General features: G+C 39.9%; 4 protein-coding genes and 1 long non-coding RNA gene across 13 annotated transcripts; 4 read left to right on the top strand and 1 right to left on the bottom strand.

Moving 5' to 3' along the window:
• Nucleotides 1-4,003: 4,003 nt before the first annotated feature.
• draxina (dorsal inhibitory axon guidance protein a) lies at nt 4,004-38,609 on the top strand. Of its 2 annotated transcripts, none has more exons than XM_023293230.3 (7): nt 4,004-4,184; nt 18,400-18,917; nt 19,618-19,841; nt 28,374-28,494; nt 31,984-32,076; nt 33,729-33,818; nt 37,503-38,609. In XM_023293230.3, the coding sequence occupies exons 2-7, from the start codon at nt 18,419-18,421 to the stop codon at nt 37,613-37,615; spliced, it is 1,140 nt and encodes a 379-aa protein (XP_023148998.1). In that variant the 5' UTR covers nt 4,004-4,184; nt 18,400-18,418; the 3' UTR covers nt 37,616-38,609. The 2 variants fall into 2 exon arrangements, with proteins under 2 accessions (XP_023148998.1, XP_023148997.1); XM_023293229.3 differs by having other exon boundaries at nt 4,005-4,184; nt 18,397-18,917.
• Nucleotides 38,610-62,848: 24,239 nt separating this feature from the next.
• On the top strand, nt 62,849-63,458 carry LOC129348889 (uncharacterized). Its single transcript, XR_008601630.1, has 3 exons — nt 62,849-62,908; nt 62,980-63,042; nt 63,145-63,458. It is a non-coding gene; the product is annotated as an uncharacterized LOC129348889 (long non-coding RNA).
• A 29,300-nt stretch (nt 63,459-92,758) lies between these two features.
• Nucleotides 92,759-104,333, top strand: agtrap (angiotensin II receptor-associated protein). Of its 2 annotated transcripts, XR_008601565.1 has the most exons (6): nt 92,759-92,945; nt 94,663-94,697; nt 94,896-95,004; nt 97,080-97,290; nt 101,908-102,050; nt 103,352-104,333. XR_008601565.1 is itself a non-coding variant. In XM_023291625.3 (5 exons), exons 1-5 carry the CDS (start codon nt 92,919-92,921, stop codon nt 103,474-103,476), a joined length of 507 nt encoding a protein of 168 aa, XP_023147393.1. In that variant the 5' UTR covers nt 92,766-92,918; the 3' UTR covers nt 103,477-104,333. The 2 variants fall into 2 exon arrangements, 1 of the variants encoding a protein (XP_023147393.1); XM_023291625.3 differs by lacking the exon at nt 101,908-102,050 and having other exon boundaries at nt 92,766-92,945.
• Nucleotides 104,334-111,373: 7,040 nt separating this feature from the next.
• rnf207a (ring finger protein 207a) lies at nt 111,374-143,594 on the bottom strand. Of its 7 annotated transcripts, XM_055010739.1 has the most exons (19): nt 143,458-143,591; nt 143,287-143,324; nt 142,855-143,045; nt 136,994-137,126; nt 136,152-136,296; nt 135,756-135,837; nt 132,587-132,662; nt 131,964-132,089; nt 129,972-130,018; nt 128,571-128,643; nt 127,367-127,435; nt 126,829-126,897; nt 124,695-124,801; nt 121,373-121,550; nt 120,095-120,280; nt 119,795-119,846; nt 117,605-117,722; nt 115,879-115,971; nt 111,374-115,338 (listed from the first exon to the last, which is right to left on the bottom strand). In XM_055010739.1, the coding sequence occupies exons 3-19, from the start codon at nt 143,043-143,045 to the stop codon at nt 115,092-115,094; spliced, it is 1,992 nt and encodes a 663-aa protein (XP_054866714.1). In that variant the 5' UTR covers nt 143,287-143,324; nt 143,458-143,591; the 3' UTR covers nt 111,374-115,091. The 7 variants fall into 7 exon arrangements, with proteins under 7 accessions (XP_054866714.1, XP_054866716.1, XP_054866713.1 ...); XM_055010741.1 differs by lacking the exon at nt 143,287-143,324 and having other exon boundaries at nt 143,458-143,594; XM_055010738.1 differs by lacking the exon at nt 143,458-143,591 and having other exon boundaries at nt 143,287-143,443.
• Nucleotides 138,831-140,640, top strand: zpr1 (ZPR1 zinc finger). Its single transcript, XM_023291623.3, has one exon. It carries the CDS (start codon nt 138,982-138,984, stop codon nt 140,311-140,313), a length of 1,332 nt encoding a protein of 443 aa, XP_023147391.1. The 5' UTR covers nt 138,831-138,981; the 3' UTR covers nt 140,314-140,640.
• Nucleotides 143,595-144,179: the final 585 nt, after the last annotated feature.

Below are 144,179 nucleotides of genomic sequence, written 5' to 3'. Positions count from 1 at the left end.
ATTATTGTTGTTATCCATGAATTTTCAAATTTACTGTTTTCAAATAAATCCAAAAAAATAGAATAGTCTGTTATTATTTTGTTGATTGAGATGCCATATTACATTTATTTGCTTGCATTCCGGAACAGAAAAACTTTTTTTAGTAATTGTATGATACTCTTGATTAATTTCTGAGAATGCCAGTGTGCTGGTGTGAATTTGAGTATAGAAACATGAACTCAGTTTGAAATTCCTCACTCCTGTTCAAAATAGTGAAGCGTAGGGAACTCACTCAGAAAGACAGAGTCCGATTTAAGCACTTCATGATGCTGGATGATTTTTGAGGCAAATAGGGAAGACATAAAGTGTTCTCACTGGGTGGTCAAGTATGCCTTGGACTCTATTACTTACAAAATGTGCCAAGGAAGAGGCCGAAAATGAAAGCGAACTGAAGCAGATATCAGGCACCTCAAGATTTGAAGTAGAGACGGAAGGAATAAAACTGCTGATCTTCAGGCAGAGATTAATGCTTCTAGATCAACTGAGCAAGTCTCCAGAATGACCATAAGCAGACAACTGAAGGAACAAGGCTTAAAGGGAAGAATAGCTGCTAAGAAGACATTTTTGAGGCCTGCAAACATCCAAAAACACTTCAAATTTGCCAGGGAGCACAAACATTGGACTGTAAATGGCTGGAAGAAGGTACTCTGGAAGCCTGAGTCCAAGTTTGAAGTCTTCGGTCAGCATCGTTGTGTTTGTGTTGACAGAAAAGCTGGAGAACATTTTGATGCTAGATGCATCCACAGTGAAACACGGTGGAGATCCATTATAGTATGGGGTTCCTTTTGTGGAAATGGCAAATTAGTTCAAATGAATGATATCATGAAGAAGAAGGTCTACCACATCTTGGTGCATCGTAGAATCCCTTCTGTATTAAACCTGAAAACAAAGAATCCAATCATACCTCAAAGCTGTGCAGAGACTACTTGACCATAAAAAGGAATCTGGAGGTCTGGAACTGATGAACTGGCCAAGTCAAAGTCCAGACTTGAATCCTGTAGAACAGATCTAAGATTTATTGAATTCAAAAATAGATCACACAAAAGTTTCATTCAAAGCAAGTCTCTGGGAACAGCTAGAAACTATTTGGAACTCAATAACAAAAAGAGACTGCAGAAAAGTCCATAAAAACAATGGCAGCAAGAATGCAAGCTGTACCAGGGTCAAAGGAGGTCACACAAAATATAAATGTTTTTTTTTAAAATATGTGAATAAAGACTATTTAGTTGTTCCAGTTTGTCATTTGCCTAATAAATAATAATACAGTTTTAGTTTGAAACAAGTTTTGGACAGATATCTAAAACATTTGTGTTTTTCATTTTTATGACAGGTGGTCTAATAAATTTGTTGAGCACTGTATGTTGTGAACTTAGGCTGTATAAATACAGTTGAAATGAACTGAATTGAATTAAAAGCACAATTCAGTGGTCAGATCTCATACTGTGATGATCTTGAGGCAAAACACTGAACTAGTATGAATTAACTGCGTATTTAAAGTCTTGTCCAACATATTTACACTTTCATATACGATGGACACAAATCCTGACAGTTCACATACCCCATCACTCAAGGATACCAACATCCCTGACAGCTCCTGAATGAGCAGCCATGAAAAATCGTAGAAGCATTCAATAAAACCCAACACAATGGCACTTTGAAGATTGCAAACACTTTAGATTTTTTTTTTTATATTTCTGCAAAAATCTGCCCTGAACATCATCAGATGTTCCACAAGACTAAAAGTAGATGACAAGAACTCAACAAATGGGAAAAAAATAAGACATATGGGCCTCATATCTATAACCTTCTTCTAAAACACTATATCTTGAAGGAATTTCTTTAAATTTGGCAGGAATGTTCACTTGGACATCACACTGACTTCATGAGCGGTATACAACTATTAATGCATGATGTCCACTTATTATTTGTACCTTAATGGTTTTTTTTTTTTTTTTTTGGTAAAAATAAACATTTTAACACATATTCCACAGGTGACGGGCACATTTCCATCACCATCCACTGTTTTGAATTGAACAAATATCAGTTAAGACGATGATCTTACAGCTGGAGGGCTGGGACTAATTACTGCAAATAACAGGGTGTCAGTTCAAGTTGAAAACTGTCTACTGCAGTGGACACCATGCATGGACAAAACAAAGATTTTGAAAGAGAATAAACCAGCTAAGTAATGTAAGCTGTGTTGTGAACACTTGGGACCTCAGTATTTCCACGGTGCTGAATGGATGGAATGTCTTTCAGGAGTTTGTATTTTTTAACATTGATCTTGTCCATCTCTGTCTTCATGGGTCAGAATTTGTTCACACTTGCATTGTCTTGCTGTGGCAGAAAAAGCAAAACAAAACACAAACTGGTGAAACAAAGTTTGCATCAGACTCCTACCCACATTGCAACTTAGGGGCCAAGAGCAAACCTCAATTTAAAACCAAACAAAAATGCAGTGAACATCTGGCAGCAAACATGACAATGAAATAAGTTAAAAATGGTGGAATAATGTAGCATTCAAAAAATTTAAAAAAAAATTGAGAAAAGGATAGCATATATATTCTGTAAAAAAAATATATCCTAGTTGATTTAAATCTTGTAAAACTGTGTAATTTTACAGTCAGTATTTATAACAGCAAAGCACCATTTAAAAAAAAAATAAAAATACAGATTTGTTATGATGACATCATTGATTTCAATAGTTGTTATCTTTAATTTAACAAAACTTTAAAATGGTGGTCAATTCTTACATTTTTACACAAAAATACGTGGGTCATTCCAGAATTGGAGAACATTTGGGTTTCATTATTTTGGAAAAATAAACCTTCTCTTTTACAAATTTCTGCTCCATATTCATCAATAATAGGTAATAAACTACCAAAGGCTTGACTGTCTCAGCTTACACATCAGTAGTACAATTTTTAATACATGTTATATTTGTTGTTTGCTAACCCTACTCTAATCACAGTAACAGAGTTGCTAATCCATGCTAATGTTAGCTTTTCTCAGGAGTAGATGCTAGATATTTAGGTAGCTGTTACTGCTGACCAAGAGGACAAACTCACTCATTGAAAAGAGTCAAGAAGAAGGTAAAAAGGATTTGTCTTATACGGATAATATGCATAACATGGTTGCATGAGGTAGAGTGAGACATTCAATCAAGGCTGACAATGTTATGAAAATATGAAAAATAGAAGAGAGGACATAGCTTTGCTCTAAATATTCTTTTGGAAAACTGTTTGATGATGTTAATTCCAATGTATCATGTGATTCACTGTTTTCTTCTTCTACCAGTTAAAAATGTTACGCTAACAGGGTGTTGTGTGACACACGTTCCATGTATAAGAAATATATTATTTAAAATATTATGTTGATTTTTTTTACTCACAATTACCAGACATCAATGAAAATAAAATTATACCAAAAAAGGGAGATTTAAATTTCATTTTAAGTGTTTTATTTGAGATTCAATTTGGTCACCAGGGGGTGGGACAAGAGAAAAATGGCATTTTAGGAGGTACTCCAGACTTATTTGATATTTTTAAAAATATTTTCGAACATTATTTTCTCCTAGTTTTTTTTAGATTTGGTATCAGGACAAGTAAATGTATACAACAACTGCATGTTTTAGTATTTTGTACATGGATTATTTGAAATTTCATGGGTGGGACGTAATATGTCCTCCAATTATGTCCATTGCAGAATGAAATTGTTTCGTTCCTCTTGGATTATTGGGGGAATCTGGATATTTCTGTGTGAAGTAACAGCCATTTGTGTTTTACAAAATCTACCTTCTGATCTCTCTTTCTGTTCTCTTCATTTCTGCCTCCACAAAACTGACACAAAAAGCTAATTCTCATTCATTTCAGCCATTCAGAAGCTCTCTCTCCTCACCTGCTGGGACCAGACCCTCCGAGGTATAGCAAGCCTTGACGCGGACGCGCACGTGGGAGCGCGCACCGGGAGCCGGTGACTCTCCCCCTGATAAAGACGCAGGAGACTGTCTGGATGCTCGGCACATCCCGGAGATCGGACCTGAGAGGTGCTGCTGCTGCTGTCCGCTGTCAGCCTGCAGCCGTGTGACCGAGCTGCTCTCCGAAGCCCAACAACAGCAAAGGAAAACAACGACAAACAAACATAAAGTAAGGAATTTTCTTTACACAGGGTCTCCATTATTCCAGTGGTTGGTTATCACAGCGATTCATGATGAGAAGAAATCAGCAGCATCGCTTCTTTTATGTCCCTCCATTGTTTTGTGGCGTTTCTGTGATGGTCGAACGAGTTTGCAGCGACTTTTGGGTAATTTAAATCTATTTTTATTGCCTTTTAAAAATATTTTAACAATAGATCGTCTGCAGTTGACAGTTCTGCTTTAATGAACTAGAACCCAGTCAGAGGGTTTATCGCATTTACTACAGCATCGATTCCCCCGGTGCGTAAAAACGCATCCGTAACGCGTCTCTATAATGCCACAAAAGTTAATAAGTTAATGAACGCAGATGTTTCCACGATGAAAGGGTAGTTTGGAAGATAGAAAGAGAGAAGCTCAAACGGCACAGAGAAAGAATGAGTGTGTGCAAACCCCAAATTGGATTTGGTGTTTGATGCCGGAAAAACAGATTTGACCGATAATCAATATAACTTTTGTGGTGGCGGTGTCTCCTGCTGTTATGCTTCAAAATCAGATCAGCGCCACAAAGGACTGTTAGTGGATGAACGGTGATGAGAATCAGAAATGATCCCAGCGATTATCTTTTCCTGACAGCTCGTTATTGCTCAGTGCCACAGAAGACTGTGAAAGTGTGTGTGGGAGACAGGAGTCTCAGTGTGACACCGTGCAATTTAGAGTGACGCTGCAAAGGAGTTATTCTGTGGACTCGCATTAAGGGGTTCGTGTTAAATTAATAGCGAGTCGATCAGCAGGGAAGCGCTAGACTGATCAGAAGGAGTGTGGAGGGACCCCACAGTGAGCAGACCTGGGGCCAAAACAGAACTCTGATTCACTAGTAAGTGAATTGAAAATGAAAAGATAACCCAAGGATACTCTTGCATCATTTTGTGCTCGAGTGGAAATTAATTCAATGCAATCCAAAAAAAGAGACATCCCTTTTCAGATTCATTCATCTCTTATATTTAGCAGATAGGGATTTGTCCTTACTTTTGCCATGAATTTCTGAAATGAACTACAAGTGTCAATTATTTTCATCTACTTTGAAAGAATCAGTTTGTTTAATTTTTGTGCTGTCACTCTTTCCGGGAGCAATTCTCTTTACTTCTTTTATCCTGATTTTGGATTGTCAGCCAAATAAAGGCTACATAGCTAAACATCCACCCAGTCTCCTCCGCCGTGGTGTGAAACTCGCCTTGAATGCCACTGCCAAGCGTGGCTGCATCTGTTTGATCAAGACTCTTTCAACATTGGCAGGCAGTCAGTGCTGCTCGCCTCCACCGAGGGAGGGAGGGAGGGAGGGAGGGTTGAGAGAAACTTTAGATTCATATAATGCGTTTGCATGCTTCACTAGATCATCTCTAAGTAGGAGCGTTTCCCCCCCACTGGCCGGTCAAACTGTTCCCAGGAGGAATGTCCTGCTTCAGGCCCAGGTGTCCAGATTTCACGGGTTAGCAAGGACAAGTTTTGTTTGTTGGTCACAGAAGCCAAAGCTTTGTTGTGTTCTGCGTGTTAGAGGAAGGATTCAGCTGGTGTCCTTTTCTGCCACCAAATGAAAGATGCCACCGACACTTTGTTCTAATTAAGACAGGATAAATCCTCCTTCTGTTTCTGTCTCTCTCTCTCCCGCTTTGATTCCCGTGTCTCTCCTCTCCCTCCCTCTCTGTTTCCATCTCACTCCTTTTTTTATTTCTCTCTCTCTCTCTCTCTCTCTCTGTCTCTCTCTCAGTATTACATCTTATTTTCTCCCTTTTCTTTGCTCAGTTTCTCCCCCCTCTCCTCCTCCCCTTTGTCTCTCTCATTCTCTCTCCTCTCTGTGGGATGCCTCTTGTGCTTCTGGTGCTGTTTGTGTCTCACAGCATTTCTGGAACATGCCTCTATGTGGGTGTCTGGAGGAGGTTCCCCCTGCTGTGAGTGTGTGTTTGTGTGCATGCATTGACTTTAACAGAGCGAAAGTGAGTGTATGTGTGTGTCGGTGCATTCAAACGGGGAGATGAGGGCCATGTCGCAGGATGCTGGCTGATGTTACTTTGCATCAGTGACAATGTTCTGGTCTCACCTCACATCTGTTGTACCTGCTACCAAATTACCGCTGAATCATTTGGTGTCTCCCTGCTCTCTGCTCCGTCTCACTTGCTGACAGATGGACCTTCCTTATGGCCCTTGTTTTTTTTTTGTTTTTTTGTTTTTGTTATCACCCTATGTAGCTTCCAAGGGGAATTTGCCATCCAATACACACCTAAAAGCTGCAAAAATCCTCCTGCTCAATGTGTGAATCCCACCAACATTGTTTGCGGAGGATTTGGGAGACAAAGCACTTTTATACTGCTGAAGTCAGTGGTATCGGCCCTCGAGGAAATGAAATTTTATGGTGTTAACTGCAGCTTGGCAGACATGTTTATTATGCTGAGGCATTAACTGGAGCTGTAATTTGTGTGCTTGTTATTGTGATGATATTTATGATAATTTGGTGGTGCAAACTAGATGTATTTTACCCAAGATAAGAGACATAAAAGTAAGTGTTTGTGCAGCAAATATTCAGCATTGTTACTTTAGAAAGCTGAATTGTATTTGTGTCACTCTAGATTACACAAGCATTTTTCCTTCTATTACATGCAATCATGCACTTTTCCTCCTATTATCTGGTGAGTCTGTTTAAAGTAGATACTCGAGCTGCTGCCCAATGAACCGTGCAGCTGAAAGGAGATATTTAGCTTGTTCCTATGCAGCCACACACTTTCCCGAGTGACCTGTAGGTCTCTCTTTGACAGCCTGTAATAAATTTGCAAATTGAGCATATGCTCAAAAGCCTGATTAATAGCTGGCTGATGACTTTCTGCTCCAGTAGATAGAATCTACTGAGTAATTCTGACATTAAACAACAGGAGAGTATTCCTGATTTAAACCTTGAATCACTGCTGGAGAAAAAAGTCTCGGAGGTGGCCTCTCCCTGACATGACAGCTCTGTTTCAGCAGCCTGTTTCTGCAGTCTTTGTTTGGCGGATCCTTCTGGCCCTGCTGGTTGCTATGAGAGATAAAACAACAGGAGCAGATGGCTCCTGGAGGTTTGGTGTCACAGCAGGTGAAGCTAAAAGATGCACACATGCAGCAGTTTAATACCAGGGTGGCCTCTTGCTCTGCCTCGCTGCCATCCCTCCCTCACCTTCCCCATCTCAACCCCAGATCTGAGTACAGTCTCTGCTAAGTATATTTTTATAACGAGTGTGTCACTGAGGCGCCACCTTGCTTAAGGAATTGACCAATTGATCACACACTGGAGAGAGGTCTCTGATCTCATCACAGTTTAATCATCCAGCCCTCCAATAGAGTCCCCTTTGCAATTTCTTGCAAGATTACCTATCACTTCATACTTATCACACTCTGCTCTGATTCATGTCTCCTGGGTGGCTGTCTCACACTGTATGCTGTGCTTATAATGCTCCTGGCAGACACATACTGTAAATTGTGTTTTCTACAAAATGTAAAACATAATAACTCCGCTTTAGCTTACCTGCTGCAGCTTCCTGGAAATGTAGAATTGATTTTAAGATTTTATCCCATTCTATACTGCAGTGCACAAATTCCCTCAGCACACTGCTGGGTTCAGACAGCCTTAGAGTTGGTGTAACAACTTCAAGGGCCGAGGATCAGATCAGAAAGTGAGACTGAGGTCAAAGTGACATCTAAAGTTATCCAAGATGTGCTTTGTCCCCTTTTATTTAGCTGCTCCACTTCAGTGTGTAAGTGTCATGAACCTTCTCTACTGTCATTTCAAGACCTGGAGCAAACTGTCATCAGCTTTTAATAAAACAAATATATGGATTTTAAAGAATTAAGAGGGGGGGGGGGGTGTTCTCCTGTGTTCTGGTGCAGTTGTATTTACTGATGTACAAATACTGTTACCAAGAAATACAGAAATCCACAAAGTCCAAGGAGAAGACTGCAAGCTAGTAAGATAGTAAACATCTACGTAAAGAGTACAGGATTTGAAGCAGAAAAAGAAGTGCTACAAATTTTTATGAGGTTGGAAATGCTTTGTTGAATCTCAGTAATAGGTAATTTAACCATAAATACAAACAAGTTTTTGGGTAAAAAAATTGGATTGGGGGGGGGGGGGGGGGGGGGGGGGGGTTTATCCCTACTAATTATTTATTTTTGGTCAGTAATGACAACAAGGAATGTGCTTTGATAAAAAAAAAAAAAAAAAAAGACAGAAAACAGACAGAAAACTTTTGTGAGAAAGAACCAAAACTGATCTGACATTAGCAGAAAATGTTGTATTTATGGAGAGCAAAAGCAAAAGGGAAACAATTAATAGTGTAATTAAATGGGTTTTTAGTGCCTTTAATTGTTTAAACAAAGGGCGATAGCCATATCCTGGAAGCTGTGAAAGCTTAAGTCAACCCGTAATTTGTTTCATTTCCTCACAGAGCAGCTTTCACACTTTAACTGTTGCCATTTGAGGGGTAGATTATCTCGTTTGGGAATGAAAGTCGTCAGCCGACTGCTTGGGCCTGTCATCGCTTCAGTAGCAGATGCTCGCCCTGCTGTGCCCTACCTACAACACACAGCCTTGTATAATGCCGGCTCTGGCAGGAGGCTGTGTTGTTCGCCGAGGTTGTTTATCACACACAAGAGGCTGTGCTTAAAACCGGGAATGCCACCCAGAGTGCTCCATTATCTTCTCCATCCTGTGTCTTCTCAAAGGGCCACCTGTTAGCAGCACATGAAAGTCTGAGAGGAAAACAGGGCACTGTTGTGCCGACACTTGCTCTCCCTCCGTCACCGCCTGCTTTCCATTTCACATGACAAGTCTATTCAGACCTCACATTTGATGGGATGCCTTGTGTTTCTATGGAGGTGTCGCATCTTCCTTTCATGTTGGGAAAACACATTTTTCAAGGGGCCATATCACTGTGCCGTTGCTTTGCTTTTGTTTTTATTTCCAATCCAGGTGCTTCTTCTCTGACTGTGAAAAACCATCTGTAATTTAATCCTAAATTACACTGTGCGCACACATAAGACATGGATGGATTTGTCTTTTGATTCCTCTCACCAAAGAAGATGAAACCCTGGTCTAGATTAACTCTGTGAACCCCAATAACACACGGTAGAGTTTGAAAGGCATGTTGTCTTCAAACCATTAATAAGAGCCAGAAACTGGGACATCAGCAAGAATCGGGGTGCTTAAACTACTCATCTGTACATGGCCAAAACTTAGCTTTTTAAAAAATATTTTTATGTCAAATCTAAGTTTAAAATCATGATATTTCATCAGAAACACTTTATTCTACGTCTTAAAAATCACAGAAAGTAAAGCATTTTTTAAAACCACATGCTGTAAAAAAACAAAACAAAACAAACAAAAAATAACAGAAACATGACATGGGGCATTGGAAACATTAAAAACGTCGTACAATATCAAGTAAAATATCCATAGTATGCAGAGTAATATGTTTTGGTATTGCCTCAGGGCACTTGGAAAAATGTATGAAAAAATGTTCCTTTTTCCTCCAATTTTTGTAAAATAAATGATTAAAGAAATGAATTATTATTTATTTTGTTTTATTATATTATTTATGAAAATCATATCTTTGGCATTCTGCACAAAATACATCTGGAACTCTCTCTATTTCTAGTCACGGTTGTGGTATTTCCATAGAGGTTCAAGAATTTACATTGTAGTGAAAAATGAGCTCACAGTGAGTAAAAATGTGATATGAGCAAAAACACTCCCAGAAGCTGCTTTAAATTCAGAGAGCTAAAGTTAGCCTCAACCAAACATTTTTTTTGGTTGACATTTTCAGGTTAAAAATAAATACTTCTTGTAGATTATGAGATAAAAGCTAGTGCCAATCAGCTTAGCTTAGCACAAAGCTAACACACACAAACCGCTCATCTGGCGCTGTCTAGATAGATAAAATGTTTTAATTTTTTCAGCAGTTTTGCTAGATATTATGTGTAACTTACCAAAAGAGGGGAAACCTTTACAAAAATAGTTAAGACATTAGTTTGCACTTTTCAACCCTTATATATGTATTTTTTCCTTGAAGTAGCAGTAAATATCTGTAAAATGATTATATTTTTTGCTGATTTAAATACAGATTAAAAAAGATTTTGCAATTTTATGGTCAAACGTAACAGGATAAACTAGAAACGCACTCAGAGAGTGCAGTACTCCGCCATGGATGTTCAATTAAATTTTTCAATTCAATTTTATTTATATAGCACCAATTACAATTCAAATTGTCTCAAGACACTTTACCGAATCCATATGCTTGAACCCCCAGAGCAAGCCTTAAGGCGAAACTGGCAAGAAAAAAGTCCCTTTGAATGGAAAGAAACCTTGAGGAGAACCCAGTTTATATGGGGGACCCATCAGTTGTTCCCTCATATGACGTTGTCAGAAATGCAGCATTTGTGTATTAGTTATTGATGATCAGAAATCAGGGCAACATAGAATGTGGGCCCTTTCATATAGATGTACCCACAAACAAAATGACCTTGCACTGAGCACAGTGTTATGCATGTGTACATTATGTACGGATACCAAATCACATATTTAGATATGTAGCGGACGACGGGAATTGATGGGACTTGGAAACACCCCCACAATTTAATTTGATTGTTCCCACCTTGATCCCAGTCCCAATCAGTCCGCAGTGGTGGATTTGTAGTAGGATCACAATCATGTGATCGTCAGCAGGCAGCTGACGTAGTGTTCACTTGTTGTCATAGTTACAGTGATGACATGCCTTTATCTCGCAATGATAATGAAATCTTTAACAAATCCGTGGATCCAGACTATAAGCCACATCACTGCCAAAATCTGATCACTTGGTCCTTGTGTCATTTCTGACTTTCCCTGAAAATTTCATCCAAATCCGTTGGTCCGTTTTTGAGTAATGTTGTTGACAGACAGGCAGACAGACAGATGAACAAACATACGCCGATTGTCACATGACTCTGCCACATTACTTGGTGGGGTGATTACCAAATGCTGATTTTTGATGTGGACATTATTTACAGTTTTGGCCTGTTTTTTTATGGTTAACATGTAAATTAAAATCTTGTCTTCTGTGATTTTATTGGATATTATCAGTAATTTCACAAAATTGGGACAATCTGTAAAATGTTCAAATAATTGCAGTTAAAAATCTGTTGAAACAACGTTCCTGCTCTTTAGATGTGAAATGAATTTTTTCAGCTCTGACCCACATTAAACTTGAATGTTGTGTTTGTTTTCTCTTCTAAATGAGCCTTTTGGCCTTCCAGGGTCCAGGTGTCATCTCATGTGTCAGACAGACAGAGTGTGATCCAGCCTAAACACTGTGTGTGACACAGCTGGTTACCCTCCTCTTGGACACTCTGAGAGCCTGTTTGCTAGCCTCACACTCGTGTTTGCAAACTGCACAGCTGGTCGAACTCCCAGAAGCCAGCCGACGCAGTCCGCCTCTTAAACTCCCTCATTGGGGTGATGCTTGCGCCGCAAATTTCCCCTGACGTCACCAGCATCCTCTTCTACCCGCACACATACTTCAACTTGCCACCTGTGTCCTGTTTTTAGAAACACCTAAATAACCCACTGTAAAACCCAAGGGTGTGTTTCTTCAACTTACTGTGTGTCAGTGTGATGAAAAAGCAGAGACCTTATTAACCCCCCAACTCCGCCTCACAGACACACATCCACCATCAGCAGCAGCTCAATACTTCTCCCTTATTGATTTTCTGTATGCCCTGCACCGCTGTTTGTCTTTTAACACAAAGGAGTCGCCTGCCACAGCACCATAAAGGCGCTGTGTATGTCTGTGACAATGGATTGTCTCAATCTGTTTAGGCAGAGGACAAAACCGACCACATCATGTTTAGAAATGACAACATCACCTGGCACCTTACATGAGTTTTTAGACTGAAGGACATTTGATCCTATATATGTTGTGGTGTCATGATTGAAAATGTCAGAAAAATCGGTCTGGGCAATAATGAAATATTTATGCACACATATGGAGACCAGCGCGAGCAACAATGCAACTCTTTTAATACTCCGAAGTTATGTGACGTTCGGCATTGGTTTGTCTGTTAGCAACATTACTCAAAAATGGACAAATAGATTTGGATGAATTTTTCAGGGAAGGTCAGAAATGACACAAGGACCAAGTGATTAGATTTTGGTAGTGATGCAGCTTATAGTCTGGATCCACGAATTTTTGAAAGATGTGCGCCGTTGGAAATGTTACAGCGACAGAACAGCCTTGGTGGAGTACTGCGCTCTCTGAGTGCTTTTCTTGTTTAAACAAGTTTTGGTTACCTTCCAAAATGTTTTCAGCGGCCTTACCTTCATCATGGTGGCATTTCTTATATACGGTTTATTACTTATCCATGTGACTAACATACCAGCATAGACACTTTAAAGAAATGACTTACTCTTGGCGGATACAGAAATGTAAAGAATATTATGGAAGCACACATAAATGCAAAACAAATCATAAACAAGAAAAGCACTCAGAGAGTGCAGTATTCCGCCAAGGTTGCTCAGTCATATCATTTCCGACGGCTGAAATCTTGAAAAAATTCATGACAAATCACGGCACTATAGAATGTGACCATTTATTATCGATGTACCCACAAACAAAATGACCTTGCACTGAGCACAGGTGTGTGTTATGCATGTGCACATTATGTACGGATACCGAATAGCATGACCTAAATATGTAGCGGACGGCGGGAATTGACGGGACTCAGAAACACCCCCAGAATCTAATCAGTTGTTCCTTGTATCATTTCCGATGGATAAATCTCGATAAGTCCACAGTGGTGAATTTGTTGTAGGATCACAATCATGTGATAGTCAGCAGGCAGCTGACGTAGTATTCACTTGTTGTCATAGTTATAGTGACGCCATGACTCTATCTGGCAATGATACAGAAATGTATAACAAATCCGTGGATCCAGACTATAAGGCGCATCACTGCCAAAATCTAACCAGTTGGTCCTTGTGTCATTTCTGACCTTCCCTGAAAATTTCATCCAAATCTGTTGGTCCCTTTTTGAGTATTGTTGCTAACAGACAGGCAGCCAGACAGACAGACAAACGTATGCCACTTGTCACTTAACTCCACCGCATTCCTTGGCAGAGTAAAAATGAAACATGTTTCCTCACCAGTGTGTTAGTATTCATATTTTAAACATTTACTTTGGATCTAAATATGGTATTTTGTAAAAATCCTTTTTGAAAAATTATGTACATATTGTTTTGTGTAACATAAAGGGTTCTATCAGTCATAGACTGTACATATGTAAACAGAAAGCAAGGTAGCCACACTGTAAAAAATGGCAGTGACCATTCTTTGTGCAAAAGTCCTTCACCATAAAAACAATTTTAACTGTAACTTTTGAACAATTTATTGTTATTTTAGAGATTTTCACAGTTTTGTTCAAACACATAATCACAAGCAAGTATTCATTAACATGGTAACCTAAAAGATGTATTTTTTATTATTATTATTTTGGATTTATTTATTTTTGTTTAATTTTTAATGTTTTGGTTGGGTAAATCAGCAAATATTTTTTAAACATATATTTGCCATTATTAGAAAGAAGTACATTACATTAAGGATTAGAAAATGATAAATCTTTTTTATCTGTTATTTTACAGTCTTTCCATGTTTAAATTCTAGATCTTGTGAAATCACAGAAGAGAAAGTATTAATTTACACATGGACTGAAAAAAGAAACAAAAATTGTAAATAATGTCCACAACCAAATCTGTATTTTATTTCTTCCACAATGTGTGGCTGTTAAATTACACTGTTTTATTATACTGATTTTAATCAGCTAAAAATATCCATCCATCCATTATCTATACACCGCTTAATCCTCACTAGGGTCGCGGGGGGGGCTGGAGCCTATCCCAGCTGACTCGGGCGAAGGCAGGGGACACCCTGGACAGATCGCCAGTCTGTCGCAGGGCCACATACAAAGACAAACAAGCACTCTCACATTCACACCTACGGGCAATTTAGAATAATCAATTAACCTCAGCATATTTTTGGACTGTGGGAGGAAGCCGGAGTACCCGGAGAGAACCCACGCATGCACAGGGAGAACATGCAAACTCCATGCAGAAAGATCCCGGGAAAGCTGGGACGCGAACCAGGGACCTTCTCGCTGCAAGGCGAAAGTGCTAACCACTACGCCACTGTGCAGCCCTCAGCTAAAAATATTATTAAGTTAATTAATTCAATGTCAATAACTCATTTTCTAAGGTAGGTTTTAATATTTTCTCAGTTTTCTTTCTCTATCTGCCTATTGGCTGTACAAACATCTGCAAATTTAGTTTATTTCTTTAAAATCTAATTGATATGAAGTAAACTAGATGAACAAAGTAGTTCCTTGAACACAAAGAATTTCATGCATATAGGTTAACTGCATTAAGAATCCATTTGGGGGTTTTAAACATCACTTGGATCATACTGAGAATAAGAAAAGGCTCCTTAAATACGCTGCTATTACAAATTATAGGCAGGTCTCCCAGGAAATACAGATTTCTGTGGTTTTCTTACACTATAATCACTGAAAGTACATGTGCAAGCAAGTATCATTATGAACACAAGGAATCCTCCAGTGACATTAAATTACAATTTAAATTGAGCCCGTCTGCAGTGTATCTCGGGATCTGGAATTGAAGAGGAAAGATGTTTCCACTCGAGTGCTTTGCATTTAGACTAAACACCATTTTGTTCACGTTTGGATGAGGTGGCTTTTTTAATGCAGATATACAGAACCTCATATTTCATTGCAGTCACACCTCACAGATATGTTGACTTTTGTAATGAAAGGTATGGTAGGAGGGCTCTCGAGACCACTGAATAGGCGCCGATGAAGGATATGTGCATTGCCGTATCTCATCCTGAGTGAGCCACGAAGGTACAGGAATGAAGGCTGGAAAATTATTTCTAAAGAAGGAGAAGAACAAGTGTCTGTCCATATCTTAATCACTTCCTTCAAGCCACCGAGATAAATGGAAGTGCTCAGGAGGCTGACAGTCTGAATCTGTAGAATGATGATGAACGCAGCAGAGTGGAGGAACATGTCACATTTCAGAACTCATGTGGATGTAGATTATGGCTTCTGCACAAAAAGGCCAACAATCACAGCTAAACCAAGTCTGTCCACTCTGAGGGATGTTACACTAATGTACACTACCAGTCAAAAGTTTTGAGTCACCCAGACAATTTCATGTTTTCAATGAAAACTCGCACTTTTATTCATGTGCTAATATAACTGCACAAGGGTTTTCTAATCATCAATTAGCCTTTCAACACCATTAGCTAACACAATGTAGCATTAGAACACATGAGTGATGGTTGCTGGAAATGTTCCTCTGTACCACTATGTAGATATTCCATTAAAAATCAGCTGTTTCCAGCTAGAATAGCCATTTACCACATTAACCCTTTGATGCGCAACATGGGTCAAAAGTGACCCAAATCCAATGGCAATTGGATATCTCCTGACCTACACTGCGCATCAAAGGTTTACCAATGACTGTATTTCTGATTAATTTAATGTTACCTTCATTGAAAAAAAAAGCTTTTCTTTCAAAAAGGACATTTCTAAGTGACCCCAACGTTTGAATGGTAGTGTAATCTGACATAATATGGATATTCTGTATTGGATTTCTGTTATTTCCATCCAACCTTTTAACTAAAAAAAAAAAAAAAAAATTGCATTACCAACTTTTCTTCCTGGAAGATGGCCAGGTGTCTACAGGTTTCATGTCCCATAGTCAGTCATCTTTAACATAATATTTGATAAAAATTCTACTTGTGTAAGCATGAAAGTGCTGGAGGAAAACTGAGCGAAGCACAAAATGTATCCAGAGGGGAATGTATGCCAAAGTTCATAGCATTAATTTCAATCAAAACCACAAATATCAACCTCCTGCTAGTGCCAAAAGGAAAGTGTATGGATCACCAAAGTAATTATAATTCATCCTCTGAGGGCCACGAACGTCTGTGTATTTCGTTTCAGTCAATCAAGTGGTCATTTGGAAGTTTTATCTGACCTGAAGAGCACCCATAAACAGGCAATCCAGTCAACAAGCAACAACCTACTGCAATATAGTCTACTTCTCCATTCAGCCATCTATTAGATCCCAGAAAACTTTTGCTCCATCCATCCATCCATCCATCCATCCATCCATCCATCCATCCATCCATCCATCCATCCATCCATCCATCCATCCATCTCTCTCCCCAGCAATGTTCTTCAGCTTTTCCTGGGGCTCCAAGGCATTCCTAGGCCACATGAGATATATAATTCCCTATAACAAGTTCTGGGTCTTCCCCAGTGTCTCCTACCAGGTGGATGAAAACCTCCAAATCCTCCTCTTCTCAATATACACAGCCTCACTTGGTAATCTACTCCCATTGTCTCATATACCATTGCCATGCTGATGACACTCAGCTCTTCCTGTCATCCATCCATCCATCGTCTGTACTCTATACAACCATGCATGCTCACACTCACACCGGTTTAAATCACTAGTTCCTTCATTGTGCAATAAATTGCTAAATTCGATCTGTTGGATATTGACAGTCACACAGACAAAGGAGGGTTTGGGTTTGTTGCGGATCAACTATGAGTGTGCAGACATAATAATTATATAATAACAGAACTATGATGAGAGACACGTAAAGAGTTATTGATACTCAAAAAGCAGATATTTCCTTGAACAAACTAACTAATCTTAAAACATGCAAAATGAGTTCACAAAGAAGAAGCTTTCAGATTCTAGTGAGAAGGGTATATAAGCTGATGATGCCCACCCATAAGAACAATGTCTATTCTCGTTTAAATCCATATTTTTGGAATATCAGTATAATATGTACACTAGAAGTATACCTAAGTGAACAAATTTAAAGGGTAAATAAATCATACCAGATTGCAGCTTTGTTAATTTTAAGTTCAATTTAAGATCTTGAAAAGGGGAATTTTGAACCTCATTAGTCACTTTGATAAGTAACAACTTTATTTAAAAAAAGGTTGATAACAACAAAAGCATTAACTTTACTTTCTTTTCTTTATTAACTTCATTGGGTACTGTAAAATCATGTTGTTCAGCCAACAGTAGCAAAGAATTCAAGCAAGTTAGCTAATGCTACAGCTAGCTAATGTAGCACAACATTATTAGCTTAACATACAGTCAGCAGGTTAGCCTGTTACACTGATAATAACACGTTTTACTCCTGGTTAGCTGTTATGTTACTGTATCACATAATAGTGTATATAATTGATCAGAAATGTAACACTAGCAAGGCTAGAATTTTGAAAAATAATGATCTTAATGGAGGACTTCTTCTCTCAAAAGTCTTACTCATACATTTTCACATATTACAGAAAAAAATTTAGTCATATTTTTGTTCAAAATTGTGGATAACCCATCACATGACTATCATGTTAGCAGCAAAGAAAAGCTTGAAGATCTGATTTCTTATAAAAACCAGAGTAGCTGATTTGGTGCCGTCAGAATATTCCATCATCTTACCTCAAAACCATTTCTCTTGACTTCCTCAGACTAGTAAAATTATTTCGATACTTTTTAAAGATTACTTAAGATGCTATCATCCAAGAAAAGACCTGAAATGAAAACTGACTGATGGTCAGGAGGGGAAACATGATGGAGGGTCTTCTTATCCTGGTTTTCACTCATCACCATTGCTGATAAAAATCTACTTTAAGTTTCTGTATCAGTTATTACTCTGCCAAGGAACGCGACGGAGTTATGTGACAATCGCCACTGATTTGTCTGTCTGTTCGCAACATTACTCAAAAATGGACGAACAGATTTACAAGAAATTTTCAGGGAAGGTCAGAAATGACACAAGGACAAATTGATTAGATTTTGGCAGTGATGTGGCTTATAGTCTGGATCCATGATTTCTGTATCATGGCGTCACTGTAACTATGAAAACAAGTAAGCATTACATCAGCTGCCTGCTGATGATCACATGATTGCAATCCTACTACAAATGGACCGCTGCGGACTTGTCAGGACTTATCCGTCGGAAATGATCGATGGAATGAGCAGCTTGGCGGGGTACTGTGTTCTCTGAATGCTTTTCTCATTTAAATATAATTTCACAGCAGAATCAGCACAATACTAATACACTTTCTCTTCCCAGCAGGTGGCGTTGTGCTTGACAGATGATGGCCCTCTCCTGGAGTCTGCTCCTGGCGTTGCTGGTCGCTGCCCTGGCACTGTCGCACAGCGCCGAGCATGGAGCGCCTCATGGCAAGAGGAGGCAAGCACAGACCTCAGCAGGTGGCAACAATGCCCTGCAGTACCCTCTGCATGGTCTGCAGGCCCATGGTTACAGCAGGGAGCGCGGAGGGCACGGCGGCCAGGGGGCCCGCGCTGCCAAAGGTGGAGCTGGGCTGCTCTCTCACAGACCCCTGCACCCACTGGCTAGGCCTGAGGATGATGGGACAGGCCTGGAGGGTCTGAGCCCTGTCAGACTAGAGATGGGTCCAGGCAGGGACAGAGACAGAGTCCGAATGGGTGTGAAGAGTCCATCCCAGACTCGAGAAAATAACCTCCTGGGGACACGTAAGGGGAGAGGGCATGGACACGGGAATGGACATGGGCACCACTTTGAACACAGGAGGCAAGGGAGCCGACGTGACAAGGGGCGGCATAGAAAAGGTGAACTTTCAGTAGATGCAGACACATGCAGCAAAATTCTCTTTCAAACAAATCTTCCTTCACTGACAAGAAGCTATTGCAAGACATTTTGTATTGTCGGAAAATCATGTGTAAAATTAACAGAAAATGATCTTGTTTAGCTTAAATTTAGAGAGCTTCATACTGTGCCAGGTGGCTCACTAACACACTGGCAGTATAAAAATTGAATGTGTTAATGTGACATTGCTAATGTATGCTTTTCTTCCTAAATGTCTGCATTGAAATCAGGCAGATGTCGCCACTTAACATTTGTGGTTTGTTTTGAGACAGAAATAAATAAATAAATAAATAAATAAATTCAGTTTTAATTAAAGGTCAGTTCACTCAACTTAAAAAAAGATACACCTACACTTATACGTATAATCAGTGCTGTGAACACCGCAATTTAAATCCATTTACCTGTAGGCCGGAAGAATTTCCAGACACAGATATCTTTAATGCATTTTAGTGGCTTCAAATTTGATCTGCAGTTTATGGATCTTGTTGTGATACTCCTGGAAGAACATTTGCTTTGTTGTAATTTTGGGAAGCTGATACTTTAAGTCCTAATGTTTGTGGACCACTTGATTATTCAGAACAAACTGGATCAATGTTTGATGGGAAAAATTTTGCAGTCATGAAAGCTTTGGAGCAATATTTTCTCTCCTCTCTGTTTGTCCAGGGTTTCCTCCAGAGCCTGAGCTGAGCTCTGCGTTGAAGGGCAGAGATCTATTCGAGGATCCTCCCTCCTCCTCCTCTTCTGCCCCCTCCCCCTCCCTCAGCACGACCCCACCCAGCGAACCCCCCTCCCCCCTCGTTGGCGTCTTTGGCTCCAGCTCCTCCATGGTTACCACGGTGATGAACAAGCATCCCCCAACGCTGCCTCCGGCCTCCACCAAACCCCAGGTAACCCCAACGAAACGCAAGTGCTTATTAAAGGCTGCATCTGTTGGGGAAATGGGCCCCATTACTGCCATTACACCGCCGCAAACCTCATAGCTCATCTTAGAAATGGTGCGCTTTACAGTGTGAACCTGAAAGTGCTGCCGGTGAAAAATGTCCTCCAGCAGGCCGAACTCACTGGCTCTTGGTCACAGAGTGTATGATACTGTAGCTGTGACCGTGTTCTGTATAATAAAACTACACCTCTGGGATCAAAACCACATAGTTCAGAGTCCAGCAGCACATTCTCTGTAACTACCTTCCTGTTCCTTTATTAGAAACCATGTCAGGGAAAAATCATTTGAGTAATGAGAATTTTTTTCTTTTTTTTGTCTGACTGTGGGCACATGTTATGAAAAATCTGCAGGGTGCATGGGGCACCATTCGCCACCTGTCACATCCACCCAGCGTGATTTTTGAAATGAAAAAAACTATTATAAATGTTTTCCTGAGACTCTGTCAATCTTGGAACCATTAAAAATTAGGTGTCCATGGATGCTGAAAGACTCTGGACGTCAGAGAAGCTTAACATTTGTCTGAGGTTAAAAACACACATCAGCTTGTAGTGCGATTATGGGAAATATTTGCCATAGGATGACTGACTTGGTATGACGGACAGTTGTTGTGTTTTGCGAATGACAGATAAATAAGAAGTACAATAGAACCTCGAGGGGTACCTTGTATCAACTTTAACAAGAGAAACTTTCAAATAAAGATAAATACAAGTTTAAGATTCATTTTATACCTCCTACATAACTGAGATGAACTTCTGTAAAGAAGGAGGATGTCAGGTGACATGTTGGGGTTGGTGGATGGGCCAACAAAACCCAGAACGATATTAAAACCACTAAAAAGTAAAGTCAATACCATTGATCATCTTGTTATAATGCAGTGATCAGCTTGGAAATCTTGGGTCCTAACATTTGTGTGGATGTTAATTTGACACCTACGATGAACAACCATGCTGCCATGCCAGTAAGACTCCCAGGTGGCAGCCACTTCCCAAAAAGAAAACATGAACACCTCAAGGAAAATGACGAAGAACCCAAAGCATTGATTGCTGCCCTCCAATCTCTGATTCACACCACCCCACCAAACACCAGATCTAAAGGGTTATTGCCAACATCACAATACTAAACACCACAGGACATCCCCAGAGTACTATACGCTAAAGCAGTGGTTCCCAACCTGGGTTCCCCCCCCTCCCCCCCAGGGGGAGCACCAGAGATCTGAGGGAGGGCACAAAGCTTTGCATGCTCTGAGGCTGTGGGGTTATAAAAAATAGATTTTTACATTTTGGATAAAATCAGAGTAACAGACTCACTGTGTCATCACAAATCTACTTATAAAACATTCTTAAAACACATTTACATTTTCAGTTAGAAAATTACTAATGGAAACGGTGTTGAAAAAAGTAAAACGGGTGAAGATTCATCAGTACCTAAAAACTCCGGCTATACCTCGAGAGTTACCTTAAATTTGGTTTTATTAGAGGACAAGACAGAATTATGTTATTTGTGGTGAAATGTTCGCAAATGACAGCATGAAGCCAAACAAATTACGGCGACGTCAGGAAATAAAACGCAGTGCTGGGGGGGCACTGGTGCTGGGGTGCAACTTATAGGGGGGGCTCCAAGCCAAACAGGTTGGGAACCACTGCTCTCAAGTGTCAGAGCTGTTTGAACAGCACAAGAGGAACCTGCACAATATTAGGGAGGTGGTTTTAATGTCGTGGCTAATTTGTGTGTTTTTCGCAGGTGATTTTTAGCAGTGGCTCATCATTATCTCTCTGTGCAGCCACTATCCTATGGTTTGTATAGAGCTTATGGAGTTGTTGAAGGACTTTTTCTGTTTTATCAAGTTCAGTCAAAACCAGCATGTTCACAGCTCAATATCACAGCTCAATATCACAGATCATAAATTTGTCTCAAGGGAGTTTACATTTTATCCATCAGTCATTTTGGCTGATTGTTAAGTTGTATAAAGAAAAACTCCCCTGCAAAACCTTTAACAGTGGAAAAAATGGAAGAAATCTCCCCTGTCCAGGACAGACTAAGAAGCCACAAAAGCATTGTTGTTCAGACATACATATATATCCATTGTTGTCTTCTTTCTAAAAACAACCCTTGTGAGTGTTTTCCACATCTGTAGACTGTTTTTCATTACAATATAAATTATGTAACTGGTACCAATTGAACTGGCACGGACCGAATGATTCATGCAAACATTTCCTGATCTGCTACTTCGGTGAATAGGAGCCGGTCATTTCTAGGCCTCAAAAACTTTCTGATGAAGATAAAAAGAAAAAGTTACTTTTTAGTGGTGAGTGGATGCAAATCATTAGCTCCTCTATCAAAATCATTGTCATTCAGTCCTCCTGAAGTTTCACTGTCTTTTAACAATGCCATCCTAATCTGTCTCAGAGAAAACAGTCATTATTTGCAAGAGGTTGCTTATCGGGAAAACACCAGACAACTGCTACTGTCATTTACTGGGTTTGGGACGAAAGTCATGATAGTCAACTACGACTAGCTAGTGCCTGACTAGTCGACTATTTTTCTGCAAGTCCAGAAGTCAGGCAATTCAGGTAATAAGATGAAGATGACGCTGACAGCCAGGTTGAAGTAATATCTTGCAGAGCCAAGCTCAAAGACATGTCTTAGAGCAGTGGTTCCCTCCTGTTTGGCTTGGAGCCCCCCTATAAACTGCACCCCAGCCTCAGCGCCCCCCCAGCACAAGTGACCGTATTAATTTACTGTCAACATTTTTTTGTCGACATGTATGGTGCACAGCTAGTCGACTAAGGATTTTCATTAGTTGTCCAAACCATTGATTTTATTAGTCAAACAGTCAGTCTTGCATGACTGATATTTACACCTGGCTGAAGTTTTAGAATAAGTCATGGTTCCTCTGTTTGACCTCCCTTATTGGCCTGCATATTTGATGTCTGGAGACAATCGCTCTGCTTTGCATTGGGATTTCTGAGACTCCTGGTGACGATGCATTTCTTTACTTTGAAAGCAGTCAGATATTATGGAACAGCAGCAGAAAGGGAAAAAAGCCAAAAAACAGATAGCCTTTCCTGAACCCAGATTCATTGGCACAAGCACGTGTCAAGGCTTCTTAATTAATGTTCGATCTTCTGTTGATGGTTTAATGAGCAGCCGAGCACAAGCAGGTAGCCCCTTGCAATTGATCTAATTGATATTTCCATAGGCTTATTTCCTGAGGGTGAAAGGAAACAAGTATGGATCTGTTTCCATGAGGAGCTTATTTTTTAATGGCTGAAGTGTTCCCCAAGAGACAGCTCAAAGTCCTGCTGACTTAATTACTCCACTAAGGAACGGGCGGAGTTATGTGACGATCCGTGTACGTTTGTCTGTGAATCTGTCTGTCTGTCTGTCTGTGTGAAACATTACTGAAAAACAGAGCAACAGATTTGGATGAAATTTTCACTGAAGGTCAAAAATGACACAAGGACCAAGTGATTAGATTTTGACAGTGATGCGGCTTATAGTCTGCATCTACAGCTTTGTTAAAGATTTCCCATTGGGAGATATAGCAGCCGGCACGGCGTCACTGTAACCACGATGTGAACACTGTGTCAGTTATCCACTGATGATCACGTGATTGCGATCCTACTACAAATTGACTGTGATTTATCAGTTGGAAATCATACAAGGAACAAATGATTAAACTGTGGGCTGTTTCTGAGTCCCATCAATTCCTGCCGCCCGCTACATATTTAGGTCGTGCAACGTAGCAAACCCCAGCCAGACACGTTAAGTTCAGCCGTCAGCCTTATTTTGAACACAAATTCACCTTTCTGTCCTTCACTCATTTCTTCACCGTAAGAGCTTGTCCCCATTGCAGCTAGGAGCTTCTAAGTTTAGACACATCCTTTGCTAGACAGCAACAGCGTGTAACCGTTGTCTTTCATCAACGGTGAAAGACGCTCTCTCTGCAGCTGTGTCCAATCGGCTGGGATTGTCCACTGGCTGGGGGTGTAGCACCGAGGAGGGAGGGACCATGACAGTTTAACTCTCTCAGTGTTTTTACCATGTAAGTGGCAGACTGGAAAAAATGGAAACATGGAGTTTTTTTTCCTCAATCAAACTGGAAGCAATGATAACGCCAGGACCTTCAACACGCACACACTGAAAAATGAGATGCCATTAGACTTGCTTTCCTTTCCTTTTCTTTGCTCTGTAATCCTACTAGAAGAAAACACTGGTTACGTTGCAGTAGAAAAACTGAACCAACATGGGTGTCATGACATCAGATGCACAGTGCTAAATGTGGCGAGATTAGAGGAATGTTTGTACCCAATTAGACAGAGGGGCTGCCAACTTGGTAAAGCCCTCTACAAAGCACTGATAATAGCTGACAAAACCTAGAAAGGAGCACAGCTCAGAAACATGGCTGGGGCACCGCCAGTTGGCCACGGCCTCGATCTTCTTGGGGTCTGTGAAGACCCCTTGGCTCGGAATTACATGCCCCAAGTAACCAACCTCCTGTTGGAAAAATGCGAATTTTTTGAGCTGGGCACATCATCCAGCAGAGGTATGTCATGAGAGATGAGATTGGTGCAGCCCAAGTCACCATCATGGGCGGAGAAGACAGGTGGTACTTGTACAGTAACGATTTAACATCTGTCTGTTCCTGCTCAGTCAGTGCAGACAGATCCAGCAGCTCCACCTTATCTAACACCGAAGGGGTAGATGTCTGGGAAAAAACAACAACCGACATGGGCTCTTCAGTCACTCCGGCAGGCAGGCTGAAAATCTGGACAACTCCGAGGGTGCCAAGGCCAGTCCTTGGGTAAAGGAGGATCTCAGTGGTCCCGACATTCACCACAGGGACATACACTGTACCCCGGATGACCTGAACAAGGCAAGAGGAGGCTAGCAACCCAGCAGGTAGGCTGGCTCCAGGGGGTTCAAACAATATACACTGACCAGAAAACTGCTCTGGGCAGGTGCTAGTGACCAACTTCATCATCTTCATGTGAGGGTCCGGGACCGGCAAGCCATTCGTATACCTGGTGAGGTATACGAATGGCTTGCCAGCCCCTCACATGAAGTTCCTCGGTGCTTCAGTGGCAGCCTGATGGCACCTCTGTAAAGCTTCAGTGACTGGACTCGTCGCCTGTGAAACACAAGGTGAGTCAAAAAAAGAGGGGCCAAATCTACCAAAAAGTTCTCTGTAGCACCGGCGAATCACGTTCATCCCCAAGATCCCAGGAACAGGGGACATGGCACCAGGGGGGTCTTTAACCACAAGGAGTCCACAGCGGGGCATCACCTTGCCGCAAAGTTCCACGTCAAGCTCCAAGTAGCCGATATATGGAATTGCTAGGCCATTTGCTGCTCGTAGCTGTAGCCAGTGACACGAACGGAGGCGATCATGGCCTCGAGGTGCAAACTGTGCCAGAAAGAAGCTCTCGGTGACTGTGGACACCATAGAACCCGTGTCCACCAAGCATGAAACCATGACTCCTCCAATGGAGACGTTGATGATTGGACAAGGAGCAACTAATTCAGCCGCTGCACCTTCCTGTGAACCTAAAGACTCCCCAACTGAGCTGTGGCTCGGCAACTCAGCGGGCTTCAGTTTTCTGGCAAGCGAGGAGCAGGAAGTTCCGCGGTGTTAGAGTTAACACCACAGACAGAATTAACACGTGGGCGGGAAAGAACATGTTCACCATCACACTCACGAGCAAAATGGCCAGGCCACTGGCACCTTCTGCAGATCAGGGGGCCATTGTGAGTAGTCCGTCCTTGGGAAGGGGGAGCCCGCAGGGAAGCCACAATCTGAGTGAGCTGGTTAAGCTGCTCCTGCTGGCGCTTCAGGAGTTCCATCAACTCACTAAGACCTGGCTCCTGTGAAGCGACCTTAGGGGTTGGTTGAACACGGCCCTGTACCCCATACTGGAGGCTGAAGGCTGATGGCAAAGAGAAACTGCGCCCGCTAGCACCCCCTGGAAGGCCCTCCCGCTCCCACCTAACAGCCTCACTCCGCAACTCCAGCAAAGTGACAGCAGGCTGGCGGCGAATGGACTGTTTAAGCTCCCTCCGGAGAGAACTATCAAGAACATGTTCAGCAAATTGGTCTCGAAGGAGAACATCAGCATTTGGCATCCAATCAGGTGCACACTGCTTTACCTGTGCCATTAAAGCCATGAGGGCTAAGGAAAACTCCTGCAGTGTCTCACCTTCAAGTTGGTGCCAAGAAAAGAAAGCCTGCTGTAGAGTGACATAAGACTGAGCACATCCATATAGCTCCTTCAGGATGGCAAGGACCCGAGCAGGGTCTCCTTGCTCTGCACTAGAGCGGAACTTAATCTCCTCCTTCGCTTCTCCCTCCAAATGATCGAAAAAGAAGAGGGCTTGGTCAGCCACAGAAAGGTGAAGGGCCTGCACGCACGCCTGGATTTCTTCCAGCCACTCAGTTATACCAATGCCAGTCTTCCCATTAAACATGGGACACTTACGATCCCTTGGTACAACAACCAACCGCTCCGTGACAGCAGCAGCAGCACCTACAGGTGGGGCATGACCAGCTGGAGCAGGACCCGCTGGAGCAGACGAGGAAGTGGCCCGCTCCTGACAAAGCCGCTCGTTATCGGCCTTAAACTGTAACACCAGCTCCTTAAGCTGCTGCATCTCCTCCTCCATGCTGCTGTTTTGGTTCTCACTATTAAAGCAAATAAAACACTAAACACCAAAAACAATCAAAACACCAAATAATACAGTAACCAAAGGAAAAAAAACAAACAACAAAAAAAAGAAACATGTCTTGGCCACTTTAAACTGTGTAATCCTGCCAACAACGGCAGAATGTGGTGAGATTAGAGGAATGTTTGTACCCAATTAGACCAATTATGGTCCCAACAATGCCACCTGGGACTTTCATCCAGGAAATCCTAGCTCAGGTGTGTTTCACTGTCACTAAACCAATTAAGGCTCAACAGGTTCCATTAACACAGGGGGGGTGAGACGTGTTCCAATTTAACAATGTTTATTAACAAATTATAAGAAAGAAAATAATGTCACACACCAGTTAACATATACTAACTAAAAGAAAGAATGAGCAACAAGGAATAAAAACCCGGGTTGGGGCTTACCCTGCGGCAGGATAACCAAAAGGGGAGAGGAATCCTCAAATGAATCACCCGTGACACTGCAAATAATACACACACACAAAACCAAAAAAAGGGGGGGACCGTGAAGAAGACACCGCCACCAGGGAATAACTGCCGCAGTAAGCCACAGCACCTGTAAACAGAAGACAGAGACAAAGATTAATAAAACGTGCCCATACTAACCATAATTGGTGTGGACAAAAGAAAACAAAACAAAAGGACAATGAATAATGAATTAAATCAATACATGAAACCAAATAGACTCACAAACAAAAAAAAGACAAACCAACTAATACAACAAAGCAAACCAAAATACCAAAAGGAAATTCCTAAATTAATTTCCTAATAACAAAGAAAAACAAAACGCCATCAACTGAAGTAGCCCTTGCAGCTTTACAGGTTCTGGCACAGCAGCGACACAGCCGGCCTCTTCACGGAGTGGACACAGGCGGCACTCAGTCGTGCTGGGCTGAGAAGTCTCCTCCAAGCCGCAGCAAACAAACAAAACCAAAAAACAAAAAACCCAAAAAGTTCACCAGACGAAAATCAAAGAAAACCAAAACAGCAGCTCGGCTTGAAGTGATGGTGGCAGTCAGATTATGCCGGGCTGGCAACTGGAGGGTGTGAGGCACAAGAATATGGCTCACACGCACGCACACACAACCAGAGCGAGCCTGTGATCCTATGCCCAGCAGGGCTCCAGCAGATCCCCGTTTCGCCCCGGGGAATTCTCCCACGATATTCAGACAGCGTGCCTTTACGGCGATCACAACAGCTGGATACACCAGAGAGCAGCTACGTCCACCAACGCCGTCATGCCAAACTACAGCCACCACGGAAGCGAGCAGGGAGCGGAGGACAGAAAGCTCCACTGCTGCACACCTGAATATAAAGGGCCCATAGTACCGCCCAGCAATTACGGTCCCCGCACCGCTGGCACGGCACCCAACAGCAGCCAGGAGGGAGACAACCTCCCGTCACATAAAGAAGGTCCCTCCTACCTGAACTCTGTCATTCAGGTCGACACATTAATCAAAGGACTCAGAAGTGAGCTCTCCGATGTATTCTGTGCAGCATCTCATGTATTGGAAAGCATCGAATTCGGGATTAGTTTGTAAAACACATCTGCTTATTCTGATCATAATTTAGTATGAATACATAAATATAGTGGGTAGCATGCTGAAGCTAATTGAAGATGGGATTAGATGTTTATAGATCGACATATCAGCATGTCTGAGCTGTCCCATGTGGATTTCTGAGTTAAGCCTAAATGAAAATGTTTCCACTGACAAATGATTTTTTATTTTTTTTTTTAAATGTTCTAAATTGTAGTGTGTGGCTTATACTTTCAGAGGTCTGGACGTGGAAAAGGACAAGGAGAGGTGATGCCAACGCTGGACATGGCGCTGTTTGATTGGACTGACTATGAGGACATGAAACCTGTGGACACCTGGCCATCCTCCAGGAAGAAAGGTTGGTAATGTGATATTTTTATTGGAGGTAAAAAGGCTGGGTGGAAATAATAGAAATCCAATTCAAATCATCCATTTTATGTTAGATTATTCTATTGTACACTACCATTCAAAAGTTTGCGGTCACTTAGAAATGTCCTTATTTTTGAAAGAAAAGCGTTGTTTTTCAATGAAAATAATATTAAATGAATCAGAAATATAGTCTAGACATTGTTAATGTGATAAATGACTATTCTAGCTCGAAACAGCTGATTTTTAATGGAATATCTATATAGGGATACAGAGGAACATTTCCAGCAACCATCAAGTGATGGTTGCTGTGTTCCTGTGTTCTAATGCTACATTGTGTTAGCTAATGATGTTGAAAGGCTAACTGATGATTAGAAAACCAATTATTGTGCAATTATGTTTGCACATGAATAAAAGTGTGAGTTTTCATGGAAAACATGAAATTGTCTGGGTGACCCCAAACTTTTGAACGGTAGTGTATATAAATAAATAATATTTTAGAAGATTGTAGTACTCACCATTAGAATACTAACATGCCCACAATGATAATACTAGTTGATGTTTAGCAGTTACAGTATTTGACATAATCACTATCTTATTGTCACGGGGTCAAATAATTCTCTGGATGTACGACATCACCAAAGTTCATCCTCTGATCACCAATTTAGTGACAGTTCATCCACTTGTTGTTGAGATATCTTTCACATTAAATGAAAACATTCATCAGCTGGCAGTGAAACAGCAAAGTCACGAGGCTCTCCATCACTGTTTGAATTTATCCTCAAGAGTTTTTTAATAACTGCAGCAAATTACACTGCAATCCATGTGATAGTTGTGAGCTACACCACCGTTCAAAAGTTTGGGGTCACCCAGACAATTTCATGTTTTCCATGAAAACTCACAATTTTATTCATGTGCTAACATAATTGCACAAGGGTTTCCTAATCATCAATGAGCCTTTCAACACGATTAGCTAACACAATGTAGCATTAGAACACAGGCGTGATGGTTGCTGGAAATGTTCCTCTGTACCTCTATGCAGATATTCCATTAAAAATCTGCTGTTTCTTTATTTATTCTTTATTTATTTCTTTATTTGGTAGGGACAATGCACATTAAAGAATCCCCATTTATTCAGAAATAGGCGTAAATATGCTGGATTATAGCACAATGCTAATTTACATCCGTAGTCCCTAAGAAAAAAAGACATAACAGTGAAACATAAAACAAAAACACACAATGCACAATAAAAGCACACTGCAAAAAGTACACAAAGAAAACATAACAGTGAAACATACAATAAAACATAGGACAATGGATCACAATAAAAGGTCAATAGGTTGCAATAAAAAGACAATAGGTCGCAATAAAAAGACAATATGTCACAATAAAAAGTCAGTAGATCGCAAAAAAAAGGACATTACAAAGTGCACACAAGGAAATTATAAGTCAGTGGTCACAGGATTGGTGCACTTTCAGCCACTGTTTTAGGTGAGATTCGAAAGTTGGTAGTGTGGGACACTCCCTTATGGAGAGTGGAAGACTGTTCCAGAACTTACTGGCCTTCACAGAAAGAGCTAGAATAGTCATTTAGCAAATTAACAATGTCTAGACTGTATTTCCGATTCAATTAATGTTATCTTCATTGAAAAAAAAATGCTTTTCTTTCAAAAATAAGGACATTTCTAAGTAGAGGTCGACCGATGTTTTGGGCCGATATATGGACTTTTTCCAAAATCGGCCATCGGCCGATTTTTACAAATAAAAAGCCGATTTGTGATCAGGCACCCCTACGGGCAGCTGCCGCGACCGCTTTTCCCTTAGAAGGAAAAGCGGTCTTACCTGTTTTTTTTTTTTAAAAAACAGGTAAGAGATTTGTTTCTTGGTAAGAGAGAAAATGCAATGTTGATTTAGCCTTTAAAAGTCTTTACTGTGTGATCATCAAACTGTAAAAGTTAGCCGTTTAAGTTTTAGCGTCAGCCTCAGGCATACAAGCAAGTGAGAAAGTGAAAGTAAATCTGTGGCTGCACTGTGTGTGTGTGTGTGTGTGTGTGTGTGGTGCGCGCCTATGCCCAGAGCGAGGCTGCTGCACGTCCCAGCGTCGGTATGTTTATATTATCTAATTATACTAGCAGCCCCCCCACCCCCCCCACCCCCGCTTTCACCTCGCGCGCCGCGCCCCCCCTCCCCCGCTTTCACCTCCCGCGCCGCGCCGCGCCCCCCCGTCGATTGCGATGGTGGCCCGACTTGAAAAGTAGATCTCGGGTCCCAAATTAGTGGGCACCCATGATTTCCACAGACACCTGCAATAATCTCTTCAATCACACTGCTAACAGTGTCATGTCATCCTATCTAAACACTACGCTGAGCCATCACACATCTACCCTGTTTCTTCCCAATCAATGTATAAACTTCAGTTCAGTGCCAGAAGTGGAAACTAAGTACTATATTAGCACTATACATGAGTTAGTCTTAGTTTGATCCTGAAATGGAATATAATGGTTAAGAAAAATCTGTGTAAAAAATGTATGTTGTGCAAGATTGCTCACATTTCATGTGAGAAAAAAAGCTAAATACTGACTATATATTACAATTATTATCATACTGTAAGACTAAAATAGTGACACAAACTTTTGTGTTTTATTTTGTGGTTTATCTAAAGATTTGTAATGTTTAACTGCACTACGTTATTTAATTTAATTAGCATTTGTTACAGTTTTTATTTTGTGATCATGTTTATCTTTTTTACTTGAACAAGCAATTGCACTTTCAGGTTACTTTTTAATTGTATTTTTTGTAAACTTTAAGTATTTTTTTATGTTATTGTGCTTTTTCACTTTTTGTGTTCAATAAATGTTAGAGTTCTACTAGTGTATTTAATTTGTAATATATACATGTATATACTTTTAGTGTTTAAATTGCCTTTTGTAATCGATGTGCTTTAAAAAAAAAAAAAGGACATCGGCCTTAAAAATCAGCATCTACAATCGGCTTTAGATATCAGCCATCGGCTGAAAATTTTTTTAAAAATCGGTATCGGCATCGGCCTTTGAAAATCCCATATCGGTCGACCCCTATTTCTAAGTGACCCCAGACTTTTAAACGGTAGTGTAGATCAGTCTAGATCAAAGACTTAGACACAGAATTTCAACTCCACAGACATGCAAGATAAAAAAAATGCATTATTGATAGTATTTAAGCAAAACACAGATGTTGAGTATCCAAAAAACCTTAAGAAACTTTTTGTAATAGCACATTTATGTGATTTTATAGGAGGCTTGTTTTGCAAAAACTGTGAAATTGAAGTAATTGTGTTAGACAGCAGTCTTTGCAAACATAAATACCACACACACAAAAAGCCTAATTGTTGACGCTCGATCTGTTTTGTCGAGGCTATGTATTGATTGGAAAACTTTAAGTTCAAACTGTTTGTGTTTTTGTTGTTTTCTTTTTCTTTTCTTTTTCTTTTTTTTAACCGCAGACAAGAGGAGGAGTAAGAACCTCAGCAGCGGAAACGTGACTGCAGATGCCGAGGCAATCGAGCCATGTGACCACCACCTGGACTGCCTGCCAGGTCAGTACAAACATGAGTCATTTACATGTCAATCTGGACCGGAGCACAAGTCCATGATGATCCAAACAACAAAAGACTGAATTCACATATATGCTCAGCTGTTGTTCTCACTGACAGCTCACAGTTTTTGGTAAATTGTGGCATTCATTTAGAAATGCCTTAATTTGCCATTCATTCATGTGATAATACATCAGAGAGCATTCAGTCACCACCGTACAAGAGATAGAGTCCACTTGTAGGTGTGGATTACCATATACATTTTATGTATTTTTATTTGTTTTGTTTCTCATTGCTGTGTATTAGGCCTCTGAAATCCCAAACTCACTGCCAGGTTTAAAAGACATGTAAAAGAAATCACCAAAATTACACCATTTATCAGAGCCAAAAGCTGTAAAAACAGAAAAAATAACAGATTTTCAACTTCATGATGTTCATTGAACTACTAATCTGTGATGTGGTATTCCATCAGAAAAAAATAACCAAATCTAAGCTTAACATCATGATATTTCATCAAAATCCCTTTATTCTACACATCTCATTCAAAAAATCTTCAAAAAGAAAAAAGTGTGCTGTAAGTCGATTCTCTCAGGGACTTTTAAGCTGAACTGGGCTTCATTGCAATTGTTGTTTACACAGAATAAACACGTTTATACATAATTTAAAATGTATATAGGTAAATATCTGTAGTATGTAAAGTCACTCACAGTATTTGCAACACCTGTCTGGAAAAATGCTGTAAATGTCAACGCCAGGTTTTTATATTAGAAAAATAAAAAAGCAAAGAAATCCAACTTTCATTTTCATTTAAATGATTTATGGCATCAGAATTATGTTATACTGCACATAAGACTATTTTGAGTTCTCGCTACTTCTATCTAGAGTTGTGTGTGTTTCCATGGAGGAGCAGGACTTTGTATTGCATTGCAAAATTAACCCACAGTGAGTAAAAATGCTACAGGAGCAACAAGAAATGCGCTCAGAGAGCACAGTACTCTGCCAGGGCTGCACAGTGGTTGTCTCATTTCCAACAGATGAAATCTTTAGTAAAAAATTACCTTGTGCTGAGCACAGGCGTGTGTTATGCATGTGTACGTTATGTACGTATACTGAATCACATGACCTAAACATGTAGCGGGTGGCTGGAATTGATGGGACTCGGAAGCACCCCCACAATTTAATCAATTGTTCCTTGTATAATTTCTGACGGATAAGTCCTGATAAGTCCACAGCGGTGGATTTGTAGTAGGATCGCAATCATGTGATCGTCAGCAGGCAGCTGACGTAGTGTTCACTTGTGGTCATAGTTACAGTGATGCCGTGCCACTATTGCAATGATACAGAAATCTTTAACAAATCCGTGGATCCAGACTATAAACCGCATCATTGCCAAACTCTAACCAGTTGGTCCTTGTGTCATTTCTGACCTTCCCTGAAAATTTCATCCAAATCCGTTGGTCCGTTTTTGAGTAATGTTGCGAACAGATGGACAAACAGACGGACAAATGTGTCCCGATCATCACATAACTCCTCCACGTTACTTGGCATAGTAAAAAAATCATCGAGAAGTGGCTTGGGGTTTAGAGGGTTAAATGAATATGTACTAATGTCACATGTGTTTGGTTGTTAAGAACTATGGTTTTCTCTTATACAAGGTTCTTGCTGTGACCTGAGACAGCATGAGTGTAAACCTCACAACAGAGGCCTCAACAACAAATGCTACGATGACTGCATGTGTGAGGAAGGTGAGTTTGGGAACATTCAATTTAAAATAATTTCTCTACTTAGTAGCACTCCACAGAAAAAATGTATAGCAGCAGCTCTTCTTTTCATTTCCTGTACTACATCTGGCTCATTTCCCGAGTCTCACTGTTGATAATTAAGATTTTAAAAGTCACTGACTTGTGATGGGAACAGGTCCCCAGAGTGGACAAAATGATTTCTGACTGAATTTATGGTAAACACAAAATGTCCCACTGTTAATGCATTTTCATTTTCATGTTAAGAAATGTTTATGTGATAGATTTTGTTTATGAGCTGGTAAAGCACTCCGGGGTCTGTTTCCATGAGCATCTAAGAGGGCTTGATTAGCACAGACTGCCATGATGGTAGTTTACAGTACAGCCTCTTATCTACTGTGCACTGCTGATTAACTACACCATGTGATCCTAAAACACATACAGATACAGTACCTATAAAAAGTAAATAAATAGCATTCACGTTGTTGTCTTTAAACCATTTCTGCATCACTTTGGCTGTATACATTGGATCACTGGATGTTGCTGAAAAACATATCTCCTCCCAAGTCGTAGTTCTCTTGTAGACTGCGTCAGGTTGCCCTTCAGAATCTCCCAACACTTTGCTGCTTTCATTTTGCCCTCTACCTTTACAAGTCTTCCAGGGCCAGCTTCTGGGAAGCAACCCTACGTCATGATGCTGCCACCACCATGCTTCATGTTTATTATGATATGTAGTGTTTTGCCCACCAAACATAAGGTCTAGTCTAGAGGTCTAAAAGCTCAATTTTTATCACATCAGAATCTCTGACATGCCTTCTGATGAACTGTAGTGGAGTTTTAATATGAGCTTTTTTCAAGACTGGCTTTTCTAAACCTTCACAGGTGTCTTGGTGGACTTTCTTACAAGTGTCTTTCTTGGAAAATCACTCAGTTTTTGAGCTCCTGGCAGATTTATGCATGTGCCATATTTCTATAATTTCTTAGTGATGGATGTAACTGTACCCAAAGGGATCATCAGTAACTTGGAAAACAACTGCCTCTGATCATCTAAACCAGGGGTGTTAAACATGGCCCAGCCCGTAAGAGGGTCCAGTCTGACCCGTGGGACGACTTGACAAAGTGTAAAAATTACAGAGACGACATTGATTGCAAATTGTAAATTTGTAAAAGTATAGATTTAAAAGCATTTCTAGACCATGACAAGTTGTTTTGACCATAAAGTAAAATATTATATTGTTCATTGTTCTTTTGTCGTTTTGTGTCTTGTTTTTGTTGTTTTTTTGTCTTTTTTTGTCTGACTTGTCGTTTGTCTCTTGTCATTGTGTTTCTTGTTTTTTGTCATTTTGTCATTTTCTTTTTGTCTCGCTTGTGTTTTTGTCTTATTTTTCTCATTTTGTTTTGCTTTATTTGTTGTTTTGTGTATCGTTTTTGTTGTTTTGTTTTTTGTCTCACTTGTTTGTCTATTTGTTAGTCATTTTGTTTCTCATTTTTGTCTCATTTTTGTCGCTTGTCCATTTTTTTATCACCTTCAAACTTTTTTGTATTTTTTTGCCTGTTTTGTTTCATTTCATGTCGCTTGTCTCATTTTTTTTGTCATTTTGTGTCTCGTTTTTGTCATTTTGTATCTCGCTTTTGTTGTTTTTTTGTCTGACTTTTGTCATTTTGATCATAAAGAAAAATGATATATTGTTCAGTTCCAGATACAGTGGCATGAAAAAGTATCTGAACCCTTTGGAATTTCTCACATTTCTGCATAAAATCACCATCAAATGTGATCTAATCTTTGTCAAAATCACACAAATGAAAAAAACAGTGTCTGCTTTAACTAAAACCACCCAAACATTTATAGGTTTTTATTTTTTTAATGAGGATAACATGCAAACAATGACAGAAGCGGAGGAATAAGAAACTGAAACTTCACATTTAATATCTGGTTGCCCCCCCCCCTTTGGCAGCAATAACTTCAACCAGACGTTTCCTGTAGTTGCAGATCAGTCTGGCACATCGATCAGGATCAATCTTGGACCATTCCTCTTTACAAAACTGCTGCAGTTCAGTCAGATTCCTGGGATGTCTGGCATGAATCGCTCTCTTGAGGTCATGCCACAGCATCTCAATGGGGTTCAAGTCAGGACTTTGACTTGGCCACTCCAGAACATGTATTTTGTTCTTCTGAAACCATTCTGAAGTTGATTTACTTCTGTGTTTTGGGTCATTGTCCTGTTGCAGCATCCATCCTCTTTTTAGCTTCAACTGTCTGACAGACGGCCTCAGCTCTTCCTGCAAAACATCCTGATAAGCTTTTGAATTCATTTTTCCATTAATGATTGAAAGTTGTCCAGGCCCTGAGGCAGCAAAACAGCCCCAAACCATGATGCTCCCTCCACCATGCTTCACGGTGGGGATGAGGTGTTGATGATGGTGAGCTGTTCCATTTTTCCTCCATACATGACGTTGTGTGTTCCTCCCAAACAATTCAACTTTCATTTCATCAGTCCACAAAATATTTTGCCAGAAGTTCTGTGGAGTGTCCACGTGCCTTTTTGCGAACATTAAACGCGCAGCAATGTTTTTTTTAGACAGCAGTGGCTTCCTCCGTGGAGTCCTCCCATGAACACCATTCTTGGTCAGTGTTTTACATATTGTCGATGTATGCACAGAGATATTGGACTGTGCCAGTGATTTCTGTAAGTTTTTAGCAGACACTCTAGGGTTCTTTTTTACCTCTCTGAGCATTCTGCGCTGAACTCTTGTTGTGATTTTTGGTGGACGGCCACTCTTTGGGAGAGAAGCAACAGTGTCAAACTCTCTCTATTTGTAGACAGTTTCTCTAATTGTGGATTGATGAACATCCAGACTTTTAGAGATGGTTTTGTAACCTTTCCCAGCTTTATACAAATCAACAATTCTTGATCGCAGGTCTCCAGAGAGCTCTTTTGAGTGAGCCATGGTGCACATCAGACAATGCTTCTCATCAAGACACAATTCTTATCAGGTGTGTCTTTTATAGTGGACAGGGCAGCTTTAAGCCACTCCTCAGTGATTGGACACACCCCTGACTTAAATTATTTGGTAAAAATTGGTATTAATTGCTCTCAAAGTCTCCTTAGGCAGAAGGTTCAGTTACTTATTCCTCCCCCTTCTGTCATTGTTTGCATGTTATCCTCATTAAAAATATGAAAACCTATAACTGTTTGGGTGGTTTTAGTTAAAGCAGACACTGTTTTTTTTTTCATTTGTGTGATTTTGACAAAGATCAGATAGCATTTGATGGTGATTTTATGCAGAAATGTGAGAAATTCCAAAGGGTTCAGATACTTTTTCATGCCACTGTACCTATGTTTTGTGCCTTTGTAGATAAACTGTGATCTGTAAGTTGTAATGTTTGAATGATAATCTGAGGCATAATATTGTTGAAATTGAATTTATTTTTCTTAAGAAATTTCAGGTTGTGCAAAATGTTTTGTAAAAAGATAACTCCTGAAATGTGAACATTTTCAGAATGTACTTTTTGGCACTAAAACAAAGGAAAAATGTGGAGTTGTGGTTATTTATAGGTTATGATGCTCTGAATTTACTGGTGCTGCCCACCTGACATCAAATTGGGCTGAATGTGGCCCCTGAACTAAAATGAGTTTGACACCCCTGATCTAAACTCTATTAGTTCATCTGATACTTATGATCTTTCAGGGTTTCGTTGTTATGCTAAATTCCACCGGAAGCGACGTGTGACCAGGAGGAGGGGTCGCTGTGTGGTGCCAGAGTCAGTGAGCAGTGACCAAGGGGGCTTCATCACTATATGACGAGGAGGAGGACAAGATGGAGGACTGACATGAAGAACGACCCCATGACCACTCTGACATAGATGACAGGACAGCCAAGACACCACATGACAATAAGTACTTAAAGGTGACGGCTTGCTGGTTTATTAGATCAACTCCACAATATAAATCACCCAGAGGCCAAATCTGATCAGTTAGTGTTAATTAACAGGTAACCAAACAGGTAATCCTGAGAATGTTGCATTGTGGGATTAACCATGCACCCTAATCCAGTTAATGAGTCTTAATTCTGCTTTGTTCACTTTAGCATCACTGCATGAAAAGGGCCTTTCCAAAATCACCCAGTCCGCAGTAAGAAAATGTGTTTTTATCTGCTTATAATTGTTTGAAATGATACAGTCAGCAAGCAACACATTACTGAATAAAATGCTCATATGCCGAGTAAAATTTGAAGATGTCAGAGAGATTAAGTGCTAACATTTGCTACTATTACGATTCTCATCGTTATGGTTTCAGTTTAGGAAAAAGCAGAATTTGAGAGTTTTGAGAAACCTCTTTGTCAAATGTCAGAGTCTGTTCTGCATCTGATTGTCTGTGTCTTGCTGACCTGAGTCAAATACCGTTAAAAATAATTTTTAATATTGGTTTAATGTCTTTGGAGTCCCTGATCGGTGCTTTTTACAGCCTAGACACCATTCATATTGAGTCAAGTAACTGAAATACTTTCCTGGCCTCCAAACAATGGTTCTCCAAACAATGCTGAAAAATTATTTGTAACTGCTATTTGTCTGCTATCCTGTATTGTAAATATGAATGTGTTTCAATCGCCATTTTTTTAATTGATGCCACGATTCGTAAGTACTTAACGGTAGTATGATAAACAAAGATGCTTGTTGGACTTTCCATTTTACATGTCCTAATATATGTTTTATTTATTCTGTATTCAACATGTTTGTCTATACAGTGTGTTTTTCTGCCTTTTTTGTTTCCATGATTAAACACTTACTAGGATGAACACTGTGTGGTGCTCATAGACTTACAGTACTTTACAACACTGACTTTCTTCTATGTTTGTTATTAGCATGTATCATTAATGTTAATGTTTAGTCCTAAAAGGCAGTTTTCAGTCATTGCAGTGTGCCTTCAGTGAAGCTGAGCAGGGGTAGGGTGAGCTCAATGTCCATCACTGTGTGTGTAGTCTGTAGTCTGAAGTCTGAGGCAAAACAAACTCCTCCTTGTGTTTTTCTCTTTGAGACATCTAATGGGACAGAGGTCTAAATCAGGCCCTTACTATATTTAGTCAAACATAGAGGACACAACAGTGGTGGAATATTGATCAAAGTACCAAAACAACAATGTGAAAATAGTCAGCTACCAAGAAATAATCTAAACTGTAGGTACCTGTCACTTATTCATTTATTTCACTTGTACCCATACAGGGTGGTACAATGAGAGCAGATAATGTGTTAAAGGCTATTTTTTGAAAATTGCACCCGAAAAACATTCCCAAATTCAGTTTGTAACAGTACCACAACTGTGAGGCCAAATTAACAACCTGGTGATGAGAGAAACTTCGGAGAATTTTGAAATACAGTAAGTCTCCTCATCTTATATCCCATTCAGAGTGAGATTTAAAAAACTGCAGCTAAAACTTTTTATGAACAAAAACTGCAAATTAGAGAGTTATTAAAAGCCTTATAACAATGAGTCAGTGGCAGTGATGAATTGAACCTGTTGTAAAAATTTGCAACTCTATTTTGAAGCAATAAATTAAGCACCATGAATGCTACATCCATTTGAATTACGGTAGAACTAGATGTGGTGGGTAGCAGAGATTAAGGTAAAACGATAAGAAAAAGCAGTGTTTAAACAACAGACATGTTTAAACCAAGGTCAAGTAACTGAATCAATTTAGCATTGTATTTTTAAACTACTAAAAGTGAGTAAAGTAAGTACTTTTGCAGACGGACATGATGCTATTAGGACGGTAATGATCGAGCATCGATGTGAAAGCAGCATCTCAGTGATGCAACTAAACAAAATGATGGTTCTAGGACTGTCTCCAGAAGTTCATAGAAAAAAAATCTGGCTGTTATGAGAATATCATTGAAGTTGGAAAAGCATGAAAACTATTTTGTTTACAATATTTTTTTCTTTGCTTTTGTTTTTGTTTTTTAAACTGGGTAGTTTTATCTTTTTAGGCCTCAGATAGTAATTTAAACCTCAGGAGTTCAGTGAGATGAGTCTCTAGCAAAAATGCAAAACTTTCACACCTGAAAGATTGTGCTTGACACAATGTTTTCAGAGAATTGATGCAATAAACTCTTAATCTGAAAGGTAACTATCCCTTTGAGATACATTGTATTATATGACAAGGTGTATTATTTCCTTGTGAAATGTAGTAGAGTTAGGAGCTGTACAGTGGCTCCATGGTAAGCACTGTTGCCTTGCAGTTAGAAAATCCCCTAGAATGTCCTGGGCCTGGGATCTTTCTGCATGGCGTTTGCATGTCCTTCCTATGCATGCTAGAGTTTTTCCAGGTTTTCTGGCTTCCTCCCACAGTCCAAAAACATGCTGAGGTTAATTGGCAACTCTAAATTGTCCGTAGGTGTGATTGCTTGTCTGTATATGTAGCCCTGTGACAGACTGGTGACCTGTCCAGGGTGAACTCTGTCTTCACCCTAAGTCAGCTGGGATAGACTCCAGCCCTCTGCGACCCTAATGAGGATTAAGCGATGTTTAGATAATGGATGGATGGATGTGGTAGTTGATCCTGTGGAGAGTCAGGGTGTTTTGAACAAGGGCAAGAGATTTAATAACCGGTCTCCTTTCTCCTTTATTATCTCATATCAGTTAAAACTTTGAGAACATTTTCAGTTCCTCTTTGGGACACTACTGAAGAATAAAGATCATGACTGATATTATCTGATTCACTGAGACAGAGAATTTTCTCACTTCAAAATTAACTCCAAACATAATAATTTCCTGAAAATGAGGATCTTTCACACAGTAATGAGGCACCATCTATCTCCATGTAATAAAATGATCTGCCAAAAGCCCCGAACTGCTAGAACCTTTTAATGCAAAGCTTACGACACAGTAGAGCAAGTGCACGCAACATTAAACACATCTCTGATCTGAACACACAAGGCCTACGAAAATCTATCCATATCAATAACTGATGAGTTGGAGAAAGTAACACTCATCTTTCTTCCCTAAGCAGCAGCTCAGTCAAACTGTGATTGTGCCATCCTGATTTACGGCTACAGAATAAAAGCAGTAGTGATGTATTTTTAATACTTACCTTTGACAGAGTGCTCTGCTGGAGTGCCCTGTTGAAACCTGGACAACAGCCAGCGCCATGATAGATTACACACAACCACATCCCGGCAGGGCTGCAGCTGCAACAAAGGCACTTCTACCTTTTCTAATGCTTTCTTGAAGTAATTAATTACCAAAGTTGCTATCTTAAGGCAACTTTTCCCAATCAGGCTGCTCTCGAAAGGACACAAGTACAAAATTGACAAGAATTTTCATGTGCGTAAACAAAGCTGCAGGAAATTCTTCTCCGGAGCTTCAGACACAATAAAACTGTCCATAAATCATTTCATGGGAAGTATTGACAACAGATAAAAATGTGTGTGAATGAAGTGCAGAAGGTGATCCTTCAGCACAGTCTATGTAGCATTATGAATTGTGTCATTTACTTTACAAGTCTGTCACAGCAGGTCAGAATGTTAAAGGAATCATTTATTTTCCCCTGAATCAGTTTTCTGTGATTGGTTTATCTGTGAAGACATTACACCTCTAAATTAAATAACATGCTCCACAGTAGTAACGCGACAATCTCATTTTCAGTCCACACCTTCAGCACAGCATGTTCATACAGCTAAATTCTGCTTTAAATGATTTAAAAGCATAAATACTTCAATCAGAGAGAAAAATGTTGAGCCAGGTATCAGCAGTCAGAGGTCACCTGGGGGTTGGGGTTCAAACTGGATAGTACAGAACCCATCTGCCCTGCTGGATGCATACAATCAATCATCTCTTTCAAGGTTAAGGAAAGAAGCACCAAGAAATGAGTCGGACTCGAGCAAAAATCACCAATTTCACATTAACATTTTAAAGGTTTGGCTGCTGGTCTCGTCCACAGCGAGTTCAAAGGCTAAATGTGCTCAAGTTTTGACATTATTTCAGAGGCGCAACAGCAAGGAAGGAAAATGTCAGTCACAGAATGCAAAGGTGGCAAATATTTATCAGCCGCAATAGCTGGTTTTATTTTCACCTTGAGGAGTCTACGTGCATGTGTCATAATGGCAAAATGTCATCCTGGAAACACTTACTGTAGTGACAGCGACTATAAAACTCTTTCTGAGTGCTTCGGCAGGGGTTTATACAGATGGGAGACAAATAAACAAAAACCAACTTGAAGTGTCTTAACTCACCACATGCTTTCAGAACAACTTCCGTGCACCTTGGTTTTGATTCTCCAAGTCTCTGAAACTCTATTGGAGTGATGGAACACCATCTCTCCAAAAGACATTGCCTCATAGTGGCAGAGAGCTTCTAAAACCTTAATTTGAAAATCTCTCCTTGGTATTGAGCTGGACTGAGTCCTGGTGACTGTGAAAGCCATAGCACATGGGTTCATGTATATTTTGGCAATTGGATTTTCCGTTCTGAAACGGGTATTGAAAAACAAGAAACGAGTGGTTATTTGATTTTTGTTTTAAAATACAAAAAATAAAATTGAACTACAAGGCGTTTTTCCTTTTCATGATCAAAAAGGGATAAACAAAATTTTTAAAATGCTTTGATTTTCATTTTGTATTTAGAATAACAAAAAAATAAAATCAGTAAGAGACAGAAACGAGAAAAGGTCCGTTTTTTCATTTTCTAAGACCGGAAGTAGTCATCAGCAAGTGTGGAGCCAAACAGAGTACGGTGCTGTGCATACATATGAATAAGGTGCTGCAGCTGTGCCAGTGAAGACAACAAGGTTCCCAGAGGGCGGAGCCAGAGAGCAGCGCTAACAACGTTAGCCTCCAAAAGTGAAGATAGACTCTACAGGTAACTCATTTTTGTAACTAGTTGTACTCTTCTCCACATCTGGACAACATCACATATAAAGCAGTGATGTTACTGTAAGTTAACATCAGACCGTAATCTCTGATATAAACATGTTCTCACATCATGTTTTAAAGTTGTTCTGTAAATCTGAGGTTACGTTTCCTGATTTAGTGTTAAAACTGGTGCTAAATCAGGTTAGTCAGTGTCATAAACTAGTTAACTGTAAGCTGTAGCTAAGTTTCCTGCAGATCACAGCTGATCAATCATAACGGATCGATAACTGCTGTTTTAATTATCAGCACATATAAATAAATCTACATTTATGTTCCTCCACAGAACTGTTACTGATGAATGTTAATCTCTCAGTTCAGTTCTGAGTTAATATCTCTGCTAAATACAAAATACTCCTCTCTCACTATGTTTTCACATGAAGTGTAAAAAAATGATACAGTCCTCAAAAATGACAACTTAAACACAAATGCTTCCTATAAATGACTCGGAGGGGGCCATTGCAGTGCCAGACTGTACATTATAAAAATAATGTTAGAAAAAAAAAATACAGCACTGTATTGTACACAGTACAGTATGCAAATATTTACACCACGTCTGCATCAATTCTTTCAGCCTGATCAGGCCACAGGACCTCATCAACATCACAAGCTATGTTTTCCCTGGAAAGAAGGACCTAGTGTGTTTGATCCAGCCCTGACATGCATCAACAGAAACATCACCACATGCCAAGACCACTGATTGCAAGAGATTTTCCCAAAGTATGGCTGCCGCTCATATACCTTGCACCACCATGTAGAGAAGAATTCTTCTATAGGATTCAGAAAGGGAGAATATGGTGGCAGAAAAACGACAATAACTTGAGGGTTCATATTAAAAACATTCCCAAATCAATAGTCCTCTATGAAAACTAACATTGTCCCAGATGTATTCATGTGTATTATCAGAATCCAACTGAAAAACTCTCTGGAACAAGCACACACAAAACACTGAAAGTCAGTCATGTACACTTTCTGTAATTTTACTAGTACTTGTGAAGCAGAATTACACATTAGATTTTTTTCAGTATTCTCTGTCATGGTCCCTCCCTCCTCTGTGCTATGCCCCGGGCCTGCTGACAATCCAGGCCGATGGGACACAGCTGCTGAAGGAGCGCAGCTGTGCCCGATCCCTCGTTAGCAGCAGTTAAAACCCGACTCACCCCACCAGTCTCCGCTGGATCATTGCTCCTGCTGGCTCTCCGCCAGCCACTCCGCCCAGGTCTGCCTCAGCGCCGGACTTCCCCCGCCTGCTCTGTCCTGGCCGACTACTATCCGGAGCCCTGGAACTCTCCTCAGAGAGCCCGGCCTGTTCCCGGAGCTTCCCCCCTCTGTCCCTGCCTCGGCTCCCGCCGCCGATCTCCGCTGCACTCCCGCAGCCCCGTGCTCTCTGCTTGCATGTCGGCAGACTGCCAACTGCAGAATCTGCCTGCCGCCCCCCCTGTTGGACTTGATGGACTGTGAGTTCGGCCGTTTTGTTTAAGTTTTGGTCTCAACCCATGTAGTGGCCAGTTTTGTTTATTATTCTTGTTTATTTTAGAGCCTTGCTTGTTTTTTGTTAAATTCGTCATTTTCTGAATAGAGATTGGTTTGCGTTAGTCTGCTCAGCCAGTATCTTGTATTTCTTGTAATAAAATCCTCGTTTCAGTATTAGTCTGCTTGTCATCTGTGGGTGCCTGCACTCAGGGTTCACCTTGTGACTGGCTGTTAAAAAAAATCATTTTACTGAAATATACAGATGTCTAATTCATTTTCAGATATTTAAAAACACAAATATTGTGCTATGTATATACATTTTGAATCAGGTATTTAAAACTTTGTCATTAGGAAGGTGTGGTTTTCATATTTTGTGTTTATTGGTTCTTGATACTAAAACTAGAATCTTTTCTTCCTTTTCAGATTTACCAAAAAGAAAACTTGAAATGCAGTGGACTTGTAAGTATTGCTCTTTTTGTGCAGAAAAGAGGGGCTACTTACTAAAGCATTACCGCTTAAAACATGGGTGCCACAGTAGTCTCACCAATCCCATGCCTACATAAGGAATGCCTTTGCACATGTAAATTGTTTAATGCACTGAAGGTGCACTTGTCGACATGGCACACTCAAAAGGATCTAGGGAAAGTGAGTGAAATGACATTCCACTGCCAGTTGTGCGACTTTGTGGAACATTGCACTGAAGCAGATTTTTTTCACCCATTTGCGAAGACATTTGAAGCTAAAGCAAAAGTTTACTTGTCTATATCAAGGCTGTAACTTTCAGAGCAATGTTTATTCCACTTTTAATGCACATAGAATCAAACGACATCAGGTGCACTGAGATGACATTCAAACCTGAAATTGTTGAGAACCTGATCAAGTGATCAGCTTCCTGCCAGTCTGGATGTTCAACCTGAGACACTAGTCCCTGAGGCTGAAAATGTTGAGTCTGAGCTTACTGAGTTCAATGAAGATGTGGAAGACCTGGAGAATCAGTTAAAGCATATTGTAGCTGCTCTTTTTCTGAAAGCGTCATCAATTCTTAACATCTCTGAAACTGCCCTGCAAGGTTATAGAGCAAATCAACCAAATTTATTTGCTGTCACAGCCATTGTTACAGTCCTCAAGTCAAAGAATACTAAACCAGCATGATGACTCTTTAGTGTGTGAAGTAGCTAGAGTAGTCCCTGAGAACAATGCATTCCTGAAATTCACTTCTGCTGGGGGATCTTTGTCAACTGCTAGCAAGCGACCATCATGTATTTTTAAGGGAATTCTCTGTGGTAATGCATAGTATATCATAAAAACGAAAAGCAGACAGTAGTATATGTCCCCATACTTAAAATGCTGCAGACATTACTGAATAATGGAGAAATCTTGGATATGGCCATGCCACTGGAGTCAGGTTTGTCCCAGGTATATGGATCTTAAAGGGATGGTTACCACTTTAAAGAGAATCCTTTCTTGACAGCGGAAGAGTTCAGGGTTGCTCTTTGCTTGTACATAGATGATTTTGAGGTGGCAAATCCTGTGGGAACCTCTAGGAAGAAACACAAGCTATGTGCTATCTACATTTTGCACTGACCACTGAAAAGGACTCTTATTTATTCCCATTTTTTGTGGATCAATGTCTTCATCTTTTGCTCCAATTCGGTCTTTATCTGACAATGGACTAAGGGCTCTATTTTTGTCTTTTAGTTTACTTTATGGTTGTTATTTGTTCACTTATCTGCTTGAATGGGACTTAACAAATTAATGTCTATTAACCTGGAAGATAATTCTCTGACTTGCATATCTGCATCCAATGGGGTTTGAAGGTTCTTTCATAGGTGATGATGATCAACAATGTTGTGATATTGTTGATGGGATAGCTTGTAGGAGCTTCTCTCCAGACCAAGTAAAATATTCTGTCAACACCAACAACTTTTCGTTGCTGCACATAAATATTAGAAGGCTGGAAAAAACACCATGATGAGCTAATTTCCCTTCTGTCCATCACTGACTGTGGCTTTGATTATGTGGGTTGTAGCGAGACCTGGCTTAATGAGACTTCTCATTTGGATACCCTGAGTATTGATGGCTACACTCTAATTAATAATAATAGATTAAATAGGAATGGTGGTGGTGTATGTCTATATATAAATTCAAAGCTTATAAGCTTCCTAAATATGATTCATTCATCCTCATTTTTCCCTACAATTGATACTTATACTAGAACTACAAATTGCACACAGTCAGCCATTGACAACATCATCACTAATATCCACAGTCTTTGTCTAACATCTGGTGTGATGATCACTGATATTACTGACCACTTTCTAATAATATTACCTTTTGATATACAAAATAAATATTCACCAGCTTCCCATAATTTTTAAGTCAAAATACTTAATGAAAGAACATTACATCGGGACTTCCTAGTCACGCTCATCTGGTATGGACGCATTGTAAAGAGCTCTGCAGAGTCGGTGATTAAAGTACCTCCGGGAGATAACAAAGGATTTCAAATAGGTTGCATTTTACATCGTACAGGAGGGAAATGTATAAAACACGCAAGACTGAGAAGAAAACTTTGAAGGCAAGTGAGAACACCGAAGAAACTGAATATGCTAGCGACGAGGAGGCTAACAATGGGGAGGCTAATGCTAACCTAGCCCTTCAGCATGGTAGATTGCTAGAAAGCATTTCGTCGTTAACCAAGGAGATACTGGATTTTAAACGAGACATCAAGCAAGATCTGGGTGAATTCAAAGAAGATGTAACGAAGAAAATACAAGATGACTTGAAAGAGTTTAAAGACGAGATGCTACAGAAACTTGAGAAACAGAATGCTAACATTGACGAGGCTCAGACACGCATAGCAGACCTCGAAGCTGCATGTATTGGAATGAAAGATACCCTCCTCTCAACAATCAAACAGAACATGGAAATGCGCAATAAGCTTGTGGACGTGGAAGGACGTGGACGTAGGAATAATCTGAGAATCTACGGGGTCCCAGAAGGTAAAGAGGGCAAATCTGTACAAGATTTTGTGTCAGAGTTGCTAAAAACACATATGAAGCTACTGGAAGGGGTTCAACTTCAAATACAGCGAGCACACAGAGCACTCATCTCTAAACCAGCTGCAACTGCCACTCCGAGATCTATTATAGTAAACTTTTTACAGTTTCAAGTGAAAGAAATGGTGCTCCTGCCATGGCAAACCAAGATTGAGCTCGATGGCAAACGTCTGTATTTTGATAATGACTACACCTCCGAAACGATGGAAAAACGCAAGGCATATGGGCCAATTAAAACCGCATTGAAGGAAAGGGGTGTCAGGTTTCAGACGCCTTATACGAGGATGAAAATATTCTGGGACAATGGACTACGGATCTACGACACAGCGGACGAAGCGGCGCAGGATTTGACCAGGAGAGGATTCAAGCTGACATGGACAAAGAGAACGGACCAAAGGGGATCGATGGAGGACAGACTGGCGGAACTGATGCCGTGGACGCGTGTTGGAGCGGAGGACCGCGTGGGACTCCGAGCGCGCGGGAGGCTCACTGAGTTTCGACGTACCCCAGTGTGAAACAAAGAAAGATAAGCACACTAAACATATTTTACACTAAAGACAATGTAATGAGTAAGCCACAACTCGAAAGTAATCTTTTCTGTTAAAATAGCCTATGGTAAAATGAATAGTTTAAGAATAGATCTTCTATTAACAACTGGATAGTAAAAGAAAACCGACTAGAGACTCACTAATTGTTGGACATGTCTAATAAGGAAGAATCACCACTGGTTTGGGACTTCCCTTATTTCAGAGAGGGCCCCCATGGCAACATGGTACATTACCCTTTACCCACCAACAGGGACCCACAGGAATGTTTACAATCCTGTCTTTTGGAAGTTCCATTGTTCTGTGTTTACTCTTTGTTAATTTGTTTGTTTGTGTTCAGGACACAGGGAGTGAGACAGCAAATGTTACCTTGATTATTTAAATGATGGAAAATATAAAAATACTGTCGTTGAATGTGAACGGGCTTAACAATCCTATAAAACGAAAGAAAGTAATGTCTGTAATGAAAAAGGAAAAAGCACAAATTGTTTATTTACAAGAAACCCATTTATCGAAAGAAGAAAATGAAAAGTTAAAAGGATTTGGCTACACTAAACTTTACTATAGTACATATCGACATACGCACAAACGGGGTGTAACGATTCTTATACATAACACTGTTAAACACTGTTAAATTTGAATGTCACCAAGAAATTAACGACAAAGAGATATGTCATTGTAAAAGGTGTACTAGAAAATGAAAAAGTAACTATGGTCAATGTTTATGCTCCACCTAATAGTAGCAATCTTTTTTTTAGAATGCTTACTAACAAAATTATATCTGAAATAGAAGGAATATTGATTTGGGGTGGGGATCTTAATATTCTGATGAACCATAATCTTGACACCACAAACAAAAAAAAACACAAGAATCCAATCTCTAAAAAAATTAAATTCACACTTGAAGAATTTGGAATTGTAGATGTCTGGCGGGAACTAAACCCAAATAAAAAAGACTACACCCACTACTCTGCACCAAATAAAAGTTACTCACGTATTGACTATTTTTTTCTAAATAAATTGGATTTATATAGAGTGAAGGAATGCAAAATTGAAGAAACAACTTTATCAGATCACTCCTTGCTGACATTGTCATTAAAATTTAATACAAGAACACGTAACACATTATGGAGACTTAATGTAGGAATCTTGAATAACAAAATGATTAAGGAGGAAATTAAAATGGATATTAAAAGGTACTTAGAAGAAAATGATAATGACGAAGTTAACCCGACCATTTTGTGGGATGCTTTAAAAGCCGTTATAAGGGGGAAACTCATCTCCAAGACGGCAGCACTCAAAAAGACAAAAATAGAAAATTATGAAAAAGAAAAAATAAAGCTGAGAGAGCTGGAGAATCAACATAAAAAGACTTTAAATCCAGACTTGCTGCCAAAACTTAAAGAGATAAGATCCAATATTGACAAAATAATTACATCAGATATTGAGAAGAAAACCAAATTTCTTAAGCAATCCTATTACGAAGTGGGCCCCAAAGCAGCTAGACTACTAGCAAGAAAGCTTAAAAAAACAACAAACAGAAAGAACTATTTATAAACTAAAGAAGGACAAAATAGATGACTTTACATATGAACCCAAAGAAATTGAAAAAATATTTAAAAATTATTATGAAACGCTATATACTCAACCACCCAGTGCAGACAAAGAACAAATTAAAACATTCCTACAGTCATTAGATCTACCCTCTATTGGAAAAAAACAAAATGATCTTTTAACATCACCAATAACAAAGATTGAAATAGAAAAGGCAGTTGGTAGGCTTAAAACAAACAAAATGCCCGGCAGTGACGGATTACCATCCGAATGGTATAAATCATTTGGTGCTGAACTTATACCATTGTTACAATCATCATTCAACTATACATTAGAACAAACGGTTCTTCCTCCATCGTGGAGCGAAGCAATTATAACAGTCATTCCTAAAAAGAAGAAAAGTCAGACTTGTGCAGATTTTAGACCCATATCGATACTTAATGTAGACTACAAAATTTACACCTCTATTCTCGCAAAACGATATGAACGATTTGTTGGCGATCTTATAGATGAAGATCAAACTGGATTCATCAAGGGTAGACAAACGAAGGACAATATTAGAAGGAGTCTTCATATCATAGATTATATTACAAAGGAGAAAATTAGTGCGGCTTGTATGAAGTTCTAGAGAAATTTGGTTTTAATGCAAAAGCTGTTCAATCTGTCAAAACACTCTACCAATCACCCACAGCCCGAATCAAAGTTAATGGCAACTTAACAGACAATATACAATTGAAACGTTCAACTCGCCAGGGATGCAGCCTATCCCCAACCCTTTTTGCAATTTATATAGAACCTTTAGCTCAATTTATTAGACAAAATCAAAATATCAGGGGTATACAAATTGGTAATGACTCACACGTTGTCGGACTTTTTGCAGATGATGTAATCTGTTATTTGAAAGACCCAGAAATATCTTTTCCCACTCTAATTCAAAATTTGGAAATGTATGGTTTTTACTCTGGATACAAATTAAACTTGGCTAAAACACAAATATTAACAATGAACTACTCTCCATCAGAATTTATAAGGAAAAAATATATATTAAGTTGGAATTCCAAGAATATGTCATATCTCGGAGTCACATTAACCAAACAAATTGAGAAACTTTATGACGCCAATATCCCCAGGGTGGATCAAGAAATTAGGAATGATATAGCAAGATGGGACCTTCTCACCCTGGACTTGAGTTCCAGAATAGAGGCTATTAAAACAAATGTTCTGCCACGTCTCCTTTACCTTTTTCAGGCACTTCCCATAGAAATCCCAGAAAAACAATTCAGGCTATGGGACAAACTTATATCACGATTCATTTGGAATGGTAAAAAACCAAGAATCAAATTTGAAAAATTACAAATAGTAAAAGATAATGGAGGAATGGCTCTGCCCAATCTCAAAGAATATTACCACTCAGCTCAGTTAACTCCCATAATGAATTGGTGTGATGAAAATTATGTTTCAAAATGGAAAAATATTGAACAAATTATACAGGGAAGAAAAATATCCAGTATTTTGGCAGAGACAGAACTAATCAAGAACATTCTCAAACAAGTAGACAAAGTGACTTGTTTCACACTGGAAATGTGGCTAAGTATACTACGAAAATACAACCTAAAAAAAGAACTTCCTTTACTTCAGTGGCCGGCTTATGATAAACACTTTATCCCAGGTACTCATGATCATACATACAAACAGTTGATAAGTAAAGGCATAACAGCCTGGTGTGTATTGATTAAGAATGGCAACTTTAAGAGTTTTCAAGAGTTAAAACAAGAATTTGACTTAACTAATCAAGATCACTTCCACTACTTACAATTAAGGGATTTCTACGACAAAACAATCAAAAACAATGTGAATCTTCTAAACAATGATATTGTAAAAATGATAGTTGAAATATACCATTCCAAAAGATACAGACACTTATCCTCTCTTTATAAACATTTAATGAGGAGGAGAAGTTGTAATACTTTAGACGTGAAGCAGAAATGGGAGAAAGAATTAAGTGTTGATATTTCAGAGGAGGAATGGTTCAATATTTGGAGAACTCAACAATCAACCACTTCTTCTAGAATTTGGAGGGAGCATTGCTGGAAAAGTATAATACGATATTTCATAACCCCTAAAATTACAGCTAAATATGTATCCAGAGTACAACCTTGTTGGAGAGAATGTGGAGAGGTTAATGTGCATCATGCACATATTTTTTGGTTATGTCATAAACTTACACCATTATGGAATGATGTCCATTTAACAATTGTTAAAATATTGGGATATTCAATTCCCAATACATGCTTGGTAATGTATTTTGGTTCTATTATTATTAACGAGGTAAATAAAAATGATAGATATTTATTAAAAATACTTCTTGCGGCTTGCAAAAAGGCCATTACTAAAAAATGGTGCAAATTGGAACCACCCACAATCAATGACTGGCTACAAATTGTTTCTGGAATATTAGAGATGGAAATTTTGACTCACAGACTAAGAACTCAAGAAGAGCAATGTCAAGACAAATGGGAAAAATGGACTGTTTTCACTTCAACGCTAGACTGAAAAATTGAAAGGAATAAGTTCATGTATCTATTGTATTCTGGTTTGAAAGAGCTGTGCCCGATTTTTTATTTTTTATTATTATTATTTTTTTTAAGAGTTGCGGGGTCACCCAGGTTTTGGAAGACTCTTTTCTGGACCAGGCTCATCTCGGACTTTCCCGGTGCTTTTGCGGCTTCGGGATTCTTCACAGGGATGATTTTGAGCCCAGGATTGGCAACTTTTGGGGAGGAGGGCTGTGACTTCGGTGTGGAGAATGCCAACTACAGTGATAGTTTATGACTTATTGAAGAACTTTGAGGCCAATATTTTTTGACAGATGTCTTTCTTTACTATATACTAAGGGCAAAACAAATTTTATTTCAGTATCAGAAATTAAGGGAGATTGGCTATAGCTCCTTCAATTCAATTTGCTTTTTTATTTCAAATTTTGATCTGATTATGCTGTATATGTCTCATTATGTCCCTGGTGTCCCACATGTTAGATTGTTTTTTTTCTTTCTTTGTATATGTAAAAGATAACAAAAATAAAGTGTTAAAAAAAGAAAGAACATTACATCACTTGCGTGAGCATCCGAAGTTCAATAACCTGTGCTCTGTCTATTCTCACAACAGTGCTGATATGGCTTATGAAACTCTGATTACTGCTATAACTAAGTCCATTCAGTGCACTATACCTGAGAAGATGGTGACATCCTGTTCCAAGGATTGTAATCCCTGGTTAACTCAGGGGATTTTAAAATCAATCAATCAAAAAATAAACTTTACAAGCATTATCTAAAAACTCCTAGCAACAGAAACAAGGAAAAGTATTCCTTTTCAGGAACAAACTCACCCATTTAATACGGAAAAGGAAAAGAGATCACTACACTGAAAGTCTACAATTAACTCAGGGTGATTCCAAGAAAACATGGTGGACACTGAATAAAATACTTGGGCGGGAGTACAAAGGTTCTGTGCTTCCTGACACTAACAGCAAAGACAATAATGATATGCTAAAATTAACAAATCATTTTAATGACCACTTTGCTACACTTGGTGAGAACCTCGCTAGTGAAATCCCCCAACATCAAGGCACTTCTTATAGTCAATATCTATTTGGGAACTATCCCTGCTCATTCTTCCTGAGGCCTACAGATGGAAATGAGGTCTACAAAATTATCATTATCATGAAAAGCTCACATACAGCTGGTGCTGATGGAGTCTGCAGCACCATCCTAAAGGCTATTGTGAATGTTATCCTGGAACCACTTGTTTACTGTATAAATCTATCCTTAATCACTGGGAGAGTACCAAAAATGACTAAAATTGCTAAAATTCTCCCCATTTATAAATCTGGGGACAAAAATGATATCTACAACTATAGGCCAATTTCCATACTACCTTCGCTCTCCAAGGTACTGGAAAGGTTAGTGTACAATAGACTTAATAGTTACATAAATAAATTGAAGATCCTTACCTCCTCCCAGTATGGCTTCAGGAAATACAGCACTACCTGCATGGCAGTTTTAGATCTAATTGAAAAAATTAATGATGCCATTGACAATGGTGAACATGCCATTGGAATTTTTCTCGATCTGTCAAAGGCTTTTGACACCATTGATTTTGAGATTCTGCTTGGCAAACTGCACCACTATGGTTATTAGAGGTACTGCGTTGAGCTGGTTCAGAAGCTACTTACAGGACAGAGTACAGTATGTTCATATAAATAGACATGAATCCCTGGGAAAAATAATTAATTATGGGGTTCCCCGGGGCTCCGTTCTGGGGCCTTTATTATGTATTATATATATAAATGATTTTGCCAGTGTGTCTGACAGCGTTCATAAAGTCCTGTTTGCGGACGACACAAACTTGCTCATGTCTCACAAGAATCCAATTATGCTTCAGGCTCTAGCTCAGTGGTTCCCAACCTGGGGTCCGCGCCCCGCCCCCCCAGGGGGGGCGCCAGAGATCTGAGGGGGGGCGCGAAGCTTTATCTGCTCTGAAGCTGTGATGTTATAAAAAATAGATTTTTACATTCTGGATAAAATCACAGTAACAGACTCACTGTGTCATCACAAGTCTACCTATAAAACATTTTTAAAACTCATTTATTTGGTCTTTCTTCAAAAATCCTTTGCTGCTTTGATGGCCACACCTCCTTGACCTTTCAACTTCTCTCCACGCTTTCTTCAGGTTGGCTCGCTACTTCATCCCGATTCATTAGTTTGTGTGCAGTTAGAAAATTACTGACGGAAATGGTGTCTCAAAAATGCAAAACGGGTCAAGATTCATCAGTACCTAAAAACTCTGGCTATACCTTGAGAGTTACCTTAAATTTGGTTTTATTAAAGGACAAGACAGAATTTTGTTATTTGTGGTGAAATGCTCGCAAATGACAGCATGAAGCCAGCGAATTACAGCGACGTCAGGTAACAAAACAGTTCGGTAAAGTCGGAAAGATATTCACAAATTCGGACTTCCGGCATCAATAACTCATTAAATATACATTGTCTAAACATAAACGATGCCTCTTTTCCATCGTTGTAAGGTAGACAATGTGCTACAAGCCCAGTTTAGGTGTCTATGAGCAGCCGGCTGTGCGACGAGTGAACAGGGACCGTCTGCAAAATGCAAAACCGCTGCAAACAGCGAAGAGACACAAATATTCAACAAACTTACTGCAGCCAGCAACTGACTCCTGCTGGTCATACTACAACTCTTGGTTTGATATTAATTTTTTTTTTTTCCCATAATTTTAAGGATTTTTTTAGTTTAAAAAAAAAAAAAAAAAAACTTATGCATTGTAGTGTCACCAAATTTACTGCAGCCATAAACTCTCTCCTCCTCGTCAGAGTACAACTCTTGGTTTGATATAAAATGTTTTTTTTTCATAATTTTAGGGACTTTTCTATTAGTAATACAAATCAATAACTTCCCTCTTATGTTTTTTTTTTTTAGTGTACTTACGGGGTTTTTTCGGTGGTGGTGGGGGTGCTGGGCTGGGGTGCAGTTTATAGGGGGGCTCCAAGCCACACAGATTGGGAACCACTGCTCTAGCTAATATGGAGCTGGAGAGAGTTGATTCTTGGTTTAAATGCAATAAACTATCACAACATCAAGAAAACAAACTAGATAGTATTTCATTCTGTTAGAAATAAAAGTATTACCAATCATATCCCTCTCAATATAAATGGACAAAACTTTAACAGAGTAAATTCTACAAAATTTCTTGGTATTTACTTGGATGAATTGATTAACTTTAGGTACCATATTGATGCGTTAATCAACAAACTATCAAAATATATTGGTTTATTCTTTAAACTAAGACATTATCTCCCACTGTCTGCTCTTCTTACTTTGTATAGATCCATCATTGAACCACATATCAACTATTGTAATATAATATGGTGTAACACTTTTCCAAGTTATCTCATCAAACTACACTCTTTGCAAAAGAAGATAATTCGTGCTATTACATGGTCTGCTTATGCAGCTCCTTCTGGCCCTATTTTCCTCTCTCTTGATCTCCTGAGGCTGCCTGACTTTAACATCTGTCACAATGCCTGTGTTATGTATCAGGTTATCAACCAAGTCAATAAACGCTTGGGTAAGCTCATCCCAATCTCCCGTCCCCTCCACACTCATAACACCAGGAAAAAAAAAAACTATATATTGGGGAAGAAGCGTAAACTTAAATGTACCAGCCTGAGTGTTGTTTGTAGGGGTCCAGAGATCTGGAATGAACTAGATGGGTTCATTAAATTATCACAGTCCTTTTCTGCCTTCAAAAAAAATGTTAAAAAAAAACAAAAAAACAAAAAACTACTGTCTTCCTATGTATAATCTAATTCAATTTTCAATTCAATTTTATTTATATAGCGCCAATTACAGTCAAATTGTCTCGAGACGCTTTACAGAACCCATATGCCTGACCCCCAGAGCAAGCCAAAAGGCGACAGTGGCAAGGAAAACACCCTTTTAACAGAGAAAAAAACCTTGAGCAGAACCCGGCTCTAATGTGGGGGGACCCATCTGCCTGCTGGCCGGGCGGGTTGAGAGGGACAGAAGAAGTAGAGAGGTAGAGATAGAGGGGTAGAGGTAGAGATAGAGGGATACAGATAGAGGGGTAGAGATAGAGAGGTGGGGGGGTGGGACACAAGGACCATAACACAGCCACACATCTGAAGCATCCAGCATCCAGCTCTGGGACCAGGGACACTCGGAGAAAGGACACAGAAAGAAACAGAGTGAATGTAATGCAATAATGGTATATATAGTAAATAATCTCTGACAAAATCATGTATTGTTTGGTAATGATGCTGTCTGTATATGTGTGATTGTGTGTATGCTTGTGTACCCACACAAGCATACGCACAATCACACATACACACAATATTGATGGGGTGAATGGTTGGGGGTGGGGGTTAAGAGGGAATGTGGGTGATGATGTTTTTGGTTGCTTGGGTCCCCTAATAATAAGCACTTGCTTCCCTGGGGTTATCTTTCATTTACATCTGTTGTAAACTATTTTGGTAGAGTATATTTTTCTTTCTCCGTGCATGAATAAAATATCTGAATCTGAATCTGAAATCTACTGGGTTCTTGGTAATCTGCACCCCAAATATCGCTCTTCTCTTCATTCCATTCAGCTTGCGCTGCTTTGCAAGGTCAACAACATCAAAAACTATGGTTAAAGGGAAATTCTTTGCCCACTCATTCAAGTCCTTGTTTCTCTTGAGCAACAGTTAGGAGCCAGCATAAAAGGGACAGTACTATTTGTTGCAGCAAACAATTTAGCAGCCCATTCTTTGGGAAGATTTTTGGAAAGCTTCAGAGTTAGTCAGATGTGCCGATTTTGTATGGCAAAGCGGGAGGAAATACAACACAAGGTTGTGCGGACAGGCTCTTTCCAACCAAGGACAAAAGAAAGTCATGACAGGCATGTACAAGAAGTATTGCAGGATTCTACCATGGCCCAACAATCTGGTATGAAAGGACGCTGTCCACTTACTGAAAGCTTAGAACATTTTCACATTGTTGATGGTTATCCACCAGACCTTTTGCATGATCTTCTGGAGGGCATCGTTCCAGTTGAGATGGCTTTGTGCTTGAGAGCACTATCAAAGGGCTATTTCTCACTTGAAGCCCTAAATGTGGCCATTAAAACGTTTTCTTTTACATTTTCAGACCGAACAAACCAACCTTGGCTCATCACAAAGAGTTTTTCTTCCAAGGGAACAATTGGAGGAAATGGTCATGAAAACTGGACGCTTCTCCGACTTTTGCCGCTACTGATTGGTCATCACATTCCTCAGGGGGAAGAAACCTGGGAGGTTTTAATGAACTTAAGATGCTGTGGAGTTGTCCGTTTCCTCAGCTTTTACCGTGGACTCGGTGTACTTTCTTGATTGCAAGATTGCAGAACATAAAGGTATATTTCAGAAAGTTTTCCCCGAACGAAAGACTATGGCCCAAGTATCACTACATTGAGTACTACCCTCAATTATGTGATGTTTGGACAATGCGTTTTGAAGGAAAACACAAGTTTTTCAAAACAGTTGTCCATCATGCTCACAACTTCAAGAACATACCCCTTACTTTAGCTCTCAGACACCAGAAAAGGATTGCCTTCCAATTCCTTTTTCAAGCCATCTGTTCAGGTGAATAAAGTAAAGACTGTGACGGTTACCTCATTCCCTGAAAATGTGCAGAAATTTTTGTATGAAAAGAATGCCCAGCAGAACACAGTTCTTACTGCAGCTTCCGTCTGCATAGATGGCATCAAGTACTGTGCTGATATGGTCATTTCAGTTGGATCTTGCTCAGGGCTCCCAGATTTCAGACAAATAGCAAAGACTGTGGTGATCAGTACTGACATAGTATTTGTTTGCAGACTTATGACCTCATAGTATAATGAGCATCTTAGAGCCTATGAGCTCTCTAGCAGCCATTTGTCCACCCTGTTGGCCACACATCCATCTGAATTGAATGACATTTTCCCTCTGTCATTGTACAGAGTTAGAGGCCAACAGTTTGTTACACTTAAAAGGTACATATTATGCTGAGTTTTGTAAACTCTGAGATGTTAGAATTTCACGCAAATGTTTTCTCTTTTCTCAGGATGAGTAACCAAAATGGACCAAAGGTTATTGCTTAGAGTTGTCATCAATGAAGAGAATATTAGAAAGATAACCTTAAATGAGAGACCAGATTCCACTGAAGAGTTAAAAGTGCAGTTGAAGAATAAATTGTCTTTGGAATATGACTTTAAACTGCAGTATGAAGATCCAGATTTCAATAATGCCCTCTGCAACTTGACAGAAATTGCCGATTTGCCTCAGAGAGCTACGCTCAAAATAATCCCTCTTGTGACTCTAAATTTAACAGACTTATCCTTATGTTACAGGTCTCAAGCGTGAGTCCACAACAACAAATGTGTGTATGCAACCTGTATCAGGTGGATAAAGCAGGAACAATGAAATGTCAGTGCACCGCACTTCTTTCCAGATTGTTTCTCTGTGTGTGTTGTTGAGAAACATGGAGGTATGAGATCCCAGAATCAGCCACAAGGGTGAGACTCTTGCAGAATAACAGCTAAATAAGGGAACACTGTGATGTTATAACCTGTGATTTATATTTGATTCATGCTATAACCTAATAAATGTGTTAAAGCTATCTCAAATACCTATTTTATAATTTTTAAGAAGTAACTAAGTCAGAACAGCAACTCACTGTGAAAAGTGATGTTTTGGTTACCAGGGAAACTGATGTTTTTGATAGATATGACAAATATGAGGAACTAATGCTTTATTAAATGGAAATTCTTTTAAGAGTTTTGATTACTATGAAACTGAGATGTTTTAGAAAGAGTCTTGATTACTGTTAAACTAAGGTTTTTAACTTAGTAATGAAGTGAGAAGTCAAGACCTAAGGTGAACTGGGGTCAAGTGTTCATGGTAAAAGTTATTAACCTCGAAATAGACTTCAGGGATTTTTGTGAGTCTGACATCTGTTTCCTGACCGGAGGCCTGCTCTGAGCTGCAGATGGAACAAATACATTAATAGAGAAGTGAGACTGAGTGGAAGGGTCCAAACAGTCCAAACAGTTAGTTTCAGTTCCTCAAACATGGAGGGGTCTTAGGATGAGTTGGGGGGGAGCGGGCGAGACAGTCCAGAATAGATGGTTTTGGTTCCTCCAGAGCACACAGAGGCCATGAGGTCGGTGGATGGAAGCAGTGCACGAATGAGGAGGGCGATGGATGCTGTCATCACGTATGTTAATTAAGTGTGCAGTTCTTGCATATGCAAAAGATTCAGTTGTTGTATAAATTGCACTGGATCGAGACACAAGTTGGGAGTCGTTGCGAGGTGGTCACTCGTTGCAAGCCAGGGTAGAAATGCTCTGAGCAAAGGGGATTTTACCACGTAACTCGGACGGGGGATTCAACATGATCTGCAAAGGAATATCTGTTCTTTTGGAATTATGGACTGAAGGAGTGCTCTTTCTGCACTGTTTGAGGATTACGAAAGACTGTGATCTAAAAATAACGCTGACTGAAGGAATATTACTGAACTCTACTATTTCCAAAGGATTAACACCAGAATGGATTAACAAAGTTTTTACTGGCCCAAAGAACAAAAATGGATACAAGCAGATCTAAATCTGGACCGAACCCCCTCCACCTCCTCCCTGGAGCAGAGCCCCAGCGGGGCGTCGGTCTTCAGGTGAGCAGCCGGTTGTGGCCACACCGTCTGCTCTCCCCCTCCAAATTACATAGTTTGGGTGATTATTGCTCTTCTTAGATAAAAGCATAGTTCCAGTTAGGAGTCATATTAGAGGATTTTTATAAGAATTAATGTTTAATTGGTTGTCTGATGATTTATGGGCTATTGCTATTTTCCTGCTGAAATTTTATAATAAAGCATTTATCCTGCAATTAAAGTTAACAGATTGGAAATTCTATTTATTTTATCATGATGATGAATTAACCATATATATCTTCTCAGTTTGCAAAAAGTCAGGCTATTGTGTGCATTACATCTAAAACAGGTTCTGTCAGATTACCTAGTCGTTGGGGCCGGGGGTGGCCTTTTCTAAACTTATCCTTGGGGTTATCCATTCCTTAACCTCTAAATTTAAACCTAGCAACTTACCAAGTGCAAAATCCGATAGATAGATAGACAGAAAAGCTGCCGTTAACAGACGTGACTGGTAATTAATTTGACCATTCGAAAGTGGCTACTCAGTTGAGTTAGTTATCAGTGGAAGCAGGATAGCCGTCTGGATGGAGGCAGTTAGAAGCTAGGCGAATTTTCTCGCTTACCAGCTTAAAAACGTTCCTCAGATCCCATCTGGGTTGTATCATATGGGCTACGGGAACCGGACCCGTTAGATGGAAAGCTGGTCCAGTAATTCTCTTATAGTTAATTAATTTGATTGATTTAGGAGGTTACTGGCCCTAGGATTCAACACTACTCAGTTGACTTAGTTATCAGAGGAAGCAGGATAGGTGTCCGGATGGAGGCAGTTAGAAGCTAGGCGAATTTTCTCGCTAACCAGCTTAAACGTTCCTCGGATCCCATCTGGGTTAGACCCTCTGGGCTGCACACGTTAGATGGAGAGCTGGTCCAGTAATTCTCTGACAGTTAATTAATTAATTTGATTAATTTAGGAGGTTACTGGCCTTAGGATTCAACAGTGTCAGATTAAACACATCAAAATCATGAACCAAGCTCATAAACACATTTCTGTTGTACATATTCCAGTTTTTCATATTTGTTTGAGTTTTCAGTTCGCTAAAGTCCATCACTGCATTTTCTCACATTTCCAATAAAGCACAATTTCATTCTAATGTGCTCCCAATTCTGACACAAACACATCCTTGGTGACCTTTTTCTTGGTCCAATAAACACTTGTACTCATTAAAGTGCATTAATTTTCACAGTATACAACTGGTCACAATACTGCTGCTTATTTTCAGCATCATCCAAATTAGTACATTTTGTCCCTTTTAATTTGCCAAGCTTGACTCTACCTCTGTAATAATTACAGGCTACTGAAATGTATTTACTAGAAAATGCTTATGTTAACATGTGTAGCAAAATATTTTTAACAGAACAACCATTTTCATGTTATTAACAATCAGTGTTCACTATAGACAGTATTAACTCAGTTGTACTAAGTACATGTAAATCCTGTTAATCTCATTAAACAATGTAAATATTAAACATTCACAGTGTACAGGAGCTTTCAGAACACTTTACTACTGTTTTTCTATATATCAGACCATTTTCGCGGCACTCTCGATGACGCCAGCTGGAGAAAATTCCGCCGAGACCGACTAACTTTCTTTGTCTTTAAGTATGTAACCGTTTCAACAACATTTCAACACTGAACATTTCACAGACAATAACTCTAATAAAGCGTGGCCTTTTGAGGTAGACAGTTATAGATCATTCACAGTTACCAACCTATATCAGGGGTCCGTTTCACGAAGCAGGTTCAACAAACTCTGAGTGTAACCCTGAACTCTGAGTTGATCTGCTCTGAGGCCTTGTCCACACGTAGCAGGGTTTTTGTAAAACCGACTATCCTGCCCCCCTCCGTCTAGAAAAAAACTTACGTACACACCACCTCGTTTTTAGAAAAAAACTTCATCCACACCTAACCGCATAAGTGCATTTTTCAGCACATTCATAAGCATGCCAGACCTTTAGGTGGCAGTAGTTCCCCAAATCCTAGCAAGGTGGTGGAGAATAACCGTCCTTAACGTCGTCCTTCGCCTGTGTTGTTGAATGTGGAGCAGTATCTGGGCTTGTAAAAACAAGCAAGTAAAAAGCACCTGCACAAGAAACAGCGCCCAAAACCTTGTGAGAGCATCCATACTGTTACCGAATGTAAACACAGGTCGCATATGTGACGTAAGAACATATTTTGTCGCAGGTGGTGACGTTTCGAAACGCAAAACCCCGGTTACTGATGTCCACATGCAGACGCATAAAACGGAGAATTCGCAAATCTTCACTTTGGTCGGAGTTTTTAAAAAAGAATCGTTTTTGATGACGTAAATCTGCGTTTTCGTGTGGATGATAGGCCGAATCGTAGAAAAATATCTTCGTTTTGTGAGATACCCGGCTACGTGTGGACAAGGGCTGAGATAGAAAACTCTGAGTTTTCGGTTTCACAACGACTGATCTGAGTTGGTTTAATCAACTCGGAGTAGTTTCACCCGGAGTTAAGCGCGTGCACCACAACTCTGAAAAGCCAGTATCAATGGAGCGCCGATTCGATGAGTCACCATGGCAACGGGGAAGCAGAGGACTACACCGTTTGAATTGGAAATCTTACTGCACTTATATAGCGAGTTTGAACACGTTTTTAGAAAGAAGTGCAACAACGCTGCAGCTGCCAAAGAGACGGAGACGGCGTGGAAGAACGTTGCTGCCCGGATCAATGCGGAAGTTTAAATCACAATAATATTACAGGAAAACTAGGTTTAATGGTAGCCTATTAAGTTATTTCATTTAGGTGCAATCCCGTGGGGGAGAAGCGCATGTGGCAGGAACTTAAGATGAAATATAAAAACATTTTTAAAACAGGTAAGACGTCGGCATAATCTCATGGAGCTACCTCATTTTGATCATGTTTTACATTGTAAAGTAGCCTAAATATTAGGTGGCTGTTTGACTGTGCAGTGGTTTTATCCCACACACAGCCTAAATGTCTGCATCCATATCATGTTCTGTTAAATAATTAAGCCTATTTAAACTAACAGACTTCTACTCAGCCAACTGTATATATATATATATATATATATATATATATATATATATATATATATATATATATATATAGATATAGATATAGATATATAGATATATAGATATAGATAGATAGATAGATATTTTTTAAAGCATGTTCATACAAATATTTCTCTTTTGTGTCTTTTTTCTACTTTTGGCCGAACAGATTCTGATGGTGCTATTTGCCTGGTGGAGCCCCTTCACGCCACAACAGATCTTGTAACTGTAAGTAGGCAATACTCCAGAGATTTAGCCAAATGGTAGTTTAAGTCAACTGAAACATATCACTCATCTAGGATGAAGAGGATGAAACTGTGTCTGCTGCCTTTACAGAGGGGGATCCAGAAAGGCATCTAGAGGTATGTTCTCTTCCCATTCACATTTCTTAACATTCTGGTGGAATATAGAGTGTGACATTTAGCCTACACTGCAGTATTGCACATTCTCATCCTTTTTAACAGAGCATGGCTGGACAGCAGCAGGATGGTTCCTCAACTTCCACTGCACAGATTGACACAGTGAGATGGATGTTCAGTAAACACCAGAGGTTCATTCTGTGGAATTCATGTGCAACTGTATCATTTAATGTCCTTTATGTATTCCCAGTTATCAGTAAAACAGATTTACAAACTGCACTTGCTGACAAAAATCCAAAAAACAGATAAAGAAATGCAGTACTTGGACCACCAGATTAGGAGGGCAGATCTGGAAATGGAAATACTGGAGCACAAGTTAGAGGTGGGTGCATGGTCACAGGTGAATTATGTTAACTACTGGAACATGAACTAAACTAGCTCTTTTATTTGTAGGAAATAAAGAAGACCAAATGAAATGTGTATTGTGTCTTTATTTGACTGCTGTGGTGGTGATGATGGTGACTTAAACTCTAAAGTGATTATTGCATATGGTGTCTCTGACTGTTCTGCTGTCCTGGATAGCTGGCAGGTGGATGAGGTCATCATCTGGGTCTTCAGTTTGTAGGGCAGGGTGTTGCTCTCCTCTAATAGTGGTAATATTATGAAGAACAACACATGCCACAATAATATCACAGGCCCTCTCAGGGGTCACCCAGAGGTGATGTAGACACTGGAATCGGGCTTTCAGCAGGCCTATGGTCATCTCCACCCGGGCTCTCGTCCTGCAGTGAGCCCAGTTGAAGTTCTGTTGGGGGCCTGGTTCAGGGTCAGGGTATGAGGTCATCAGCCTGGGTTGGCATGGTAACCCCTGTCACCCAGCAGAAGGCCATCAAACTGTAATGTCCTGTAATGTATAGTGGATACATTACAGTATATTCAAAGAAGGAGACAAGTGAATTATATTGTGAAAATCTTTAGGCTGCTTACCACATTGCAGTCTGTTGCTCAGGTTAGACTCATGATAAATCCTCCAGTCACCCAGGCCACTTGGCCTCCACATTAGAAATGATGTATGCAGCATCACGTGTGATCTTGACAGTGCAGAGAATGACAGATGTTGAACTATGATGCAGTCTTTAACATTTTGAAACCATAGTCAATCTGCCTGTAGCCTACCTGCACATTTATGCTGTGAATGGACTTCCTATTCACATAATCGGCTTCATTATGTGAGGGAGCTGTGATGGGGATGTGTGTGTCATCTATGCAGCCAATCACACTCAGAAATCCTAAAAGAAATTAAAATTACTAATCCCAGTCTGAGGTTGCAGCATGATGTCGTTAACGGAATATGATTTATGTCCAGGGAAAACCACAAAGATGGTAAAAGTCATTTCAGGGCCAGGCACACTTTTCTGATCGTCCTGCATACAGTTGTCCTACTGAAGTGCTCTGCATCTCTGACATTATATAAAAAAATTCCATTTGCAAAGAACTGCAGCGCAACACAATATCTGCGATATGTGAGAGCATGACTGTGGTTGGTGATGTTGTAAATGTAAGGACGGATTAGGTTGTGGATGTAGATTATGGACTGTGATGTGAAACAGTACCGCTCAAAAAGATAATTGTCCAGAAATGCGAGAACATCTATGCGCGGTCTGATAACAATCTCCCGACGAATATTTAATTCTCTGCGCAGTAATGCTGCTCCTTCATCCACTGGATCGTTCATAAAAAGACATGACATTTTGACACATGGCAGAACTAGACTTCGCCAAAACTCGCCTGCTGACTGAATGAATGAATGAATGAATGAATGAGGAAATCTAATAGCGTGTGGCTGAAAGAGGGCGGAGACAGAGAGAAACTCGAGGTTTACTGAGAAAAACCTGGTCCCGACCAGGTTAGATTCATAGAGTCTGTTACTATGGTAACTGACCGAGAGCTTAAGTTACCTCTCTTTGGGGAACAGGCTAGAGTTACCCCTCTGTCTCGGGTTTGAGTTACCTCCCTTTGTGAAACGGAAAACCTAGAGTTTCCCTCATTTCAGGGTTAACAAACTCAGAGTTTTCACTAAACCTGCTTCGTGAAACGGACCCCAGCTGGATAAAGCGGGAACAATGAAACGTCAGTGCACCGCCCTTCTTTCCAGATTGTTTCTGAAGAGAGCGCGGGACGCGTGTTCCCTCGCACCATTCCTAGGTGCAACCGGAACAAAACAAAGGTTCTGCCCCACCACTGCCTGCACAGAACTGCTATTTTTCAGCTTCAATAGCACAATGACAATTGATTTAGCCCTTATTATTATCGACATACATGTACATACCAGACAAAGTAATGAACACAGTAATTATTCTAACCTTTTATCACATAACTGTGGTCACACTATTTTATGGGTGCCACACTCACCTATCACATTATCTGACACTGAGTGCAGCACAGCAGACAACTCTTGTCAACTCCTGGAACATCACCATTGGTAAGGAGTCAACAGTGGCCCGAGTTCTTTGACATACCCAATTTCTCAGTTGATGTTAACTACAGACTTAGACAGGCTGATCTAGCCTTTATGAGAGATAAAACACGGATGACTCCAACCGAGATATGAAGCATGACATCCTTGAAAAGCTAGCTGAGACAATGTACAGTTTTAAGGCTTATCCAGATGACAACGATTTCAGTCTTGTGGCAAAGCACTGATTAGTAAGCACCTCTGCCTTACTGAGTCAGGTGATCAGCCAGGATGGTATGGCTGGAAGAACAGCCTGAAATTTAAGATGGCCAATTACCGCATAAAGCTCAGGAAATCTGGACATGAGGATGTAGCAATCAATGGGGGTAAAAGAAGTAGAGGCAACCCAACAGGAAAAGCATCAGGCAAAAATATCAAATGGCCAAAAAGAAGTGAAGTAAATTATCTCCCTAATTTACCGGAAGGACATGATGAAACAAGCCTAGAAAATGCCAGAAAAATTCTTGTGGAAGAATTGAAGAAAAAACAACCAAATGGCACCCTGATCTCACAGCTGATGGACCAGACATTCCCACTGTGCAGACAAGAGGTCGTGAAAAAGGAGCCTGCTGTACAAGACATGGTCAGGACTTCACAGATACAGGTAAGCTCACGTGTGACTGATGTACAGTGGGTACGGAAAGTATTCAGACCCCTTTAAATTTTTCACTCTTTGTTTCATTGCAGCTATTTGCTAAAATCAAAAAAGTTCATTTTATTTCTCATTAATGTACACTCAGCACCCTATGTTGACAGAAAAAAACAGAAATGTAGAAATTTTTGCAAATTTATTAAAAAAGAAAAACTGAAATATCACATAAGGGTCATAAGTATTCAGACTCTTTGCTCAGTATTGAGTAGAAGCACCCTTTTGAGCTAGTACAGCCATGAGTCTTCTTGGGAATGATGCAACAAGTTTTTCACACCTGGATTTGGGGATCCTCTGCCATTCTTCCTTGCAGATCCTCTCCGGTTCTTTCAGGTTGGATGGTGAACGTTGGTGGACAGCCATTTTCAGATCTCTCCAGAGATGCTCAATTGGGTTTAGGTCAGGGCTCTGGCTGGGCCAGTCAAGAATGGTCACAGAGTTGTTCCGAAGCCACTCCTTTGTTATTTTAGCTGTGTGCTTAGGGTCATTGTCTTGTTGGAAGGTGAACCTTCGGCCCAGTCTGAGGTCCAGAGCACTCTGGAAGAGGTTTTCTTCCAGGATATCTCTGTACTTGACCGCATTCATCTTTCCTTATATTGCAACCAGTCGTCCTGTCCCTGCAGCTGAAAAACACCCCCATAGCATGATGCTGCCACCACCATGTTTCACTGTTGGGATGGTATTGGGCAGGTGATGAGCAGTGCCTGGTTTTCTCCACACATACCGCTTAGAATTAACGCCAAAAAGTTCAATCTTAGTCTCATCAGACCAGAGAATCTTATTTCTCATAGTCTGGGAGTCCTTCATGTGTTTTTTGGCAAACTCTATGCGGGCTTTCATAAGTCTTGCTTCAGGAGAGGCTTCCGTCAGGCCACTCTGCCATAAAGGCCTGACTGGTGGAGGGCTGCAGTGATAGTTGACTTTGTGGAACTTTCTCCCATCTCCCTGCTGCATCTCTGGAGCTCAGTTTGGCTGGATGGCCTGGTCTAGGAAGAGTTCTGGTCGTCCCAAACTTCTTCCATTTAAGGATTATGGAGGCCACTGTGCTCTTAGGAACCTTGAGTGCTGCACTGTGCTGTACCGGGTCGCACAGAAAGAAAAAGTAATTTCTGGGTTTCCGGCCCACCGCGCGCGCGCGCGCGGGCGCACACACACACACACACACACACACACACACACACACACACACACACACACACACACACAGAGAGAGCGAGAGAAACATGGTCAGTTATGACAGATTCTTTACTCGAAGTGTCCCTAATATTGTGGCCGCTGTGCGCAATGAGGTTGCCAAGATGGGACTGTCCGCCGCACGCGCGGTAACTGTCGGTTCCGAAGTCAGCGGTCCGGCGGCCGGGTCACCCCGAGGACCCCCCGCGCCCCGAGTTTCCTCCCGGAGCCAAAACAACCGGCGGCCCGCCGCCTTCCCCTCGCCTGCGGACGCAGGAAAGCAGCCCGGCTGCGACGGGCGGGGAACGGGAGCGCAGGAGGTAACCGGAGCTCCCGACCCGCCGGTTGTTTTGGCTCCAGAAGCCCGTGCCCTCCTCCGAAGATGCTGTCGGCCCGGTCCCCTCAGCAGGGAGCGTGGTCCGGGAAGCCCCGCTGCCCGCTGACAGTGGTAGTGGAGGAGACAGTAACCTCCAGGACAGGGAGGCTGTCTGTCTGCCTGGACCTCCTGTCAGACTCTAGAGTTTTCCCTGGGAAATGATCTGGGTGTTTTGATTAATTGTTGTAAAATTTGTGGTGAATTGTTTATATAAACGTTTTAGTAAAAATAAATAAGACTCCCATTTATCCTTTTTTCTGTAGTTATATTGTCTAAAATTGTGGAGGATATTTAAAGCTTAAAATGAAGTGTTTTTAGAATCTTTAAATGTATTCTTTTTATGTCTTTTTGTTTTGTTTGATTTACAAAGTAAACACTACGTTATCAACCATACATTAAATTGCAACATTCCATAATACATAAAAGTCTCAAAGAGGCACTTCACTAGAACCAATATTGAACATAAATAAGTAGTAATTATACATCATTTACAAGATTCCCAGACTGAATAGTTGCTGTAATGTGCCTGCCACTTTTTGTAAGCATATTTTTGTCCAAATTAAGGCATTATTTGCTCATTTTTTTCCTACATCATGTAAGCAGCAGCACTCATATATAAATAGAGCATTTAAATCCAATCCATGTGATCAGTATCGGTAATCGGCATTCAAGGATGATCGGTATCGGTGATCAGCAGCAAAAAACCTGATCGGCACATCTCTAATTATTATTAATATTATAGAGAAAACAGCACAGTTTTTAATGCCAATCTTATAATTTTATTTTGTTTTAATGATGGCAGCTAAAGAAGCCTTTAAGTTCCTCAAGTTAATGACTGTAGTAAATAAAAGTGCAAATTGCATTACAAAACAAAGACGTGTTGGAACAATTTATTTTATTTTATAAGAACAGTAAATGTTTAAAAGTTTAAGTATTATTAAAGAGTTTATTTAAATACAAACACTGGGTTTTTTTCTTTCATAATGTCGATAATCGTGAATAATCGTAAAATCGCAATATTTCCTTCCACAATAATCGTGGCTCAAAAAATTGAAATCGTGACAACAAGGTGAGTTAAATATGAGTGTCACAGTAAAGGGTCTGAATACTTATGACCGTGTGATATTTCAGTTTTTATTTTTTAATAAATTTGCAAAAATTTCTACATTTCTGTTTTTTTCTGTCAAGATAGGGTGCTGAGTGTACATTAATGAGAAATAAAATGAACTTTTTTGATTTTAGCAAATGGCTGCAATGAAACAAAGAGTGAAAAATTTAAAGGGGTCTGAATACTTTCCGTACCCACTGTACATGCAAAGACACACAATGTAAAGGAAACAAGGTTATTTTCTGTGACTACAAATTACACGTGTCCCAGTGCCTCACAAGGAGTCTCTCTGTGTATGCTGCAAGTTCCTAAGCAAATAATGCCAATCCAAACAACAGCTTCAAGCTGTGAGGTTGGAGACCTCTGATCACTTGTTGGAATGATAACTCATTTATTTCAAGTTGAAGAAATCTGTATCTCTGACAATTCATTCCACTTCAGAATTATTGAAACAGATTAGTATTTTTGTTAAGTATGAAGTAGCATGTATGCTATTTTAGTAATGTTAACTTTTTTCTTGTCTTTTATATCTTGTAAGCTGTAATGTTGCAAATTTGCTGTTATAAATAAATTCACTGTCTTCTTAATTTGGCTTCTGGTGCTCCTCCTTCCCCTACCCCTCTTTAGGTGTTTGCTGAATTCAATAGGATTGCTAACACGAACCTCCAGGGAGACTCCTTCCAGGCTCTAGATCAACACACCCCATGATTCATTGAGCTCTTCAAGTAAAAAAAAGGAACTGTTGGACAGAAACTGTCAGATCACCTGGGTGGTAAGTAATTTCATTTTGCAACTTTTAAGAATTCATATTCAACTTATTTTACTCTGACATGTGCCCAATAAATGTATCCTTAACTGATCTTGTCTATCTCTCTATCATTAGACAGCAGACTTTACTGGGCTGCGCTCACTTGTCCATCTTACTCGGTGACGACTCCAGTGAGTTCTATAGGTCATGCTATGTAAGTATTGCTTGCACGCATACAAAAAAAGTGTTTGGTTAGCATTATTAAAACACTCATCCAGAAAACATACATATAGAACAGGGATGTAACTTTTCTACTCTGACATTTTGTGGTCCAATACATCAACAGTCCATCTGATGGCTAGGTAGACACTGTAAATAATACTGAATGTTACACCTAAGGATCGACCTATTAATGGGCCAACTATCATTTTAGGTAAATCGGCATCAGCCTATTCTGTGCTCTTGGTGTCAATATAAGAAAATAAAAAGTAGACAGCCATTCAGAAAACGCAGGCCTCCTGCAACCCCTCGAAAAACTAAGTTTGCAAGAAAGAATTGGTTAAATTGAACCACTGGGTATAAAATCTCCTTTCACATAGCTTGGCCCGTACTGGTAACTAGCGTTCGACTAATCCCACCACGATGAGACAGATTTTTATAAACAGAACTACTGGGTTTTATTTGTCTTATTTACAGGCTTTACAGGACTTTTCTCAATTGTAGCGCTGATTTACATAGTTCACTAGCTTATGTAAAGTGGTAAGTTAAATGTTCCTCTAGATGATGCTGTTGCAATTTCTGCCTTGTGGGGGATCAAGGAGTTACAGCATTTTTGTCATGTCTGGAACAGTTTGGTGTCTGATTCAGTCCATGTATCAGACACATTTGTCCAGTGTGTTTTTACTTGCCCCGAGAAGGTGTCTATGCTGGCACACATTTGTTACTATTAAATCATTGTATTTCAACAGATGCAAAAAGTACAAAACCAATATTATAGGCATCAGTATCGCCCACCCTGCTTAAATAGTCAGCATCAGCTATTCAAAAGAAACTTAATTGTCGATTCCTGGCTCCGACTTAAACCCTATGATTATTAATTTGTTTCATTTTTAGTTGCAAGAGTCCAGAGTGATAATATTCAAAGACACAATTACCCCCTTGTATATATTTTTTTAGTTTTGTTCATACAAGATGCAGTTGTTATTTCTACAGTCTTACAGCGCATTGTAAATGTACATTTGAAACACAGTTTTCTAGGAAATACTTTTACAATTAAGTTTTTATATAAAGAGCAAAACCAGAAGGCAGCAACACAACTTGTTATTCTAAAAAACGTTTATTTCTTTGCAGGAAATGGAGAAAGATGAAGTACAAGGATCTATCACAGTCGGTGTGCTCACGGTTATCCATGAAGGCCCAGTGCAAGGTCCAAGCACTGTGCATGTTCACACCCATAGTCCTGCCATAGTCCTCGAAGGGAATATTGTCATGGACAATACTGACAACTTTCCTCAGGCAGTTTGCCTGGTCTTTGGCCTTGCCTATGCCTTGCATTTAGACTACCCTAAAAGGATGACAAATACGCTGAACTTCGTGCAAGCAGTCATGCTAGGGTTAGGGAACAAGACCAGTAAGGGGTGCTCGGTAACCTATTCAAACAATACACAATTATGTGTTGATTGTATAGAACCATTATATAGAAGCGTTTCTAGTTTAAAAGGGTTAATTACTCATGACTTTTTGTTTCAGATGATGAATGTTGAATTTAACATCAGAACATGGTTTTCCCCTAGAATGGATCTTTGTTATAGATTACAACTGTTGACTTGTGAAGTGAATTTTGTTCAGCTTTGCAGTGTATGACACTGAGACTTGATTGTTCTTTGCTAAAAAAAAAGAAAAAAAAAAGAAAAATAGCAACCGAGGCTAGAATTGTGTTTTTCCTTTTAAAAAATGTTTGTATGGTGTTGTTGACTTATACAAATGTACAAATTTGTGTTGTTATAAGGAGTAATATTTGAAATGTGCCACAATTGCATGTGGTCCAGTTCTTTTTATAAAATTAGTGCTGCTTGAAAATTTTCTTTGTCCAATATTCAAGCCAAAGGTATGTAAAAGCAAGTGTTTTGTACTCTAAAGGAGAATTTGAACAGTTTTTGAGAGAATGGCTTGGTTTTCATTTGAAAATAAATGCTGTAGCCGTTGAGAATAGTGTTGTCATTGCATTGTTTTGGGTTATTGTAGATTGTTATAGTTTACACAGCATGTTTATAGATACATAATTAAGAGTAGCAATTGTGTTGCTTCATTAAAATTTTTAGTAGGTTTCACTAAACAAAATTAAATGATTATAATTCATGTCTTTTAAGTTAGATAAACTTGAATATAGTAAGCTAGTTGTGCTAAATCTAAGTATAGCTCACTTACAGGAACAAGTTATGCTCACTCACAATAAATAAGTTATTGTAACTCTGCAATCTTAAGTTTACTTTAAGTTTTTTTGAGGCATACTTTTTTTAAGTAAAGCCAACTAATTAGATTTTATAGTGTAATACAACTTGTCTTGTGACTGTTCAGTTTTTACACTTCACTGTTAGCAACACATTATTTATTTCATCCATTTATTTCATGTGTTTACACATCTTTACAGTTCAATGTAGTTTTTAAATGTTGTTTTTAAATGTGCAATAAAGGAAATAATGAAGCTTCTGCTCTGAATGTGTTGATGTTTTAATACAACATATCTGCTATAAATAATGGCAACATGTACTCTGTATTATCATTATGCTACAACAGCAGAGATGAAGTTAAAGATGATAAATGGAACCTGTGAATACTAAGAACAGAATAAGAAACTGCTAAAACAGTTAGTCTGTAAGTGAAAGTTAAACTGGGAGTGGTTCACTGAGGATGTCGTCCATTCGGTCTCCTTCTTCACAACCAGATAATGTTTTCCTTCTGGTGGCTTCACTCAGAAGATCCTCACAGTGAATGAAGACAGACGTGACAGTATCAGCATCAACAGCAGAGGTTCATTTTAAAGTATCCCTGGAAAGATTTCCTCTGTCATGTATAGTTTTCCAAGCACTGAACAACAGAAAGGCCTGCAGTCACTTTAGCTTTAGAGGAGAGGATTTTATTATCCAGCTTATCTGTGCTGTAATTTAAATATAATAACTGTAGTGTTCATCATGACTTTGGACATATTCTGGGAGGGTATTTTTCTAATTTGCACTAAGATGTACTACAACGTGAATCAGTCATTAAACAACATTAACGACTAGAGAGTAAATTTACTGTTTTCTCCAGTTTAACTTCAGAGACTCAGCAGATATTCAGGACTACTGACAACACAGAACCTGAACCTTACTGTTTTAATCACATTTAGGTTTTCTAAACGTTAAATTAATGTGAACAAGCGTCTCCACTGACAGTTTTATTAACTAAATGTACCACATTACACTAACACAACTCACTTCAGCTGTTTACATGAAACGCAACACAAACATCGTTAGCTTAATGCTACATTAGCTTTAATCAGGCTACAACTGAGCAGCTAGTTCGGTTAGCATCGCTAACATTCTAGCTAATATTTACTGGATGCTAACTTTCTTCTCCGGTAAACTCCATCTGGAGTGCATGGCACACATTATATCTGACACTAAAGTTGCATATAAAGTGCATTAAAAGCGGCACCGATAAGAGAATAAACACCGAACTATCAGAGTCCTTTCGGTGTCTGCTGGTAGGATCAGCCAAAGGTAGAAAACTGATTAAAACAAGCCAACGGGCAGGAAAACTGCCTGTGGAAAATGTTCTGCTGCTCCACTGATAAATAAACCAACAGTTATTATATCAGAATTAATCCAAATGAGGAGAGCACAGTCTAGGCTGCCTCCTCCATAGGACCTGTCCTTGGGCAGTTCCTTCGACCTCATGATTCTCATTTGCTCTGACATGCACTGTGAGCTGTAAGGTCTTATATACACAGGTGTGTGCCTTTCCTAATCAAGTCCAATCAGTTTAATTAAACAAAGCTGGACTCCAATGAAGAAGCAGAACCATCTCAAGGAGGATCAGAAGAAATGGACCGCAGGTGAGTTAAATATGAGTGTCACAGTAAAGGGTCTGAATACTTATGACCGTGTGATATTTCAGTTTTTCTTTTTTAATAAATTTGCAAAAATGTCTACATTTCTGTTTTTTTCTGTCAAGATAGGGTGCTGAGTGTACATTAATGAGAACTAAAATGAACTTTTTTGATTTTAGCAAATGGCTGCAATGAAACAAAGAGTGAAAAATTTAAAGGGGTCTGAATACTTTCCGTACCCACTGTATATGCTCCTAGCCTGTACATAACCGATGATGACAATGTGGCGATATTCCCTGGTTCGGCTGGACATTTCAGCTCCTTGGACCTTAAACCTCGTGGCCACTATGAGGTTCATGGGGATGATGTTGCTCTACCAGTCACTGAGCAGACTCCTCCATTGTCAGGCCAGAACCGTTTCTAGTTCCACCGTTCAGCACAGCCTGCTGCTGCTCTAGGGTCACCTGCTCAGGCCATTGCTCCCATTCCCCCCCGAGCAAGCATGAGTAACACCTTCCAGAGGTACCCCCTGCTCCCTCAGTTCAGAACTCCTGCCCTTGACTAGCAAGCTACATATTAAAAAGGGGGGTTCGTTTTCATGAACATATTGGTCCAAGGCTAGCTACATATGAATATATCATCATCATTGAATTTGTTTTTGTAATTCTTAAGATCCTTTGTAACCAAGACAATTTTAAAATGAATGAATTGTAATTGGATCAGTTTTAATGAAGGCTATGTGTTTGAGATGGAATTAATTGATTTAGCTTAATGTAAACCACTCCCACAACAATCCTTCTAGGTCTGTTTTCATTGCTGAGCTCAGCCAGGGGAAACTGAAGCCTGCCCACATGGTTGTACTCAGACTGTTTGAGTTTGAAGCCACAACCACAGGTATCCTTGCAAAAATACATGATGCCCTTGTAGCCCAGGCTATAATGAGGGATAGATGAATGGCTGGCTGGAGCTGTTGAACTGTATTAGAGGTGTTTTATGCCAGTGTTATCACAAGTTGACACAAGGGGGAGCTAGTTGGCTGGACGACACTAATCGGCCAGGAAATACCCTCAGCATTCCTTGGTTGTTGTGTCGTTCCAAGATCGTTGGCTGCTCATTGCTTCGGACATGTTACTGCTGTGTCAAACTTGGTTCAGACTGAATTTTTAACAACAGTTGGCTTCGACCCTACTGTCCGGGACTGAGCGCACCGTCGTCAGATTCATTGGTGAGTGAGGGAAAGTCCGATAATTGTTGTTAGTGTTAGGAATTTCAGAGTAAAAAAGATCGTTTCGCGCTAGCCGCGATGCTAACAGATTTAATGAGAAATCTCATAGGCATATGCTAACAACATTAGCATTAAGACCGCAGGAACATGTGCTTAGCAACTCATGCATTTAGCACGTGGTAGTGTAAATATTGTGTCGCAAAGTAAAAGTGGCTCTGTTGTGGTTATAATGTGTGCCTGAACTACTGTAGATAAGTTAAGTTGGTGAATGTTAACTGTATTTAATCAGTTACACTGTTGATATGGAGTTCAGCTTTTTGCACTGAGCTTCAACGGGTTTCAGTGTGATAGAATGTCATAATGTGCTTATATAAGGAAATGGTGAATTAATGAGGATTTATCTGTAACCTTGAATCAGGGTAATCCATATTGTGAACATTGTTGGAACTTGTGAATTCAGTCAGAAGTTACACCGATGCTTGGTGTTCTTGCATGCCAGGTGCCGAAGTAAGGTGTAACCTGGGTTGATGGCGATGTGTGGATAACATTTTGTATGGATCTATGACCTGCCTACAGGTCAGGTTTCTGGTAAGGAGTGGATTTTTGGACAGTTCAGCATCCAGCAGAACACCCATTGAAGGATTTGTCCATCAGGAGACCAAGATTTCAGTTAACTGGATGGCGAGCCAACCCGTGGAAAAATTGAGAGACCAAGAGAAGGAGGATCGCTTCTGCAGAAGAATTACTGCGCTCATGGTGCGGTAGGACAGAAAAGACACACTCATACACTTGGATTGGGCCCCAGCGACTGATCCTCTGACTAACACCGAAAAGACTGGACTTGGACATTTCTATTTTTTTGTCCTCTGTGCGCACTTCATTTTTTTTTTATTGTATTGTTGTAATGTTGTTGTTGTGCAGCTAATCTGCACTAATTGTACTTATTACACATATTTTGGCAAATCCATTCTGTTTGTGTCTCCTTACTGACGCGCAGACCTCAGGCTCCAAGCGCCCTAGTCTCTGATGCTGGTCCAAATCTAATATATTTATGGTTTTGATGTAACAAACTTGTTACATTTGTGGCGAGCCAGCCAGGAGCCTGAAGTGAAGTGAGTATCAGCATTGAGAAAAGAAAATAATGGATTTTATTGAGCAGTCAGGTGTTAAGATTCCTAATTCAGTGATTGTGTGTGGAATGACTAACTCAGAGAAAGACAAAAACGTGCTAGACTTTCTAAAGAGATATGGCACCATGCAAAATGTAGTGTCAGTTAATGATGAAGCCTCAGAGTATGACCAAAACCTGATCATTGAATTCTCGAGTGGCTTAGCTATAGAAGCTTTGGAACCCCTTTTGCCATATAAGTACATCTTGGAAGAGGACCCAAGTATTGTATTCTGTGTCAAGAAGGCTAGCCAGTGTTTACACTGCAAAGGTTGGGGAGGGATTCACTAGGTCATACCTATCTGAGTTGAGAGGCCTAGCCAAGCGTAGTGGTGAAGAATATGAGGTAATTCTGAAAGAAATGATGTCTCAGATTAGCGAGGCTATCGACCCTGTGAGGGAGGCAACTTCCCCACTATTCCTTGACACAAACGACAAGACAGAGTTACCACAGCTCCAGACACTCCTTGTTCCACCACAACCAACCACAGACCAAGGTGCAGCAGCACCAATCCCACTTCCTAGTGTGGGAAAGACCTCATCTATTACACTAAGTGACGTGAACCCACCAGAAATCCAAAAGGTGGTGGTCGAACACATTGTAAGGAAAGAGCACATAGGACCAGACTTATACTCCTCCGTCCGGCTCCGTTCCTTTTCAGGAAGGACGCCCAGACCCAATAATGAGTCAGACTACGATACCTGGCGTTCACAAATTGACCTGCTTCTGAGTGATCCTAGCATGTCGCATCCACAGATCACGCGAAGGCTTCTTGAAAGTTTGCTTTCTCCTGCAGCTGACGTAGTCAAGGGGTTAGGGCCCAAATCTTCTCCCGTACTCTACTTACAGCTGTTAGACTCAGCTTTTGGTGTTGTTGCAGATGGAGAGGATCTTTTTGCTCAGTTCATGAATACTCTTCAAGACCCTGGTGAAAAACCATCCACCTATCTTCAGCGTCTGCAGCTAGCTTTAAATTCAGCTGTTAGAGTGGAGGGGTGGCACCTGAGGACGTAGATAAGCACCTTCTTAAGCAGTTTTTTAGAGGATGCTGGGATAGTACATTGCTCTCGAGCCTGCAGCTTGAGCAAAAGAAAGGCAGACCTCCATCTTTCTCAGACCTCTTGCTAATGCTGCGCACTGAAGAAGATAGGCAAGTAGCAAAGGATGCCCGAATGAAAAAACACATAAGCTCCACAAAGCAACAAGCTCACATTCATTCTCAGAGTACTTGTGGGTGTGCACAGCTACAAGAACAGACAGAGACACGTCTCAATGCAGTTGAGGATCTTAAAAAGCAGATAGCCAGTCTGCAGAGCCAGCTAGCTTCAGTTATATTACAGAAAAAGACAAGAAAGTATGACACTAAAGGAACAGCAGAAAAATCAAATAAGTCAAAGTCAAGTAGTGTTCACACAGAGGGGTTCAGGCAGACAGGAGAGAAGCAGACTGGCAGGCCAAAGCCCTGGTACTGTTTTCACTGTGGGGAAGATGGGCATATAGCCCCATCTTGCACCAGCCCGGCAAATTCCACTCTGATGACAGAAAAGAGAAGACAGTTGGAGGAGAAACAACGCATGTGGGAAAGGCAAAACCGCTCTAGTAAGTCATACTCACCTTTAAACTAGATTCAGTTCCCGTTGTGGGGCAAACGGGCTGAATTGAATCAACCACGTCCCTCAGATGTTAAAAGCGGAAACAGAGTTCCATGTGCCAGTCTTGAACATTTAACGAGTGAAGACCAACATTTCAAGCTTCCTCGAGGGTTGATCGGTACCAAGAGCACGGCTGAAGTCATTATTAAAGGTGAGCAGTTTAACTGCCTACTTGATACAGGCTCGCAGGTGACTACCATACCTCAGTCTTTCTTGGAACAGTATTTGTCAGAGCAAGAAATCAAGCCGCTCTTTGACCTCTTGGAAGTTGAAGGTGCAAATGGGCAGGCTGTGCCTTATCTGGGTTATATAGAAACCAGTGTTACCTTCCCAAAAGAGTTCCTTGGAGTGTCCATTGAAGTTGCCACATTAGCTCTAGTAGTCCCTGATGTTAAGGCCGCCTCAGAGTCTCTCCTGCTAATAGGCACAAATACACTTGATATGACACTTATTGTGAAACCCGTCCGACGAACCCCCAAACAATCCCTTATGGCTACAGAACGGTAGCCAAAGTGCTTGAGCTCCGGCGCAAACAGTCGAGCACCAATCATCATGGTGTTGTGAAGCTGGAAGGCAGATGTCCTCGAATTATCCCAGCAGGGACGACTGTAGTCCTGGAAGGCATTGCTATAGCTAGTGGCCTTTATAATGAGAAGTCGGTTGTGGTGGAACATCCTTCTGAATCTTCCTTGCCGGGTGGCTTGTTAGTGAAGTCATGCCTGATTGATCTTCCAAAACAGCGCCCCTATAAACTTCCTGTGGTTGTCAGCAATCAAGCTGACGATGACATTGTTATTCCAGTGAAGTGTCAGATTGCAGAGATAAGCGCCTACCAAATTGTGCTGTCACATGAACAAACTGTGATTAGCCCACAGGATACTGCACAAGTCCAGAAGTCTAACTTGGACTTCAACTTCGGTGACTCCACAGTTCCTCCAGAATGGAAAGATCGCATCACTCAGCGCCTCAATGAGATGCCTGATGTGTTTGCACAACACGAACTAGACTTTGGTCAAACAGATAAAGTAACCCACAACATAAAGCTCTCTGATGAGACTCCGTTCAAGCATCGTGCTCGACCAATACACCCCCAAGATATCGAAGCTGTCCGGAAGCATATTCAGAAACTTCTTGATACAGGTGTCATCAGAGAATCTGAATCCCCTTTCTCTTCACCGATTGTGGTGGTTCGGAAGAAAAATGGCCAAATCCGGCTGTGCATCGACTACCGGAGATTAAATCTGCAAACGATAAAGGACATGTACGCACTTCCTAAGTTGGAGGACACCTCTACAGCACTGTCAGGGTCCCAGTGGTTTACCGTCCTTGACCTAAAGTCTGGCTATTACCAGATAGAGGTGGAAGAAGCAGATATGTCCAAGACCGCCTTTCTTTGCCCACTTGGTTTCTGGGAGTTTAATCGTATGCCCCAAGGTGTAACAAATGCACCAAGCACATTTCAAAGATTAATGGAAAGATGTATGGGGGATATGCATTTGTAGGAAGTGATGGTGTTTCTTGACGAGTTGATCGTGTTCTCCAAGACCCTGGACGAGCACGAGGCAAGATTGATGAAGGTGCTCACTCATTTGAGAGAGTTTGGTTTGAAGCTGTCCCCTGAAAAGTGCATGTTCTTCCAGACATCTGTTCGATACTTGGGGCATGTGGTCTCCCGTAATGGAGTTGAGACGGACCCAGAGAAGGTTTCTGCTCTTCAGACTTGGCATGTCCCTCAGAACCTCCGCGAGTTAAGATCATTCCTTGGGTTCGCAGGGTACTATCGGAGGTTTGTGAAGGGCTGTTCCGGCATTGTGAAACCCTTCCATGAACTCACATCTGGTTACCCACTCTCCTCTAAAAGACAGAGACGAAAGAGCAATGCAGAATCATATCGCAACCCTAAGGAGCCCTTTGGAGGCCGTTGGTCACCAGCATGCCAGCAAGCTTTTGAGCAAGTTATTGAGAAGCTCACAAGTGCTCCTGTACTGGGATTTGCTGATCCACAGAAGCCTTATGTGCTTCACACTGATGCCAGCACCATCGGTCTTGGTGCTGTTTTGTATCAGGAGCAGGAGGGACAGATGCACGTCATAGCTTATGCAAGCCGGGGATTGTCACGTAGTGAATCTCGCTACCCAGCACACAAATTGGAGTTCTTGGCACTCAAATGGTCAGTGACAGAAAAATTTAGTGACTACCTATATGGCAACCATTTCACTGTTGTTACTGACAGCAATCCCTTGACGTACATACTGACTTCTGCGAAACTTGATGCAACCAGCTACAGGTGGCTCGCAGCATTGTCCACCTTCACATTTAAGCTTCTATATCGACCTGGGAAACAAAATGCGGATGCAGACGGACTATCATGCAAGCCTCACGGAGCTCCTATGGATGATCCAAAATCTCAGAAGGAGAGAGAACGCATTTATCAGTTCACTCAAGGTCATCTCTCTGACCCTGCAAACATTGATGCAGTGGACCAGGCTGTTGTGCAAGCTATTTGCGACAGGCAGTTTGTTTATAGTGCCAGTCATGATGACCAGAGCGATGCTGGTGGGGTTGTCCTAGTTGAGGCTCTTGCTATGTCAGCTGATGCCTTGCCTGACAGCTATGAGCAAGAGAATCGGCTTGGAGGTCTTCCAGCTCTACCTCACTTAACCGAGGCAGAGCTGAGGAATAAACAGAGAGCTGACCAATGCTTGAGACATGTCATACTTCAGGTGGAGCATAATGTAAGGCCTCTGCCTACCTTGAGGGAGGAGCTTCCAGAACTTCCACTCATGCTTTGAGAACTTGGTCGCTTGGAACTCCTAAACAATATCTTCTACAGGAAGCGCCAAGTGGGATCTCAGACTCACTATCAACTTGTGTTACCAACTGAGCTTCGGGAGATTGTTCTGACAAGCTTGCATGATCATATGGGCCATATGGGGGTTGACCACACGTTAGATCTTGTAAGGGCTAGGTTTTATTGGCCAAGGATGGCTTTAGATGTTGAGAAGAAAGTCAAGACCTGTGGTAGGTGTGTGCAGAGGAAGGCCTTGCCCGAAAGAGCTGCCCCTCTAATGAACATTCATACTACAAGACCACTCGAACTGGTCTGTATGGATTTCCTTTCTCTTGAGCCAGATCACAGTGGGACCAAAGACATCCTCGTGATCACCGATCACTTCACAAAATTCGCGGTTGCCATTCCCACACCCAACCAAAAGGCTCGCACAGTTGTGAAATGCCTATGGGATAATTTTATAGTGCACTATGGATTCCCCGAGAGGTTACACAGCGATCAAGGGAGGGATTTTGAGTCTTGTACCATCAAAGAGCTCTGTCAGGTGGCCAATATCCATAAGGTCAGAACAACTCCTTACCATCCCAGGGGCAACCCTGTGGAGCGGTTTAACCGTACCCTGTTGGATATGTTAGGTACACTCCAAGATCAAGACAAATCTCATTGGCGTGATTTTGTAAAGCCCCTGGTACATGCTTACAACTGCACCAGGAGTGAGGTGACTGGGTTTACGCCATATGAGCTCATGTTTGGGCGTCAACCTCGTCTGCCAGTCGATCTGGCATTTGGGTTGCCAGTGAGGAGGGAGCATCACACATCACATTCCCAATATGTGCAGAACTTAAAGTCCCACCTGGAAGAGAGCTACAAGGTAGCAACTGGAAATGCTGCTAAGATGGCAGAAAAGAATAAAACCAGATTTGACAGACATGTAACTGTTTCAGACTTAGAGGCAGGTGACCGAGTATTAGTCAGAAATGTGCGTATTAGAGGGAAGCACAAAATCTCAGACAAATGGGAGCCAACAGTCCATGTGGTTGTGAAGAGAGCAGGGTCTCTTCCAGTCTACACTATCCGGCCAGAAAACAAGGATTGTCCACTCAGAACTTTACATCGAGACTTGCTACTTCCCTGTGGCTACCTCTCTGCAGGAGCGGGTCATGAGCTCATTAAGCCATTGCAAGGGCGCAGACCAAAAACACGTCAAACTCCTATTGAAGAAACAGAGCACTCCTCAGAAGAGGAGGATGAAATCATTGCAGTACACTGGTTCAGGGAGCCTCCCAGCACTGAAGTCCCTAGGGTTTTGCCGGTCCAAGAAATCCCAGTGCAGCTTGATGCGACTCTGACTGACAGACAGGACACGCAGTGTTCTGGACTGCCACAATCTTGTCCTGAGATGAAACGTTCCGCAGGTGTTAGTAATGTTGATCACATCTCAGAGGTTGACCACTTAAATGACTTACCTGGTAGCACTCCTGATCCTGTGCCCCATATACAGTTTGACAGTTGTCCCCATGATACTGACTTCTTATCTTCAAGCGAAATCCAATCAACAACCCAACATGTGACTGTAGATGATGTGGTTGATGATCACTGTCTTGACCAATGCATTGAGCAACTCTCTGTGAGCCATACCATGCCTGACAGTGTTGAAGAAATAGACAAGGCTGACACTGATTTAGAAACTGAGCTCTCCACTGACAAAACTCATTACAAAGAGACAGTAGATCTAACTCAGACTGCTAGTCAAGAACAATCTGTTCCTGCCAGACGCTCAGCCAGGACCCGAGAGCAACCTAACCGACTTCACTATTCCAAACTTGGACATCCTCTGATAGCTGTAGTACAGTCTCTGTTTCAGGGGCTATCAACAGCTTTCACTGATGTTTTAACTGAGAGTAACAATTCTTTACACCTTCCTGTTCAGATTCCCCCAGTAGTAATCACGCAACCAGTGCCATGCAACGGGACGTGCATGAGTTAGAGGGGGAGGGTGTAGCCCAGGCTATAATGAGCGATAGATGAATGGCTGGCTGGAGCTGTTGAACTGTATTAGAGGTGTTTTATGCCAGTGTTATCACAAGTTGACACAAGGGGGAGCTAGTTGGCTGGACGACACTAATCGGCCAGGAAATACCCTCAGCATTCCTTGGTTGTTGTGTCGTTCCAAGATCGTTGGCTGCTCATTGCTTTGGACATGTTCCTGCTGTGTCAAACTCAATTCAGACTGAATTTTTAACAACAGTTGGACCCTACTGTCCGGGACTGAGCGCACCGTCGTCAGATTCATTGGTGAGTGAGGGAAAGTCCGATAATTGTTGTTAGTGTTAGGAATTTCAGAGTAAAAAAGATCGTTTCGCGCTAGCCGCGATGCTAACAGATGTAATGAGAAATCCCATAGGCATATGCTAACAACATTAGCATTAAGACCGCAGGAACACGTGCTTAGCAACTCATGTATTTAGCACGTGGTAGTGTAAATATTGTCGCAAAGTAAAAGTGGCTCTGTTATGGTTATAATGTGTGCCTGAACTACTGTAGATAAGTTAAGTTGGTGAATAATGACTGTATTTAATCAGTTACACTGTTGATATGGAGTTTAGCTTTTTGCACTGAGCTTCAACGGGTTTCAGTGTGATAGAATGTCATAATGTGCTTATATAAGGAAATGGTGAATTAATGAGGATTTATCTGTAACCTTGAATCAGGGTAATCCATGTTGTGAACATTGTTGGAACTTGTGAATTCAGTCAGAAGTTACACCGATGCTTGGTGTTCTTGCATGCCAGGTGCCGAAGTAAGGTGTAGCCAGGGTTGATGGCGATGTGTGGATAACATTTTGTATGGATCTATGACCTGCCTACAGGTCAGGTTTCTGGTAAGGAGTGGATTTTTGGACAGTTCAGCATCCAGCAGAACACCCATTGAAGGATTCGTCCATCAGGAGACCAAGATTCCAGTTAACTGGATGGCGAGCCAACCCGTGGAAAAATTGAGAGACCAAGAGAAGGAGGATCGCTTCTGCAGAAGAATTACTGCGCTCATGGTGCGGTAGGACAGAAAAGACACACTCATACAGGATTGGGCCCCAGCGACCGATCCTCTTACTAACACCGAAAAGACTGGACTCGGACATTTCTATTTTTTTGTCCTCTGTGCGCACTTTATTATTTTTTTTTTATTGTATTGTTGTAATGTTGTTGTGCAGCTAATCTGCACTAATTGTACTTATTACACATATTTTGGCAAATCCATTCTGTTTGTGTCTCTTTACTGATGCTCAGACCTCAGGCTCTAAGCGCCCTAGTCTCTGATGCTGGTCCAAATCTAATATATTTATGGTTTTGATGTAACAAACTTGTTAAACACTGCAGAGTGATGACCCTCTCATCCTGACCGATGCCCAGGGAAATGAGATTGTGGACTCTGAAGGGACAAGAGATACTAATTGAAATCATTAATAATCGCATAATAATAAATAAAAATGCTTTGTTTGTTAAACTACATCCCATCTACTTCAATACTGTGCTGTCTTTGTCTTGTAATTTTGTTGACCCACAGAGTATTCTGTTCAGCTATAAATGTGTTTACATTATATCTGTTACATGGTTTGTCTTCCTCTCTTGCAAGTATCCAAGTACTGGAAGCAAAATGCAAAAAAGTTTCTTGCTGTCCCAGAGCAGATCTTCCATGAGTTCCAGCAAGGAACAAAGGGAAAGAAACTGAAGTAAACATTTTAGTTACTGCTTATCAATATTTGTCTTTTATTTTGTTTTTAATAGCATCTCTCTTAGAAGAAAAGTTATTTGAACAGAACTGATGAATATTTTTATTTTTATTTAATTTTTATTTTAACCCTCCTTGTAGCCATAAAGATATGGACTCCACAAGTCTTCAGGGGGTCTATGATAAAATAGAAGAAGTGATCTTGGCTGCTCAAGGACTGAATGAAGTCACCAGAGTCATGAAGGACCCGTCAACACATGCCAGCAACACCAGGGGTGCCATGCTGGTTCTGACCAACACCATGATAACACACACGAAGGATGCCTTTGGTTGTATTGTATGCAAAGGTCTGTAACATAATTTGTTGTTTGATTCATATTAAAGTCTACCTTTTAAGCAGGATCTAATGGAATGCCCAAGTGAATCAAGCATTAATTATTGCTTTTCCAGGTTATAGTGAAACTTTCACTTGCCAAACTTTTAAACATATGTAATATGTAGATCAAAGGAACAGTTCACCCAAAAATGAAAATTGTGTATTCTGCTCACCCTCATGTCAGTTAAAACACAGGTGCAGTTTGTCCATACAACACACAGTTGCAGCACTACTGGAGAGCAAGGGGGTCTCCACTGACTTTGTATGCACTGTATTGAAGTCAATGGAAACCCACTTGCTCTCCAGTAGTGCTGCAATCTTCTTGTGTGTTATATGGACAAACTGCACCTGTGCTTTAACTGGCATGAGGGTGAGGAGATGATGACAGAATGTTCATTTTTGGGTGAACTGTTCCTTTAAGTAAAGACAGTCCGCTGTCTGATTGTGGACAGACTTTGTCAACATAGTGGCTTTACAACTCACAGACACAGTCATGAATATTCACAGGTGTAGCTGAGATCAAAATGAAGGCCAATTTTAAAAGTGTGCGTGGTTCAACCAATGAGTACTGAGCACACATGTAATAGGCTAAAGGTAGTAACATCTACTTAATAGTCATGAGTCACAATGTCGACATGTTGGCAGGCATCGCTACATGTGTGATCCCACTGTAAGATGGTCTGTAGTTTATAATTCTGGTCATTTTGATAGGTGAGATGTGGAGATCCATCCATCCATCCATCCATCCATCTCCCAAGCAACGTTCTTCAGTTTTTTCTGGGGCTCCATGGTGTTCCTAGGCCTGATGAGATATGTATGTTTCTTACAATACGTTCTGGGTTTACCCCAGGATCTCCTACCAGTTGGAAGAAAAAGTCCAAATCCTCCTCTTCTCAATATACACAACCTCATTTGATGCAAAAATCCACTCCCATGGTTTCTCATACCATTGCTATGCTGATGATACCCAGCTCTCCCTGTCATTCCCCTTGGATGACCACACTGTCTCTGCCGGGATCTCATCATGCCTCATCAACCTCTCCAGGACTGAGCTCCTTGGTATCCCAGCCAGACAACAAGAAATCAACATTCAGCTTAAATCAGCCCAACTCAAGCTCACAAAGTCTGCCAGAAACTTGGGTGATTGATGACCAACTAACCCTCAAGGCTCATGTTGTCTCTGTTGCTCAGCTGTGTCGAATCGCCCTGTACAGCATCAGGAAGATCAGACCCTTCCTGTCTGAACATGTAGCACAACTCCTGGTACAGCTCTCGTAATATCAGGCATCGACAACTGCAACTCCTTACTGGCAGGACTCCCCTCATGCACAGTCAAACCTCTGCAGATGATCCAGAATGCAGCAGCACATCTGGTTTTCAACCAGCCAAAAACAGCACGTCACTCCGCTGTTCAGATTGCTTCACTGGCTTCCAGTTGCTGCCTGCATAAAATTCAAAACTACAATAAAAACAGCTCCTTCCTACCTGAACTCTTTCATTCAGGTCTACACTCCCGCTCACTATGTTTGGCCAACAAAACGTTCCTGATACAACCACCACAACAGCTAGATTCTTCTCAGTGGTTCCCCGGTGGTGGAACAAGTTACCAAACTCTGTTCAATCTGCAGAGTCCTTCTCAGTTTTTAAGAAAAGATTAAAACCCAGCTCTTCACTGAACACCTTTGCACTTGACAGACTGCAAAAAAATAAAAATTAAAAATCCTATTACGTCCACACTGCCTGTAGACACCATGGTCCTATTAACACACTTGAGCTTGCTTCATGACTCTTATCCAGGCTGTTTTCTCCTGACTACATCCTTGCTTGTGTTGTATACTCTGAGATGTATGTTAATTTGGATAAAAGCGTTTGCTAAATGAAATTGTAGAATTCAGCCAAAACTGATGTTTTTGTAGTTGGCCTTAAACACTTCAGAAACACACTGTTTAGCTGTAGTCACTCTGGATGGTGTTGTCTCAGCCTCCAGTTCTACTGTGAGCAACTGTAGGAGCAGATTTGAAATTGCTCTGTAATTATATTGGCGTCAGTGGGTTTCACTCGTAATTAATTGATCGTCGATTTTACCTATATAAGGTAGGAACTTTTGTGGCTAGGTTGGGTTTCCAGCCGGAAGGGACAAATCAGTTTTTTACCGCTAAACGCCGAACGCGGACCGCTGTACACTGAATGCCGAACGCTGAAACTTGTGAATGGGAATTTGTGCACTTTGGAGAGTTTTGGGAAACAAATAAAGACACTGTGTTCAAGGCAAGTTAAAACGAGTTGGACTTTCATTCATGAGTATGGTTATTAAGCTCGTTAATTATGTTTTTATGATTCCCGGTTGGATGCTTTCAGTGTCTTAAAGCATTGGCTTAGCCCCTTTAACAGCAACCTTGGAGTTATGTTAGACCAGGATATGTCCCTTACCTCATACATAAACAAGTCTGTAGGAAGGCCTTCTTTCACCGGCACAATATCATGATGTTGAAAAACGAGCCCATGTATTCCTTACTTCTAAGCTGGACTATTATCAGGAAGTCCTAGTAACTCTCTGAAAAGCCTCTAACTAATCCAAATTGCTGCAGCCAGAGTAATGGCAGCAATTAGCAAGAGAGATCATATTTATCCCATATTAGCTCCTCAGCACTGGCTCCCTGTAAAATCCTTCTTCTTATATACAAAGCCCTTAATGACCAAGCTCCATCTTATCCTAAAGACCTCATAGTACGCTATTATCCCAACAAAGCACTTCACTCTGAGAGTGCAGGCTTACTAGTGGTTACTGGAGTTTCCAGAAGTAAAATGGGAGGCAGAGCCCTCAGTTATCAGCTTCTCTGTTGTGGAATCAACTCTCAATGTGAGTTCAGGAGGCAGACACCCTCTCTACTTTTAAGACTGGTCTTTAAACTCTTTTTCAAGAAAGTTTATAGTTAGGATTGGCTCAGGTAACGGTGATCTATCCCTTAATTTATGCTGCTATAGGCCCAGGCCTCTAGAGGATTGTCTATGATGCACCAAGCACTTCTCCTTTCCTGTCCTTTACGCTCCTCTTTATGTGCCAACATTACGTGTCATTACCTTTGTCTCTTTTCTCTCCTGTAGTTTGCCAAAAACCGTGTTTTATCTTCTCTCTAGCTCTCTGTAGGTATCGGCTCAGGAGTTGTATGCTTCTGATCTGCAGTTCCTTTCTACGATTCTGCAGTTCTACAATTTCATTTAGCAGACTTTAATCCAAAGCAATGTACATCTGAGAGTAGACAGAACACAAGTAAGAGTCTATCAGGAGAAAACAACCTGGACAAGAGCCATAAAACAGGTTCAAGTCTGATAATAGGACCTAGGCAGTGCGGGAGGTAATTGGAAATTTAAATTGAAACTTTTTTTTTTTTTTTTGCAGTCAAGTGCAAAGGTGTTCAGTGAAGAGCTGCTCTTTAGTCTTTCCTTACAGACTGAGAGGGACTCTACAGATTGAACAGAGTTTGGTAACTCGTTCCACCACCAGGGAACCACACAGGAGAAGAGTCTAGCTATGGACCAGCCCTTGTTGTGGTGGTTGGATCAGGACTTTCTCCACTAACCAGTGTTTACTGCTTGTTATTTTTCAGTGATCTTTTCTCTCTGGCTCCGACTGCTTGAGTCACAGCAGCCAAAACTGAATCTGAATCTTGAAACTTGCATTAAGCATACATGAGAATGGTCATCCATGATGTGATGTGGACACATCTGGTGTCAGTGGTTAAACTGCTGAAGTTAATTATATTTGCATATTCATATTCATATTTCAATGAGGAAGTAGGCATAGATGACATTTTAAGAAATTCTACTCAGGTAATTGAACTTTTATGGAAAAATTAATAAGCCACAAATTCTTGTTCAATTCAGAATATTTTAACATATCTATAATACATATAAATTAGTGGTGGACGTGATTAAAAAATTTAATTAATTACAGGCTTTGTTGCGATTAATTAATTGCAATAATTGCAGTTTGTCAAATAGCAATATTTGACACAATAAATGAAGTTTTTCAATTCAAATAAAATTGTGGTTGACAGTTGAATCAATGACTAGACATACGTGTTTATAATTTAAAATTTATTTGAAAAAGGAAAATGGGACATATAGAAAAAAGTGATTTTGATGACTTAAAGCATGAATTTAGTAGTTTTTTCCACTGTATGGCACATAAAATCAGCATAAGTAGTTCAAGGAGCTTCAGAAAGTTGAAAATCCAGAGATTCATTCTGTTTTCATCTTTTCTGGGTCTGATAAATGGTGGAATTTTGATGGTTCTTTTTATAGGAATATCAATTTTTATTTATGTATTTTTTTAAATAAACAAACAGTTTATAATTAAGTTATTAAAAGAGATATTTTTGTTGTTTAGGTTATTCCTTCTCCAAGGAGGCAGAGCCTCGACGGAGTAAAAACTTAAACCACAAAAATGTTTCATTTCTATTTATCTGCATTTTTCATCTGTCTGCTACATTCACAGATTACTGCAAATCTAAGTGCAATTATAGCGATTTTATTCAACATTTTAAGACTTTCTGTAAACTCAAGCACTGTCTAGAAAAGTGGTCTATTATGGGATGGCTACACCGTTAGCCGTTAGCATGACTCGTAGCTAACGTTAGCTCTGGTGCTAACAGCGACATGTTTTACATTGAGGTGATACCGTCGGCTTGAAGTGACGCAGTGATCAGAAAACTCTTGGTTGTACAATTTGCACACAACCAGGCTTTTATCCAAGCTGCCATTGGGAAGATTTTTAAAAGAAAACTTTCTACCCAACAAGGTTAATCTCCTCTTCCTTCACTGTTCACCAGTGCCTGACTTCACTCAGTAATTCCTGTGCTTCTTCTTCATGGCTACAAACAGACTTCAGGTTCATTACCGCTACCTACTGGGCTGGAGTGTTCATCAGAGTTACCAGAAATGAGGGAACTGAGGAGGGTGCAACTAATTGCGTTATTATTTTTAACGCGTTATTTTCGCGGTAATTAATTAATTGTAATTAACACGTTAAAGTCCCAGCCCTAATATAAATATTTGCTCTATCTTTATCATATATTTTATACATACCTTTAATATATAAAATATGTCTTCAAAATGCCTTCTTTAATTGCTCATATCACACATTTTTTGTGAGAATCACTTTACAATCACACTGTGCATGTGTGTACTTACTTATAGAGCCACAGTAAATGTCCACTTTCTCTGTAAGCAATGACATTTTTATTCTTTGCTTCAGGACTGATGGATTCATTTTCCTTAATAGTTTGAAAACTCTCTTAATCTGTGATTATTAAGGCCTAAAATCAAAACATTGACATGATATGTTTAGAGAGCTGCTTTTAGCCGAGCTGCTCAGTCACTCTTCTGGTCCAAACTTAAATATCTAACAAATACATACTGCCCCGAAATTTGGTTTCATGGTTCCCAGCCAACAAATCCTGCTGACTTCTCTCATTACCCTTTCGACTCCAGCACTACTGTGACGTTCATGTCTGTGAATGTGACTCAGGTGGTACAGTGGGTTGTCCATTATTTGCAAGGTTGAAGGATAGACCTCCAGTGCTGAAGTGGCCATGGGCAAGACACAAAACCCAAAGTTTCTTCAGTTGGCAGACAAGTATCCTGAATGGCAAGCATTCACTGGTGTGTGAATGGTTGATGAGAAGCACATTTTAATAAGTGCTCTATAGGACTGAGTTAAGGTTTAAAGGTATGACCTACATCAGAGCAGACAATTTGTCATTTTAAATCAGATGCCTAAAAGAGCTCTGCTGGTTCCTTTTGATACAAAAAAGCAGCGACTCTATTCCAAACTCCTTCTAGCTGTCTGAGCTCCTCATCGTGTCTCTAAAGCTCAGCCCTACGAGGCTCATTTATTTCCCTGGACCATAGGTGAGTGTATTTCAGATTCAGTTTGATCATTAGGGGGGTGGGACAAGAGAAAAATGACATTTTAGAGGAACTCCAGATTTATTTGGTATTTTTAAAATATTTTCAAACATTCTTGTCTCCTTGTTCATTTTAGATTTGGTCTCAGGACTTGTACATTTACACAATAACTGGTATTTAGTATTTTGTACATGGATTACTTGAAATTTGATGAGTGGGATGCAAAATGTTTAATTGATTATTCTAAATTGCCCGTAGGTGTGAATGTGAGAGTGATTGTTTGTCTTTGTATGTGGCCCTGCGACAGACTGGCGACCTGTCTAGGGTGTCCCCTGCCTTCGCCCGAGTCAGCTGGGATAGGCTCCAGCCCCCCCCCCCGCGACCCTAGTGAGGATTAAGCGGTGTATAGATAATGGATGGATGGATGGATGGATGCAAAATGTCCTCCAATTCTGGAATGACCCATACACCTAAATGCTGCCAACTCAAATGAAAGATTAATCGATTTCAAATTGAAACTAAAACAATTAGGAAATGAAATAGGCAGAAATTTAGGAGATATTTTATGTAAAGCATCTGATCCAGGTTTTAAACTGTCGTGTAAATAGTCTGGTCTGCAACTAATGGTTATTTTTATTGTCAATTAATCTTTTGCTCTTTGCTAATTTTCTAGGTCAATGCAATAGTTGTTGATTAGTTGTTGCTGGTCTGTGAAATGCTTGAAAATGTTGAAAAATGTCAGTCAGTGTTACCCGAAACAACACATGATGTTCTCAAATGTCAACACGCTTAAAGATTTTCACTTTAATGTCACACAGGAGGAAAGAAATCAGAAAATATAAACATTTAAGAAGCTGGAATTAGTAAATTTTGGCTTTTTTAAGTTAAAAAAGTACTCAAACCAAGGAATTGATTATTAAAGTAGCAACTGAATTATTAGTAAATCAACCATCAGTCGTTTTATAACTTGATGCCATTCGGATTGTGTGACAGTCAGTTGTTTGTAATGCTCCATTTTTCTTCAGATTTGGTCTCAGGAAAAGCAAATTTACACAAAAACTGCATGTTTCAGTATTCTGTACATGGACAATTTGAAATTTGATGGGTGGGATGTAAAATGTCCTTCAATTCTGGAATGACCCATAAACTTGACAGGACTTTCTCAGAAGGTTTTTCGAGCTCTAGTCGGTGTATGTGTAACTGTTAGGGTCAATATATAATTGTGGCACTTTTTGGAGCATAGTCGACATTTTTGCTGTTTTCAGGCCTAAAATCAATATGGTCACCTATAACCAAACACCACATGACATTTTTAGAGAAAGATTCTTCTAAATATTATACATACAATTGAGTAAAATTAAAATTGAAAGTTATTTATAAAGATATTGTAGTAAACCTGTTGACATGCGATACATCCACACTTGACTCACACACTACTTTATATTAAATAACTGTGAAAGCCTTGGAGTCTGGCCAGCCTTTTCTTCAGGAGGAAGCGACATCATGTGGAGCAGGTCATGTGATCTGGAATTAACACACTTAAGGAAGTGTGTTATTTCCAAAGAGAGAGGTGTTTTTGTAATGGGTAACTTAGTTGAAAGTGATTTCTCGGACACGGATACAATTTCTTATTTTCTATATAAAATTTGATATACTTCCAAAAAAGAAATATCTGTCATGATTATCTCAACTTAATAAAAAAGAACACAATCAAAACTATTTTGAATAAGCTTATTTTATTATTGTTTAGCTAATTAGAAGGTGGTTGTTATTCAATTCGGACGGTTATTTAGTTGACATTTTAGTGATATCCAGTCATTTTTTTATTAAGTGATTGCTTCCATTATACATAATTAAGGAATTTGTAAAGACATGATCATAATGAACAGTAAAAACATTATTATTATTTATTTTATATATTTTTTTACTTTTAATAAAACATGTATGCCTGATATATCCCATGTACTTCAAAAAGTCCCTCAATTATATATTGACCCGTTCAATCTAAATGTTGTATGTTCTGTTGGACTGCTGGTTTCCTGCTCCATTCCTGATCCCTCGTGGACCAGCCCAGGACACGGAGCTCAGCTGTAACCGATCCGGATCCTCGCGTGGGAGGAAGGGAATCACATGGGAAGTAGTCAGGCTGCTGTCACATGGCTTGTGTTTGCAGGTTGAGCTGAAGGGGGAGGAGGGAGGAGGGAGGAGGGAGGAGGGGTTTTCTGGAGAAGAAGTTTGTGTAACAGAGAAGCAGCGGCATTTTTCTTTTTCTTTCTATTTTTTCTCACTTCTTTCCATGTAACCCTTCAACAAGTTGAAACGCTGAAACGGATCAAGGAAGAGCTGCTTTTAACCAGAACAGCTTATTATGGAAATCCCTGCTATAAATCTAAAGGTGAGACTGCTGTTTACTTGTGTTTCAGAATGGCAAATGTTTGTTCGGCTTACCGTAAATTACATGTTGATGCCAGCTTTTGTTGCTCACTTCTCGTCGGTAATTCTGTGTCGCAACCACAAACCTCAGTGAGCTGCACTTCTGCTGCTGCTTTTTGATAAAGTTAGAGAAGTATTTAGGAGATATAGCCTCCAGCTTACAAATATATTTAAAGTGATGGGCAGCAGGCTTTTAGATAAAGTAAATGACCTTAAAGGATGTGAGAAATGCAAACAAATGGAGGAATGTGTTAATCAGAACATAATCACTATTTATTTGTGTGTGTGTGTGTGTGTGTGTGTGGGGGGGGGGGGGGGGGGGGGGGACTCTGAAAATGTCAAAAAATAGTTTTTTTTAGCATCCAAATCAAATGTTGTTAATCATTTCCGGCTGCTATGTTTATTATGTTTGGGAATTTGGGCAGTAAATGCTCTTGAAAGCGGTGATTTTATTTCCATTAGTGAAATGATACCTCTGATCCTTTGAGCTCAGCCTTTAAAATAGAGAACTACTGAGCTGAACTACGCTGAAAATTCTTCAAACTTTGACTCAAAACTTGTGATGTGAAAAGCAGGCCAAGGGGACTCCCACACTGTAACGTTTCTCTCTTCATACTTTGGGTTGAAAAAGCATCCAGATGCAACTGATCACATGCTTCTGGTTTACTTCTGTAGTTTCTGGTTATGATGTTTGCGAGCTCAGTTAGATTGAGCCCAGTGTGCATCTAGGGATCCTTTTCATTATCTGTACATCAGTTTTTCCAACTCGAGAATTCAAAGTGGAATGTTTAGGTCTTTTTATTTGTTGCATCAACCGTCCAAAACCAGACCTAATCCAGTCGAACAGAGAAGCTTATGAAACCCTGGCTGTGGCGGAGCTGGAACCACTGAATGTTTCAGGTTTTCATTGGTGTCTGACTGATGGATTGTCAGAACTGTTGGTAATTAAATTTGTGCCGATTGATAACGCATTCCAGCTGTGGACTAAACTGGCCACACACAAGATAAATCAATTAATCAAATCAATCAAAAATTTATTTGTAGAGCACTTTCCAACAACATAGAAGACCAAAGTGCTTTCCAGACAGAATAATAAACAAAACAATAAAATTTTTGATTACTAAAAAAAACATAAAACCCATAAAAACACAAAACTAAGAAAACCATAAAACCATAAAAACCATAAAACAGTCCTAGGATTCGAAAGCATGTCTAAATTTTCAATCTAGACTTAAAGAGCTGCAGGTCGGTAATAACGCGGAGCTCGAGTGGGAGCGCGCTCCAGAGTCTTGGCGCCCCAAGACTACAGCAAAGGACCGATCACCCCACTGCTTATACTGGGATCTAGGCACATCCAGCACCATCTGCGTGGACGACCGGAGGGCTCTACTGGGGCGGTGGATGGTTAAAAGCTCCGATATGTATAAAAGAGCTAGGCCATGAAGGGCTTTAAAAACAAATGTTAAAATTTTAAACTCGATACGATGATGAACCGGGAGCCAATGGAGGGTGGAGAGGATGGGGGGGATGTGACTGTGTCTGGATGTGCGGGTTAACAGATGGGCAGCTGCATTCTGAACCAGTTGTAGTCGAAGGAGTGACGATTGTGTGACACCAAAATAAAGTCCTGAACAATGCTGCATTTCTTCTCAACACTTGTCTTCTCTTCTCCCCTGCAGGCCATAGTACTGGTGCACTGGCTGCTTGCAGTGTGGTGAGTGTGAGCATAAAATTTTTTCACAAACCTGAGGAATTTCTCTCCTCTTTTGGCGCACGCACGCACACACGCACACATACATATGCTCACACTCCTGATCCTGGCCTACTCCTTCACTTGCACACCTTGAACTTTGTGCAATCAAACACAACTCCTGGAGTATGTTTAAGAACCCGTGCTGTGTCTCTCCTGTAGGGGATGCATGGCCTGGCTGCCCATGTCCTTCGCATGGGGGAACTTCAGTGTTTTAGCAGTGGGACTCTGGGCCATTGCACAGAGGGACTCGATCGATGCTGTGCTCATGGTGAGTCTTCGCCTTGATTCCTTCATCCCGGCATCATGTGACACACGCAGGAGTCTAACTATAGGCGCCGCACTGCATATCTGTGCTAACCTATTTGTCTGTGGAATCTAGGACAGTCTGAGAGCATCTCTTTGAGAGGAATAGCCTTCTCTTAGTTCCGCACAGAGGACAGTGACTGTGGCTTTCAGGCAGTTCACAGCTGCAACAGCAAACATGTGCGAGTTCAGTCTTAACTTTGTTTTTAGATTTGTGTAAAGTCAGCCTAACTCTCAATTCAAGCCAAAAAGGTCATCATGTTCTGACATTTTAAAGACCAAACAATTGAATATTAGAGAATTAGAGATTGATCAACAGTGGAGATAATTATTAGTTGCAGCCTTACTTCTAACAATGTTATTTAATCTTTAGATCTGCAAAATGCTCTACAATGTATTTTTTAGTAAAACTGCCATGCAAGGTGCTCACTCACCATCAGGAGCAACTTTAAATTCTGTGTCTTGTCCAGGAACACTTCAGCCGGTGGGGACAGTGGGGGTTGAACCACCAGCATTGCATTTAGTGAAACACATGCTGTACTGTCTGAAACAGAGTGAGTAAAGACAGTGAAAAGAGTTCCTAGAGCACATGATATTTAGATTTTAATGTATAACAGTGGCTCGGTGGTTAGCACTGTCGCCTTGCAGCTAGAAGATCCCTGGTTCGTGTCCCGGACTGGGCCTGGGATCTTTCTGCATGGAGTTTGCATTTTCTCCTGTGCATGTGTGGGTTTCCTCCAGCTTCCTCCCATATGAGTGTGATTGTTTGTCCAGTTCGACTGGTGACCTGTCCAGGGTGTCCCCTGTCTTCACCCTAAGTCAGCAGGGATGGATAGATTCCAGCCCCCGATGACCTTATTGACGATTAAGTGGTGTTCAGGTGGATGTGTAACAGTGAGGGCGCTGTGCTTCAGGTCTGCACTGCTTGGAAATTTGATGCTACTTGAGATTTTTTAGCTGTTACACACTGTTGAAATTTCCAACCGAAGGTCTTAGTAAAAGTTGAATTATTCCCTAAAGCAAATATTTCCGACTGGAGTGGGGAAAAAAGTTTCTTTCTTTGGTTTAAAAAAAAAAAAAAGAAATTCCGCCTCAGATGTTAAACAACCTGACAGCTTTGTGCAATAAGTGAATCCAGAGGACTATCTGAGGTCTGACTATTAGACTGATCCAAGCCACAGTCAGAGTGTGTCTTTGGGGTCTCACAGCTTTGAGAGCTCTGACCGAAGAGATGCATCTTGAGAGAACTCCCGTGTTTTTGCTAAGTGACAGTTTGGACAGTGATGGAACCTGGCTGTCACCAGAGTGAACCTGTGAACCAAGTTGCCATTGGACCAAACACAGGGGAGCCTTTCACCTCGTCTACACTCCAGTCCAAGGTCACTGTTGCTCATATTCAGGTTTTGTTGTGGACTGAGATAGTTAAATGTGACTTATAAGCAGAATTCTTTGACACTAGCCTGTCTGAGGTCAAATCAACCACTCACTGCTCGGTTGCAGGGAAAGGAAATGGCCTTCCTTCTTCATATCCACTGGTACCAACTTTATAAATTTTTTATCAGTAGTAAATGAAATGCCTGAAATGTTTTAAAGGTTAAACTAATTCCGTATTTAAATTCCATTGCATTTTTTGTCTTTTAGAGAGTTATTTCTCATATCACAGCATAGATGTTGACCATCCAGGATGATAAAGGCAAAAAGAAAGGAAAAAAATTCTATGTTTTCTTTTTTTCTGCTGCACTTCTTTATCATGATGCTGGCAGCAATTTTTTTGTTCAGAGAGAATCCTTGGACTTTTTTGGTTTTACTATGTGAAGAGCCTTGAGGTGACTCACTGCATGTTGTGAATTGAGACTATAAAAAAATCTCTTTTGAAACTATTTTCTTTAGCAGAGGAATAACTTTATTTTCCACATGTTCTTAGACCTTATTTTCTCTTTCCAGATGTGCATTGGCACACACTTATATACACTGTATGTTGAGCAGTCTCACCCACTACATGTGTCCATTAACACATTAAACTCTCTTTCATCCCTGTAGTTCCTTATGGGGATGATTGTGACGATACTGACCGACATCATCCATATTGGGATCTTTTACCCATCCAGTGAGTTGGCAGGAGAAAGAGGTCGAGACGTTTTACGCTTCAGCACAGGAATGGCCATCCTCAACCTGCTGCTCAAACCTGCATCCTGCTTCTTTGTCTACCAAATGTATCGCGAACGAGGAGGAGATTACAATGTCAACTTTGGTAAGTGCCACCAGATGAGTCGACTACAGTCGCGCAAGAAATCCGTGGACTTTTCAGGATGCTGTTATGTGCTGTGCAGAGTGCACTACTGTTCAAAAGTTTGGGGTCACTTAGAAATGTCCTTATTTTTGAAAGAAAAAAATATTTTCCAATGAAGATAGCATTAAATCAATCAGAAATTCAGTCTAGACATTGTTAATATGCTAATTGATGATTAGTTAAACCCTTGTGCAATTATGTTAGCACATTAATTAAAATGTGAGTTTTCATGGAAAACATAAAATTGTCTAGGTGTCCCCGAACTTTTGAAGGATACTGTGGGTCCTGTCCAAGTGTTTCAGTTTCGTTATTACCAGGATTTTAAATTTACAGTTGAAACTGACTCCATCTGCTTGAATTTATACAGGAAAAACCTTGTTCATTTTTCCTAAATCCGTTTTGACAGGAAGCCATTATTCATTACATAGCATACAGCTAGCAAGTACATATTCAGAACCAGTCAGAAAATTACCCAAAATATGTGAGGGTCCACACAGACTTGATCCTCAGTCCTGAGTGCGACCCGAGGTGAGTGCACAGTGTGGTGCATGTGTCCAGGGGCACTCTTAGATCCTCCCTGTGTTGTTTTATGCTGTTTGTCATGAAAGACCTGCCAAGTGCAGCACAAACTGGAAAGACTCTGTGCTAAATTAAAGGCGGATGATTCCACCGACTAACTAATTAGTTACAGTCACAAAACTTTAAATGCAGTGAAATATTTGAGCTGTGAATCGGCCGAGCAAAGGAAACCTTTGTCTCTGAGTTCTTTATAACATCTGCGTGTCATCCTGGAGGAACATTTCAAACCCGTGCAAGTTGAGAAACGTATGATGTGCCACAATTGCACAAAGAGACAAAAATAGCACAGAACTGATGTGAGAGGAAGCAGAGATGGAGATGGTACGGAAGAACACAGACAAGGAGATTTTATGCTGGTAATCGACCGCTGAGTTTATAGCTTTCTCTTTGTGGACAAATAAGTGATAAGCCCACTGAAGAGTCAGGGGGATCCTCGAGATGTGCTTTTTGATCAGCCGTGTGCGGTCATTGATTTGTAGACTTGAACTCTCTCTGCTGAGAGCTTTTCCATTAGAGGTCCTGCTGAGCTGTGACGTCCATTGGGCTCCTTGAAAAATCTTCATCACTGCTTTGTTTATTTGGCTTTAAATGCTGATGTATTCATCATTTGCCAATGGTAGTTCCAAATAGGATTTTTTTTGCCTTCATTTAAAGAATAGGAGCAACAAAATGACAAAAACCCCTGGGGTGCCTACAGAGATACATGAGATCATGGAGGAGTGCTGGGACAACGACCCCGGCTTGCGTCCTTCTTTCAAGGAGCTGGCCCTCCGTATTGACCTCGTCAGGGACAGCAAGGAGTTTTAGAATCACCCAAAGTGCCCTGCCCCCCTTTTCAAACCAGATGCTCTTAATATTACTGGCCTGTTTGTGGCAAAGGGACGAAGGCCAAAGCGAGGTCCTTCTGCTGGGTGTTATCATATGGCAAAGCGGCTTGTGACTGGAGGAGTGTTGGTTTGGAACGAGGATCTGTTAAAAAAAACAAAAAAAGAGAAAAAAAAACTACTGCCAAGGTGCCTTCAGTTAAGGCACTCAACCTCCATTTTCTGTAGTGGAGCGGCTAAGTGGCCGGCAGCCAGATGCAAATGGCGGCTTGGATGGTTGAACTTTTGAAGGTGATGTGTTGCTGAAAAAAACGAGAATGTGTTCAGTTAAAGTTTTAAAAGAAGAGACTGGAAACCAGGAAATTGCAGGTATAATGCTATTTTTTTTTTGCTATTAATTGTAATATTACCAAGCAAAACAAAGAAGTTTCACTGCACACTGCGAGAAATAATGAAATTTCCCTGCATTGCGACCCATAACTGCAGTCGTCAAAATACATCTCCTGACTGTTTGGAGGATAACTGAATATTGATGAATGTGCTTTCTCTGTGGCTTTTCTTTACTGCCACGTTCACACAGCAGGTACATCCATTAGACTGTGCACTGACTGATGAAAGCTTCTCATGTTAGTTTCACACAATGTGTGTTTTAATTGCCGTCTGATTGCGTAGCTGCCATTGATGTGGTTCCCTGCTGCAACCAACGCTCTGGGAATCAGACAATCAGGTTCATGTGAGGGAATTGTTGATTCAGGTAGTCAGAGCTCCCTGAACTTTGATTGGCATCCCCCTCATGGTGGTCTAAATTCCACTGAGTTTGTGTATTAGCTTGAACTTTTGTGTCGCTTGTTAGAATAAAGGCTTCAAGTTGGAAGGATCAGACATTTGCACGTTTTTACCAAAATTGTGCATCATTGCTTAGCAACAGTAGCTAGGCACATTGGAACTGTCAAGACAAAGTGGCTTTATTTAAATGTTTGGAACACAGAGGCGAGAGGTACTTCACATTACAGTAACATTCAGAAACGGTAAGCAGTAATTAGCTCTAGGTGTCTCCATAGATTGAAACAGTGTGAATAGAGGAGTAGGAACAGTTGTTGAGTTTTATGGCCATATCTTTTCTGTTGTCACCTTTTCAGAGCAAAATCCATTAGCAAAATTGTGAGGGAGGGATTGCAAAGTGTGTTTGTCTGCTCCTATTGAGCCATAAACTCCATCCTACAAAAATTGTCTTGCTGCCCAAACGTTATCTATAGCCCACTCTTGCTGGAATAAAAAGGTTGATAAAACTGTTGACAGGACACCTTCAAACTGCCAACTAAATTGGATTTTCGCCTTTCTAATTTGAAATTTTAATTCACAGAAGTTCAATATTTGTGAATTGTTTCCAGAGCCTTGAAAAATAAATTTTATTTGTGTAACATCGCTCTAAAGTGGGCTCTAAAATCTGAAATCATCCGGGGCTTTCTGCTCAATCATCTCTGACTTGCTTCAGATGTTTTCTGTATCATTTCAACACAGCTCATCCAAAATGACTCATTATTTGTCCAGAATGACTAAAACCTTCTCAAAAATGACTGCCATTGTTTTGAAATGTAAAATATTGGTCAAGTACATCAAATAATCTCTGATTATGGGTAAGTCGAAATATGAATAATATTGAAGCCCTGGTGTCTGATTATATGCCTGTATTCAAATTTCTCTTATAATATTTTGAGAACCATTTTAAAACTCCAGAACTATGTTCTACATGGATTAGGCTATCTAGTAATACCTCAGTTTGTGTTTGTACAACTTATCAAACCTGCTAAATCAGTTATGTAAGTTCAATGAAAAAAAAGCTTTTTTTTTTTTTTTGCAACTGTGTATTTTGTAGTAAAAGTATTGTAAATGTTTTTTGAGGATTTTTGTGCAAACCTGGTGGCTAGAAAGCAGTTGTAAGGGACTTTTATTCAAACATGCGGGCTTCACCTTTTAGTTTGGAGGCCAGTTCCTAAAATACATCCATGGATTCTACCTACAGTTTTTACACGACCAGTCAAAAGTGTAGACACACCCTCTCATTCAATGTTTTTTTTAAATTTGTATTATTTTCTACATTGTGGAGTAATATTGAAGATTAACACTTTTTTGTTTACAACATAATTCCATATCTATTCTTTATAGTTTGGATGTCTTCGGTATTAATCTACACTGTAGAAAATAACAAAATAAAAAACATTGAATGAGAAGATGTGTCCAAACTTTTGACTGGTATTGTATAGCTGAAGCTTCCATTTCAGCTAATTAAGAGTTACAGGAGCATGTCATTAGCTACCCTCTTCAGGGGTTACAAGAGGTATTAGAAAAAGTGCTGTTAGCAACTGGCATATCTAGTGCACATGATGCACTGTGCATTAGCACATAATGCTAACCGCTGCTCTACTAAGCCATCTCCAGTGTTTCCCCATACATGATAAATTTGCTTCAAAATGAAACAACAGTTCTTCAAATGCCAAACATAATGCAAAAATCACTGTGTTTTGTGTAGCGTCCAGACAGTAATGTGGTAAAACAAAATAACATTCTGATGTTACATTTTCCTAATAATACTGGACAATAAATAATAACAACCTATCCAGCAACACTGAAAAAAATAGCTTTAGCCATGTGTCTGTCTAATAAATGAAAATGCTCAAACTCCATTTAAGACCCTTTTTCAGGTTTCTCATTTGAATATATGGCGGATTTAGACATAAAACAGTCAGGTAGAGACAGATCTAGCAACCTAACCTGACTACGTACAGTTCGAAAAAAGTCAACTGATGTTCCTCAGAATTTTTAGTGGTAAAATCTGCCACAATCTGCCAAAGGATGGAGCTTCTCAAACAACCTACCATGTAAATTTTCCCAGCTAGCTTGTAGTTAAACACTGAATCCATCTGTAATCCTTGTGTCTTTGTCAAAAGCTACATTTCCCTGTTTTTGTTCCTGCATGTCATCATTTCTGATGTCACACCGTCTTTGGCACACTTCACTGTAAATGTTGTTTCTTAGTGAACACTTGTGTTGTCTCACGTTTTCGGTTTATGATCTCCTCTCCTCTCCTCTCCTCTCCTCTCCTCTCCTCTCCTCTCCTCTCCTCTCCTCTCCTCTCCTCTCCTCTCCTCTCCTCTCCTGACCTTTAACCTCTCAGACTTAGAGACCTCTGTGGACAGTCGATGCACTACGGACAGTGCTGACAGTGCTTTTATTGGCCGTCGATATTGATTCCTGGCTTCTTCCTTTTTCCCATTTCTCCTCTCCGATCATCCTCTTCCTTCCCCTTCCATGCTGGAAGTAAGATTACAAATCAGGCTGCAGAACAAACAAAACAAATAGAACTCTTTTTTTCTTGCCATTTCTTTTCCAGTTTTTATCTTAAGTGTTCTGTTGTACTTCTCTTTGTAATCATTTATCCGTTTCTGTCTTCAACAGTTCCACATTACCTTCTACCTGCCTGCATAGCTGCTTATCAGCACAGTGTGTGTCTATTGTTTTAAATGTGTTTACATGCTTCTGCAAGTCTGCATCCACTGTACGTTTTATTCAGATTTTTCGGCTCCAGACACCTCATTTCTGTTCTGTTTGCATATATTTAAAGCATTGCTGCATGATGGTGCACATTCTAAAAGGAGCCTAATTAAAGTCGGCATAATGTTGACTCATAATACATGATAAATGTGACCTGGTTGTGTGCACACATTAGAGCTTAGCATGATGCCATTCTTTGGTTTTATAGTTTTGTCACAGCTGTGCTATGAAATTGTACAAATACAACTTTATTTTAATTTTTTATTTTATTCTCTTAGAATGTAAGTAAATGGCTTGTTTGATTAGCATATACATGTGCATATTTGTCACAATAACAGGACTCTGGGGCATGCAGAGGCATGCAGGGCTTTGAACTTCCAAAAACCCATCATTGGTATTCTGGCCATGTCAGAGTCAGGGTATTTTGTTGCAGAGCATCACACAAAGTCCTATAAGATCTTTCAGAGGATTTTCCATCCATAAAATTCATTATAAAACATGTTTACATGAGGTATAATACACTCGGAAACCAGTTTTCTGAGCAAAAGAGAGCTTTTTCATACTCAATCTCCCATCATAGATTGCACCTGTGGTCAAACTGTCCTCTAAAAGCCACAATACAAGGAGCTAATCAGACAGAAGTGGATCTAAGAACCACTGGTGATGAAATGGGTGGAAGTTCTGCACCACTCAAATGAGAATCGTATATAAAATTGTCAGTTTTGGTAATCTAGCATTCATCAGAGGCAGGATGTGTGTGTTGCTATATCTTGGCAAAGACCGTTTCTAACAGTATAATCCATATTTATCCAGAGGCAGCCAGATGCTCGAGTCAAGATAACAAATCTGCCCAACTGTGTCATGAATCTGTGTGAGAAGTGTGAAAAAAACAAGGAAAACATCAGAGGAAGTTGTGTGGAAGCCCTCTAAGGATTTCTTCTGTCTGCGAACAGTTTTTAATATGTATATCAACAATAGTCCAGACTCCGAGGGCTGTAATGATGAACAGTAATGCATTTGCATGGCAGATGCTGTGTGTGTTGAAAACTTTTGGCTTGTCTCTGCAGGTTTCCCCTCAGTATCACAAAACAGAGACGCCTATCAGTCCATCGACCATCAGGATGAGTCTTCCAGCCCAGCAAATCCCTTCAACCAGGCCCAGGACAGCAAACCAGGAGTCCGCACATACTGAGAGCAGCAGGCGTTGAACAGTGCAGCGTTTTTCCTCTGACTTCTAAGCAGCAGTGCCACGGTTACAGACAAATTCTACAATCAAATTCTGTGCTGTCTCTGTGTTTTGCAGAGTTAGTTCCTCTGAGCTGAAACTTTTATTACGGTAAAGTAATTATCTGTTTAGGTTTTAGAGTGAAATGTGGCAGAATATTGAATTTAATTTCACAAACACAGTCGTGTTATTTGCAGAGCTGGCACATAACTGCTGAATAAATGCAGAGGAAAAACTCTCCTGCTCCCACACTGTTACTGTTGTTACCACCTACTATTTTAAGTAGACAGGTGTTGAATAGAACTGTTATATTAAGTCTTTTTTTTAATCATGAATGTGGCACTTACAGGCATGAAGAATTTCTCTTTGTGTTCTGTAAATTATTATATTCTCCCTGTATGCAATATCTAATGAATATTTGCTGGTAGCAATGCTGAAAACACTGGACTGTTAGAAACAGGAGAGAACTGAAAATACTGTAATGCTGTGCCTTAGAAGTTACTGTTTACTTCTTTTCAACTAATGTGAGCTGTGAGATCCTTCAACTGAACTGAAGACATGATGACCAATTCTGACGTTACTGGACTTTCTTCATAGGAAATTAGAATATTAGTACAGTGCAGCACACAGAGCAACACTGTTCATTTATCTTGTTTAGTATCTATGCAAAGTCCAACTGAAATGCATGAAAACATAAAGATTGTTGATTTCTGTAATAGTTTCCTTCATCATTCCTACAGTTATTGTCATATCAGTGAAGGTCTTATTATGTAAAACCTGTTTACAGTCAATAAATTACAGACCACATGCTGTGCAGCCTCTGATAGATGTTGATTTGTTGGCATACGTTCCGGCTTCATGGGGGAGAGGAGAAATAAGTCAGTTCTGTCACATCATGAATGCTAAATCAAGTGTTTGAAACCTTAAATTGCTCGCAGCCACACTGTCATTAGTGCTCAGTGAAAAATGTGTAACATCACATGTCATTCATTGAGCGCTTCATGAAGTTTGCACTCTCAGTTTTAGTGTGCAGATTGTGGTGACAGCAGTGGGAGGAGAAGGAGCGATTGCATCGTTTGTACTTGTTCCAGTCTTTTGAAAGTGTGACAAGTTTGGAGTTCCTGTTTTGAAACTGATGTCTGAGACAGAACGGGGATGTGATAACCGTGCTGGTCACATTACGGATATGGGAAGTTATCACTGCTGTAGTAGCTTGATTCACATACATTAGAAGAGAGACCCTGTTTGCTTACATGCTTTATCTCTGTAATTATATCTTAATGCAGTGTAGGCACTGAGTTACAGCAGCACACACAGTGAGCCTGCAAGACTCAATCACTGCAACACCCCTTAATGTCCAGCTCTGAGTTACAACATTGTACAAGCTTCTGGTGCATGACTGTGGTCTGAGAAAGACCTGCACAATGGTTGTTTAACTGTTCATGATTGAAAAATATTTAAAAAGCAACAATTTTTATTTGCACCAGAAACACTGAATTAAGAAACAACTTTAATTAAGGTAAAACTATTACACCATGTAAGAGTCTGCTGGTATAATATTTTACTTTGAAAAGGTCTTCACATAAATTTTAAACAGTTCTGACTACTGTCACTCCGACTGAAATACACACTGTAAAACGAGTTTTTAACATATTTTTTTGAACAATTTACTGTTGTTTTACAGATTTTCCTGTTTTTGTTAATTTACAGATAATAACTAGTAAAATCTCAAACAAGTATTAATCTACATGTTGACTATAAAAACAAAAAACTAGAAAAGCACTCAGAGAACACAGTAACCCACCAAGGCTGCTCATTCCTTCCTTGTATCATTTCCAACAGATAAGTCCTGATAAGTCCGTAATGGTGGATTTGTAGTAGGATCGCAGTCGTGATCATCAGCACACAGCTGACGTAGTGGTCACTTGTCATAGTTAGAGTGACACTGTGCCGCTATCAATGATACAGAAATCTTTAACAAAATTGTTGATCCAGACTATAAGCCGCATTACAAGCAAAATCTTTTCAATTGGTCCTTGTGTCATTTCTGACCTTCCCTGAAAATTTCATCCAAATCCATTCATCCATTTTTGAGTAATGTTAAATAACAAACAGACAAACCAACGCCTATCATCACATAACTTTGCCGGGGCTCCACCTCCTTGGCAGAGTAACTAAGTAGTGAACAAAAAATGTGTGAAATAAGGTCAAACGTTTTGTATTTTAGATTCTTCAAATTAGCCACCCTTTGCTTTGATTACTGCTTTACATACTCTTGGCATTCTCTCCATGAGCTTCATGAGGTAGTCACCTGAAATGGTTTTCACTTCACAAGTGTGCCTTGTCAATGTTAATTTATGGAATTCTTGCCTTCTTAATGGGGTTGGGGCCATCACATATGGCTGAGGTACTACAATATTACAATTTACTATTGGGTGGTGGTTAGTAGTTCTACAATGTTTGAGCAGAGTTTAAGCCCAGGCTTAAAATGGTTTACATGCAGCTTTAACCCTTTTCAAGAAAAAAAATTCAAAATATGTAACTTTGATACACAGAGATGAGTATTTAGCGGTGTAATCAACAACCACAGATAGATTTAAAGAATGAATAAGGATCATGTTTGATGTGTCAAATTAAGTTTTAGATCTGCACATAATATGCCATTCACACTAGTAATATGCACCAGTTTTAGCCTTAAAAGTTAGTCCTGTTCGTGCAGATGTTAAGGTTTTTCTTCTGTTCTTCTCTTGCATGTTATTTTCCTCCTTCTCACATTTCTCCTCTCACAGATCTCTCTGTGTATCATCCTGCTTTTACTTATCATGCCAGATGAGGCATTTATCCACCTGGTTTCACCGTGCTAGAGGGTTTTTTTATGTGCTGCACTGTGGATATTCCCAGAGCAACACCACCTTCAGTCTTAACCCATTTTCATTGCATGCCAAAATGTGTCAAAACTGAGCTCAGCCACTCGACCAAATGCACACTACCGCGAGCACTTGACTTAAAATGACACAGAAATGTTACTTAAATATAAAAAACCTTTGGGAAAGTGAAAGATGAATTTTCTGCTTCCTTTCACATTTCCAAAGAGTAATTAGAATGATATAGCTGTACACACCTGGAATGTAAAGCACCTGACTCTCATATTTCATCCATGCCCCTGGTGAAAACAAGTGTTCCTCAATAAATTACATCAAGTATCAAAGTAGCACATGCAGATTGTGAACTCACAGTCAAGGTTTCTGTCCCTGAGGGCTTTCATTATGGGAAAGTAGTAGCTCTGCTTAGCTTCAATGGTCTATTGTCCTCACATGTGCAGGCTGTGGAAGCATAGCCCTCGAGGTAAAAGCCTGTATGTATATTGTAGCGCCTTATGGACCTCTTAAGAAAGCACCAATGGAAATTCTATTGCTGCAGCAGCAATCTTTTACACATTCATTAATATAAATGCATGACGTTCTCCTGCAGCAGACTGGCTGCGTCTTTGACATCTCAGTACAACTACAGCTCAGTAAATTCACTTACCTTAATATCAACAGTGAACGCTATTTGTTAAGATGTCAAGAACTACAGCTGCTATGTACACACCTGGAATGTAAAGCACTGAGAGACAGAACAAGGCCACTGCAAGACCTCAACACCTGTCATATAGCTCTTATTTCTGAAAGGAAAAAGGGTTTTCATTCTCTTTGGGTCCATCACGATATGCTAAAGTAATAATTTACATTTAATACACTTTAAATAGTAGCAAGATTCATCACAGTAAATGCATGTCATTCTGCCAAGGAATGCGGCAGAGTTATGTGATGGTCGGCCTTGGTTTGTCTGTCTGTCTGTTAGCAACATTGCTCAAAAATGGACCAATGGATTTGAATGAAATTTTTGGGGAAGTTCAGAAATGACACAAGGACCAACTGATTAGATTTTGGCAGTGATGTGGCTTATAGTCTGGATCCATAGATTTGTTAAAGATTTCTGTATCATTGCGAGATAGCAGCACAGCATCTCTGTAACTACGACAGTGTTTTCCATCAATTCCGCCGCCCTCTGCATACATTTAGGTCATGCGGTATTCACACATAATGTACACATGCATAGCACACACCTGTGCCACATTCTATGTTGCCATGGTTTCTGATCATCAATAACTAAGGAACAAATGCTGCATTTCTGACAATACCATATGGGGGAATGAACAGCCTTGGAGGAGTACTATGCTCTCTTAGTGCTTTTCTTGTTATAATATGGAGCACATTTGCGGAAGTTAGTTTGTCAATTACAAACTTACCACCTAGAACATGTCCTTGTAGTAAAATGTAACACTTTATTGAGTGGGTTTTTGAAGTAAAAAGTTTCTGGCTAATTTGTAGCTCACCATACGAAAAAAAAAGGTACAGTGGTAAATGTATGCACTTCTAATTTGCTAGTTTGAGTATTTTAATTAGTACACAGCTGCTTTGCAAAAGATCTAAAAATGTAAAAATTAAATAAATGAATTTACTTGGAAAAAAGCTTGATTTTCAAGGAAATTGCAGTTTTTCCTATAAATAGTAATAAATTAATTCTGAGTTACATGTTTTGTACTGTATTGATTAAACATTTAATGAACTACTGCTTGGAGGAGACATTACTGCATCTCTGAATACATAAAAACACATGTAGTGTACTGTTCTAAAGAGGAGAAAGGTCCATATTAACAGCCTCCTCTGTAAATAAGTCAGCCAAACCCCCATCCAGTTTATACTCTTGTGTTCTCATCCACAGTATATTGCTTATTTGCCATATTGTAGGTCAGCCAGGGGAGATGTCAGGCAACAGCAGTTCATAAAACTGAAAAAAATAACGTTGCAGTCATTTTGTAAGAATATTCAGCAGCCTTTTCATAATTGGAATTTAAGTTAATGTGATTGTTTCAACTCAGCCAAAAGTAAGGTGGTATAGTTATTTATAAAAAAATATTCATAACAATTACTGGGTTATTTTTCCAACACAATTTTATCACTCGGTCCTGCTTTCTGTCTTTACTCTTGGGATTTTCTTGTGAGTTTCTGGCAGCAGCCTTAATTAATAGGTAACCTGTGCTAATGCTTCATTTGCGCTGAGCTCCTGACCAGAGAGGGAGTTGAAAAAAAAAAAAAAAGGATGGAGGAGGAGGATGGGGTGGATGAAGGTGCACAGAAGGAGGTGGGGGAGAAGGCTGTAGCCAGCAGCTCAACAAGCTGTTGATTAATAAGGAGCTGCTGGCTGCCTCTCCTGAGTCCTGCATGCTCACAGGTTTGACACATTCTCAGACTCACACCTGTGATTCCTCCGAGTCAAGGACACGTTCACTCGCTGCCATTGTGGTTCGATGCAATAAAAGGAACTCAATTTGTCAGCTCTGTTATTGCATTAGTGACAATCCCAAGAGAGACTCTGAAAGAGTGAATGCCCGGGCTTCAGGACTGCAGACTTCAATACAAGAAGTACTGTTATATTGTTAATTCCTGAGAAAAGCTTATATGCCTTGACACAAGGAAAAATGTCTCTCTGTTAGCAACATTACTCAAAAATGGACTACATTTACATAGAAGATCCATACAAGTGATCTGACAGTGGAAGCAAAGATAAAATTTTAGTTTTAGCATTAAGGCTAAGGTTTGTTTTTTGTGAACTCTGAACAGTAATACAAATGGCCTGTTTATGCCATTTAATTAAATGGATGGTTGCAAGATAGAAATGTACCGATACAGATAAACCTTTCAAGTTGTTATTTTGAAGGGCTGTGTTGATATAATAATGTTGATAATTGCTTCAACTTAACATTGTGTGTAATTTAAACTCACATTTCTGCATTAGTTCATTTTAAATTAAAGTTTAGTTGAAGTAACTTAAAGAAATTGACTTGATAACTAAAATTTCCAGGGTTTCAGTTCTCTTCACTTTTCTACTTAACATTGAAACAACTTAATTACTCCACCAAGGAACGGTGGAGTTATGTAATGATCGGCGTATGTTTGTCTGTATATACTGTATATATATATATATATATATATATATATATATATATATATATATATATATATATATATATATATATATATATATATATATATATATACCAAGAAAGTTATGTGACAATCATCGTACGTTTGCCTGTCTGTCTCTCTGTTAGCAACATTACTCAAAAATGGACTAATGGATTTGGATGAAATTTTCAGGGAAGGCCAGAAATGACACAAGGACCAAGTGTTTATATTTTGGCAGTGATGTGACTTATAGTCTGGATGAACAATTTTGTTAAAGATTTCTGTATCATTGCCAGATAGTGGCACAGTATCACTGTAACCATGCCAACAAGTGAACACTACTTCAGCTGCCTGCTAGTGCTTTTCTTTTTTTTTTTTTTTTAATGTGCCAACTTAAAAATGTTCATAATTAAGGTATTTCAGTGAATAACATTTTTTAAAAGCCCTTTAAATATGATGAAAACACTAGTTGGAATGTAATCATTATGAATAATCAAATTTATTTCTATATTACCAATAGATAAGTCAGTGGTAATTAAAATACCTTTGAAGAGAAAAAGTGAATTCTTCTGACAGAGATTGAACAGTTTTGTTATTTTTTGTTGAGACCTGTTGGTAAAAATTACCAGAATTAGTGTCAAAATATTCCCACAAGCTCAATTCAAAGTCATGGTTAAAGAGGATTGATTTACACTTTAAACTCTTTGTTGTGCATTTTTCAGTTTTGTCTCCACTACTCCATTTTCATTCTGTTTTCCTTCTTGATTTTATAGGAACAAGAAATGAAACTGCAAACTGCTTTCACATTAAGCTCATGCTCCCAAAATATCATTGCATATTTAAATATTTTTAAATATGCAAAGATACAAAAGAAATACAAAACAATAAAACAGAAATGCAAATGGCATGCTTCCCCCTTGACATACTTCCAGATGTAGGCAGAGAGGATGAGAATAAAAATATGACCCCTTGACAAAGCTGGGGTCAAACTGAAAGCCTTGGCTGTGACTTGCAGGTTAATTATACAGTATGAGGGCAGCGAGTGATAAAGAATATTGACCTGCTCTGGCCTGTGTGTCACTAATTGAGTTGAGGTGCACAGGAGGAAGAATCTCTGGCCTGTATTCGAGGATCTGAGCAAAGAGCGTGATGATGTCCACTCTGCTGTCGCCGACATCTTACTTTTAACCCCGAACTGCAGCCTGGAGCCACTCAGAACAAAAACTACCACAAACATTCATGTTCAGAAACCTTCAGAGATTAAAAAAGTGTTCACATGTGAAATTGATTCAAGAGTGACATTTTTATGCCTCGGGCATCTTGTGTCTCCTGGGAGTGCGCTTTCAACCATTGACCTTTTCACACTGCAGCCTCGTGCATCTGTCATCACCGATAACAGCATCAAAATTGATTCCAATTACCCTCCTGTCCACAGCAGCCAGCAGAGAAGGGGGTCAACAAATCCCTCGCCATTAGACAACCACAGATTGGTTTTATTTGTTGGAAATGAAGTGAAACAAAGACTGTAAAAACAGACTTCATTTCTCCTGGGGAGTTCTTGAAAAGAGGCCAAAGCTGGACCTCAGTTCATGTCAAGAGTCAAATCCATTCTGCAAAGCCAATTTCGAATTCATTAGTTTGTTTGCAACAGTTTGGGAATCTGCATGTGCATGATTTGAATTCAAAGAGCTTAGCATCAAGCAAAGACCACATCAATTTAGATCTGAAGACAAATCTTCACAGTGATAGGAGCAAGTGTGAATGAGAAGCATTGACAATAGAAAGAGAAATCCCGACAGAGTAGAATGGCTCTTGATCAAAACATCATGAAATAAGCTGTCAGCACTTGCAAGTAAGTCTGGAACACATTTATTATTGCATCATAGCAGAAAAAACAAAATCATAGAGACATTTATTGATGTGACCCTCATGAAACAGTAACCAGGAGTCTGCAGGAGATCAGCAACATGGACATCATCCAATGAAAAACCAAATATAAGTAGAAAAGTCAAAAGTAGTAATAGAAAATACTCAATAATGACAAGAACACTCATATTTTCTTCATGCCACATTAAGTGACCAAAATTACACTCTAACAAGTATTCCACCAAGGCTGTTCATTATTAGGGTATTGTCAGAAATGCAGCATTTGTTTCTTAGTCACTGATGATCAGAAATCATGGCAACATAGAATGTGGTCATTTAATATAGATGCACCCACAAACAAAATGATCTTGCGCTAAGTACAGGCATGTGTACGTTATGTACGGATACCAAATTACGTTACCTAAATATGAAGCGGGCAGCTGGAATTGATGGGACTCAGAAACACCCCCATAATTTAATAAATTGCTCCTTGTATGATTTCCGACAGATAAGTCCCAATAAGTCTGCAGTGGTCGATTTGTAGTAGGATCGCAGTCATGTGATCGTCAGAAGGCAGCTTACGTCGTGTTCACTTGCTGTCATAGTTAGAGTGATGCTGTGCCGCTATGTCGCAATGATACAGAAATCTTTAGCAAATCCGTGGATCCAGACTATAAGCTGCATCACTGCCAAAATCTAATGAAGTGGTCCTTGTCATTTCTGACCTTCCCTGAAAATTTCATCTAAATCTGTTCGTCCATTTTTGTATAATGTTGCGAACAGAAAGACAGACAGACAAACCAACGCTGATCGTCACATAACTTCCTTGGCGGAGAAATTAGAGATGTGTCCATAAATAAGTGCCACATACCACAAAACTTCCATACAAACACATATACATCCATCAAAAACATAATAATAGAAAAATAACAGTAAGATTTTCATTTTTCTTTTAATTCTACTTTTTTTTTTTAAATTGCACTAACCGATCAGTATCAGTGTGTATAACAAAGTATATTCTCATTTAAGTGCTCTGGATGATGTCCAACAGCCTCAACACCTTTGAACTGTAGACCACACACTGTACCTCCAGCAGAAATAAAATGTCTGGCTATACGTGACCTCTTATTCCTATTTCTTATGTACTTGTATACTCTGAAATCCAAATTCTCAATCCCCTTTTCACCCACAGGGACATTTCAACAGGTCAGTTACATGTCCTGAGTTTCACCTCAGACTTTCTGGGCTTGAACAAAAAGATTTTGCCTACGGGTTTGAAATTAAAAAGGAATATGTTTTCCAGATACAAAAACTCTATAAAATCCATGAGACCAGTTATTAATGATGCCATAAATGAATAGTTTAACTTTTAGGAAGACATGATTTATTTTAAATAGCTTGTAGCTTTACATAAAAACTGGAAATAACTAGCCTGACTAGGTCTGAAGGTGAGAAAATCAGCCAGTAAACACCACTGCAGCATGCTTCATGTCATTTTTGTCAAACTATTTTCCACAAAGTCAAAGCAGAACCAAGTTTTTACCAGGAGTTGTGACTGTAAGGAAGTCGCATGTGCCGAGGTGGTGGGTGTCAGACTTTATCATCTTTAGACAATCAGGCTCAGCAAAGGTAAAGTAAGAAACCTGCTTGCTTGAGCTCAGTTTTTACAGGACGGACATAAAAGTGGCATCGGTCTCCTGTAACTCTGTAAAAACCTTTCCTAAAATTACAAACTATTCCTTTAAAACTGTCCTGTGACCTGGTGTTACTATCAAATTAACCAAATACATTCAATAAATGTGAATACATAAATTCTGGTTCAACAGATGCAGTTAGCTTGTTAATCCTTTGTGGAAAACCCATATACTCATATGACTTTATAGTTATAATCCATGATTCATATATAACACTTCATAAAAATGAATTAACCCGTAAATCCATCTTCAGCTGGTAAATCTTTGTAGCTTATTAGAGCTAGGTATTCAAATAAGTATATGCAGCATAATGAAGACTTTCAACTGTTTCCATCCTCACTATAGAATCATTTGTGGTTTTATCCTTAATCTGCTCTATTTGCTCTAATTGTATTCATCTTGTTGTCATAATGTGACCCAATTTTTCCACGGAGATCATAAAACTTTGATTTTATCTCATCTTTCTCCTTTATCTTTAATGTTTTTTTTTTCAATTACCAGATGACTAGGATTTGAGAGTTTAAAAAATGAGCGTCTACTCTGGTACCTGCTGTAAAATGCATGAAGCAAAGCGCAATCAGTCTTCGAATTTTACATCTAAACATGCCATTAATGCCTTGCAAAAATACATTTTTTGATGGAGTAAAATTACCTTCTGAGTTTTATTCCCCCCTTCTCTCACACAGTGAGACTCAGAGAGAGAGAAAATAATTAACAGTGAACATAAGCCTGGTAGTTCGATGAGTGCAGATGATGAATGACCATGGGGAGGGAGTACAGGACCAGAGCACAGGCACAGCCATTTGTTACTCTGCTGTCACAAATGTATTTTTAATGAATCTGCACCTCTGACTCCTCTGCAGAGCAGGACTGTTCCTTAAGGCCAGCATGACCCCAATATTTCCTGTGAAGTGGTGGCTCTGAACAAACCCACTTCAGCTCTGGCTGTGTAATGTAAATAACCTTCTTCCTCTGTTTGCTGAAGCCATCAGTCTGGCTCATTATTATCCTTACCTGTAGGGAGAATAGGATCCCAGTTTCTGGGCTGGTAGCAGGTGGGGAGGTTTCACCTTGAATTACTCCTGTGCATGAAGCTCAACGCTTCTCAAACACGTTGTGTTTCTTGGCAGACTAAAAAGCCTATTTCCTGAAATCATTTAAAATTCAGATTTTCAGGTGATATATAGCAGCGCCAACAGATCAACCTGCCTTATGTGTCAATGTCCTGTGTTTAAACACAGGGTCTGTTTAAAATACCAACAGGATTAATTAAGAAGAATATACAGGAGAGAGAGAGAACAAGAGGTGGAAGCTGGAGAGGGGGAAAGTTTCCTGCTGCTTTCCTGCAGCACGTCTGAAAGCGTGCTGCTGACACCGATGTGTGATGAAGTTAAGAGGCAGACCAAGAGGAATATATTTCACACAGCAGTATGGTGCCTTGGTCGGCTGGGATATTGAGGAGGAGTGTGGTGAAAAAAAAAACCTAGCAGGAGGCTGAGGTTAAGGCAAGGCCAGTGACATTCACACACCTCTGCAATCCCAGCTTTCCCCACTTTTTACATGTAGATGTAGAAACTGCAGGGGAAAAAATGACTTCAGACACCAGTCTGGAGTAGACTGGCTCATTTTAGAGGACACTGATGCATGAGATGATACACATGACACACATCAACATGTGACCTCCTCTGACACAGTGAATGACACACACATCATTGCATTTGCTGTGTTCCATCTGTGCTGTCACACCAGTTCAACAATATTCTGGGGAATGTGGCCCAGGCAGTCATCCATCATCAGCCTCCAGCCTCCCAAAAAATGTTTTATGCAAAGAATAGATACTGGGAAAAAGCAATTCCACACGCACTGTAAAAAAAAAAAAAAAAAACAAAAAACAGTGATAAATCACACCTTCAGCATACTTATCATTTTAACAGCCAAAACACAAACAGAACCACAAAAGGCAATCTACAGAAGTCACATATTATTCACCCTGGTCTCCCGTCAAGGCGGTTTAAATAACACCAAAGCAACTCTTTAAGATGCTGTTTTTGTTGTCCACTTTGAACAAGGAGGTTGTCCACATCAGGCGCTGACAGCTGCGAGTCTTTGGCCTCCATCTAGTGTCAATCCAAAGGCTCACCTCGGAACTGTTGACATCTCCCTGCTGCTGGGGAGATGTTATGTAATGTATGTGGACAGCCGAGGAAGTCGCTGACCACGTCGGGCTTGTTATAGCTGAATTAAGGCATATTGCGGTGCTGTGGGGGCAGGGAGGGAGGAAATCAAATGACAGTGTTTATGAAGGCATCTCATTGTTGCTGGATGTCTCTGTGGGGCCCCTCTGCTGCCTGCCTGACCGACTGGTCTTGACAGAGCTCTCCCCTGACTCGAGCGTCAGTGGGCGGCTCTCCTTGTCTCTGTCTTGGTCTGTGACACAATTCAGGTTGTCACTGTCAACAAAAATAAATGAGGTGCTTCACTCCAAAACCCAACACACGGACAACACACAGTTAACAAATATCACTAGTCTGATGCTACAGGCCAGAAAACTGCAGCAGACATGACAATATCAGGAATTTCAATGATTGATTCACATGAGAAAACCCAGCCAAAATGGATTCATAAGACGGCAGATTTATGACTGGAATACACTCAGAAAAAAATCTGTTGAGATTGGATAAATTGTAAAACAGAGCTAAGTCCTTAAATCATGTTTTGAATTAAAAGAGACATATAGTACACTTTCACATAGAGAAACTACTACTACTACTAAAGCAGAGCACAGAGAATGTCAGTACCTGTCTCGACTTTCCTTTGCTAGTGTGCCGTCTTCATAGATTTTCAACATTGTTTCTGTGCGGTCATCGAGGTGCTCTTTCGTCTCCTGAAGCCTAAAAGATACATTTTAAAATATCAATAAAAGCCAGACAGTCCATCTCTCTGTACATTCTCACTTCACCACATTTCCCCAGCAAACTTGTCATAAAGGATGTTTGACAAGACAGAACCCAGAATTTACACCTTTGACTTTTTGTATATAAAAAGTCAGAATTTTATCCTTACACATTTATGTGATTTTTTCATAACTATGAAAAATTCTATTCATGATTATATATATTTATAATTGAAGAAGTCATAATTATGAATGAACATGTTTTGTGGGGTCACAGTGACCCAGACATTACACCTTTGTCCACCAAAATCTATCAGTACGAGTGAATATTTGTGCCTCAATGCATTCATGAGATATATGGACATACCAGGAAGAAGGAAGATAAACCTGAAAACAGAAGAGCTCTGACCTTGGCTGTTATCGGCACAGAGGTGTAAAAAGATTCCTCAAGTGGGGAATGTACATTTTTTTAGTAAACGCTTTAAAGAAAGGATGATGTGGAAGTACGTTGATAATAAAGATTTTCGGTGCAGGACTATAGTGGCTTATTTTTCCTTTTTCTTCTTTAATTTAATTCTAAGAAATCCACTTTATATGGCGATTGACCTCTGTTGTTTCTGTGCTTAAGTTCAGGTTGGATAAATAGGCTGTACTGCTAATATAGCAAGGAATGCAGTGCAGTTATGCTTTGATTGGTGTACATTTGTCTGTCTGTCTGTCTGTTATTCAACATTATTCAAAAACAGAATAAAGGATTTGGATGAAATATTCAGGGAAGGTCAGAAATGACACAAGAACCAAGCCATTAGATTTTGGCAGTGATGCGGCTTATAGTCTGGATCCACGGATTTGTTATACATTTCTGTATCATTGCGAGATAGCGGCACAGCATCACTGTAACCATGACAACAAGTGAACACTACGTAAGCTGCCTGCTGATGATCACATGATTGTGATCGACCATTGAGGACGTATCCATCGGAAATGATACAAGGAACAGCTGTTTAAATTATGGGGGTGTTTCTGAATCCCATCAATTCCCGCCACCCGCTACATATTTAGCACATATTTGTTCACATGCATAACACATGCCTGTGCTCAGCACAACGTCATTTTGTTTGTGGGTACATCTATATTAAATTACCACATTCTATGGTTCCGTGATTTCTGATCATCAAAAACTAATAAACAAATGCTGCATTTAAAAAAAAATGCTGCATTTCTGACCATTGTTCATTCCCTCATATGGGGGAATGAACAGCCTTGGTAGAGTATTGCACTCTGAGTGCTTTTTTTTACTTATGTCTCCGATGTCATGATGTCAGGCTATTTGGGGACTATTTTGCTGCAGAATAATGCAACCTGTGTGACTATTACCTACAGTTACACAGCGTATGTTGAACTGAGTTAAGATATATTACATTCTGGTGAACTACAAAAAAAGTTTCTTGCTGTCACTTTTCTTATCAATCCCACTGCTATACATACATTACTGTGATTTATGAGGTGGAGCTTTATATCAAAGCTGCTTTAACAGCAACAAGAGCTTCCATTTCCTTCCAGTCAGTGTCATCAGTCAGCCAGTACAGCTTCACACAGACTCCACATTTGTAATAATGTGAATACAACACCTGGGCTCAAGTCTCTCTTTGACTTTGGCAATAGACAGGATGTAGGGGCCGATCTGTCTGGCGATCGTGGTCAGGTAAGTGTTCTCCTGTTTCAGCTGCATCAGGTCATGAAGCTGCGCTGGAGTCAGAAAACAAAGAAAAATTAACCAAAGTTGTTTAAATCAATCCAACTGGACTTTAAGAAAGTTCCTTGAAGACGTTTCACCTCTCATCCAAGAGGCTTCTTCAGTTCTGGTGGTGGTTGATGTTGCCTCAGCTTATAACCTCTGTGATGTATGGTCAGTGCAATTCAAATTCTGACGACCATTGCCAAGGCCTGTCTGGCTCCTCAACGATGGTCGTTGGGAGCCAGGGAGTGACAATGGGGGTTGTTGAAATGCGAGTTTCACCGAGCCCTCGTATGCTAATGGTGGTCATTAGCATGAGCCAATTCACATGAGTCATTCTGCTGAGTAGTTCTTTTGGGGAGTTTTGAAAATCGGCGAAAGATGATGTCGCAGACCACCCCCCCTGTTCAGAGATGGCTTCTCTACTTTGACATGGATGGCTTCTTTCACTCCTCTCCTACGATGTCACCTCCCTATTCACGTGTTCCCACAATGGAGGCGGTGGAAACAGTGAGACAGCGGCTTTTACAAGACAACACCCTCAGCGACAGAACAAACCTCAACCCAGACCAGATTTGCCAACTTTTGGACCTCTGCCTGAACACCACCAATTTCCAGTACAGAGGGAGCTTCTATGGGCAGAAACATGGATGTGCCATGGGCTCGCCAGTGTCTCCTATTGTGGCCAATCTGTACATGGAAGAAGTGGAACACAGGGCCCTGACCTCGTTCAACGGAGCAACACTGAGCCACTGTTTCTGATACGTGGACGACACATGGGTCAAGATCAGAATCCATGTGGTGCAAACTTTCACCGAACATATCAACTCTGTGGACAGCAACATCAAGTTCACCAGAGGGGATGTAAAGGACAACAGTTTGCCCTTTTTGGATTGTGTGGACAGAAGTCTGAGTGTTGGGGTATACAGGAAACCAACACACACAGACCAGTATCTGCTTTTTGACTCTCACCATCCACTGGAGCACAAGCTAGGGGTCATCAGGACCCTGCAACACAGAGCCGACAAATTACACACCAGTATCCAAGGCCAGGAAAAAGAACACAAACACCTGAAAGGGGCACTGAAAACTTGTGGATATCCTGACTGGACCTTTGTGAAGGCTCACACAAGATCCAGAAAGGAGAACAACCCAGTGAGAACTGAAGAGAAAGAGAACAGGCGAAACAACATAGTGATCCCATATGTGTCTGGAGTGTTTGAAAAACTGAGGAGGACCTTCAACAAACACCAGGTCCCTGTCTTTTTTAAGCCAAATAACACCCTCAGACAAAGACTGGTCTACCCAAAAGACCCCCACCACGCAGCCAGAAGAGCAACCTGGTGTATGCAGTTAAATGCAGTGAGGAATACTCAGATCTCTACATAGGGGAATCCAAACAGTCACTTAACAAGCGAATGGCTCAACACAGCAGAGCCAATTCCTCAGGACAGGATTCGGCGGTCTTCCTTCACCTCAAGGAAGAGGGACATTCATTTCAGGACACCAATGTTCAGATTTTGGACAGGGAGGACAGATGGTTTGAGAGAGGAGTGAAAGAAGCCATCCATGTCAAAGTGGAGAAGCCATCTCGGAAATGGGGGGTGGTCTGCGACATCATCTTTCGCCGATTTACAATCAGGTCCTTTCAAAACTCCCCAAAAGAACTACTCAGCAGAATGACTCATGTGAAGTGGCTCATGCTAATGACCACCATTAGCATACAAGGGCTCGGTGAAACTCGCATTTCAACGACCCCCATTGTCACTCCCTGGCTCCCAACGACCATCGTTGAGGAGCCAGACAGGCCTTGGCAATGGTCGTCGGAATTTGAATTGCACTGACCACACCTCACAGAGGTTATAAGCTGAGGCAACATCAACCACCACCAGAACTGAGGAAGCCTCTTGGATGAGAGGTGAAACGTCTTCAAGGAACTTTCTTAAAGTCCAGTTGGATTGGTTTAAACAACTTTGGATAACCATGACCTGGATGAATGAGAAACTACACAGACAAAGAAAAATTAACGGATCGAATAGTGAGAGATGAATGTGAATTTTGGCTGTCGCTGCTGAAGACAAACCTTCATAGATCTCCTGCTCGTTTGTGACCCTCTGAAAAGTCTCATCCCAGATCTGTGAAGAGAATGCAGTAAGTTAAATATTATGTGAACTGTAGTCAGCTGACTCAAGGGATACCATGATATTTGCTATTTTTCTTTTCCCTCTGTTTGCATTCCAAGTAGTCTAAATTCATAGCGATGGGCAAACATCTGTTAACATGCAGCTAGGGGAGTTACTCAAGTATGAATGTAGAAAGTTTTTAGTGAGAAGTGCCTGGCAGAAGTAGGTACATACTAAAGGTCAGGTATCACCTGACGCACCTCTTCAAACATGACTCTCATAGTTTCCACAGTGGAGTACTGGGAAGTTATCTGACTGTCGATGTGCAGTGATCTGTCCAGGATCTCTCCCATTTTATCTGTGTTGATGATGGAGTGGTGTTTGGTCAGATCTCTGTGCAGCTCCTGGACCTGGTCCTTCAGATTTTGAATCTCTGTTTGCAGAGTCTATAAGCACAAACACACATACACATACAAGCACACACACATACAACATATAAGACATATCCTTCAAGATGATGGGTGTGCAGATGCCAGGTGAAGCGCATCAGAGCATGAAAACCTTGTAGCTCACTCGACAGGTTGAAAGTGAGCTCCTGGAGGAATTCATGTTGCTGCTCTTCACTGCTTTACTTTGAAGGCTCCTCATCTACTGCTGTGGGTCCCAAAGAACAGTTGATGCAGAATTTTAATCAAAGTACATCCAAATTCAAGGGAATCATCAAATAACTATAAAACTATAGAATAAAAATTTCAGCAGAAAATACTTGCTGTCAATTTGGTGCAATTATAATGATAGAAGTTCTCTTCTATGGACTGTATATGTCTATTGAAAATAAAATCATATCTCTATCTGTAAGTTCTAAGATGATGCTTCAGTAAGGAACTAAGAACTTTCCTGTTCCCTGTTCAATGAAGACATTAAATTAATCATAAATCCAGTCTAGATATTGTTAATATGGTAAATGACTATTTTAGCTGGAAACGGCAGATTTTTAATGGAATATCTACATAGGGGTACAAAGGAACATTTCCAGCAACCATCACTCCTGTGTTCTAATGCTACATTGTGTCAGCTAATGGTGTTGAAAGGCTGATTGATGATTAAAAATTCTTGTGCAATTAAGTTAGCACATGAATGAAAGTTTGAGTTTTCATGGAAACCATGAAATTGCCTGGGTGACCCCAAACTTTTGAACAGTAGTGTACACTACCAGTCAAAAGTTTGGACACACCTCCTCATTCAATGGTTTTTATTTAATTATTTTATACATTGTAGAATAATACTGAAGACATCAAAACTATAAAAGAATACATATGGAATTATGTTGTGAACAAAAAAGTTTTAGTCTTCAGTATTAATCTACAATGTAGAAAAAAATACAAATAAATAAAAAGTATTAAATGAGAAGGCGTGTCCAAACTTTGTGTATATTTGTTCTCAGTTTTTTTTTAATGGTTGTTCTGGCTATGACAAAGTAATTGTCATAAATGTGTGTAAATCCATTTGCAGCTTTACTGGTCAGACGCATCACTCACCCTGTAGGTGTTCTCATAGTTGCGGCAGTGCTCGGTGAAGGGTGTTTCCCTGCCCTCGGCCAGTAGGACCTTGGTGCAGATGTTGCGGTGAGATGTGGGCCGTCGCCCGTACACCGAACCCAGAGGCATCTCGCTGAGAGATGGGGAGCGACAAGATATAGAGAGAGGGGACTGCAGTCTGAGGAGAGGGGATCAATATCATGACCACCTCACTCTTATCAGCTTTGTCTATTTTCATTCTCTTTTACTCTCTTTAAATTTTTCTGTATTTACTACCATTTATTAATTCATTCATTTTTTGTTTTATGGTTTTCCCCTCCTTTTTATTCTCCTTATTCTTTTCTTAGATTTAATATGACATTTTGGTGCTTTTATTTTCTTATTTTGCATCCATTGGTGTGTCTTGTATTAATTTCTTTTGTAAATCTTTTATTCTGTTTGAATTTATTTCTCTATTTTTGCTTCTCTGGTCTTTTCCTTTCTGTTTGACCTTCTGTTGTTCGATGCCTGTAAAGCATTTTGTAAACTCTGTTTACTCTAATATTTAAAGAACCCAAGCCTTCATGTTTCAGGTTGTAGTTATTTGTTACATTTAAAAAAAAATGTATGTTAGATAATCTCAAAAACGGATACTGTGTATATCCTATTTCATTCATCAAGGGAATAAGAGCAAAATTGTAACTATGACATAATTTTGAATAACATTATTACATCTGATTCACCGGAGTCTCTTTAAACACAGGAGGGTTAAACCTTTATATTAAATAAATTGAGCCCCATCATTGACCATATTAGTCAATACCACTATTGCTGGGATTTACTGCAACAATAGAAACAGATGTATCGATGTGTATGCAAAAGACAATGATTTTGAACTGCTATCATTTTTATTATTTCATTACCATGTTACACCATATATTTGTAAACTAGCTACCTAGCTTGGTACACTATTTACTATGTACCATCTAATTTCTAAGGCATCTTTTTAAATAATGTTGTATACTCTGCTCATTGCAAGAAAGCCAATACAACTTTGTTAACATGTAATTTTGTCTGTCAATAAAAACGACTGTGGTAGAGAACACACATTCATGTACGAAAGTCAGAACAGGTGCTTCTGCTAGTTAACACTGAGCAGGTCTACTGCTGCTATCGGCTTCACTCAAGTACCCGTCATGGTCATTTCCATGAATAAAATGATCAACTTTTCTTTCCAAAATGCCAACTTCATTGCAAGACTCTGGATAAAGGTTTAGCAGTCAATCTGCTGATTTAATATGCTCCTTTTTAAAACCAAAGAGAGAGAGTAAACCCAAAGAAGCTGTTAAATTCTTGCTCTTTGTCATGTGTCTGAACTGAATCAATGCACTTGCTGTCACTCAAAACATCCCATCACCATCACCTTCTCTAAGAGTGTGAAAGCATCTAAGTACAGCATGAAGTCACGCAACTAGATAAACATGCATTCATCTGGAATCAAGCAGGTCCATGGTCCTGGCTTCATGCCGAACACAGCAGACCTGCCAGGGAGCTATTCTACAGTGGCTGAGGTGTGAATGCATCCTTTGCATGTTTCCATACAAATATTGTCCTCTGAGCATCCAGACTGTGTCTCAACACGGCCCATTACAGACTTTAACAGAGCTGAAGCACCAGCATCAGGTGCATGAAAGAACATGCCGGCCCACTGACTCTGTTCTGTGAAATTATGACTAAAATAGGACCAAACCAACCCCGTTCTGCATCCTGCGGAATTAAAACACACGTTCATAAAAAGGAAAAATATATATATATGTATATATATCATTCTGAAAAGATCGACTCCCCTCCGTCTCTAAGAGTCCCTCCCCACCACATCCTCCTTTTGAGGATGCATCGGACACAACAGCGCACAGTCGTGCTGAGTAACAAGCTACACCCTGAGTAGATACAGTGAAGTCTGTGTGCTCCAGTATGAAGGGAAGTCCAAAAACTGTTGAGTTAAGCACCCTGTTCCCTTACTGCGCCAGAGGCTTCAATGAATATTCCCGAAGAGTGTAGAAAGCCAAGCAAAGACACTACCTTTGATAATTTAGCTCATGAAACACATTTACTGGGATATGCACTTCAATTACAACTAACTGAATCTATCCACCTGGCTAAGTTAAATGCATTCTGAGATATCGCTGGAAGTTCAGGTATACGTCTCATACTCTTAGCCATCACAATCAAACCGAAATGTCACAAAAAGTAATAAAATACATATAAATGTACCTGGGATCTGTGAGGCTCTTACTCCTGTCGTCAATGCCACCGCAAACCTGTCTAAAACATATATCCCTCTCACTCTGTCATACGCATGCCATCCTCTGCACATCCAGCCTCCGTCCTCCCAGCAGTGACGCCAATTAAAGACTTTGCCCGTGCTAAAGCAGTGACATCAACGGCCTGGAACAAAACAGCTCGACCGCCCCTGTGTGCCAACTTCCAGATGAATGCTAGAGAGTTCTGTGAAATTAAGATAAAAATAGTGCCAGCCGGCCGGCCACCAATCCCTGCCCACTTTGCATCTTACACTGGCAGGGCGTTGGACAAGTTGGAAAGGAGAGTTGTCAGTATGCTGACATTAGTGGGTGAGCTTAAGGACCTGTGAACAGTTGGGAGACACTGATGTGGAAAAAAATTTGGTCAGAGGAGTTTGTGTACGTGGAGGGGGACGTAATGCACAGAGAAGCAGGCCGGGACTCTTTGTTCTACCCGACAGTGGCGTGTTTTTAAATCTAGGTTGCATATACTGTTGATTTAACACAAGAGAAATCTATCAAAGATCATAAGTTGTGAAAAAATCTCTGACAATGTAGAGAAACAGAATAAAATGTCTATCCTGGATCTGTGACCAAGTGGAACCACTCATCCGTCCATCTCCTGAATATCTGGCCACAGCAGGACCGGAGCTTTCTAAAACGGGATGGACTGCCTCCTTTCCAGTCCCCATGCAACAAGGTGAGTTACATAAACATATCAGTGTACAGAGCTTACGGACAGACAGCATAACTGCCATAGTGGGACTCAGCGTGGCGCCTCCTTTCCTCTCACTGCAGTCCATCTGTACTTGAAAACCATTTGGGGATTTTGAGTTTGGATGCTTCACAAGTGCAAAATTTTCTGCCCAGACTTTTGCTTTCTTGGAAGAATCCAAGAGGTGCCATGGAAATGTTCCGGTGGCGAAAGTGTGTTTATAAAAAAGTTTTTTTTTAAAAACTCAGAGGAAGGGATCACTTAGTGATTAAGGTCAGATTACATTTGGCAGTATGGGCAGTGATGTGAAGGGAAATGATGTTACCTTGTTGCCACACTTGTGGAACCGGCGACACAAGGAGGGCAGCGCTGTCCAATCAACAGCAGAGGCTCCAGGCAATGGGCAAACTCACTTCTATACTCTGTATTGATCTAACAAAAGGCAGAGGTAAAGTCACTTAAACTCATATTAATTTTAAAAGAATACAACATCATACAAAGGAAGAACAAACAAAATGCTGAAAAGTACACTTAATAACTGGAGATGCTATAGTGCCAAGTATATCTCTTCCATAGACACTTATTCCTGAAGCAGATCAAGTATTTTTTAAGGTTTTGTAACATCAAACAATAATTATAGAGCAGCATAGTGACAGAAAACGTTTTCTCACAGACAGCAGACATCTTTTTTTTTTTTTTAATCTGGGCTTTCTTTGCTGAAAGGTTTTATGAGATTGAACATTATCTGAATCCTCCCTCAAGACCTAAGATCACCCATGGAAAATTTTAGTGTGGCATGACAAACCATCAAACAAGTAAATATATTTTTGTAGAGTTCTAGATTTGTAGAGTTGATGCCAAGAAGCACTGAAGTTTTCCTGCTGGCTTGTTGTGATTAACACCTTACTCAAGACTATAACGACGATGACAGCCACAACAATAATCTTTACACAACGCTTTTCCAAATCCAAAGTGCTTCACAAGGTTAGCAAAATAAAACTGCTAAAGTTATAAAATCATCAAGTTTAAAAGGAAGTCAGATAAAAAAGCAATTTAGTGTACAAAAATCAGTAAAGTGTAGGAAAAGGTCAAAAGAGGTCAGTGGCTCAGCTGACCTGTTTTCCTCGGGCAGACAGCTCAGAGCCTCAACTTAAAAAACAGTTCAGAGATATAGAAGATAGGCCATGAAAGGCCTAAAATCCACCCTAAAACGTACTGGTTGTCAGCATAAAGAGAATAAAAGAGTAGCATTGTAATCTTGGATCTGGTTAACAGTTCTGTATAGTCTTGAGTGGATACATAGATATTTGGTTCAGGCGGGTAAAGAAACTGTTGTGATAATCCAGGCGATGGGATAAAACAATACAAGGTGGTGCGATTTTTTTTCCCTCCTAAATCATCAACTTTCTGAATGTTTCTGCTTTACTTACTAATATGTAATGATACATTCAGTGAAGTATGTGGAAAAGACACAGCAGCAATGACTGCACTGTCATACAAAATAACTAGAAAAGCACTCAGAGCGTAGCACTCTGCCAACCCTGCTCAGTCGTTGGATGATATTCGATGGATGAAATCTTTTAAAAAGTCGTGGTCCGCAGCGGTGGATTTGCAGTAGTATCGCAATAATGTGATCGCCAGCAGGCAGCTGACATAGTGTTCATTTGTTGTCATAGTTACAGTGACGCTGTGCCGCTATCTCGCAATGATACAGAATTTTTTTTAAAATCCATGAATGCAGACTATAAGCCACATTACTGCCAAAATCTAATCACTTTGGTCCTTGGGTCATTTGTGACCTTCCCTGAAAATTTCATCCAAATCTGCTGATCCGTTTTTGAGTAATGTTGCTAACAGACAGACAGACAGACCAATGCTGATCGTTACATAACTCCACCGCGTTCCGACGGAGTAATAACTGGGACAAAATAGGTCATGTTAACAGCTTTAGTTAGGTGGGACTTAGAGTTTTTACAATTATTTTGTCTAACTAAAGAATGAATGTTTTCTCTCTTTTTTTTTAGAACACTATCATTTTTGATTAATTATCGCTGACAGATTTCAGTTTTCCTCTCAAAAACATGTTGGCTAAGTTTACCGTAACCTTAGTCTTTGGTTGCAAGCCTAAAGTGTTGTATAATTGTATAATGGAAGTACTAATTCTCCTTTCATTTGTGCTGCACCCTAAATGAAAAGAGAATGCATAAGTGAACAACTAAACGATCAACTAAATCAACTACCTTGATGTAGTTTCTATCCATCAACCTGTCCAGGAAGTGCGGATGAAATGTTTGTTGTCCCTGATCAGTACATTAATAAAGTGCCCATTAGAAAGCACTGCACTTTTCATGACAACAAATAGTTCGAGAAGCAGTGAAACAACTAATCAGCGCACTGCAGAGGATTACGTTTTAAAAGCGACTTTTTCCAGCTTTGCATGAAGCTGCTCCTGTACTCACTTTGCTGCTCTGCACTGGTCTCAGTCGATGAGGGAGCTTTACAATCCTCTTCAGCCTCTCCATGAGTTGCTGTGTAAGCAAGAACATCCGGGTTTGATTTGGTGACCTCTCTCACCTCCCTGAGACATTATGGACAGCCTCCATTTAAAAACCAATCCGTTCCGGCTGTACTGTAACTTTTCTCCTGCCAAGAAAACTTCCTCAGAGAAAACTGTGTGTACACAGCAGACAGGGCAGTTTGGAAGAAGGATTATAGCGTAAATATCATAACATCTCAGCCTGCAAAATCAATTTCATTCAGTTAAGTAATTAATTATTTTATTTTCACTATTTTTTACCCAATTGATTGCTTTTTTGTTACGACTTCTCTGTTATTAATTCGTTTTCTCCTCCCTTATCCAGCCATTCACTCCTACTCCCATAGGTTTTGTGCTGCAGTGCTGTTACTCTTTATAAATATTTAATAAAATACCCATGGAATGGAGAAGTAATAAACATGGTTCATACTTTATGTTCCTCAAATTGTTGCTGTACTCACATAACCCATATCCAAAAACTCAAACTTGTTGGCTGAGCTGAGGAAGGCCGAGCAGGTGACAAGGTGGACCTAAAAACATCCGAGGTTCGAAAGTTAGCACTTAAACCACCGGATGCGCTTTAAGAAATGTATACACTGTAACTGGCATTTCTAACAGCTGAAGTTCAGATAAAGCTTCTGATGAAAAAAAAAACATGATAAGCTTCCAAAACACAACAAAGATAAGATAACCCTATATTAATCCCACAGTACCCCTACTGTGGGATTAATATAGGGTTATCTTATCTTTGTTGTTAATTGAAGTGTTATAGCAGCAAACGGGATAGTGCAAACATGTAGAGAACATCAATAGAAAATATAAATGAACACAAATGTACAAAAGTACAGACTTTTCCATGTGTGGTATTCAGACACGACACAGATAAAAATCTTCCGAATGTGGAAAATTACACTATTGCACATATCAATGGAGATATTACACATACACTACCATTCAAAAGTTTGGGGTCACCCAGACAATTTCATGTTTTCCATGAAAACTCACACTTTTATTCATGTTCTAACACAATTGCACAAGGGTTTTCTAATCATCAATTAGCCTTTCAACACCATTAGCTAACACAATGTATAATTAGAACACAGGAGTGATGGTTGCTGGAAATGTTCCTCTGTACCCCTATGTAGATATTCCATTAAAAATCAGCTGTTTCCAGCTAGAATAGTCGTTTACCACCTGTACTCCTGATTAATTTAATGTTATCTTCATTGAAAAAAAAATGCTTTTCTTTCAAAAATTATTCATAAGTGACCCCAAACCTTTGAACAGTAGCATATTTAATCTATAGTGCACGATAACTAGCTCTGGTTTATTTTATTTTGGAGGGGCTCAACCTCTAGGTTGGGAACTGTATATACTGCATGGTAGTTAAATCTCAACAGTAAAATGTTACTTACATAATAATGCATCAGTATTCACCATAAATTTGAAACTTATAATATCTTTTAATCTTGCAAAAGAGTGAATTTGAATGCAGGGCTTTTAATAGAGTATTTTTACATGCCTGTATTTGTAGCTTTATTTCAGTAACAGATCTGGGTACTTTCCCTCAAGGTAGCATAGTTTTTGAGCAGAAATATGTCAGCAGCAGTCATCATTTTGGTCCTAATGATAGTTATCTATCATCAGGTCTTTCTTGTACTCTACCTGCAGGGTTGGTAGGAGGGCAGTAAGGTGTGACAGCTGTTCCTTTAGTGCTTTCTCCTTCTCTTCATGTTGACTGCAAACAAACACACACATGTAAGACTACACGTTCACATTCTCGCCCGCCACAATACACAGAGGATTCGGCTCTGGAGGTGCAACCACAAACAACATACTCCATATTTCCAGAAGCTAATCTATCTGTCTTCTCACGTAACAGACACAGACGTAGGGCCGGACACACAAAAGCCCGACATAAATATCCTTTAACACCCTTCCGGGAACCCAGCCACTGGATGGCTTCCAGGCAATGGAGAGAAAGAGGGAGACAGAGAGAGATGGAGGATGCAAAAATCTCATTAAAGATCCTCACAGAGTGCAACACGATACACAAGCTCACTCACATACACAGAATTGTTCTCATTCAATCAAGCACACGTATGCATACAGCGCACACTGGAGGAGGACAGAGCTGGGAAAAGCTTGTCATTCAGAGTTTTCCATCTTGAACTGCTGATTGGAAATGAGTTTGCAGTTTTATGTGAATTTTTTCGTCAGTTTATCTTCACACAGCAAACAGCTATTAATCTTCCATACATTTTAACTAATGTGAAATAATTTAAACTTATTTACTAATTAATTCTACACCTTGGGTGGCATTAAATCAAACTTTATTGATTGCTGTAGAGATCTATTTTTAATTATTGTAGTGGCTGGATACTTCTAGGATGTTAAATTAATGATTTGTGAAGCTGTCATTATCAGATTTCTGCAAAGTATTTTTGAAATATTAATCATTTTACAGCCTGCACAACAAAGCAGCTACAAAGCAAGAAACATCATGGCAGGCTGCCACAAATGTAAACAAAAAAAGTTAAGATCTTATTCTCCAGACAGTGTGCTACGTTGGCTTGATGACACACTGATGCAAAAAACAAAAATAAAAATGGATGCAATCTACAGACTGTTTCCATGTTTTCCTGCAGCAGCAGCTGGTGGTGATATTATGAACGGGATAACTCTATAATTTACATATTGTATATTTGTATGTTAATATTTTTCATTTTGCTTCATTTCATTTGATTGGATCCAGGCACAACTTGCAAACTGGCTTGAAAACTGCAATCCGTCTCAAGTGGTTTTTAATTCAGCAGCAATGCTTTGTTAAAATGAAAATCACCCAAGAAAATGTGTTTGGTGTGGACAGATTATTCCACAGCAAACGGGGCGCAGCTATTCATCACCTCGAGTACAATGCAGCATGATACAATAGAAAAAAGGTGTCAAGTTGCCCGGTGACAGCAGGATAATAGCATTCCATTTAGCAAATATTGTGGCACAACCTTTGTGGCAATGCAAGTGCATTTTTGTATAAGAACTGTAAGTCTTTGTGTTTTATTTTACCTCTGAGCTGCTTTCAGCAGAATCTTCTTCCTCTCTGCTAGTTTTTCCTGTCAGAGAACAGAGAAAACAGCCTTTTATTTCTTACATTGCTGTGAAAATGGCCTTGAGCTCTCTAATACCTAATTTTCAGCTTGTGAAAAAGAAGAAAAAAAAACCAATTGTAAATTCCACAGTGTGTTGCCCGCTCTCTTGGATCATTCAATATACACAGAAAATACTCTTCTCCCACAATTAGGTTAACAGAGACATCCAGTGGCCAAGCAGTGCTAATGGTGTTGGATGGAGTGGACCGCAATTGTATGTTATTTCTAGGCACAATACTGAGAACATTTGAATCTCATTGTGAAGTAGATGGTTGAGATTGGCCGTGCAGATGGAAAAATCAAAGCAAAACATGCAACAGTTAGTCTACTTCTGTACAGCTGTCTAAACGGATCTGATCTAATAAATCTATACATGGTGAGTCAAGAATCATCAAAGGTGAAAATGTAATTGCAAATACCTCCTCCCCTTATCTGTTTGAAGTGTCATGATGGTAATTGCTGTTATATTAGAAACATTAGAGTATATTTAGAAGCACATCATAGACAGGGGCAAAACTGCTAATTAGCACCTATGAGCTGTGATACCAGAACTCAAAATAGCAACACCACAATTTTAAAATACAGAATTATAAGTAAAGTCCAATAATTCCGATCTTACCAAAAGTATGCAAATATTATGAGCAAAACGTACTTAAAGTATAAAATTAAAGTATACACACCAAAATGGGCTTTTTATACGTTACACAATTGAATTATTAGTACTACTGATGCATTAACATGCAAGCAGCCTTAAATGTAGTAGCAGATTGAGATAAACCTGATTTAACTAATTTTATACACAATTTTATTTACTGTACAACAATTCATTCCATTTGAAGTCATTCAGAATATCATAAAAGGCTTGACAGAAACAGCTGTCAGAAACATGTACTGGAGCAAATAGCCCAATATTTCCCTCTTAAGTATAGTGGAGGTGAAATTGAAAGTGTCACAAAACCAAACTAATCATGTACTTTTATAAATGCACTAATGTACAGTACTTGAGTACATTTACTTTACTGCCTATGAGGAGTAACACCTGCACATAGACTCCACTGACTGAACCATAATACAATCAAGTAAACAATGTTTCGAGCACAGATGGATGTTTGACAGGTAAACGATTTGACATGATATTTTATATATTATATCTTTTCCAAACAAAGGATTTTAACAGTCTTTACAATCCATCATACTTGTCATCATAGAGCCTACCAGCCTGATGGTATCTTTTTGTTTGCAAATTCTGACATGGTTGTCTTGGTATATACACTATCGGTCTAAGTTTGGGGTCATCCAGATAATTTCATGTTTTTCACGGAAACTCAAACTTTTATTCATGTGCTAACATAATTACACAAGGGTTTTCTAATCATCAATCAGCCTTTCAACACCATTAGCTAACACAATGTAGCATTAGAACACGAGTGATGGTTGCTGGAAATGTTCCTCTGTACCCCATATAGATAGATATTCCATTAAAAATCAGCCGTTTCCAGCTAGAATAGTCATTTACTACATTAACAATGTCTAGACTGTTATCTTTATTGGAAAAAAACTGCTTGTCTTTCAAAAATAAGGACATTTCTAAGTGACCCCAAACTTTTGAATGGTAGTGTAGTTCATGTGGTAAAGCATCAAGGCTGAGTCTGAACTGCAGAAACCCAGGTAGGTAGCCTGACATCGTAGCTGCATGTCATCACCTTATCTCTCTCTACTATTACTAACAAATATGCATAATGCAAAAAGAAAAATAATAATTCTGACCTAACAATGATGATGTTTGAAACATCGTCCATTTAAATAAATATGCATTTACGAAATCAATCTTTTCACAGAAGGCTAAAGGGAAAAAAATTTAAAAAACAACAGTTGAGGCAAATCGAATGCATCTGGCACATTATATAACCTGCAAACTGTTGAACAGACTACAGATTGCACTCTCTTCTTCCTCCACATTGAGACAAACTTCTCCGATCATCGCTCTCAGCAGAAGGATCGCCTCTCCGGTTGAAGTTTGCAACTCCTTAACCACCTACAGAGACAAAACGAGGCTCTCTGTTAATTTAAGGCCACTGCGGGCAACTAAACTGACATTGATTTGCCATCAAAATGGTTTATAAGAATTTCATGATCAGGAAAAGTGGAAACTGAATCTGTTCTACTGTACAAATATACCCATTAGAGTTAATTGAGAATGGAGATGGTTTAAATACAGTAGTGGCTTTAGGCAAAGCACCAGGAGCAGAGTATTCACATCTACTTTTGTTTTTGTGACTACATTCTTATTTTGTTACTGTAAAATGACACAAATGATCAGATTCTATGGCTCAGATATCCAAGCCTTTCCTGGTGAGACCAGACATATTTGAGTCAGAATTTTAATTTCTTTGTAATGAGCTAAATTTTGTGCACACCTGCACCTCATCTCACAATATCAACACCACTGCTGAGTGCTTGAAACATTTAACATGCCAAAAATTTTGCTTTGAGTGTCATAAATATGCAGATGAACAGAAAGGCGTCTCTCACCAGCACCGCCTGGTCCAGCATCTCACAGCCCTGGGAGTAAGCTGTTTCAATATCAATGCAATGAGTCCGACTTTCCCTGTGAAAAGCAAAGAACATCCAGTTTAATCAGTCCAATTCAAGTTTATTTCAATATCACGACACTTTACCTACACTACTTTAAAAAGAGTAAGTACAGTGGCATGAAAAAGTATCCAAACCCTTTGGAATTTCCCACATTTCTGCATAAAATCACCATCAAATGTGATCTGATCTTTGTTAAAATCACACAAATGAAAAAACAGTGTCTGCTTTAACTAAAACAACCCAAACATTTATAGGTTTTCATATTTTTAATGAGGATAACATGCAAACAATGACAGAAGGGGGAGGAATAAGTAACTGAACCTTCTGCCTAAGGAGACTTTGAGAGCAATTAATACCATCCATCCATCCATTATCTATACACCGCTTAATCCTCACTAGGGTCGCGGGGGGGGCTGGAGCCTATCCCAGCTGACTCGGGCAAAGGCAGGGGACACCCTAGACAGGTCGCCAGTCTGTCGCAGGGCTACATACAAAGACAAACAATCACTCACACATTCACACCTACGGGCAATTTAGAATAATCAATTAACCTCAGCATATTTTTGGACTGTGGGAGGAAGCCGGAGTACCCGGAGAGAACCCACGCATGCACAGGGAGAACATGCAAACTCCATGCAGACAGATCCCGGGAAAGCCGGGACGCGAACCAGGGATCTTCTCGCTGCAAGGCGAAAGTGCTAACCACTACACCACTGTGCAGCCCGCAATTAATACCAATTTTTACCAAATAATTTAAGTCGGGGGTGTGTCCCGAGGAGTGGCTTAAAGCTGCCTTCCCCACTATAAAACACACACCTGATAAGAATTGTGTCTTGATGAGAAGCATTGTCTGATGTGCACCATGGCTCGCTCAAAAGAGCTCTCTGAAGACCTGTGATCAGGAATTGTTGATTTGTATAAAGCTGGGAAAGGTTACAAAACCATCTCTAAAAGTCTGGATGTTCATCAATCCACAATTAGAGAAATTGTCTACAAATAGAGAGAGTTTGGCACTTTTGCTTCTCTCCCAAGGAGTGGCCGTCCACCAAAAATCACAAGAGTTCAGCGCAGAATGCTCAGAGAGGTAAAAAAGAACCCTCGAGTGTCTGCTAAAGACTTACAGAAATCACTGGCACAGTCCAATATCTCTGTGCATACATCGACAATATGTAAAACACTGGCCAAGAATGGTGTTCATGGGAGGACTCCATGGAGGAAGCCACTGCTGTCTAAAAAAAACATTGCTGCGCGTTTAATGTTCGCAAAAAGGCACGTGGACACTCCACAGAACTTCTGGCAAAATATTTTGTGGACTGATGAAACGAAAGTTGAATTGTTTGGGAGGAACACACAACGTCATGTATGGAGGAAAAATGGAACAGCTCACCAACATCAACACCTCATCCCCACCGTGAAGCATGGTGGAGGGAGCATCATGGTTTGGGGCTGTTTTGCTGCCTCAGGGCCTGGACAACTTGCAATCATTAATGGAAAAATGAATTCAAAAGTTTATTAGAATGTTTTGCAGGAAAAGCTGAGGCTGTCTGTCAGACAGTTGAAGCTAAAAAGAGGATGGATGCTGCAACAGGACAATGACCCAAAACACAGAAGTAAATCAACTTCAGAATGGTTTCAGAAGAACAAAATACATGTTCTGGAGTGGCCAAGTCAAAGTCCTGACTTGAACCCCATTGAGATGCTGTGGCATGACCTCAAGAGAGCGATTCATGCCAGACATCCCAGGAATCTGAACTGCAGCAGTTTTGTAAAGAGGAATGGTCCAAGATTGATCCTGATCGATGTGCCAGACTGATCTGCAACTACAGGAAACGTCTGGTTGAAGCTATTGCTGCCAAAGGGGGGGCAACCAGATATTAAATGCGAAGGTTCAGTTTCTTAATCCTCCCCCTTCTGTCATTGTTTGCATGTTATCCTCATTAAAAATATGAAAACCTATAACTGTTTGGGTGGTTTTAGTTAAAGCAGACACTGTTTTTTTTTCATTTGTGTGATTTTGACAAAGATTAGATCACATTTGATGGTGATTTTATGCAGAAATGTGAGAAATTCCAAAGGGTTCAGATACTTTTTCATGCCACTGTAAACTGTAAAAATCTGGCACAAGGATGTCAGAAAAAATATGTTAAAAACAGTACATTAAAAACTACCAAAGACTAGTTACTGTATGTATAATAAATACATTATATTGCTGGTATTTAACAGTTAGAGCTTTCCCCTGTTAATGTAGTTATTGCAATTAAATGAGAAATAATGTAGAAAAAATATAAAAATATCACAGAATGACATACAATAAAAGCTTACAGATTATCACCTGATGAAAAACAGAAAAAACATTGTGATATTAGAATTTGTATTAAAAATTGAAAAGAAATTAAATTACAAAATGTTTTAGTATAAAAAAAGCTGTAAAGTTACCAGAAAATACCTGTAAAAACTTAGAGAAAACTCAAATATAAAACTGAAATTAAATGTGAACATGATTTCCAGGTTCTTCTTGTTTTTTATGATTGACATTTACGTTAATTTTCTCTGTGTGATTTTACTACTTATTATCTATAATTAAACAAAACAAGGGAAAATTTTCCAAATAATAGCAAGTTGTTTAAAAAAAAATGAAAAAAATGTTTTTAAAAACTCTGTTGTTTACGGTCGGGGGCTGCACAGTAGCGTGGTGGTTAACACTTTCGCCTTCCAGCTAGAAGATCACTGGTTCGCATCACGGTCTTCCCAGGATCTTTCTGCATGGAGTTTGCATGTTCTTCCTGTGCATGTGTGCGTTTTCTCCGGGTTCTCTGGCTTCCTCCCACAGTCCAAAAACATGCTGAGGGTAATTGGTAACTCTAAATTGTCCGTAGGCGTGAATGTGAGTGTGATTATTTCTCTCTATATGTAGCCCTGTGATAGACTGGTGACCTGTTCAGGGTGTCCCCTGCCTTCCCCGTAAGTCAGCTGGGATAGACTCCAGTCCACCCGAGACCCTAATGAGGATCAAGCGGTGTATAGATGTTGGATGGATGTTTACAGTTGTAAGGTCACTGCCTTACAATATTACAGACATCTATTTTTGTGTAATGGATTGACTCACACTTGCATGTCTCTGAAGCATTTGATGCAGAGCATAGACTTATTCTCTGTCGAGAAAAGGATATAGGGCTCCTCGTGGAGAGCTGTGGAGACACAGTTGCATTTTTAACTTCAGGAGTGACAGTGTTAATGTCTTCTGTTATTCTAATGAGCAGGTTGTGACAAACTAGATCCAAACACAGATTGGCTTGAAATTGAGAGACTAAGGTGTATCATCAAGTGTTAACACTACTCCTGTCATATTACTTTCATGAACTGCCCACTAGAGAACAAGATAAATATGTAGCCAAGGAAATTCAAGCAGAGCACAGGCTGGACAACATTTCTTATCTCTGCACTGCACTCTGCACCTTGTTGGTGAGTAATTCTCGTGGAGTAAATTACAGGTGACACTCACGGCATTTCCTGTGTTTGGCTTTGGTGCGTTTGGCCAGAGACACAATCTCATGGTGGGAAAACATTCTGGCCTTGTGTGTCAGTTCCCTGCAGGCAGCGCATAGCGGCTGGTTGCAAGTGTTACAGTAGTACATCAACCCTGTGTCCTGGACAAAAAAACAAGTGAAAAAGCAACAAAAAATATAGTTTGTTTTATTTTTTAAAGATACAAAATGGTGAGTTTTATTAAAAATATCTTAATTTGTTCTTTATTTTGACTGTAGCAGTAAAAAAAAAAAAACTCTGGATATGAATACTGGAATGATTGAATAAACTGATCTAGATTTTACCAGATTAGTCGAATTTCTCCAAACAGAAATAGCATAACTTATTCCAATCAAAATAATTTGAAAAATGCAGAAATCACATTAAAAATGTCTGTGCATAGAGACCTTACCGTTCTAAACCAAAACTGAAACATAATTAAGAATCAGATACAAACTGTCTCTTACAGTAGTTTAAAGCACTCTGGTCCTTTAAAGCTTCATCCTTGTGCATCCTTTAGGTTCACTTTTATGTCTTCAGATATTAAGCAGTAAAATACTTGTATCTCTAGAAAACTGATCTCTTCTTTTATGTGATTTCTGTGACTTAAGGTTCTGTTTTCTCTCCCTGCTGTGAGTCGTTTCTTTTTTTTTTTTTTTTTTTTTTTTAAGATTTTGTATATATTTCAAATATGTTGGTCATGTCTCTATTTTCTTTCACTATCAGTCTATGTTAACACATCATTAAAGCTGTGGCCAGAACAAAGTGTGGAGACCCAAAGGAGACCCAATTTGTGGATGATGTAGGTTCACTTTGTACCTTTTTGTTACTTTCCTGGTCACAGTTGGCACACTGCACTATCTCCTCAGTATCTGCATTGTTGTCCACAAGGAACTTCAGCAGACGGTCCTCTGGTGGAAGGGCGTTATTACCTTTCACTGCTGATGGGTATCTGTGGCAAACACAGACATTCAGCAAATGATTTGTCAAAAGAAATCACGGCATAATTAAATAAATTATTAATACAAGCAAGCAAGTTGAGATCTACCAAGAAAAAAAATCGCTGAATTTGATAAAAAAAAAAAAAAAACAACAAAAAAAAACAAACAAGACTGACATTGAAGGGAGAAGAACAGTCATTAGTTCTTGCTGTAGTCCCTCTCACTCTAGCATGTTTGTTTGCATATTCAAATTTGAGGCTATGTTTGAATGACAATATCTAAGGAACTATTAAAGATAAGTCTGAAAGTTATACTGTTATTCCTCATCATGTCACTGATTAAGAATCTGTAAAATTGATCAAGAGGCTCAAACAGTCTCTGATTATGGGTAAACTGAAAAAAAAATATATATACATACATATATATATATATATATATATATATATATATATATATATATATATATATATATATATATATATATATATATATATATATATATATATATATATATATTAAAGCTGTCATGGAGTCATGTTTTTGAGCACACACTAATAACAAAAAGATAATGCAGAAGTCAACTAGTAACAACAAATATACAAAATACTTTCTAATACTAAATATTTTGTCAAAAATGAGAAGTTAATTTTACGAACTGACCAACTGTGCTGCAAAAATCAAAATCAAAAAGAAAGAAAAGTCATGTAAGAAATTCTAAGACTTTTTGATCTTTACAGGAAGAATGTAAACTAAAACCAAAAGCCAACTCCAAAAAAAGGAACAGTAACATACAGCTTCCACTCAACCATACATATATAACAACAAGGCAATTTAGTTACAGTACATAAAACTTAAAAAATAATTTAAAGAGGTGAATGGCAATATTAATAAATGACATTTCTGCTGTTTTCAGGCCTAAAATAAACATGGTCGTCTATAACCAAGCACCACGTGGCATTTTTAGAGAAAGATTCTTCTAAATATTATATGTACAATTGAGTAAAATTGATATTGAAAGTTATTTATAAAGATGTTGTAGTAAACCTGTTGACATGCGATAAATCCACACTTGACTCACACACTATTTTATATTAAATAACTCAGAAAGCCTTGGAGTCTTGCCAGTCTTTTCTTCAGGAGGAAATGACATCATGTGGAGCATGTGATTTGGAATTAACACACTTCCATGAGAGGTGCTTTTGTAATGGGTAATTTAGTTGAAAGCAATTTCTCGAACACAGATACAATTTGTTATTTTCCACATAAAATTTGATATATTGCCAAAAAGAAATATCTGTCATGATTATCTCAACTTAATAAAAAGAATGCAATCAAAACTATTTTTGAATAACCTCATTTTACTATTGTTTAGCTAATTAGATGGTGGTTGGTTTTAAATTTGGATGGCTATTTAGTTGACATTTTTGTGATATCCAGTCATTTTATATTCATAAGTGATTCTTTTCATAATAACAATATATGGAATTAGTAAAGACATGACCATAATGAACATTTTAAAAATAGTTTGCTTTTTTTTAATTTTGAATAAAAATGTATGCAAGATATATCCCATGGACTTCAAAAGTCCCTCAATTATATATTGACCCTGCATTATTTAGTCCGAAGCAACTACCTCCAGAATATGCTGGTGCAGTACTGCAGTGGACCTGAGGGGGCAGCAGAGGTGTCCTGAACACCGCCGTGGCCGAAGAAGAAGAGGACGCGGAAGAGTTTGTTACGCAAACGTGTTCCGTAGTTGTGGTTTGGCGTGCAGTTATCTAGAAAGTTCTGGCAAGCGCTGTGTCTGAAGAAAGGACAGTGTATATACAAGCCCTGACTGCAGAGAGGATCACATTCAGCGTGAAAATGTCTGTTATTTCCGAGGAAAATGTCCGAGGTGGGAGTGTTTTCAAGGATATCAGCGCCGACGACGAAGACTGGCAGCCCACTGAGATAGAGAGCCTGTGTATGAACTGCTACCAGAATGGTACGACGCGTTTGCTCCTGACCAAAATACCATTTTTTAAAGAAATAATCGTCAGCTCTTTCAGTTGCGCTAACTGCAGCTGGTCAAACACCGAAATACAGTCTGCGGGCCGCATTCAAGAGCAAGGCGTTTGTTACACGCTGAAGGTCCGAACAAAACAGGACCTGAACCGGGAGGTTGTCAAAGCAGATTGTGCCACCACCAGGATCCCTGAGCTGGATTTTGAAATCCCTCCCTTCACCCAGAAAGGCTCGTTGTCCACTATCGAGGGCCTTTTAGACCGAGCAGTGGCTGGGCTGAAGCAGGACCAAGCTGTCAGGCGAGCAGCTGACCCAGAGGTGGCTGACAAAATAGATGAATTCATCCAGAGGCTGAAGAAGCTAAAAGAGGTCGAAAATGAATTCACACTGGTGATTGAGGATCCATCTGGGAACAGTTTTGTGGAAAATCCCGTGGCCCCTCGAAAAGATGAGGCTCTCACTATGTCCTTGTTCAAGCGAACGATCCAGCAGGATAAGCAGCTGGGGATCAGGGCCGATGATGACTCGGATGAGGAACCTGCAGCTAATGACCTGGACACTATGAGAAACGAAGTTCTGGTCTTCAACACCAACTGCCCGGAGTGCAACGCGCCAGCCTCAACCAACATGAAGCTAGTCCAGATCCCTCACTTCAAGGAGGTCATCATCATGGCGACTAACTGCGACAGCTGCGGCCACCGGACCAATGAGGTGAAATCAGGCGGAGCCACAGAGGAGCTCGGCACCAAGATCACACTGAACATCACCGACCCTTCAGACATGAGCCGAGACCTCCTCAAGTCGGAGACGTGCTCCGTCCTCATCCCAGAGCTGGAATTTGAGCTGGGGATGGCGGCTCTGGGAGGAAAGTTCACGACCGTGGAGGGCCTACTAAAAGACATCAAAGACCTGATTGTGGCCAAAAACCCCTTCGTCTGCGGTGACAGCGGCACTACAGATCGTGTGCAGAAGCTGAATGAGTTTGGAGAGAAGATAGACAAGGTCATCGCAGGGGAAATTAATGTCCACATCGTCCTGGATGACCCAGCAGGGAACAGCTATTTGCAGAACGTGTATGCCCCGGACCCAGACCCCGAGATGGTTATTGAGAAGTACAGTCGTTCTTTTGAGCAGAATGAAGAGCTTGGCCTGAATGACATGAAGACAGAGGGATACCAACAGGAAAATTGAACTCCCAGCAGCTGAAAGGACTAAATCAGTCGCTAACTTTTCATGTCTTGTCATAAAACCGGTGTAATTACATTGCTTCATATTTTCTGCCTTTTGATATGTTTTAAGTTTAACACTGGGCGGATGGTTGATTTCATCAGTAAGAAGAATTCTAATTTGTTTAAATGTACATGTTTTAAACAAAAGCATGTCAGTAAATTAATTTGTTTAACGCATAGATGGTGCCATTAAAGATAAAACCTTCACCTCCTTCATTGCATTCTTGTGACATCCCAGAAGATGGCGCTCTGTTATCTCTGATTAAAAGGAGTTTTTTCTTTCAGTGGACCACAAACTGTGTAGCAAATTAATCTTTTTATACACACAGAAGCATGTCATCATGTGAACAGTGTCATCTAAGTTGACAGTTTAGCACTGCTCTTTTATTTGGCAGATGTTAAAAGAGAGACCGCAAGATTTGCAGTTGCATTTAGATTTAAATTCTAATTTTCTTCACTTCAGTAGTAGCTAGAGTTTACTGAGCACAGTGTTTTTGACTTAAATGATTCTAAAATGTGGGTGGTCAGTTTAGGTTTCCAGAGCAGTCAGTGCAATGTTATCTTGGTGTCATTAAATGAGGCCTGCAGGTAACAATTTCTCATGTCATCTAATCTATTTGTAAACAAACTGCACAAAAATAATGGGAAAAATGCCCTTTTAACTTAGCAGAGCCTAAGGTGGCACATTCACATTCTTTATTTTACCAGTCTGAATCTTAAGATATTTTCTGATATGACAGAAGCAGCAGCGCATGTTCTCATTTAGGGGTTCAGAATCAGTGTTTCCCTGAAAAACTAGTAATACTGAAGACAGCTTCATTTTCCGTCAAGCAATAATCATGTCACCTCTGACAAATGTCTGAGTAAAATAAAGTTTAACCAGGCCTTGGCAACACAGTGAGTTTAAAATCAACCTCAAGAAAGATTTAATTTGGGGTTGAATAACAGATGTTATATCAAGAGTTTTCTGTAATAATAACCACATCTGCACAGTCGTGGTGCAGTTGTTCCTGCACTCTGCTGTGCAGGCTTTATCTAGTTTTCATAGCAACGAGGATCTATTGTGTTCCACTAATAGCTGACTAGTGAATTCCTAGATTACTTGGTTCTTGAGTGAGCAGCTGTTAGCATGATGGAAATAGTAGCAGCCAGATAGTGGATCCCTATATCCTGAGCTCATACAGCACTCAGTGGCTATATGCCCATCGAGTTATTTCACACAAAAATAATGACCATTTCCTACATCATTTTTCAGTTCTGCATAACAAAAGCACTATGTCGGTATTACTTTGACTTAAACTGCTGACTATTAAATATGACGCATATCAACGTAGAGAAAGATTAAATACCTGTTAGACAGTTGCTGAAGTTACCTGAGGTCCAGCCATAGGTTTCTTTTTTTGAGAATTTTAATCAATTCACAGCACTTTTCTGCTATGATGTGAACATATGTACAGAATCATAGTCAACTCATAGAAACATCAGCAGAAACACTACTTGAAGACTAGTATATAGCTATGACTTGGCAGAGTCAAAATGGTCTCGGTGGGAAACTTCACTCAAGGAACAAGATAAGAGCACAGACAAAAATGCTTTGACATCCAAACTCATCACCATTTTTCATTCATCTTTAGATAAGATGAATCAAAAATCTAGGTCACAGTCTACCTGAAGTAACAGAAAAAGATAATCAGCTTGCAGTAGAGGACCTCTTCTATTCGTCCCTGCTGTGAGGGCAAGCTAACACTGCAGACCTGAAGGTGACTGTGAACCACAAGTCATTCTGTAATAGGGGATGAAATGGATTGGTATCATGTGACTGCTTTTGATTGCCCTAAGCTGCTGGCACTGCTGCCAAACACCAGTATGCTTTGTTTGATGTGTGACTGGTCTTAATGGAACTTGCACCCCCTTTGAGGTGCTGGGGCCAAGGGCTAAATAAGAGACCGGGATGACCCTGCAGCTGCTCCAGCCACTCAGGCCTGCTCTACCCACACCAGGCCAACAACGGGTCACAGCAGCCTCCTTAAACCAAAACAGAGAGATTAGATGCTCCCTGAAACCAAAGGGATTCTGCTCAAACCTGCACAATCCAAACCAATCTACTAATCAATTTACGTGGAAAAATCTCTTTTGAGCAACATTGTCCTAATACGGACCCGAGGGAAAATTTTAATGTTAACACAAAACGTGACCCTCAAAGAGGTTTTAAAAAGCAAAAATATAATTTATTATTCATATTCGAACAGTCGGAGCATCATTAGATGTACTCATGATGCAAGCTGTGTGTGTCTATAGGCAACCAAACCCATTAATCCTTGACTTTGACCCCCATGTTTTTCGGTTTGTATGAGAATTTATGACCTAATACCATAGGTGTGATACAAAAAGCCTCAGCAGGCATTGAAACATTGTGTTAAACATTAATTTTTAGTTCAAAAATTGGGTTTAAACTGTCACAGCTGAGGTTGGGCCTGATCAGCTTCAAAGTGTTGTCTCTTACCCACAGAGGGGGCAGCTGAGGTGGCTGTCATTGGTCCGACCTCGCAGGCAGCGGGCACAGAAGATGTGGTAGCAGTCCAATAAACATGGAGACTGGTACTGCTCTCGGCACAGGTGACACACCAGGGGGTGGACATTAGCACAATCCACATTACACAGGTTGCCCAAGTTGGTGAAGATTCCTCCTGCCATCTGAGAAGAGAGCATCATGTGACTGTCAACAAACTGTGAGTCTGTTGCTGGGATGATAGTTTTTTATCAGGCCACATTGTAACATCACTTACACAAAAGCTTTAGTATATACTACGGTGTTGAATCACAGGCCAAAATTTCCAGTTATTTTAAGAGAGGCTGAGCAGACTGACATGAACTGCTTTGATCAAGACAGTCGGTTATTAATTGAAATAAGCAAGAGAAGCTTTCTTTCTCTTACCTTGTCAGATGTTTAATAAGTGCCGGGAGGTTCTGTGACTGAGGACAATCCACAGATTGTAAATAAATAACATCACATGTACTGTCAGCGCCTATATTATATCCAGCTAAGAAGACTTACTGTAAATGTAGTAAGCTGGTCTGCAGAAAGTACAGAGAGCCACTGTCTTACCTTTCAGTGCTGCTATCAGCTACCCCCAGCAGGAATGGCAGCAATGCAGAAACTCTTCAATAGTAGGCCGATGGGGTCCGTCCGCCAGGCAGCTGACAGCACACACCTCATGCCAGCCCCCGCAAGTGCTGCCAAAGTGCAAAGGGGACATTTAATATTGCTGTGCCATACAGACAACAAATACAGTTGTCCTGCTTCTAAATTCATACTGTCATTCCACCTTGGACTGCAGGGAAGGGTGAAAGGAGAGAATGAGGTGGCGACTACAGCGCTGAAAACCACTGAATCTGCTGCAAAACCTGAGTAGAAACACTTAAACACAGGAAAACATGGTAGATAAAGTATCTTATATTAATGCCTTCAAATCAAAGTTTGGTATTGATGTCCTGTATGATAGTATTACATCACGTTATGGGTCATTCCAGAACTGGAGGACATTTTGGCTTCAAAATTTTTGAAAAATAAACCTTCTCTTTTACAATTTTCTGCTACATATTCATCAATAATAGGTAATAAACTATCAATGGTGCAATTTTTATTCCATGTTTTATTTGTTGTTTGCTAACCCTACTGTAATCACAGTAACAGGGTTGCTAATCCATGCTAATGTTAGCTTTTTCTCAGAAGTAGAAGCTAGATATTTAGCTAGTGGCAACTGCTGACCAAGAGGACAAACTTACTGATTTAAAAAGTAAAAAGAATTTGTCTTATCCTAATATGCA

Source organism: Amphiprion ocellaris, chromosome 5 (assembly GCF_022539595.1).
Source record: "Amphiprion ocellaris isolate individual 3 ecotype Okinawa chromosome 5, ASM2253959v1, whole genome shotgun sequence".
Lineage (NCBI taxonomy): Eukaryota > Metazoa > Chordata > Actinopteri > Pomacentridae > Amphiprion > Amphiprion ocellaris.
The sequence above is the reverse complement of the archived record's forward strand: the minus strand, read 5'-3'. Positions and strand labels throughout refer to the sequence as shown.

Bases quoted from the DNA above. Each gene is read 5' to 3' on its own strand.
- draxina (XM_023293230.3), top strand. From the start codon at position 18,419: ATGATGGCCCTCTCCTGGAGTCTGCTCCTGGCGTTGCTGGTCGCTGCC. The intron at 28,495-31,983 runs GTTGGTAATGTG...TTTTAACCGCAG, and splicing joins GCCATCCTCCAGGAAGAAAG to ACAAGAGGAGGAGTAAGAAC. The intron at 33,819-37,502 runs GTGAGTTTGGGA...ATGATCTTTCAG, and splicing joins TGACTGCATGTGTGAGGAAG to GGTTTCGTTGTTATGCTAAA.
- agtrap (XM_023291625.3), top strand. From the start codon at position 92,919: ATGGAAATCCCTGCTATAAATCTAAAG. The intron at 94,698-94,895 runs GTGAGTGTGAGC...TCTCTCCTGTAG, and splicing joins CACTGGCTGCTTGCAGTGTG to GGGATGCATGGCCTGGCTGC. The intron at 97,291-103,351 runs GTAAGTGCCACC...TTGTCTCTGCAG, and splicing joins AGATTACAATGTCAACTTTG to GTTTCCCCTCAGTATCACAA.
- zpr1 (XM_023291623.3), top strand. From the start codon at position 138,982: ATGTCTGTTATTTCCGAGGAAAATGTCCGAGGTGGGAGTGTTTTCAAG.
- rnf207a (XM_055010737.1), bottom strand. From the start codon at position 143,063: ATGATGCTCTCTTCTCAGATGGCAGGAGGAATCTTCACCAACTTGGGC. The intron at 121,551-124,694 runs GTAACATCATTT...CCCTCTCCTCAG, and splicing joins TCCACAAGTGTGGCAACAAG to ACTGCAGTCCCCTCTCTCTA. The intron at 115,972-117,604 runs GTGTTGTATTCA...TGTATCTTTTAG, and splicing joins AAAGAGAGACTTGAGCCCAG to GCTTCAGGAGACGAAAGAGC.